The sequence below is a fragment of the Ursus arctos genome, unplaced genomic scaffold (genome assembly GCF_023065955.2).
Source record: "Ursus arctos isolate Adak ecotype North America unplaced genomic scaffold, UrsArc2.0 scaffold_24, whole genome shotgun sequence".
Lineage (NCBI taxonomy): Eukaryota > Metazoa > Chordata > Mammalia > Carnivora > Ursidae > Ursus > Ursus arctos.
The window spans coordinates 45,357,566-45,474,154 of NW_026622919.1; the positions used below are offsets into that span (position 1 = coordinate 45,357,566).

Here is a 116,589-nt window from a genome sequence, read left to right on the forward strand (position 1 = left end):
ATTCAAGAAATATAAAGAAGGAAGAGCTGTAGCATTGGACACAGAGAACGATATAATAAAGGGACTAAAAATATGAAGGAATTCCAGAAAGAAGTGAAGCAGATGGAATCAGATCAACAGGAAAGTTGATCATGCCAAAGAGCCTGGTGATGTAATGCAGGTAAAATAAGAGGCTCTATGAGAAGCGGATGGGTTTTCCAACCAAGCCCCAGAAATTACCCAAAGGCAGGATGGCAAGGAGTGGGACCATGGGCAGGCTGTGAGGCAGGCAGTGGAGGGCACACAGAGCAATCCCACTAACTTCTCAGAGCTCTACAAGTTCTAGTCAAAGAAATAAGGGTGAAAAGAGTATAAATATAAGACTCCAAATCACCATTATTTCCAGATAGGATTTTCTCCTTTGAAAATCCAAGAGATTCAACTAAGAAGCTATTAAAAAACAAAGTACAGGAGATGCCTGGGTGGCTCAGTCAGTTAAGCGTCTGCCTTTGGCTCAGGTCATGATCCCAGGGTCCTAGGATCAAGTCTTGATTTGGGCTCCCTGCTCAGTGAGGAGCCTGCTTGTCCCTCTCCCTCTGCCACTCCCCCTGCTTGTACTCTGTCTCTGACAAATAAATTAAAAAATCTTAAAAAACAAAACAAACCCCCCCAAAGTTCAGTAAGATGGCCAGATAAGATAAATATTCAAAAGAAATTGTTCTAGATACAAGCCCTATTATCAACCAGGGGAAAAAGTTCATAGTAGCAATAAAAAATATAATACCGCTGCAAGTTAAGTCTTCATAAATTAAGATCTCCAAAGAAAATTATAAAACCTTGCTGCAGGGTGTTTCTAAAAATCTCAGCAAGTGGAGGGACGCCTGGGTGACTCGCTTGGTTAAGTGTCTGTCTTCGGCTCAGGTCATGATCCCAGGGTCCTGTCCCTCATTGGGCCCCCTGCTCAGCAGGGAGTCTGTTTCTCCCTCTCCCTCTGCCCCTCTCCTCTGCTCATGCTCTCTCTCTGTCTCTCTTAAATGAATAAATAAAATCTTTAAAAAGGATTTATTTGTCAGAGAGAGCACAAGCAAGGGGACCGGCAGGCAGAGGGAGAGGGAGAAGCAGTCTCCCCGCTGAGCAGGGAGCCCGATGTGGGGCTCGATCCCAGGACCCTGGGATCATGACCTGAACTGAAGGCAGACGCTTAACCGACTGAGCCACCCAGGTGTCCTGACAAATAAATCTTTAAAAAAACAAAAAATCTCAGCAAGTGAAGAAATGTCATATTTCTGACTAGGAAAACAATACTTTAAAGAAAGCAAATCTTCCCAACCTAATCTGTACATTTACATTAAAATCCCAAAGGGTTTCTTTTGTGAATTTGAAACACGGATACTAAGAATTGTCTGAAAAAATATAATCAGTAATTTTTCTTAAGAATGAAAATGTCCTATCAGGTATCAAAATTTACCGCATGAAAACTGGTATCAAAAACAGGATACCATTTTTCACAATGATCAGGTTAGCAAACTAGTTAAAGTTTGATGGTGCCCAGTGACGGCAAGGTACACAGTGGCACTTCATACACTCTAAGTGTGGGTATAAACTGGCAAAGACGTTTTGGAGGTTGCCATCATCTATTAAAACAAATTTCATTGAAGCATAGTTGACAGATAATGTTACATTAGTGTTAGGTATACAACATAGTGATTCAACTTCTCTACGTTATGCTGTGCTCACCTCAAGTGTAGGTCGCCATACGAGACCATTACAATACCACTGACTGTAATCCCCATTCTGTGCCTTTCATTCCTGTGACTTATTTCATCTATCAAAATTTTAAATGCACACAATCTCTGAGCCAGTAATTGTGCTAGGAACTTACCCATTAATATACTTGAAAAGCATGCTATGTAGGATACCTGTTTAGAGATGTTCATCATACCTTTTCTTTGTAATAAAAAAAGGAAATAGAAAAAACTTAAATATCTGCTTTGTGAAGTAAATACAACTCAGTATATTACGGAACTGTTAAAAAGATTGGGGTAGATCTGTAGATGTTGCTATTGAAAGATACCTAGAATCTATTAGATGAAAAAGCAGGAGGTGGGACACTACATACAATGTAATTCCATTTATATATAGATTTATATAAATATACGTCTAGAGAGAGAGAAAGCTTATGCTGGTATATGCATAGGAATATTTTTAAAGAATATCTTAAAATTTATTAACAGTGGTTGTATTTGGAAAGAGATTGGAGGTGGAGAAGAGAGAGAGACTTTTCCTTTTTTAGATAACTTTGTGCCGCTGTTTTAAATTTATCATTTGCATAATGCTAGAAAGTGTTCCTTTAGTTGTGGTACTGGTACAGGAACAAACGTATCACTGAAACAAAATTAAATTTCCAGAATTTATATGTATATGTATGAATTTCACAAGGAGTTACAGAATTGCCAATTATTAATGAGCATTTCAATAAATGACATAGGGACAACTATTACTCATTTGAAATAATATAATTAGACTCAAGGTCAACAAGAAAACAGAAACCACTCTAGGTATTTCAAGCAGAAAGGGATTTAATAAAAAGAGTTATGTTTCAAATTTGTCAAGAGGGCTGGAAAATAAAAACAGGAGAGCTGGTATCACCCAGAGGTCAGGAGTTGCAAGAAGCTGCCACCACTGCTGGAGGCCACAGCCAAAAGGAAGACTTCTATCTTTAAACCTTTCAGTCTCATGCAAGTGCCTCTCACTGGCATAACCTAAACTAGAAACCCACCGCAAGGGAGTCTGGGCAATGTTTAAAGCCTTTCAGCCCCTGTGATACAGGAGAGTGTGGATAAGCAAAGGAGGTGATTATTTCAGTAAGTGGTGTGGTGAAGTTAGTTATGCTTCTGGGAGAAAAAAACCCAAAAAAACCAAACCAAAACAAAAAACAAAACTCAGTCCCTAATTCATACCTTATACACATATAAATTTCAGAAAAAAAGAAAAATTTAAAAGAAATAATGAAAGCATCTGAATTAGATAAAGACAAGGATTACTTTCTACATTATATACTGGTACACCACTTAACTTTTATGCAATAACTTTTATGATCCAGGAAAACAAAGATTGCTCCATTGCAGGGGTAAGCGTAGGGAGATGGGTCAAGTTTTAACATGGGGCATAAAGATAAAATAAGATACTAAGAACAAAGCCAGCCTGTAACTAGGCCCTAATCTCTGTGCCTCCAACCCCCCAGGCCAGGTTTCATCTCTTCCTGTGGAAGAGTGCTCTCTCCTAGCGACAGTACCGAGGAACAAAAGTCTCCCTGAGCAATTCACTAAGCAGGAGGCTGGGTAAGGAATTCGCACAGAGTATTAAGTAGATATATTCATACACACAACAGAAATGAAACTACAGAACAAAGTCTTGGTTTTCTCTTTGCCTCCCTAGTTACTATTTTGGTGACTTTTGTTTTTCTACTTTTTACATTTGGTACTGGTGGTGCTTTTTTGTGGCCTGACTTGAAATAACAGGCAACATCTTAGGATCTTGAAAATGCCAGACTAGGAAATGCTTCTGACCACTATCCCCCAAGATGTACTTTGTAGAAGACCGAGCTGGGAGACATTAATAGAAATGCCAAGAAAAAGCATTCTTAGGCAAATAAGGTTGGAACTGCTGTACCTCCTCTTGAGGAAAAAAAAAAAAAAAATCACAAAGTATATTTCCGTATTAAAGGCATTTCTGTAAAGAAAACAGTTTAATTTTATTCAATATCAGATGTTTCCCAAGTTTATTTTCTGCACAACACACACTTCTGAGACAAAGTATGGTTAAAAAACAATATCCCACAAACAATCTGTTTGATTCTACTCTAGATCATCTTAAAAAAAAAAAAAGAAAAGAAACGACACCAAGACTGGTTGATGTTGTCTCCGAAGAGATGAGGAAGCTGGTCCTAATTTTCTTCTGTGAGCAGATTCTCTGATTTCAGCTGGGCCTTCCTTGTGCTGTCCAAGTTCACATGTTGGTATTTTCTTTTAAAAAAGCCACACTGAAACAAAGGAGGGGAAGTCCCATTATAGGCCTAAGATACCAACGTGTTTTACAAAACCATTATGTAGTTGTTACCAAAATAGCTCCTATACTCCTCTGCTTCTCATGCCTCCTCTGAATCTCTCCCTGATGATCCGATCCTTCAAGATCTTTTTTTTAATCAGGAACTATTTTTTTTTTAATTTAAATTCAATTTAAATCCAACATACAGTACATCATTAGTTTTTGATGTAGTGTTCAAGGATTCATTAGTTGTGTATAACACCCAATGCTCATCACAACACGTACCCTCCTTAATGCCCATCACCAGTTACCCCATCCCCCACCCTCCTCCCTTCTGCAACGCTCAGTTTGTTTCCTGGAGTCAAGAGTCTCTTGTGATTTGTCTCCCTCTCTGATTTCTCCCATTCAGTTTTCCCTCCCTTCCCCTATGGTCCTCGGCACTATTCCTTATGTTCCACATGAGTGCAACCATATGATCATTGTGTTTCTCTGATTGACTTATTTCACTTAGTGTAACACCTTTCAGTGCCGTCCATGTTGTAGCAAATGTTGAGAACTCGTTCTTTCTGATAGCTGAGTAATATTCCATTGTATATATGGACCACATCTTCTTTATCCAGTCATCTGTTGAAGGGCATCTCGGCTCCTTCCACAGTTTGGCTATTGTGGACAATGCTGCTATGAACATTGGGGTGCATGTGCCCCTTCTTTTCACTACATCTGTACAAGATGTGTCTTAAATGCTGCCTTTCCACAAGCCTTTTCTGGTGCTCATTCTCCAGTCAGAAGTGAAAAATCACCCTCCTCTTAAGCCCCCAAACTCCCTATCCTTTTTAACTAATTCTGCGAAGTATTATAGTTTCAGCTGTAATGGATCTTATTTATGTAAAAATACTCAGCCTACTATGCATAGTATGTCCTCCTACATCAAGAAACTCACAATCTAGGAGCACCTGGCTGGCTCAGTAACTCGTGATCTCAGGGCTGTAAGTTTGAGCCCTATTTTGGGTGTAGAGATTGCTTAAAAATAAAAAAAAAAATTTTTTTTAAAACTCACAATGTAGTAGGAACAAAAATAATTAATATACAGTGATGACTGCCACTGGGAAGGGTTTCCAGAAAGCAGCTTGTTCACAGGAAAAGCATATAACTCAGTTCAGAGGACTGAGGAATCTCTGGGCTGAGATTTAAGGGAAGAGTGTGAACAAGGTGAAAAAGTGGGAAAAGGCATCGGCACAGGGTTGGTGGCAGTACAGACAGCAAGCACAGAGACATAACTTATTTAGTTACATGTGTTTAGAGGAAAAAGCAAGACTTAAGGGTGGAGAGGGGCAGAGGCCACAGAGTGAGAGTCTTGAAAGCAGTAAAAAAGTTTGAACATTAAAACAGGGGAAGGAAAGTAAAGGATTTAAATAGGGTAATGACCATCACATCTGTTTTAGGAAAATCTCTCTGTACTCTGATATTTCACAGGAGTGGAACTGACCTGGAATAGGATGATTATAATCACGGTCAAAGCCAGAAGGCCACTAACGCTGCTTAAAATAATGATAATGACGTCAGGCAAATACTCCTCCTCCTTCAAGAAGATGACAGTGACCTGCAACAAGACAAGGAGACCATGCAGTAAGTCTGCTGAAGCAGATGAGAAAAAAATTCTACATGTTATTTTAAGGAGCAAAATATGAGAACTTGGCAACCTTCTGTATATTGACCAAGGCTGACAGTAAAGCAAAAAGCTAAATGTTTCTTGATGCATCGGCTAAAATTATTTAATGAGAATCTTCCAGTTTTTGGTCCCACATGTAGAGTGTATGGTAGACACCACTCCGTACTAACAACTACAAAGCTGAATAGACTGAAAAATCAACAACTCTTGACTTCCTGAGAGAGGGGAGGACACTTGGAAAGTGCTGACCCCAAGACTGGTGAGAGAGATGGATGAATAAGGGAGTAGAGGCTTCCCAGTGCTGGGGTAGAAAACCTGGTCTGTAATTGATGAATTAGGAGAAGCTCAGTACTGACAACTCCCAGAGTTAAAAACCCAAGGGAACCCAGTCATAAAGGAGCCCCCACAACACTATAAGGTTTTCCTCCAGGAGCTTTACCAGGTTCCTGCAGAAAATACTGGAGAAAAATCCCTTTGTGCTTCTGGCAAGGGGAGAGGAAAAGGAACCATTCTGAAATAGGCCAAAGCACTCTGTTTGGCCTACCCTCAGAGAAAACTAGTTAATGGGAGCCTAACCTGCTAAGGTATTACCAGAGCCTAACTGACCCGGGGTAAGGGAAATACCCAACTCAAGCCCACTCTAGGTATCCTGTCCCACCTAAGGGGGCTGGAAAAAAAATGAGAAACACTTGTGAAGTTCACAGCCCAGAGGCTCAGGCTCAGTAAGAGACTGAAACCTAATCACAGGATGGTAGAGCACTTCCCCTCCCCACACCTCACCACATTAGTAAAGACCTATTTACAGCAGTTCCTTTTACCTGGTACATCATGTCCAGCTTTCAAGAAAAAATTATTAGGAAAAAAAGAAAAGAAAAAAATTATAAAACAGACCAAAAGGCAAAAAAACATAATTTGAAAACACAAAGCTAGCATCAGAACCAGACATGGAAAGGATGTTTGAATTATCAGACCTGGAATTTAAAACAACTATGATTAATATGGTAAGGGCTCTCACGGATAAAGTAGACAGCATGCAAGAACAAAGACGAAGAACAGATAGGTAATGTAAGCAGAGAGAAGGAAACCCCAGAAAAGAACCAAAAAGATGTGCTAGAGATAAAAAAACAACAACAAAACAAAACAACCCCACACACTGTAACAGAAATGAAGAATGCCCCTGATGAGCCCATTAGTAGACTAGCCATGGCTGAGAAAGAATCATACCATAAGTAGCCTTGAAAAGGAAAGAGAACAAAAACTGGATGGAAAAGAACAAACAACAGCACCACAAAATTATCTAAGGAACAAAATACTTTAAATTACTTTGGTCCGTCAGGAAATCAGTTAAGGATTCTTTGACAGTTTAACAGAAGTCTCAGAGAATTATGGTCTCTAGGTTTTAGAGAACACTGAAAGACTAAAAGACAGAAAATCAGTTCTACATCCAGCCATGCCACTCTGTGTCCTCGAGCCCCAAGCTCCTCTTCAAAATGATGACCTATTTTAAACGAGCTCCAAGTCCTTTTCAACTCTGTTCTGACAGCTCTTTTTGACCTTGCACAAATCCCACAAGAAATATATGACAAAGATACTGGTCTGCTCTTCACCAAACTAAAGTGTACGGCACCTCAAAGACGTGACAATACGTGCAGAAAGGCGTCCGTGTAGACTACAGGTGACCCTTCAACAACACGGGTTTCAACTGCATAGGTACTCTTGTATGCAGATTTTTTTGGATAAATACAGTAGTATAAATGTATCTTTTATGATTTTCTTAATATTTTCTTTTCTCTAGCTTACTTTATTATAAGAATACAGTATTTAATATAATCAGCCTTCTGGCCCACAATATGCTATTAGTAAAGTTTTTGGGGAGTCAAAAGTTATACATGGGTTTTCAACTATGTGGGGAGCTGGCACCCCTAACCCTCATGTTGTTCAAGAGTCAACTGTACTGAGGCGCCTGGGTGGCGCAGTTGTTTAAGCGTCTGCCTTCGGCTCAGGGTGTGATCCCAGAGTTCTGGGATCGAGCCCCACATCAGGCTCCTCTGCTGGGAGCCTGCTTCTTCCTCTCCCACTCCCCCTGCCTGTGTTCCCTCTCTCGCTGGCTGTCTCTCTCTGTCAAATAAATAAATAAAATCTTTAAAAAAAAAAAAAAAGAGTCAACTGTACTTACAGAGTTCTATTAGAAGCCATCCCCAGCACTGTTGTCTAAAGGCTGTCTCAATTTTAGGAGTCTTCTCACTAACAGGACTCAGCTGGAAAGCTCAGGGGACACTGCTTCCCAAGTGAGACCGAGTTATGGTCTTCCCATGGCCAGAGCTTCCCAGGACTTAAGTGGGGCCAGAGGGCCACCAAGACTTCTCCTCCTGCCCAAAACACTGAGTTCCTTTCATGCACGTGTTTAAGCATAAAGGTCAGGGGGGCTTTGGAAATAATTTCTGTATGGGTTGGAAAGCTGGACAAATTTACCTTTAAGATTTTTTTTTATTTTTGAGACACCAATCGCGTGCACACGCACACTGTACTTGTGCAAGCAGGGGAAGGCAGAGGAAGAGGGAGAGAATCTTTAGTGGTCTCTGCAGTGAGCACAGAGACTGATGTGGGACTCCATCCCTGGACCCTGAGATCATGACCTGACCTGAAACCAAGAGCTGAATGCTCAGTTAACTGAGCCACCCAGGCGCCCCTGAACAAATTTACCTTTAAGGACTCTTCCAATTAAGTTATAAATACTGGTTACTTCCTAGGGTTGACCCTCCAGGCAACTATTTAATTCATATGCAGCTGAGCTTAATAGGAGTAAGTTCTGGTCCTTGAGAATAGGGAGGGAGCAAAGCAACAGAGAGGGAGGAAGAACAAGAAGAGAGCTGGTTTTTCTTCCATGGAAGAGTGAAGTGGAGGGCAGGGGGGCAGGACTTGAGAATCTGGGTTTAGGAAAATAATGAAAGGAAGTCCCAAGGTCAGATTTCAGTAGAAGAAATGCTCCTCTTTCTCAAAGCCTCTTCCCCTTTTCCTCTTCCAAACCCACAGTTTCCAAATTTGACCTAAAGCTACCCTGGTAAAGGTGAAGCGAGAACCAGAACACAGGATACTAGTGCTTGTAGTCCAACACTGATGGTAGCCTACCCAACAACCATTCTCTCCTTTTAATTTTCGTTCAGAAATCATGACTGGTCTAAGCTAATCATGACAGAGCTATTCCCTTTGTCAGTGACCGACATGAGATCCAGTTCTCACTGAAAAGATGTAAGGAGATAGCTGCTGGGAGTTTTTAGGAAAATCTCCCTCCCTAAAAAGGGAAGACACACTTAGAAAAAATCCTTTTGCTATTGATCTCTTGCTCCCTATTTTGTGTCCTGCCACATGAAAACACAGCACTGGGAGAGGTGGCATCTTTGTGCTGGCCACAAGGGAAGGCATCACCAACACAGACTATAGGGCACAAGATCCAAAGGAGCCAGGCCGTTGACCAGACAAACAACAGATGCCTTTATGGTACATTAGTGGGAGTTTTCCCTGACTTGCAGATGAAATGCATGTGGACACATGGCTATTTATACTCATAGGTTCATTCTACCTTAGCTGCTTATTGTCAGGAACGACGTAATACTTTGCTTACAGTATTGAATTTAAAGAAAGAAAAATAATTATGGGGAATCTGTGTACAGAAATAAAAGCAACAGTAAGAGAGGGAAATAAATTATTTACAAATATGTGCATATATGAAACTGTTAACCGTAGCACTCTTTGGGAAGACAGAGTTGGGGACATGGGAAGGGGGGAATAAGGAACCATTATTTTTCATCTGATGTTTTCTGTAAGGCTTGGATTTTCTTGCTATTCATTTTTGTTTTTTGTTTTGTTTTGTTTTATAATCTGGGCAGTGGGATAATGGAGCACTTCTCTGGAGAACTGTTCCTTTCTCCGCCTCCAGGAAGGAAATCAGAGGACCTAGTATTTAGCAATCCAGTCTCACTCTCTTGACATTCCTCCCAGTAACGATCATGCCTGACTAAAGAGCCCACAGATGGATTATCTCTCCATCCGGGTGCTGCTACCAGCTGACACTTAACCACATCTAGGTTAAGTGTCAACAAGATCATTAAGCCCATAGATCACAGACATCACTTTGACTTGTTGTCACACTTCTGTAAAGAAATCTCAAGAGTCCTACTATTTAGTTTAAAATTTATAAAAGAATTACACATTCCTGAGTAACTGGTTAATACTCTAAACACTGATACTGCACACTAGGAAGTCAATGTATACAAAAAATAATTTCTCACTTGGAAAATTTTAAAAATACATTTTCAAATCAAAGTATACATAGCTGTTGATTTTAGCCTAGTTATTTCAGCTTAGGCCTCTTCTTCAATTGTCATTTCAAAGATGTAAAAACTGAGGCAGAAGCTGACTAATTCAAGGTCACAGAGGCAGCTGCGGTAGAGTCAAGATCAGAGGTGGCAAGACTGAAAACAGGAAGAGTTGCCTGTACAGGGCCTCTAAGCCTAGACACAGTTTTCCCCAGAACACTGCTCAGAAAATCAGAAAATAGCCAGGGATTACCTTAGTTCTGTGGTTCTCTGCATTCAGCCCCTCATATAGAGATTTGTTGAAAGATATTTCACCAAGGATGTGCAGTTCAGGTACTGGTAACTGTAAGATGGAGGTAGATAGAACATTATTTTAGACATAGACTTATTGGTTTTGGACAGCATCTTTTCCTTTAAACGTATTCCTTCTCCTGTATTCCTTTGTCTAGTTAGTGGTCTTGGCAACCACGAAGCTACCAAAGCAAGAAACCTGTAATCATCCCCCAATTCCCTTCCCTTTATACAGCCCCACTCACCAGCCCCAAATCGGTTCTTGACAATTCTTTTTCTTCTTTCCTTTCTCACATCTGTCCCTTTTCTCCATTCCTCATTGCTACTCCTTCAGTTCAGATCTCATCATTCTCACCTGCATCACTGGGAGGAGTTACACTTGATCCCAGTGCCCACTTTAGACTGAATGATCAGGGATGCCTCTCTAAGAAGGGAACATCTGAGCTAAATATAAGAAACCATGCACATGAAGATACGGTGGAAGAACAGTGTCGTGCAGAAGAGACAGCAAGTGCAAAGATCCTGTGGCCAGAATAATACTGGAGAAACAGAAAGGACAGAATAGCTGGAGTATAGGAAGTGAGAAAGAGGAGAGTACGAGGAGATAAAGTTGAAGAAGCAGAGACTAGATCATGCAGTGCCTTACAGGCCATTGAAAAAGTATGTGTTTTACTCTGCTCAAATGTCACTTTTTTCTTTTCAGAGCCGTGGCACAATGTTTCCTTTAAAATAGGTGTTATGTGAAGAAAGATTTGTAGAGGGCATGGCAAGAGTAGAGAGAGGAGGAAAAGACAGCTTACTGCAATAGCCTGGGCAAAAGATGGTGGCCTGAACTACAACAGTAGCATGGAGATGGAGAGAAGGAAATGAATTTAGAACATAGTTTGGAGGTGGAATGACAGAACTTGGGGCTGGAACAGATATGTGGATATAGGAAAGGAAGGAGTCACCAGTATTTCCTAAGGGAAGTAACTACAGTAAATTACCCTAGTAAATTACCCCAAGTAACTGTGTAAAGAACAGACTGGGGCAACAGGTGAATCAAGACACCCGTCCTGGACATGTTACACTTGAGACGCTGTTAACTCTTCTCGGAGAGAGAGACAATCGGATCCGGAGCGTTCACCATCTCAAGTACCTGAGACTGAGTCAAGGAGAGCTCTGCAGCCACCGTTACATTTTCTTTATTCGAAGCGATGGTGCAGTTCACTGAATACCATTCTTCCACATACTGAAAAGGAAACTCCGGTTATAGTTAGCACAACCCCTTCTTGAGTGAAAAAGCAGAGAATTTGAACCCTCAGCACGCAGAGCACGTTAAGGTCCCAGAACAGGGGGTGCAAACAGTTTCAGCGTTCACCTTGGCTCAAGCAAAGCCGCAACCGTGGCTAACCGTGGCTAATGCGACCCAGAGAAGCGACTAAGGACAGCCTCGAGACCACCCGGCGTAAGCTTTCATCAGGAAACGTCGGCACAGGCAGCCCCAGGCCGCTCACGTCACCCGCTTCAAGCCCTCCTCTCTCCCTCAACATGTCGGGACGACCGCGCTCACCTCAGCAGGATCGCTCCCACATTCTTGCTTCTGACTACAGCGGCACTCAGTGTGGGCCTGAAACGAGAGCCATGACAGCGCGGGTGACAGGACGCCATACGGCCCGTCACCCACCCTCTCCCACCACCGCGGGACCCGTTGTACTGCGCATGCTCGCGGCCGGTCCCTAGGACCCAGCAGCCGGGCCGGTTGGCGCGTCTGTCTTAAGGAAGTCTCGCGGTATTTGCATTTGAACCTCTGGGCGGGTGCCGACCATGGCGGCGTCGCTCCGGCGACCCGGGAATCGGCTCTTCCGAACGTACGGGGCTGTGGGCGGCGGGAGGCCGCGGCGGCGGCCGGACAGGGCAGCTGCGCCGTGGTTCCCGCCGCAAGACCGGAAGCGTTTTTTCAGCGGCAGCAGCAGTAGTAGCAGCGACGCCAGCAGCGGTGGCCCCTCGCCGTCTGTCGCTTCCGACGATCCCGACGACCCCGACTTCCTCGGCGTTCCGGTAGGTCAGAGGCGGAGGCGCCCCGGCGGTCGAGCCTCCAAGGACCGGCCGAGTCTGATCGTGACCCCACGACGCCTGAGGCCGCGAGCTCGGCCACCGCAAAAGTGCAGTACCCCCTGCGGCCCCCTCGGACCGCCGCCCTTCCCTAACGGCAACTCAGGCTGTCTCAGCCCGGACCTCAGTGCGTGCAGCCAGGCCCGGGACGGCGGCGAGCTGGGCACCAGCGCCTCCCTGTTCAGCAGCCTGGCCTCTCCCGGCGCCGGCCCCTCCGCCTCTCTGGATGCGGCCTCCGAAATTCGGAGCGGCTTCCACCTCCCAGCAGCATCCCCAGACCCAGCACCCCTCCACGGCTTCCAGGAGGCAGCAACAGGAGGAGGCAGGTTCACCAGGTTGGCTCACCAAGCCCGTGCCAGCCTCAGGTCAGCTCTCTTTAATCTTATGGACTCTGGAAACCCTGAAGATTCTGAGTTTGGGGCAGATGGGAGGAATATGAGGGAGTCTTGCTGTGAAAGGGAACCGGCTGGGAAGAGCCTGGAGAGGCCAGGTTTATCAAGCATGGGTAAGAAGAGGGCCACAGACCAGGACTCCTGTCAAGAGATTGGGTCTCAAGGGGCTGCCCAGATGGACTACGAGGAGGCAGATGGTTGCAAGAACTGTATTGTACCTGGGGAAATCAACAGACTTGAGAGAACTGGGCCTAGGCGAAAAAGGAAACTTCAGGAAACAGTAGAAACCTCCCTTCTCCATTACCACCAGTTTAAGAAGAGCCAAAAGATGGAAGAAGACTCATTCCTCACCCAGGACCTGACTCATTTACAGAATACCTGCTCTTGGACCAAAGCCAGGGCTTCCTTTAGTTTCCACAAGAAGAAGATGGTGACTGCTGTGTCAGAAGTATGCAGCAGCCACACCATTGCCAGTTCCCTCTCTGAGTCCCTCATATCTGAATATTCAAACCCTCCTGTTATGAACAGAACAAATAGTGCTCTGTCTCCTTGGCACTGCTCTTCCATGTATTTGCTAACCCCCTTAAAGACACTACATGTCACAGACAAAAAGGCATCTGACGCTGAAAAGGTTTACGGGGAATGCAATCAGGAAGGTCCTATCCCCTTTAGCTATTGCCTTTCCACAGAAAAATTGGAGTGCTGTCAGAAGATTGGGGAAGGGGTGTTTGGAGAAGTGTTTCAAACAGTTGCTAATCACACACCTGTTGCCCTAAAAATTATTGCTATTGAGGGACCAGATTTAGTCAATGGAGCCCATCAGAAAACTTTTGAGGAAATTCTGCCGGAGATAATCATCTCTAAAGAGTTGAGCCTCTTGTCTGATGAGGTATGCAACCGTACGGAAGGCTTTATTGGTTTGAACTCAGTGCACTGTGTTCAAGGATCTTACCCTCCTTTGCTCCTCAGAGCCTGGGACCATTATAACTCAACTAAAGGGTCTGCAAATGACCGGCCTGACTTTTTTGAGGAAGACCAGCTCTTCATTGTACTGGAATTTGAGTTAGGAGGGGTTGACTTAGAGCGAATGAGAACGAAGTTGTCCTCCATGGCTACTGCAAAGAGCATCCTACACCAGATCACAGCATCCCTCGCAGTGGCAGAGGCGTCACTGCACTTCGAGCACCGAGACTTACACTGGGGGAACGTGCTCTTAAAGAAAACCAGCCTCAAAGAGCTCCAGTACACCCTGAATGGGAAGACAAGCACTATCCCCACCCGTGGGATACAAGTCAATATCATTGACTACACACTGTCACGGTTGGAGCGGGATGGGATTGTGGTGTTCTGTGACATTTCCATGGATGAGGACCTATTTACAGGTGAAGGTGACTACCAGTTTGAGATCTACAGGCTAATGAGGAAGGAGAACAACAACTGCTGGGGCGAGTATCACCCTTATAACAATGTGCTCTGGCTCCATTACCTCACAGATAAGATTCTGAAACAGATGACCTTCAAGAGTAGATGTAACACCCCTGCCTTGAAACAAATGAAGAGAAAGATCCAGGATTTCTATAAGACAATGCTGAGCTTCAGCTCTGCCACTGACTTGCTTTGCCAGCACAGTCTATTTAAGTAAGCCAGAGGTGACTTATTGGCCCAAACTGAGAGGATACTGGTCTTAAAGCCCCTGATGCTATTTTCAATCTCCATCCCCAGAGCAGAGTGGAATCCCCTTCTAAATGTTTCTAGAAATTAACAAATGTTCTTTAAAAATAAACTATGCATGGGAACAAATGATTACAATTTATAAGCCCTCTTTCTGTCAGCAGAGTCCATTCTGTAAATGCCTTCCCATATATTCATTTTTGAACCTTGGCATTTCATGAATCTGAGCAAAAAAAAAAATTCAGGAAAGCCAAAGACCTCAACTTTCATATTGATCAGAGCCTGTGGTCGTAGGTATCATAAGGGAACCATACTGCAGATGAAGAGTCAACTGAGAGCAAAGGGGCTTTAGCAAAGCAGAGACAGAGACAGACTGGAGGGGGGAAAGGAAGATGGTAAATTTATAGGGAGAAGTGCAAGAAATAGCTCATGTGTATCAAGCTTATTTGACAGTCACAAAGAGAAGCAGAATTTATCACTTTTTCGAAGGAAAAATAAATGTCTCTATTGGTATTAAAAAGGTTTGAATTTTTGCTTATTTTTCATCAAGGGAAGGAAAACTGAAATGTTGCTTTAAGAGCTGAATGGTTGATATTTCTTGTGAACATGACTGGCAATTTACTCCTAATGTGTTCCCAAGTTAACTAAACTTGTTTTTACTCCTTTCCTAGAATTCTAGTTTTATACCTTTGAGAATCCACAGTCACTCTGGAAAGAGATGTGATCGCGATAAAAAAAAAAAAAAAAAAAAAAACCTCTAAGTACCTGAATCTTTGTCAGGTTTTTCACTCTTATAAATTGGAGATCTCGTAATTTGATTGGAACACAAATTTGCAGCTGGAATATAGCTCCAAAGAGATTTTCCCCATGTATCTACAAAATAAAATCAGAGAGTGGGAAATCAAAACTGGTGTTGTCTTGCCACCTATAACTTTGCAATAATAAGCATTAAGCACTTACATTGAAGAGGAATTCTTTGTAGACAGAAAGCCCCTGGCTTGGGTTCATGTACATCACTGAAGGTCTGCAAATGAAAGGATACTTGTTAGGCCTCAAGGCCCCCTTCTTTCAAATGAGCCTGAATGCTACCAATTGGATACACTAGGACAGAGGGCACCATTCAAGAAGAATCAAAGCTGAATATCAAAATGTAAAGTGGTGGTAGGGCAGTTCAGGTAGAAATATTTGAATTCTGTACATTTGGGCTGGTTCTGTGCCTGATTGTTATTCCCCGGTGGCCTTACTTTTCCCCTTCCTTACTTCCCAGTCGCACAGCTCCCTTCCCTCCTTAGCATTACGTCAGTAACTTCAGTTGGTATTAAGACCAGTTGGCACTGTTCCTCCTTTGATGGCTACCATGGGGTGTCTAGGACCCAACTGTTCATGCCCTAGCGATCAGCGGGAGCCTGGTTTTTAAGCAGCCTCCTGTCAGAGATGGGGAATGCCCACATCCACCCCGACCACCTGAAGCTGCAGGTTTTGGCCCCTTGGAAGTACTTACTTAGGAAGAACTGCCGTGAAGGCACGCTTGAATTGAAGGCTGTGGCTCTGTGTGATGGAAGACTTTCTGTCATTGAAACTAGGAAATAAGAGTGTCAGTTCACAGCACACCCACTTTGTATACAGCTGCTTACATACCTTGGCTTCTCAGGATCAGGGAGGGTCAGAGAAGAAAAGACGCTTGAAGATAAGTAATTAGAGTGAGGAACATTTGCTAGAAGATCATACTTGGAGAAACACTGATTTAAAAAGGGTTTGAAAACCTTGACAATAATGACTTTTGGGGCCAAATAATTTTTTTGTGAGAGGCCATCTTATATACTGTATGCTGTTTAGCAGCATCCCTGGCCTCTATCCACGAGATACCAGAAGCATTCCCTCACCCCACAAGTTGTGGCAACCAAAAATGTTTTCAGGCATCGCCCCTGAGGGGCAGAATCATCCCCGTTTGAGAACACCTCGCCAGCACTATACCCAGACCCTACCCCCAAAACAGAAGTTTTGCAGATGACAGAGCTTCTCCAAGTTGAATGAACCAGGAATAGAACTTATGTCCAAGGCTCATTTACTAGACTATACCATAGTTTTGCTTTGTGTGTCAATAAAAGGACATTTTAAATATAACAAGAAGGGAAAGGCAAGTCACTGCAGGAGCATAGATTCCTCCTGTGGGTTCCCTGAGGCTCTTCTTCCTGGGCAGTGACAGAGCCATAGCTCTTACACACGCACATGGGAGGGAGACTTCTTCCAGGGCCACAGCCTGGGCCTGCAGTGACCGGTACTACTTACTTGGTGACCGTCACAGTGATATTGGCTGTCCTGTTTGGAAAGGCATTCTCCTCTAGCTGCCAAACCACTGAAAAGTTTGCCTATTAAAAAAAGAAAAAAAGGTCACTTGATTCCTCTCTACCACTCACAATTCAAACTGCCTCCCCATTCAGAGAGTGGGAAATCAGACCTGGGAAATAATTCATATGCCTCACATTTGTTTTAGCACAGCGTGCTTCCACATCCATTATTCCACATAAGCCTCGCAATGTCAATATGGAGTAAGCAGGGCAGATGGCGTTATTCCCCTTTCACAGTTGAGGAAACCGTTCAGAGCTTTCCCACAGCACAAAGATCATCAGCGGCAGACAAGGGACTCAGAACTAATAACTTTGGGTCTGCTGCTCTTCCCATACTACTCCCAACTTCCCTCTGCTGTACTGGGGGGTGAGTCAACAGTTTGTGGCTATATCCCCCGCCCCACCACTCCCTACTTTGAGAGCAAACTTGGCAGCTCTAAGCTCTGCTGTGGATTGACTGCAGTAAAGGGAAATGTGGAGACCACAACCAAGATTCAAATGAGACTGGGATGTAGGAGACACCACCTCCAAGTAAGTGAGAAGAGTCAGCCAACCCAGACACTCACAGATGACCTCTTGAGTATAGGGTGACCAATCCTGCAGTTCATGACCAGCACAGAAGCGTTTGGCTTAGGGTCATCACACTGAATGTCTGGAGAAGGAGGCTGTTAACACAGAGAGAAGATTCTTAAAGAGCAAGAAAGGAAGCAGTTTCCTGATACCAATTTGACAAACATTCTCTGATTTTCTACATGCCAGACATCTGCCAGGAACCTTGGGACACAAATCAGACTTGGTTTCTGTCTTCCCCCCAAGCTGGGCAGAAGGTATCAATAGTAGGTGGTTGAGGAATTTAAATACAAGGCCTAAGGAGTGGTTCTGTGAAAGGTACAAGGAAAAACTGTATTGAAAGAGGTAAAACCCAACTAGGAGGAATCTGTAAAGTCTTCAGGGGGAAGGAGACATTTGAAGTGGGCGAACTTATCATACTGAGATGGGCTGAAAGGCTCGCATGAGCCCTAGCACTGCCACACAACCCTTCTCAGCCAGGGTTCTTTGCCTCGACCACTGAATATGGAAGGTGATTTCAGTGACAATTTTCTTAATTCTCCCAAGGATAGTGAAGCACTGGTTCCACTCTAGAAGCTTATGAGATAATTTCATTATTTTCATATAATGGATGCTGTCCTAGCCCAAATAGCCTAAGACCCTAGGGACAAACGTGTAGCCTGACAAAGCCAGGTTTATTGACTCCTTACAGTGAGGAAAACTGCATTGTGGTGTCTCAGCAAACAAAAGCAAAGGCAGTTATCACAGGGTGCTGGGGAAGGGTGGAGTTCAGGTGATACAGAAGTAAAATGGGCTCTAAGTAAAGCAGGGTTCTGTGTAAAAGGGTCCATCAGCATCAGGTCTGGACCCAGGGACCCATTCCCTTGGAAACTCTTAGGGATTGTAAAGTTGTGTCCGGAAATTCTTTATCTGAAGTTCTGCACCCCAGATGGAAAATGAAACTGCTTCTCTTCAAAGTGACTTACATCCTCTAGTTAAGTGAAATGGTTTCATAATTATAGATAGAACTTCAAGCACCAAAGTTTTCTGATTGCCTATGATTTTAGAGAACGTTTCTCAGTGTTAAAATACTTCACAGCTGCAGGATGTCCTTGGGAGAAACACTGTTTCCTGTTATCTTGCAGCGAGCTTCCAGTCTGTGACCCGAGGCCCGCGAGTGGCAGAGCAGACTCTCGCTTTCCCGGTGCAGGCTCACGTGCTAGAGATTTCCCTCTCAGAACCCTGGTTAAGAAAGGCTGCAGGCAAGAAAGAGTGACTGCAGAACAGCAGCACTGAAGGCTCTGTAGGCAGAGAACGGCGTGACTGGACTCCCAGTACAGCATGTAGTTGGACTGGAGGAGATTCATCTCATTCATAATCATTTATTGGACGGACCAGAATGAGCCTGGAGGCAGGGAGACCAGTCAGGAGGTTGCCATACAAAAGCAGGTATGCAAGGAGGCACAGCTATGAGTGGCATGTTTCTTTGTTACCTTTTGTATCCTCTTAAACTGGAGGTTTCTGGGGTAATTCAAATGCATGGTCGTCATGTAGGAATCTTCCCCAGAGTTAGTGAGGTTAATGTTCATAGTCAGCTCCTTGGTGAGACCCACCACCAATTCCTGCCTGCACAGTGTAGGCAAATAGATACATGTTACCAGTTTATTTAATCTGTGAAGACCTCAAAGCAGTACAATAGCACATTCTTAACTAACTCCTTAAATTACCTAAAGGCTACATTTAGCCTAGATTTTCTTCCCCCTCAGCATAAGCAAATGCCTGGACCACCACACCCACCTCAGTTGCTGTGTGAGATGATAATGGCTACCATGGTGCTAACCATACGGCAGAAACTGTGGTAAATGCTTCGCATACTGAATTAATCCTCATAATAACCCTGTAAAATAGTATGGTTACTCTCCATTTCCTAGAAAAGGAGACAAGCCAAAGAGAGTCTAACTAACTTGCCTCAGGTCTAGCATTCTCAAAAGAAGGTTGGGAAAATTATATTTAAATCCTCTTTCTACTACCAATTCACTGCAACCCTAGGCAAGATACTTCATTCTCTGAAGTTCATACATTTCACATATACTTAGAGAGTACTTTCTCTGTGCCAGATACCCTGCTCAATACTGGAGATCAGCGGTGTATGAGACAGATACTGCCCTGCTTCTTTCTTGGCCTCAGCTTTCCCATCCACAAAATCATTCAGGCCCTTCCAACTTGAAGACTGGTTTGAAACAGTCTATTCAGACTGGAGAAGAGAAGACTTGGGGATTTGCGAGAGCTTCCTTCAGTCTGCTGAGGTGCTGTGGGGCCCCAGAGTATAAAACCACTATCCACAATCGAGATGTACAGAAAAACATATTAACAATACAAAGAAAATCTCCTAACCATCTGAAATGTTCAAAAACAGGATATGAAGCTCTGGGAAGCAATGTGACATGTGTTTTGTTTTATACTGTTTTTGTTTTATCACAGCTGAGAAGAGAATAGGTAGCTAGAGCTTGCTGTGTGTGGAACTCCATTTGAGAGACGGCAAATGCCTGTGTAAGATAGTAGTAGTGGAGATAGAGACAAGGGATTGAAGCCAGATATGGTAAGGCCACGCTTGCAACCAGAGCAACAGAGAGAAGGATCAAGGATGAGTCCTGAATTTTCACCTTAGATGACCAAGTGGTGCTATTCATGAGGGAGCGAACACTGGAGGAAGACCAGAGGGTGGCTGTTGACCAGATGAGTTCAGACAGGGTATAATGAGGGGTGCCTATGGCATAACAAGCTAGAAATGTTGAAACATCAGTTGGATATACTATTCTAGAGCCCAGGAGAGAGATCTGGGAGCCGCTGGCATATTTCGCAGGGGTGCTTAACCTGAGGGCCAGGGGCAGCTTCAGAAGGCCCCAAACGCAAACACTGATGTATGCACATGTGATCGTCTAGGGAGGGTCTGTAGTCTTCCTTAGGTTCTTTAGGAGATCTATGTCCACAAAAAGGTGGGAAACACCGACATATTTGGATGCTAAGGATTAGACTCAACAATGCTTTTGAAAAAAAGAAGAGACTGATTACTATTTACACTAGGGGGCGATGTAGGGCCAGTTGTGCATGCTATATATACCACAAGGCGTTGGCTGGGGGGTAAGTCCTTGCTGTAATTCATTCCTGTTGGAAACAGCTGCATCTGTTTACTAGGCTGGACTCCAAAGCACTCAAAAGTCTTCAACTGGGTCCTCAGTAATTGAGATGGGCTAAGCCATGCACAAGTCCTACAAATGTCTATGAAAAGGCTTACCAGGACTCAGGCAACAGTGTTCTTCCCCACAGATGCCTCCTCTGGCCAACAGGCCATCAGTACCACGTTCCAAATACAGCACTAGCGGCCAGGGAGGGTATTTTAAGACCATCACATGTCCAAAGCCAAACTCCTTATCTCTTCCTCTCCACCCTGCCTTCCAAAATCATTCTTCTAAAGGCTTCCCCAATTCGGTTCTTGGCATTGCCGTGATTCTCGAGTTCATGTGACCCAACAGGACTTTTGCAGTAATGGAAATAGTCTACATCTGTGCTATTCAAGATCACCAGCCGTGGGTGGGTGTTGGGCTTGAAATATGCCTAGTTCAACTGAGGAACTAAAATTTTAATTAAATAGCCAAATGTGACTAGTAGCTACTGTACTGGACAGCAAAGTTCTAGATGCTCAGGGTGAAATGGTGCAAGCTGCCTTAGACCCTTCTCTTTCTCTCACTCCACACATCTAATCTGTCATCAAATCCTGTGGGCTTTAACTTCACAATATAACCACCTTCAACTGCTACCACTGTGGTCCAAGTCACCATCACTTCTCACCTGAATTATAACAGATCCTTACTATCTCCCCGCTTACATCTTTGCCTGCAGTCTACAACACAGCAGCAAGAATGAGCCCGATAAAATGCAAGATCCTGTCATTCCTCTGGCTTCCCAGTTCACAGTAAAAGCCCTTCTATATAGGGCCTCAGAAGCCCTGAATAACCTCTCTCTCTGCCCCGACATTACCTCTCCCTTCCTCATTCTACTGCAACCACACTGGTGTCCTGGCCATTCCTCCCACCTCCAGCCATGCTCTCATCTCAGGGCATTTGCAGTTGCTCTTCCTGCAGATGCCCACACAGTTCATTCCTCACCCTCCTCGTGTGTGCTCCAAAACATCACCTCAGTGAGCCCTTTCCCGACCACTCTAAAACTGTCACCCACCCTACCCAGCACTGTCTCCCACCTTCCGTGCCTTTTCTTCATATACATATCAATATAAAATTTACCTATTATCTTCTCCTCCTAAAACACCGGGAGGGCAAGAATTTTTGTCTATATTATTTGCTGATGTATCTTCGACATGTAGAGTGCTTGGCACAGGGGAGATGCTCCATAAATATTTAATAAATTAGTTAAGTAATTTGGTTAAGAGGTGAGCCAAGGAAGAGGCTACCTCTAACTGAGGTAGTCCTAGGAGCAAGAAACACTGGGTTATGAAAATAGCATTATCCAGGGTGTCAGAGACCTAGGTTCAAGTCCACCAAATGACCACTGTGACCCGACACAGTCCTTCAACTACTGAGTCTGTTCCCTAACCTATAAAACAATAATAGAAATCTCTTGCCTCCCTCCTGGTGTGGCTGAAGACCCAATGAGATAATAAATGCAAAGCCTTTGTGGGCCATGGGGATGGGTCAATTTTGATGAGGGCTTTGCCCAGGTAAGCCTTCAGAAGGAAGATAATTGCAGAAACTATGATGACTGGATCCAACTCACTGAGAGGTAGTGGTGACCATCTGTAACTCAGCAACACAAAACAACTTATTCTTGCAGTTCTTCTCATAGGGCAGCTGTAACCAAACAGAGAGAAGTGGGATCAGCCCAGGGACACCAACATCCCCAGTAGCTTTGCTTCATTATCTTCTCCTTAAGACACACTTCTCCTTCCTTAGACTCTGAGAAGTACAGGTACAAGGAAGCGAAGGCTGATAGGCTGGGATTGTGCCTATATGGCCGACAAAGCTGTGACTGTGACATTCCTCGACCTGTCAGGGGTGGGGAGTGTGCATGGTCTTACAACACAGGTACACCATGACTCAGGCCTCTGGTCCAGGTAAAAAGTGGGGTGACCTTCATGGAATGGTGGAGGTGCCTGTCACATTTATATCATGTGAATTAAGCAGCAGTGCTCACAACTCACTAATTTGAACATTTGAGGGAGGAAAACCTAAGTGAAGAGAAGCTTCCTTAGTCCTTTTAAAAGTAGAGACAGGAACAGCAGGAGCAGGAATGGGGTATACCTAATCACATATTATCAGGTCCAGTCCTGTGAGGTTCTTGTCTCCCATGCCCAGTCTTCTCTGTAGGTAAAATGTAATCCCCTTATAATCTTGCTTACACTAAAACAAACTAACTGGGAAGGTTACATAGGGTCCAAAAGGCCCAGTCAAGGTTGAACAGCCCTAGTTAAGTTGAAAGAGCAAATTTTCTTTTTTTTATTATTATGTTCAGTTAGCCAGCATATAGTACATCATTAGTTTTTGATGCAGTGTTCAGTGATTCATTAGTTGTGTATAATACCCAGTGCTCGTCACCACACGTGCCCTCCTTAATACCCATCACCGGTCACCCATCCCTCCACCCCCTCCCCTCTGTAACCCTCAGTTTGTTTCCCAGAGTCCAGAGTCTCTCATGGTTTGTCTCCCTCTCTGATTTCTTACCATTCAGGGTTCCCTCCCTTCCCCCTGTGGTCCCCTGCGCTATTTCTTATATTCCACATATGAGTGAAACCGTATGATAATTGTCTTTCTCTGCTTGACCTATTTCAGAAAGATCAAATTTTCTAAAGGAGCTGCATCTATTTTTTGTTATGAAGCAAACATAGCCAGCTCCTTAATAGGAGAATTTCTGTATTTATGTCCCCAGCAGCCAGTGACCACCTCAGCAGTTTTCTGCAAAGACTGTTACCATGGCCTGGAGCTGGAACGAGAGCTCAGAGCTAGAAAGGAAACCTACTTCCTGGAGAAGGGAGATGCAATTTGCAAAAGTCAGATCTTGGAACTCTATCTGGCTAGATCAACAGTTCGAGGCAGGTTTTTTAATTTTGTTTTTAATAGAGTGAAGTAGCTTGCTTTTTCACTCAACCCCAGTGGAAGAGAGCAGGAGTAAACCAAGCTCCCAGAAAAAACTCGTTCTTTGGAAACATCTATGTGACTAACCCAACACCAAATAATTTCTCCACACCCATTTTATTGATGGAATAAATTTTTAAAAAAAATCTCTTTGCTGGACCATCAAAGTAATAATTGATTAAGGTAAGAATCATGAATGGTTGTTATATAAGATATAAATACAGTCTCAAAGCATATCCCTATAAGACACTTATTGATTACAAAGGGACAAATCGACGTGACGTGCCTCCTGACGCTATGCACATAGAACACAACTTCACGAGAAGTTAAGATGGCGGAGGAGTAGGAGACACCGTTTTCAGCCCGTCCTCCGAGTCGAGCTGGATAGGTACCAGACCAGCCTAAACAACCACGGAACCAGCCTGAGACGCAGGAAGACGCATCTGGATCTCTACAAATGAACATCTCCAGCGCTGAGTATTGAGGTACGAAGCGGGGAGCCATGAAACTGTGCACAGATATCGGAAGATAAACGGAAGGGGGAGGGAGCCGCCGTGTTCGGGCGCCGGGAAGTGGTAGCCACTTGCACGGGAGAGTGGGCGGGGCTCACGGTCGGCACCCGCAAAACAGCAGACTGAGACCGTGAGCCGGGTGCGCGCGCCACCAGGCATCTCGCGGAACACCGGAATCCCGGTGCGCTCACTGGATCCAGACTGAGACCGGGAGATCCGGGAGCGCGCGCGGGGCGGCTGGCGGCTGGCGGCGTTAGAAACACAAAGGACAGAGACGCGCCGGCCCTGGAAGTGAGGGCTGGGACGCCGGGTGTGGGGCGCACATCCCGGACGCTGCAGGGTTGAGCAGCACCAACAGAAACAGAGTTAAAGTGGCCAGAACATTAGTAGAGAACAGGCCGCAATCCCTCTGTTCTGTGACAGAGGCTGAAATTTGGCCGCTGCTGCTCTGACTCTCAGAAGAGGCACAGCAAACCGCCAGGGAAAGCTGCCAGAGAACAAAAGCCTGGAAATACTGGCTCAGGGAGTGCCCATCCCCATCCCCCCACGCAGGGGACACGGAGACTCTACCCAAACAGGGTTGCCTGAGTATCGGCGCGGCAGGCCCCTCCCCCAGAAGGCAGGCTGAAAAATCAAGAAGCCCACAACCCGGGCGCCTGGGTGGCGCAGTCATGGAGCGCCTGTCTTCGGCTTAGGGCGTGATCCCGGCGTTCCGGAAAGGAGTCCCTCATCGGGCTCCTCCGCTGGGAGCCTGCTTCTTCCTCTCCCACTCCCCTGCTTCTGTTCCCTCTCTCGCTGGTTGGCTGCCACATAAATAAATAAATAAAATCTTTAAAGAAGAAGCCCACATCCCTAAGATCCCTATAAAACAAGGGGCACGGCCTGGGACCCAGTCAATAATTTGGGCTCTGGAAACCCCGCAACCTCTCTTCATCAGAATGACAAGAAGGAGAAGCCCCCCCCAGCAAAGAAAAGACAGTGATTCTGTGGCCTCTGCCACAGAAATAATGGATATGGATGTAACCAAATTATCAGAAATGGAATTCAGAGTAACGATGGTCAAAATGATGAGTAGAATTGAAAAAACTATTAACGAAAAGGTTACTGAGAATATAGAATCCCTAAGGACAGAAATGAGAGCGAATCTGACAGAAATTAAAAATTCTATGAGCCAAATGCAGGCAAAACTAGAGGCTCTGACGGCCAGGGTCGCAGAAGCAGAGGAACGGGTTAGTGAATTGGAGGATGGGTTAATAGAGGAAAAAATGAAAATAGAAGATGGTCTTAAAAAAATCCACACCCACGAATGTAGGTTACGGGAGATTACTGACTCAATGAAACGATCCAATGTTAGAATCATCGGCATCCCCGAGGGGGTGGAGAAAAACAGAGGTCTAGAAGAGATATTTGAACAAATTGTAGCTGAAAACTTCCCTAATCTAGCAAGGGAAACAAACATTCGTGTCCAAGAGGCAGAGAGGACCCCTCCCAAGCTCAACCATGACAAACCTACGCCACGTCACGTCATAGTGCATTTCACAAATATTAGATGCAAGGATACAGTATTGAAAGCGGCCAGGGCAAAGAAATTTCTCACGTACCAAGGCAAAAGCATCAGAATTACGTCAGACCTGTCTACACAGACCTGGAATGAGAGAAAGGGTTGGGGGAGCATTTTTAAAGCTCTTTCAGAGAAAAACATGCAGCCAAGGATCCTTTATCCAGCAAGGCTCTCATTCAGAATTGATGGAGAAATAAAGACATTTCAGAATCGCCAGCCACTAACCAATTTTGTAACCACGAAACCAGCCCTACAGGAGATATTACGGGGGGTTCTATAAAAGTAAAAAGGCCCCAAGAGTGATACAGAACAGAAAGTCACAGCCAATACAAACAAAGACTTTACTGGCAACATGGCAACATTAAAATCATATCTCTCAGTAATCAGTCTTAATGTAAATGGTTTGAACCATCCCATAAAGCGCCACAGGGTTGCAGATTGGATAAAAAGAAATGACCCATCCATTTGCTGTCTACAGAGACTCATTTCAAACCCAAAGATGCATTCAGACTGAGAGTAAGGGGATGGAGTACCATCTTTCACGCAAATGGACCTCAAAAGAAAGCTGGGGTAGCAATTCTCATATCAGATAAATTGGATTTTAAACTACAGACTATAGTTAGAGATGCAGAAGGGCACTATATTATTCTTAAGGGAAGTATTCAACAAGTGGATATGACAATTATAAATATATATGCCCCCAACAGGGGAGCAGCAAGATACACAAGCCAACTCTTAACCAGAATAAAGAGACATATAAATAAAAATACATTAATAGTAGGGGACCTCAACACTCCACTCTCAGAAATAGACAGAACACCCTGGCAAAAACTAAGCAAAGAATCAAAGGCTTTGAATGCCATACTCGACGAGTTGGACCTCTTAGATATATATAGAACACTACACCCCAGAACCAAAGAATACTCATTCTATTCTAATGCCCATGGAACATTCTCAAGAATAGACCACGTTCTGGGACACAAAACAGGTCTCAACCGATACCAAAAGATTGAAATTATCCCCTGCATATTCTCAGACCACAACGCTCTGAAATTGGAACTCAACCACAAGGAAAAATTTGGAAGAAACTCAAACACTTGGAGACTAAGAACCATCCTGCTCAGGAATGACTCGATAAACCAGGAAATCAAAAATCAAATAAAACAATTTATGGAGACCAATGAGAATGAAAATACAACAGTCCAAAACCTATGGGATACTGCAAAGGCAGTCCTAAGGGGGAAATACATAGCCATCCAAGCCTCACTCAAAAGAATAGAAAAATCTAAAATGCAGTTTTTATATTCTCACCTCAAGAAGCTGGAACAGCAACAGAGGGACAGGCCTAATCCACGCACGAGGAAGCAGTTGACCAAAATTAGAGCTGAAATCAATCAAGCAGAAACCAGAAGTACAGTAGAGCAGATCAACAGGACTAGAAGCTGGTTCTTGGAGAGAATCAATAAAGTTGACAGACCACTGGCAAGACTTATCCAAAAGAAAAGAGAAAGGACCCAGATTATTAAAATTATGAATGAAAAAGGAGAGGTCACGACGAACACCATTGAAATTGGAAGGATTATTAGAAATTTTTATCAACAGCTATATGCCAATAAACTAAGCAATCTGGAAGAGATGGAATCCTTCCTGGAAACCTATAAACTACCAAGATTGAAACCGGAAGAAATTGATTCCTTAAACAGGCCAATTAATTATGAAGAGATTGAGTCAGTGATAAACAACCTTCCAAATAACAAAACTCCAGGCCCAGACGGTTTTCCTGGGGAATTCTACCAAACATTCAAAGAAGAAATAATACCTATTCTCCTAAAGCTATTTCAAAAAATAGAAACAGAAGGAAAGCTACCAAACTCATTCTATGAGGCCAATATTACCTTGATCCCCAAACCAGGCAAAGACCCCCTCAAAAAGGAGAATTACAGACCGATTTCCCTAATGAATATGGACGCCAAAATCCTCAACAAGATACTTGCTAATAGAATCCAACAGTACATTAAAAGGATTATCCATCACGATCAAGTGGGATTCATACCTGGGATGCAAGCGTGGTTCAATATTCGCAAATCAATCAGCGTGATACATCATATCAACAAGAAAAGACTCAGGAACCATATGATCCTCTCAATCGATGCCGAAAAAGCATTTGACAAAATACAGCATCCTTTCCTGATTAAAACCCTTCAGAGTGTAGGAATAGAAGGTACATTTCTCAATCTCATAAAAGCCATCTATGAAAAGCCTACTGCAAATATTATTCTCAATGGGGAAAAGCTGGAAGCCTTTCCCTTAAGATCAGGAACTCGACAAGGATGCCCACTCTCGCCACTATTATTCAACATAGTACTAGAAGTCCTTGCAACAGCAATCAGACGACAAAAAGGGATCAAAGGTATTCAAATCGGCAAAGAAGAAGTCAAAATGTCTCTCTTTGCAGATGACATGATACTCTATATGGAAAACCCAAAAGAAGCCACTCCCAAACTATTAGAAGTTATAGAGCAATTCAGTAACGTGGCAGGATACAAAATAAATGCTCAGTAATCAGTTGCATTTCTGTACACGAATAACGAGAACGAAGAAAGAGAAATCAGGGAATCCATCCCATTTACAATAGCACCAAAAACCATACGTTACCTTGGAATTAACTTAACCAGAGACGTAAAGGATTTATATTCTAGAAACTATAAATCACTCTTAAAAGACATTGAGGAAGACATAAAAAGATGGAAAGATATTCCATGCTCATGGATCGGAAGAATTAACATAGTTAAAATGTCCATGCTACCCAGAGCAATCTACACGTTCAATGCTATCCCGATCAAAATACCAAGGACATTTTTCAAAGAACTGGAACAAACAGTCCTTAAATTTGTATGGAAACAGAAAAGGCCCCGAATCTCCAAGGAACTGTTGAAAAGGAAAAACAAAGCTGGGGGCATCACAATGCCGGATTTCGAGCTGTACTACAAAGCTGTGATCACAAAGACAGCATGGTACTGGCACAAAAACAGACACATAGACCAATGGAACAGAATAGAGAGCCCAGAAATGGACCCTCGGCTCTTTGGGCAACTAATATTTGATAAAGCAGGAAAAAACATCCGGTGGGAAAAAGACAGTCTCTTCAATAAATGGTGCTGGGAAAATTGGACAGCTACATGCAAGAGAATGAAACTTGACCACTATCTCACACCATACACAAAAATAAACTCCAAATGGATGAAAGACCTCGATGTGAGACAGGAATCCATCAAAATTCTAGAGGAGAACATAGGCAACAACCTCTACGACATCGGCCAAAGCAACCTTTTTCGTGACACATCCCCAAAGGCAAGAGAAACAAAAGATAAAATGAATTTATGGGACTTCATCAAGATTAAAAGTTTCTGCACAGCCAAGGAAACAGTCAGAAAAACTAAGAGGCAGCCCACGGAATGGGAGAAGATATTTGCAAATGACACTACAGATAAAGGACTGGTATCCAAGATCTACAAAGAACTTCTCAAACTCAATACACGAGAAACAAATAAACAAATCAAAAAATGGGCAGAAGATATGAACAGACACTTTTCCAATGAAGACATACAAATGGCTAACAGACACATGAAAAAATGTTCAAAATCATTAGCCATCAAGGAAATTCAAATCAAAACCACACTGAGATACCACCTTACGCCAGTTAGAATGGCAAAAATAGACAAGGCAAGAAACAACAATTATTGGAGAGGATGTGGAGAAAGGGGATCCCTCCTACATTGTTGGTGGGAATGCAAGTTGGTACAGCCACTCTGGAAAACAGTGTGGAGGTCCCTTAAAAAGTTAAAAATTGAGCTACCCTATGATCCAGCCATTGCACTACTGGGTATTTACCCCAAAGATACAGACGTAGTGAAGAGAAGGGCCATATGCACCCCAATGTTCATAGCAGCAATGTCCACAATAGCTAAATCGTGGAAGGAGCCGAGATGCCCTTCAACAGATGACTGGATTAAGAAGTTGTGGTCCATATATACAATGGAATATTACTCAGCTATCAGAAAGAACGAGTTCTCAACATTTGCTACAACATGGACAGCACTGGAGGAGATAATGCTAAGTGAAATAAGTCAAGCAGAGAAAGACAACTATCATATGATTTCTCTCATCTATGGAACATAAGAACTAGGATGATCGGTAGGGGAAGAAAGGGATAAAGAAAGGGGGGGTAATCAGAAGGGGGAATGAAACATGAGAGACTATGGACTATGAGAAACAAACTGAGGACTTCAGAGGGGAGGGGGGTGGGGGAATGGGATAGACCGGTGATGGGTAGTAAGGAGGGCACGTATTGCATGGTGCACTGGGTGTTATACACAACTAATGAATCATCGAGCCTTACATCGGAAACCGGGGATGTACTGTATGGTGACTAACATAATATAATAAAAAATCATTAAAAAAAAAAAAAAAAAAAAAAAGAACACAACTTCACTTCTGTGACGTTCCCGCCAAAAATGCATAACCTGTATCCAATCGTGAGGAAACATTTTCTACAAAATCAGTGGCCTATTACTTGATCCTTCATTAAAGACAAAGACAGACCGAGATACCATCGCAGATTAAAGGAGTCTAAAGATAAGTAATGAAAAAATGTAATGAATGATCCTGGGCTAGAAAAAAAAATGTTCTCTTTTGCTATACAGGACATTAATAGGACCACTGGTGATATCTGAGTAAAGTTTGTACATTAGATAATAGCATTTCATTGCTGTTAATTTCCTGACTTTGATCCTTATACTATGGTTTTGTAAGAGAATGTTCTTGTTTTTTAGGAAATATATACTGAAGTTTTAGGGGGTAAAGAGGCATCATATCTGTGGCTTAGTCTCAAATGGCTGCAAAATATACATGTGTGATATGCATATATACACATATATATGTGTGGAGATATAGAGAGATAGAGAGATAGATATAGATATAGATATAGATATAGATATAGATATAGATATAGATATATATCTATGTTGGGGAGAATGATAAAGCAAATATGATAAAACGTCAAAACGGCAACTTTTGGGGAATCTGAGTAAAAGATGCATGGGAATTCTTTGGACTATTCTTCAATTTTTTAGCAAGCCAAATATTTCAAAATAAAAAGGTTCTAAAAAACAGAATATTTATAATTAATGATCATCTACTTATTCATGAAATTTTGAGACATTAGTTCTCCTAATCTTTTCTGAATCATCTAACTTGCTGTCAATACCAAATTTTAAAAAATTCTTTACAAAATAAATACACTATCAAAAATTTAAAATAACATTTCTTGCCTAAAATAATCAAGATGACAATCTTCACTCAGAGGGAGGCTGATCCTCCCTCTTCCTGGGCGGATGAGTAACGTGAGCAGTTACCCTGAGTATGTTACTCTTTATTTCTATTCACTATTTCTCCCTCTTCCTGGGCGGATGAGTAACGTGAGCAGTTACCCTGAGTATGTTACTCTTTATTTCTATTCACTATTCCTCCCTCTTCCTGGGCGGATGAGTAACGTGAGCAGTTACCCTGAGTATGTTACTCTATTTCTATTCACTATTCCTCCGTCTTCCTGGGCGGATGAGTAACGTGAGCAGTTACCCTGAGTATGTTACTCTATTTCTATTCACTATTCCTCCCTCTTCCTGGGTGGATGAGTAACGTGAGCAGTTACCCTGAGTATGTTACTCTATTTCTATTCACTATTTGTGACTGAGTCACTGGATATTGGCCAAAATTTGAGCCAAAGAATTATATAATTTAATTTATAGAGAGCATTGTTGTAAATATATTAGACAGTCGTGAGTGTCCTATGATAACCTGGAAATATATTTATGCTACCTGAAGCTCTTCTGTGCCAGGATGAACTGCTTTTGACTGCTGCTTTTTCTTTTTGGAGACGCAGTCCATTCCAGCTGACTGTAATTATCACTTTACATGCTCATGCTGTCACTTGGATCTTGCCAAGGCTTCTATGTGCCATAAGGCGCTCTGAATGAAGGCTGACAGACTACCGTGGGGGCCAGGGCCTAGGCAGGAACCAAATCACCTTAGACATCAAAGAGTCAGGAAATCTGACTGTTTATTTCGCCCTCTGATTTCCCTTGTTACGAGAGAAGTTTCTTGTGACATTACCTGCCTGTTAGGGTACAGGTTTGGTGGGTCAGACATTCAGCCTGAAGGCCGTGGTCAGGACCTGGGTTAGTAGGTGCACTAAAGGGCACCCTGTTGACAGCACAGAGCAGGTTAGCTCTAGTCCAGGCCCTACACAGGACCCCCGTCACACCAGGAACCCCACCATACCTCATCAGAGACCCTTGCCAAGTTGGACAACCCATTCCTGTGCATCGTTAAATACGTAGCAAGCACGTGTTCTGTGAACGTGAAGGAACTAACCTTGCGTGTGGTTTGGAGACTTGGGTTACCCATCAGTAAGGGCCTGGGCAAGTTACCACCAGCCTAGGAACTCAATTTCCCCAAGGGGCCCAAATACTGTCTGTGTGCCCTCCTAACTTTAACATTCTTCGAAGTGGGAGAACAGGTGCTTGTTTGGGTATGGCCCCCAGGAGGTTCTCGCCTAGCTGAGTCACCTGGAAGATGGCGAAGGGCTTAGTGTAGAAGTCCAAGACAGGGTAGGGATGGTCTCTCTGGCCCTCCGAGGTCTGGAGTTGGTAGCTGATGCTGACACTGATGTTGGAGAAGCAGTCCTCCTCACAGAGCTACAGAGTTACCAAGTAATGCAGAGTCAGAGTGGCATGTGGGGACAAGATGACAAGGAAAATACTTTTAATTTTAATGTAGTCAGAATAAGAAATAAACAATGAAAGTGGTGAGTCAGAAGTTGTAAGCCTCTTCCAAATAAACCAAGCTGAAGGGAAACTTCCTTCAACCAAGCTGCCTAGAGCTGTGGAAGATCTCACTTGATCTGCTATGGCCTCAGGCCTCATAACTCCTGATGGTTCCCATCTCAAACACAGAGGCCATCAGGAGTTAAAAACCAATTTGAATTGTTTTGGAGGGCAAATGGAAGCACAGAAGGGAAGAATCAAGATCACATCTGTGTTTATAAAGATCTTTCTCGAAGCAACCTGGAGGACATATTTAAAAGGTAACAGCTGAAGATAAGGAGATTAGGTAGGGTGCCATTGGCCATTCTCCGTAAGTGAGTCTTTCAGCCACGGTAGGAGCTTTGAACACGCCAGAGCAGGCGAGCATAATTGCTGCTTGGAAAATGTAGCTTCTATTTAAGGAAGGCATAGACTAGTGCTAGAAACTCTTTTGTAATCCAGTTAACACTCTGAACAGACATAGGAACAGGTGTGTAGGCAGAGCATAATTTATGAGTTTACTGGAATAAATGATCCTTATAGGTCCTTCTAGGCCTTGGCAGGCTCTGAATGCTGACAAATACATTTCTTCTATGTCTCTAGGCACCTTTGCCAGGAGTAAACCTTTGTAACCTTTTGTTTTATTTCTACTTTGTTGTTCAATTTTTCTGATGTTTATTCATATAAAGGCACTCAGCCCCACTGGTACTACCAGATGAGGTGAGATGACATGAGGTGGGGAAACCCCTGTTATTCCAGATTTGTTACCAAGAAATATGTCAGCCATTAGAGCATTTCCCTTTGTGTCGAGCTTCTAGGAAGATCAGACGTATAGTTAATGTTCAATTTCAGCAGATTTCTTTACTCTGGAGTTCCAGTACAATTCACTCCATCTCTCATGCCATTATGTGGCTCTTCATCTATTAGGATTATTTCAATTGTCTAGTTTGTTTCATTGCATGCACCTCAAATCTTTTCTCAACAACACACACTCCCCTGGAATTTCTTCTAAACTCCTCCACTTACCTCTCCCTCTGTGGGAATGAGCGGGAGGGACTCACAAAGCTGGGACACACTGCCGTTCCACTCCTTACGGTGGCTCTGACAAACTCTCTTGTCTGAACACTGCAGCCTTTTCCTCTGCTTCACCACATCCACATCCACTGCGAAGTTCAGAAATGTCTCTCTGAAGCCTGGGAATGAAGACCAGGCCTTCATGATGAGGCCGGAGTGGGTAAGCCCTAGACAAAGGGCCCCTCGCCTGCCTGCGGTTCCCTCCTGAGCAGTGTCCCCACCCAGTCCCTTGTGCTGGATTCCTGAGTTTCTTCATTTCAAAAGTGCTTTTCTCATGGTCTTCCGACACCTGGCTAGGGTCCCTCAGTGCCCCAGCCCCAAACCCATTTGCAGGGCTGAATCAGTCTTCCCTTAGGGGAAGGAGGGCTCAGAGAAGAAGCTATGATTGAAGGAGAAAACAAGGAGGAAGAATAATTCAGAAAATGAAGAGATAAACCACAGAGTAAAGCCCGAGGATAGCCGAGCTGGAAGCACCTCGCAAATTACCTGGGCCGACTCCCTTACTGTACAGAATAGAAGAGATGGGAGATGGAGACATGGCTGCTGTTTTGTTTTGTTTTTTTAAGATTTTATTTATTTATTTGACAGAGACAGCCAGCGAGAGAGGGAACACAAGCAGTGGGAGTGGGAGAGGAAGAAGCAGGCTCCTAGCAGAAGAGCCTGATGTGGGGCTCGATCCCAGAACGCTGGGATCACGCCCTGAGCCGAAGGCAGACGCTTAATGACTGCGCCACCCAGGCGCCCCATGGCTGCTGTTTTCTGAGTGTTCTTTCAGAAACCCAATCCTTCAACCTTGAGGAAGGGATCCAAAGCTCCTCTTCCCAGCAGGGGTCAGATTAATCCCTTCATAGTATGGATTTAACAGCACATCACCCTTTTCTGGGGCACTTCCCATTAAACAGAACCTAACATCAAAGGAACTAAGCTCTAATAGAGGGATTTCAAGCACCAGGACTTCATAACACTCCCTGTACCCCTCCCCCGGCAGGCCTCTTTTCCTGCCCCCTACTAAAGCCAACAAGGGATAACCACAACACTTGGCGGGCGGCAGAGGGGAGGGAGGTCAGCTAGGCTGCCTGTTACCTGACGTAGGAGCTGTGGTCATAGGGTTGATTTCAAAACACAAACATGCATTCACACTGCTGTTGAAGCCAATGGGCAGTGCCTTGGGGGTGAAGGTCATGGACACCTTCAGGTAAACCACAGGTCTTGAGCTAAACGAGACAGCAAAGAGAACTATGAGAAGTGACTGTCAGACTTCAGCGCTTGGCTCATTCATTCATTCAATGAATACTTATTGAACATCTCCAATATACCAAGCAGTGATCTGCATCTTCGGGATAGGGTAGGGAAAGAGACAAGTCCCTTCTCTAGTGGGAAAACAGACAATAAGCAAATAAAAAGAAACTATGTACAGGTAATGCTATGATAATAAAATAGGATGAAGTAATAGAGATTGGGGGATACTTAGGTTGGGTGATCACGGATGGCCTTGCTGATGAGACATTTGAGATCTGTTAACAAGAGCTGAAGATAAGGGGAACCTCACTCCAAGCAGAAAGCACAGCTAGTGTAAAGGGCATGTGGCAGCAATGAGCTTGGTTTGTTTGAGGAACACAGAGGTCAGCATGACTGGAGCACAATTAGTGAGACAGAGGGTCGTAAGAGGAGATGGGGATGGAGGGATGGGCAGGGCCAGGCCACGGGAGGGTGGGCCGCTGTAAGGAATGTAAGGAGTTTGGATTTTACTCTCTAAGTGGGAGCTGTTGAGGGGTTTTAAGCAGCAGGAGAAAGGGATTACTCTGGCATCTGTGTGGAGAATGGAGCATAGGGAGTGGAGAGCAGGGAAGAATGCCATGGCAGTGGTGCAGGTGAAAGATGACAGCATCTTGTACTGGGAGGTATTCTGGAGGCAGAGCCAACAAAATCTTGTTAATGGGGTGGCAAGGGGAAAGAGGAACCGAGGATGACTCCTAGGTTTTTGTCCTGAACAAATGATGCCATTTACTGAGCTGGGAAGCATGGGGGAAGGGCAGGTTGGGAGAATGAGGCCCAATGAGAATAAGAGGCCCAATTTTTAGACATTTTAACTTTGAGATGCCTGACAGTAACAGCCAAGAGGCATGTTGAATAGACGGCCAAGTCTGGAGCTCAGGGGAGAGCAGAGGGCAGATAGGTGATTTGTCAGAGTATTTACAGCGATGGGATTTGATAATTCACTTAGGGATGGAGCACAGAAGCTCTGAAATTCATATCATCATCAAAATAATAGCCTTCACTGAGCACTGTACCAAATACTTTGCGAAGATTCTCTCAATCTTCATAACTCTGTGAGGTAGATGCTACTGTTATTCCCATTTACGGATGAGAAAATTGGGACTCAGAATACAATAACCTGCCCAAGGGCACATGGTTAATTGAGAACTGAGGTTCAAAGCCAGATGCGCAGATTCCAGAGCTGATGCCCCTAACAAACACATTTACTCCCTCCCATCAGTTCCTGGTGTCTTCATGGGGTCATTGAAGGCAGGGCAACCAGGTGAGGCTGGGACTTGGGACCAGAAGGCAGGGTGAACTCCTACCGGAGCACAGTTGCCCGGCCCAGAGTGCCCACGGTGATATCAGCAAGGCGGTCATCGGTCAGATCTAAGCCACCAGCCACTGACATGCCGAAGTAGTGGAGTCCTGAGGCCAGCGCTGCGGCTTTGATCCTCTGTGGAGGGAGAAACACAAGGCCTGGAGGAGGAGAAGGGGAGTCCTTTTGGGTTTTATTCAAATCAGCGAGGTCAGCTTTGGTCCCCACCCCAAGAAGCCCTCAGCTGAGGAACTGAAAAAAGAAGGGCAAGGTTTCCCTGGGGAAGTGGCATTTGAATGGAGCCCTGAAGGGCAGGTGGGACTTGACATGGGGAGAGTGAGGGAGGCAGAGGGTGGGGAAGTGCAGGGCCATCTGAGGACATAGCCAGGGACCACTGCAGTGGGAACAGAAGGGGATTTGGGCACAAGGAGGCTTGGTGAGGGGCTGGGCAGTGAGGTGGGCCTGTCTAATCAGACACAGGATAGAAGATGGAGAGAGACAGGAGCCAGGCCAGGAGATGGATATGGGAGACAGAATCATTAGGACATGTGTAGGGGATGAGTGGAAGGGGTTCAGAGGAGCAGCAGGTCTGGGGGAAGAGGATGATCTGGGTTAGGCGCCATGAGACTGAGATGCCTGGGGGGCCATCCAGTGAGGTGCTCAGGGGGCAGCTAGACATACAGGACTGAAGTTAGGAGAGAAACTGTGGGCTGAAGTAGGTAAAAGTACCCATAAAATATGTAACATGAGAGGCCGGTAATGGAGTCCTGGGAGATGAGAGTTAAGGCATGGGAGGAGTTGGGTGGGGGACAGGAGCCAGAGAAGGGACAGAAGGAGAGGAAGGAGAATCTGAGGCAGGTCCATGGTCAGGAATGCTAAAAAAGGGAGATACAGGTCAGGAAATAGACAGATGTTGCCATAATCTCTTACCCCACTGGAAGTGCCTGGGGCGAGGCCCTGGCCTGGAACTTCCGAGAGACTTCTGTACTTCATTGGGCACCCCTGACCCCTTGGGACCCGCCTGACACTTAGAACTGGAGCTGGGTTGGGGCTCAGGCCACCACATCTAGGGAGGTCAGAATCCCCGAGCAGAGGCTGAGGAGAGCCCTGCAGGTTACCTGAGAGGGGCTGGTAGAAAGGCCATCCTGGCGTCCATTGTAGATGTACACACTGCCGAAGCTGGTGCCATCAGCTGCCTCGAAACCCTCCAGGGGGGCCCCGACAGCCACATCTGTGAGGTTATCCTGACTGATATCCCCTATTGTTGCCATGGCAAAGCCAAATCGGACATTAGTGAATCCAGGGTGCCCGCTCAGAGTGCATGCCAAGGAGAAGGAACCATTCTGTAAAGCAAAGAGGCAGCTCAGCCCTCAAGAGAGGGATGTGGGGTGCACACCCATGCCACCCCAGGAGGCATGATCATTGGACTCGTTTCTGATTCTCTAGCAGGAGGCTGAGGCTCAGAAAAGGCGACGGACCTCCCGGAGGTCACACAGTGAGTGAGTGAGTGGTAAAGCTGGGATCCTCCTGCCTTGCAGTTCAGGACCCAGAGCCTGCCTCCTCTGTTCCCACAGTTATGGGTACTAGACTGGCAATTGGGAGGCCTGGGTTCTAATCTTGGTTCTACCACACAGTTGCTACATAAACTTGAGCAAGTCTCAGTATCATTGAGCCTCAGCTTCCTCACCTGTAAAATGGGAGTGACACAGTTACTGTGTGAAACAAGTGAGATCATGGACGAAACACGCTTTGTCAACTCTGCAGCTATGTGGATAGTATCATCATCAACATGAGATGATGCGGTGGTTAAAGTGAGAAAGCAGAGTATGGGAGGACAGGTGATGGTGCCCCACTTGGCCGCCATCCACCCTGAGCTCCTCCCCATCACCGTCCTTCCACGCAAGGCAGGGCCAGGGTGCTCCCAGCCTCCGTCACATCTGTACCAGGCCGAGCAGCCACCGCCTCAGCAAGCTCTCAGAGATGGAGACTCCTACCTGCTCATTCAGACGGTACACATAGACTCTGCCTTCCTCTCCATGAATGTGGTAAAATGGAGCAGCCACCAGCAAGAAGTCCGTGGTCCCATCCATGTCAATGTCCACAGGGCACAGCTCAGAGCCAAAATAGGATCCCATCTATAGCCCAGGAGGAATTCAGCTCACAAGGGTGCTGGGGAGACCTCCTCTGATACCCCTCAGCAAGGCTCGACTCCTGCTCCTGCTCTTCCTGGACTACCAGTTTGGGTCATTCCAGATCAATTTGTTCACCAGAGTAACAAAGAAGCCTGAGTGAGCAGCTCTATCCCCTACAATGGGGGGGACCCAGTTGACAATCAGACATGCAGAGCTGGGGCAATGGCACTGCAGTCTGCCTGAGTGCTGCCCAGGCTGAGTCAATAACCCTTTGCAGGCCTTGGAGCCTGTCCCACTCCCTGCGGGTCCTCGACACCCTCCATCTATAATAACAGGGGCACCCTTCTCCAGCAGGTACCTGCTCTCCCTCCAGCACCGGCACGAAGCTGGTCTCTCTGCCCTCCTTCTGGAGCTGAAACACGGCCCCCCGCTGCTTGTACCGTGGAGCCCCTGCCACGTAGGAGAGGCCACAGGCCTTGTGCAGTAGGGCCACTGTGTAACCTGGGAGGGCGGGGGTGGTTGTGGTTGGGAGCTCCCATTGGGCCACTCCTTTGACCCCCCAACTTTCCCAACCAGTCCTTCAAAGTAGCCTGGGCAGGGGAACAGATCTGAAGAGACTACCTTTCTCATCCTTTTAAAAACTGGCATCAGGGAGTACTCCCACGTACCCACCGTGGCTCGTCACACACATGTGCCCCACCACACAGAAGTGATATGCACCCATTATCGTACCTACAGCTTCATTCAAAATACACTCCTTCACACACATTCACCACCCACATTTATCACACACACACTATATGAGGACAAAGGAGAGGGGTGAAGGGTCACTCGCCACTACTAAAAATGGTGAGGCCCCGCCTCCTCAGGTAGCCGACCAGGGCCACCCTGAGCTTCAGTACTGAGGAGGCCCTGTCCTCATCCAGAAGGCCCTAATTCTCGGCCTCAGGGTCCCTAACCAAGGCCTATCGCTCGGTCCATGTGACTGACCAGAGCCTGCCCTAACTAGGAAGCCTAATGCAGCCTGATGCCCAGCCTCAGCGTCCCTCTCCAAGGCCCCACCCTCACTCAGGTAGTCCCCAGGCCCCACCTCACCTAGATAGCTGTACTGTGCATTCTTGGTGTCTGCTGTGGTCTGGTTCAGGAAGCGACCCCGGCGGCTGTGCATGTCATAGAGCAGTGCGCCCCCCGACCAGTTAAAGGCCCCGACGGCACCGAGCAGCACCTGCCCCTACAGGGGACGAGGGTTGGAGGCCATCTGAGAGGGAGGGACTAGGCCCAGCTAGGCGGGGTGGGGGAGAGGGGAGCCCAGCACGCAGAGGCAAGGGTGGAGGGCATGTTCATGTTCAGTGATCACTGACCACCTGGCTAGAAATGCAGGAGGAAAGTAAGATGGCGAATACTCAGTTCCTGCCTTGTACCCATGACCCTATCAGGACAACTGTCCCTCCAGTGCCAGTCACCCTCAGGACAGAAATCTGACCCAGGCCCCAGGTTGTGTGGCACACAAGGCCCACCTATGTTGAGCAATTGCTAACCATAATTCCACCTCTGTGCAAGGCTGGTGTACTCACCATGCCTGCGTCTTTTCCCCTTGTGAGGAACAGTGCCTCTGGTGAGGACAAGTATGAAACTCGGTAGGCAAGTGACCCAAGCCAAAGCCTGTGTTAGTAGTGCATGTTAAGGGAGAACTGCTCCATCCCTGAGCACACAGAATAAAATGACCTCCTGTAATAAACATGGCCATTCTTTCATCTACCTCAAAGGTCCAGATTAGGGCAAGCAATTACAAGTGTTTTCTGTTATCCTAAAAGGGTTTGTTCAGAGGCATCATTACAGGAGGGCAGAGCCCCGCACTGTGAGCCAGGGGTCCCCGAGTCTCTGGGTGTCACTGGGGCCCCTCCTCTATGGTAAGCCTGCCCGGTGCTGAGTTGGCCACATACCTTATCCAGGATCTGGGCACTGAACCCAATCTGTGCCAGCTGGTAGTGGAGGGCCTCTCCAACCGTGCCTAGAAGCCAAGAAGCCCAGTGAGACACTGCTGTGGGCTGAGGTGAAGGGAGAAACTAAGTCAGGTAAGAGCCCAGTTTGACCTCATTCCCAGAGGGAACGCTGTTCAGAATAATGGGACAAATAGCAGGCTGAGAGTGGAAACCTGGTCCTGCTTTAGTAGCTACTGGCAGAGTAAGCTTGGGCAGCTCACTCCCTCTTTCTGGGCCTCCATTTCCTCATCTGTGAGCTCCTGGGAGTGGGATCCATGCCCTAGTCATCCTTCTTTCTCCAGCATCAGAAGGAGCTTCTCATCAGAGCTTCAGGGAATTCTGGGGAAGTGAGGAGGGCTGGGGATATTGTTGCCTTTTTAGAGTCGGAACAGCTGAGGCTCAGAGAAGTGATGGGAGTTGCCCAGAGAGTCATATGGAGGTAAGACAAGAGTGGGGCTGGAGCACAGGGCTTAGCCTCCTGCCAGATGCTGAGGGGACTGCCCCGCGGAGCCCTCACCTTCCATCTGAATGATATTCTGCTGCAATTTGCTCAGCAGTCCATCCAGTGCTGTGTAGTTGGTCACCTTGAAGGCATATCTGTCATCAGGGTCTGAGGCGATCAGCTTCAGTTCATTGTAGGTCTTGTTATTCTCAAATGCCTTTCCCACCTGCACAGAGGCCCTCAGTCAGTGGATCAGGACCACAAGAGCAGAATGGATCCCAAGCCCCAAGAGCTCTCGAGGTCCAGGGAGAGGGCTGAACCCTTCTGCTGGCCTTCAGGGCCCTCTACCACCTGCCTCCGTTCCCTGCTCCCTGTTCTCCTGCACACACTCCTTCCTTCTCACACCAGGCTCATTCTCACATGCTTGCAGAGCCCTTCCCGCCTCCCCTGAACCCTAGGTCAGCTACTCCTATTTGTCCTCCAAGACTCAGCTCAGTGCCATCTCCTCCAGGAACCTTCCTTGATGTCCTTTCTTTGGGATCCCTGAGTGTTCACTGCTCTTCCCATCACTGCTGGGCAAGTGAGCTGTGACCACCACTGGGAAACAAGCCCTCTGTGGGAACACCCAGTATGTAATGGGGGAAGTTCAGGATGTAGGGAGTGGGAGTAGTTCGTGAGTGTGTGTGAATAGAGTAAAACTTGAGTAAGCTGTTTACAGAAGCCCCTATCAGGAACTCTGGCTCCTCTCCACCCCAGGCTGCACAGGGTCAGGAGGTACCCCCCACTCTTGGCTCTTACCCCAATGGCAAAGCGCTCAACACCTTGCATCTTTGGGGAGCTGATGACAGTAGTGAGGTTGAGTGGGTCCTCAAATATGTCCCCATCAGTGAGTACCACCATGACCTTGGATGCATTTTTTCTGGAGCCATGGCTTGGCGTGAAGATGTTGTCTCTAAGCAGGGGACAGTAAATGAAGAAGAGAACTTTGCCAGAGGGATACTGAGCTCTGGGGAAATTTTCTTCACTGACCTGTTTTAGAATTGGAGAGGATTAAGAAGCCCTCCAAAATGGGGAACAAAAACCCAAAAAGCCCCCCTTTGACATACAGCAGGGCCAGGTAGAGGGGAGGCTGTGACACACCTCGCCCCTCACTTCCACCCATAGAAAGGTTCATATCAACAGCACTTCAGTCTACTCTCATGAATAATAATGATATTAATAATAGTGGCTAATATTTACATAGTACTTATGCGCCAGGCACTGTTGGAAGCACTGTACATATTTTAACCCATTTAGCCCCACAAAATCCTATAAGACAAGTACTATTATTATTCTCAATTAATTTATTGTTTCTCTTAAGAGAGAGAGTGAGAAAAAGAGAGTGTGCACTCAAGGGTTGGGGCAGATGGAGAGAGAATCTGAAGCAGACTCTCTGCTGAGCACAGAGCCTGACACGGGGCTCGAACTCAGGACCACAAGTCGGTCACTCAATCAGCTGGGCCATCCAGGTGCCCCTACTTATTCTCATTTTAAAAGTGAGGCACCTGGGGCTCCTGAGTAGTTCAGTCCATGAAGCGTTTTGGCTCAGGTCATGATTTTAGGGTCATGAGATCGAGCCCCACATCGTGCTCTGCACGGGGCATGGAGCCTACATAAGATTCTTTCTTCCTCTCCCTCTGCCCCCCCCCCACCCACCCACCCCACTCGCACAGGTGAGCTCGTTCTCTCTCTCTCTCTCTCAAAAAAAGAAAAAGTGAGGCAACTGAAGCACAGACAGGTTAGGCAACTCACCCGAGGTCTCTGCAGTACAAACTGGAGCTGAGGTTGAACCCAGGCAGCCATGAAGCCCATACCTGTAAGCACTGTGCTCTACTGCTGCACACAATAGGAGTCTTTGGAGGAATTTTTGGAGGATGTCTTGGGATGTCATCCATCAGCCAGGGCTGGACTGAAAGACCTCACGTTCCCCTCAGCCAAGGAAGAGCTAGAACCTGACCCTCTCGTCTTCACAGCTCTATCCAGCCACCTCTCCAGGCATGATGCCTCAGAGCCTCTGGGCAGGGCCATGAGCTGGCACGAAGTAGGTGCTCAGGTAAGTCCCACTACCCTCGTACTTACAGGACATGCTGCATGGCAGAAGCAGTCTTGGTGACTTTCCCCACTTGAGTGATGTTCTGGACTCTGGCGAGGGAGGCCATCGCATCCTGGCTGTCCCGAAGACCAAACTCAGTCTGGATCACTCCTCCGTATTGCACCAGGGCAAAGCTGCACTAGAGACGAGGAGCCGAAGCGGGGACGAGGTTGGCAGAATCGCCATGCCCAAAGCACCCCCTGCCCCTTAGGTGTCTCGCCCTGGAAGTAGTAAAGGAATCCATTTATTTCTCCTTGCCTCCAGGCAGGAGGAGATGCTAAAGCAGAGGGAAATCTCTAAGCAAGTAGAGATGGAGGAAGCTATGATAGTAATGGCTCCCAGTGAATCATAGACTTCTCCATGACGCCATGTTTCTGTGTAGTCCCCCTCCCACACATCAACTATGGGGTTGGTCATGTGACTAGCTTTGGCCAATGGGACATTGGCAAATGTCATACAATCAGAACCTTGAAAAGTGTATGCATGCATTGGGTCTTGACCTCTTGGAACACTGTAGCCGTGAAAAAGTTGGGCTGGCCCGCTGGAGGTACATGGCCCAGACAAGTAAGGTCATCTTAGGCCATCCAGTCAAGCAACAGGATGTCTGCAGCTGCAGGACTAACTCCAGGCAAGAACAGCAGAAGAACCACCCAGCTGAGCCCAGCCCACAGAACTGGACCACAGAACTGTGAGCAAATAGGTGGTTTTGTTTTGAGGTAGTTTGTTCACAGCAACGGAGAACTGATAGACCATGTGAGTCTACCTCTTAGGGAAGCCCACCTGGAAGCACTTCTCATAGAAGTTCCTCATCATGTTGGAGATGAAGTCTTTGGCTCTCTGGAAGTCTGGGGGGTCAATGCTTCCCGAGCCATCCAGGATGATGGCAATCTCAGTGCCTGGTCAGGAGTGAGCATGGAATTTGAGGCAGCAGTGAGGACAGCATGTACTTCCCTGCAGGGTACCCACCCCATTCAAGCTCTGGGGGCTCAGTTCAGGGAGGAAGTTAGTAAAGTTCCCAAGATTGAAGATTTTGTCTCAGAGGCAGAGAGAGCCAGAGCCTGCTCACTCTGACTTGCTAAGTGAGTCACTCCCATTGCTCCTGTTCTTTAGGCCTCAGTTTCCCCATCTGTAATATGGAGGGGGGAAGAGCTGGGACTGGCCAGGTCTATAGAATCCAGCCACTGCTCCCCATCTTCCAGACCTAGGCACACCTCACCCCTGGGGGTCGCCAGCCTAGGGATCAGCTCTGACAGCCTCTGGGAGCAACCCAGATCTGCCTCTTCTCACCAGCTGCCTCCTCCTCCTCGTCTTCCTGGGTCTTCAGAGCCCGGCGCCACCTGGCTGGCTTCTCTGTGCTGCCTTTCTTGCTCCTGTAGCAGTCTCTGTCATCCATATGTACATTGGGATCCAGGTTTTCTTTAAAAAATGCACACGGAAGAACTCAGAGTCAGACAGCTTACCTGTTCACCTCCAGGTAGGCCCACACTTAACTCTGCCCTGAGTCCCTTCACAGGAGCCTAGGCTTGTCTTGCCCTCCCTGGGCCTTTGTGTCTCTCTACGTCTGCCCTGCTTCTTCTTAGAGACCCGAGGAGATCTCTTCAGAGCTGTCCAAGGTCAGTGAGTGTCCAACCCTTACCAAGGTTGGAGAAGTGGACCTGGGTGTGGTTTTGGAAGTTGTTGGATAATAGGCTGCAGGTCCCTGTGAGTTCTGAGCTGAGGCTGTGGGGCTGCTGGGCCAGCACTTGAATGCAGATCTAAGGGAGAGGGGAGAAAGGGAGGGAAAAGCCTAGGTCACCTCCAGCACAGTCCCCGTAATCACAGCTACACCATCACTCCCATGCCAGAATCAAATTCATCAACCAGGCAAAGGATGTAGGAATACTTTGTTCACCCCTCAGCAGGGGTAGGAATCATGCTGGGGTCAGAGCAAGGTTAAGCACCTGGGTCAGTGTGCTGCATCACATGGAGTACCCAGGTCAGAGCCTTTGGTCAGCCCTGGGGTTGGTACCAAGGAGATAGCTGGGCTCAGCCCTGAGAATATACCAGTCAGACTGGTGTCAACACCGGTCAACCACAGGGTTAGTGCCACCCTACCTGAAGCCCTCCATCGTCCCGCCTCACGCATACTCACCAAAACACTGTGGTGGTTCTGAACAACTGTCACTCCCTGGTACCTCCCCTTTGGGATGGGGACAGTCTCTGAAACAGTTAAGGTCAGGTAAGGAGGGAGGGATGCTGGGAAGCAACACTTCAGCCAAGGTCAGATGTCACAGGGCCCCATTAGGAACTGTTGGCCACTCAGAGCAGCCACTAGAAGCTGGTTGAGGGGCTTTCAAGCACAGGCCTGGACACGCTCAGGGCAAAGTGCCCATTCCCCAGACTTATTCACTGACTCATTCAACAAAAGCCCTGTGATGTCTGCTTTTTGCCTGGCCTCATGCCAGATGGTGATAGGGATCTAGAAATAACAGATCTGGTGCTTTTCTTACAGGGACTCCCAATCTGGAGGGGCGGGAGGGTAGAGAAGCACTAGCTGGTGGGTGTGTGCAGCACCAGGGAGGTGTGCAAGATATAAAGGACTGGCTCTATGGATCGATGAACTCTCCACTCCCAAAGTTCTGTCTCTGGGGACTCTTACTGTCCCCCAAGAAAGTGTAGCTCACTCCTTTCCCTCTACACTGAGAGCCTCAGGAGATGCATTTTTGAGCCATAGGGTCACCCAGTTACCCTGCCAGCCTGCCTCCCCTCTGATGCACAGAGTGAGGCTGTTCAGCATTGTGTCTCTCACAGAGACAAGGACTCTACCATACGCAGTTGAGGGGTCATCAGCAAATGTAGGCCTTGAGTTGGACTGGGTGGGATAGGTAGAGTTGGTTAATGAGTAAGTTAGGTCCATGCATTTGTTCATTCATTCATTCATTCATTCATTCAAACGGCATTTACTGAGTGCCTAACATATGCCAGTCCCCATGCTAGATGCTAGGATGGCCACAGTTTGGGAAGCGTAGGGTTGGATTCCATTGAGGTGTAATGAGTTGGGACAGGTTGGGTTTTGGAATCTGATAGAATCGGGTTTGCCAGCTGTGGTGCTGCCAATGCTAGATGTATGAACTTAGTCATACTGGGAATCAAAGGACTTCTCTGAACTATAGCTTCTCTTTTATACAATGGTGTAATTTTGAGGATTAAAGTGAACAAAGCATTTGGGGGCACCTGGGTGGCGCAGTCGTTAAGCGTCTGCCTTTGGCTCAGGGCGTGATCCCGGCGTTCCGGGATCGAGTCCCGCATCGGGCTCCTTGGCTGGGAGCCTGCTTCTTCCTCTCCCACTCCCCTGCTGTGTTCCCTCTCTCCCTGGCTATCTCTCTGTCACATAAATAAATAAAAATCTTAAAAAAAAAAAGTGAACAAAGCATTTAGCAGAGTGCCAGGCACATGGTGAGCACTCAATACATTTTAAGTATCATTTTTGTTAGAACTGGGTCTGGAAAGGTGGGCTAGCAATTAGGGTTGGGTTGGGATGGGATTGGGCATTGGGATAGAAAGCCTGCTATGGTGAGGAGGGGTGGAGTCTAGGGCCGAAGGACTGGACTAGGTTCAAATGGCTTGGGCCAGATAAGTGGGATTCCTCGGAAGGAGGTTCTGGGAGCATTCCCTGGAGCTGAGGTAGACTTACCTACTTGTTTGCAGGAGATCTCATCTTGGATGAGGGAACAACGATGCAGGAGGCCTGCTTCCCCCTTGGTTTGAGAGCCGGTGACCAGGAGCCTGAGTTGGAAAGGTAGATAGCAAAGTTGGGCTGGCCAATCATTCCCTTCTCCTTTCTGCCTGCCCAGACACAATCTTCCCAGTCCAGATCCACAGGCTCTCTATCTGGAAAACTAATGGTGGAGATCCAGGCAGACTCCCAGCCGAGACGACAGATTCTGCGTTATGTAGAAGGCATTTGCTCACCATTTACCTTATACGGCTCCAGGTGGGAAATGGTTAAATGCGTCTGCCTGACAGAAAGGGGGGGGGCGGTATTGATGGTAAATGGACTCTCTGCTCTTTGGGGCAAGGGTGGGTAGGTGCCAGGAGGCCATCGGCAGGACGGCTGGCTCTGTGGGGAGCAGTGCTGTCTTCCTAGTGGGAACTGCCCCACCTGGCCTCAGTGATAGTATTTCCTGAGAAGAGCATGTTGGTGCTCCTATCCTATGGGTCAGTCAGAAATGGAGGTTTGAGCAGGGAGGGCCTTAGCCACATAAGGCAGCCTCCAGAGATATGATTCCCAATGGCAAACTGCTCCTCAATCCAAGCCCAGGGAGATAGCAGAGTCCAGAGTCAGCCTAAGCATTCTCATTAACCACACTGCCCAGGGAGAACTGCCTCAAGACAGGGAATGAGCTCCACATCCTAGGGGTTGGGTTGTGAGTAGGGGGTATTAAGGAAGGGGCCCCGAAGCTGGGCTTGGTAAGAGTGAACCAGTTCCAAGGTCTTTGTGCTGAGGACAGTAGGAAGCCACGGAGGACTTTATAATAGGGGATATTCATCTGTACTTTCAAAAGGTCATGATGCAGCTATGGTGGGTTGGGTGGCAGGAATGAGGTACCATCTCCCCTTCCTCACTTCCTATCACTCTATTATAATTATGAAATAGATCATTTACTTATCTCCATGGATTAAGAATAATAATAAAGTCTACACCTGTATACATGCCCTACCCCCAGCTTAACCCACCCCAAGCTGATTGCACCTTCTGATATGGCTATTGTCAAGGTCAACGGCAGTCCCCCATGAGCCAAATCTAATGGACAGCTCTCTGTCCTCATCTTCTTCAACCTCTCAGCAGCCCTGGACATGTGGCCATCCCCTCCTTGAAATACTTTCTTCTTGATTTCCCCCTACCTCTCTCAATACTCCTCAGACTCCTCTGTTGGCTTCTTCACTAACTTCTAAATGTCGCTGGAGACTTGGGGCTTGGTTTTCCTTGCCAGCACATTCTCCCTAGTGATCCCCTCCAATCCCATGGCTTCAATACACCTGTAAATGCTGAAATTCTGTGGCCCTAGGATCCCTCCACCAGAACTCAGACCAGCATAGCTGTAGAAAATAGGAAATAGCTGTAGGAAATGCACCACCACCCCAGATGTCCATGTCCTAATTCCCAGAACCTGTGACTATGTGACTTTTTGTGGCCAAATGGATTTTGTAGATTTGATTAAGTTACGGATCTTGAAATAAGGGAAGTTATTCTGGATTAGTGAGGTGGACCCAATGTAATCACAAGGGTCCTTATAAGAGGAAGGCAAGAGGGTCAGAGTCAGAAAGATTTGAAGATGATACACTGCGATTTTAAAGATGGAAGAAGAAGCCAAAAGCCAAGGAATGTGGTTAGCCTCTAGAAACTGAAAAAGGTGAGGAAACAGGTTCTCCCCGTGAGCCACCAGAAGGAGCGCAGCCCTGCTAACACGCCTTGATTTTAGCCTATTTAGACCCATTTTAGACTTCTGACTTCCAGAACTGTGAGATAATAAATTTGTGTTGTTTTAAGCCACTAATTTTGTGGTTGTTACAGCAGCAATAGGAAACAAATACAATGATTATCTGCCCCCTGTCTAATAGGCATCTCAAACTTTAGATTGTCCAAACAGAACTTAGGGTCTTGTCCTCCCAAGCCTGTGCTTTTCTTTTTTCTTTTCTTTCTTTTTTTTTTTTTTTTAAGATTTTATTTATTTATTTGACAGAGAGAGAGAGAGAGAGAAGGAACACAAGCAGGGGGAGCAGGAGGGAGAGAAGCAGCCTTCCAGCCGAGCAGGGAGCCCAATGCGGGGCTTGATCCCAGGACCCTGGGAGATGCTTAATGACTGAGCCACCCAGGTGCCTCAAGCCTGTGCTTTTCCGTTTTCCCCGAGGCAGTAGATGGTAGCACCAACCACTCCATTATAAAGCCTGACGCCGGGTGCACCTTTGTTTGCTTCATCTTTTCACTCGTCCTTGCATCAAGTCCATCGGGAAGCCCTATGGATTCTTCCTCCAAATTATATCTATAGAGCATCTCTTCTCTGCATTTCCCCATCAACAACCTGGCCACCGGCATCTTGCCTGGGGTATGATAAGAGCCTCTTAACTGGTAGTGTTAGTTTTTGAAATTTACCCTTATAGTTTATACCACGTCACTCCCCTGCTTCAGTAGCCTCCCATGCACTTAGAAACTAGGAGTCCAGGGGCGCCTGGGTGGCGCAGTCGTTAAGCGTCTGCCTTCGGCTCAGGGCGTGATCCCAGCGTTATGGGATCGAGCCCCACATCAGGCTCCTCCGCTAGGACCCTGCTTCTTCCTCTCCCACTTCCCCTGCTTGTGTTCCCTCTCTCGCTGGCTGTCTCTCTCTGTCAAATAAATAAATAAAATCTTAAAAAAAAAAAAAAAAAAGAAACTAGGAGTCCATACTCCTTGATGCATCCCAGTGGGCCTTGCCGGTCTAGCCCCTTCCTGACTCTGAGACCTCATCTCCCCATTTCTTTTTTTTTTTTTAAGATTTTATTTATTTATTTGAGAGAGGGAGAGAGTGAGTGAGAGAGAGCATGAGAGGGGAGAGGGTCAGAGGGAGAAGCAGGGGAGCCCGATGCGGGACTTGATACCATGACTCCGGGATCATGACCTGAGCCAAAGGCAGTCACTTAACCAACTGAGCCACCCAGGAGCCCTCCTCTCCCCATTTCTTTACGCTCCACCCTGGCTGGCTTCTGTTCCAGCCCCTTCTTTTGATAGCCCCAATTCTTGCCTGCCTCACCCTCTGCCTTACTGTGCCCTTTGCCCGGAAGCCCTGCCTTTCCCTCCCCAAGGCTGGCTCATTTTCATCTCCTGGCCTTGCCTGTCACCTTCTCATAAATGCTTTCTCCAGCCAGCCCCACCTCACAACACAGATACTCTGCTTCATGTCTCCCTGTTTTATTTCCTTTTTGGAACTTGTTACATCTGATAGTATCCTCTTTACTTGCTTATGTGCTTGTTATCTGTCTCCCCCACTAGACCTAAGTTCCTCGAGGATCTTGTCTAATCTTGTTTACCATATTATTTCCAGAGCATGGAAGAATGACTGGCACAGAGCTGGGGCTCGGTAAGTATGGTTAAATATTGACTGAATGACAGCCCAGGCAGCGGGTAAGGGAGCTAATGTGGGGCAGGGCTGAAGAGCAGAGGGGCAGCTCTGTGGGCTCTGCAGCTGAGCTCTCAAAATAGGTCGCCTGCTCAGCACCCCTTCCTCTGCTCCAGACTCCTCCCCAGCCTGCGCCTCGGCCCTCAGTCTAGCACCTCATTCCCTCTCCCCCATAAAGGTGGGGTCAGAACCAGTCTCCACTCCAGATCACGTTTTGGTGGGGGAGGTCCAGGCCTGAGCAGTCTCGGCTCTCCTTCCCCCTTCAGGCCGTTGTCCGAGCGATTTCCTCCCCACCTCCGTTTCCTGCCAACAGTCATCCTAAACACCAGATCCTCAGGAAGTCTTCCCAAACGGAGGAACGTGACCCCCTCTACGCCCTCCAGGTAGCCCTGACTACTGGAACCCAGCCCTATACTCACCTAGACTGTGAGTTCTCAAGAGACTACCGTGTACGGCTGCAGAACCCACGGTTGCCACTCACATCGGTCGTGCAGTGCTGAGGCCTGGGGCCCCGTCTGAGCTGCCTCTGTTGCCCACCCATTTTACCCTCCATGATGGGTAGTCTCGTGATATCCAGGTTTGTTGACTGAATGACTGACTAACAATAACCAAGCCCACCATCAGCTGACAGCCCCAGGGACCCTATTTACCCTGGGCTAGAAGCAGTCCATCTCCTGCCTTCACCCACCTCTAACCTGGGTCCATTCTGAGTCTAATCCCAGACCTCCCAGGAGAAGGCCTTCTTCCTTTTCCCCCAAGTTTTTTTTTTTTTTTAAGATTTTATTTATTTATTTGACAGAGAAAGAGAGAGCACAGGCAAGGCGAGTGGCAGGCAGAGGGAGAGGGAGAAGCAGGCTTCCTGCTGAGCAGGGAGCCGGACTCCACTCAGGGCCCCATCCCAGGACCCTGGGATCATGACCTGAGCCGAAGGCAGACGCTTAACTGACTGAGCCACCTAGGCGCCCGTCCCCCAGGTTTTATCATCATTTTTTAAAATTTATTTTTTATGGCTTCATTTGCATTTTTATTGAAGTATAATTTACAGTGTTATATTAGTTTCAGGTGTGGAAGGCCTTTATTATGTTCCACTCATTTCACCCTGCAGCAACGAATCCCATGATGCTGCCAGCCCTGGCTGTTCTATAGTAGGGAGAAACAGCACAAGGGAGTGAGAGGGACACATCACCCTTTCACAGGGCGCCTAGCCTCCCCCGCTCGCTCTCTGTGGCCTTGGGGCGGCCAGCAGCGCATTTCCTGCTCAGCACGGCAGGCCCGTGGTCTTGGGCTTCACTATTTGTGGCAGGAACCCAGAAGTTCCTCCCACCACATCCTCCCATGAGCCCCCTCTGCTTCAGCAGGTGTTCAGGGAGGTTTTCAAGACCCCAGCTGGGCTCTTCTTGCACCCGGTGGTGGACTCAGAGCCTTCTGCTCCGGGGGCTTCAAAATCCTCTCATCCACCATGTCCTTTCACCTTGGCTTCTGAGGCAGGGGGCCTGGAGCTGGAGAGGGTCCTGCTGGGGTACTGGTGGGAGGGGACTGGGCAAGGGATTGTCACAAATAACTGGGATTAACACCTGGCTTTCACGAGCATGGGGAGCAACCAGAACACTCATGCACTTCAAGTTTGGAAAACAAAATGTTGGCCCAATGCATAAGTCATGATCCAGCAATTCCACTGCGGGGCACATGCCTGATCAAAGGAAGTACACCTGCCCAACGAAAGCAGTATAATTTGTCCAAGGAAACTGCCCAAATGCCCATCGTCAGCACTGTTCACACAATGGAAGACAGAGCAATGAGAGTAAGTACCATTGTCTCAGGCAATACCACATTCAAAATTCCCAGACTATATTGAGGAAGAGGAGCCTGACATAACAGACACATAACGGCATGCCTCATTTATAAGCTCGAGAACAGGCAGAACTGAATCAGGGAGCACTGGTTAACTCTGGGCAGGGGATGTGCCTAGAAGGGAACGCCAGGCTAGAGGGGGTTTAAGTGAGGCTGGTAATGTTGTTGTTGTTGTTGTTTTAAAGATTTTATTTGTTTATTTGTCAGAGAGATCACGCACAAGCAGGGGGAGCAGAGGGAGAAGCAGTTTCCCCGCTGAGCAGGGAGCCCGATGTGGGACTCAGTCCCAGGACCCTGGGATCAGACCTGAGCAGAAGGCAGACACTTAACTGACTGAGGCGCCCGGGTGTCCTGAGGCTGGTAATGTTCTGTGTCTTCATCTGGTGCTGCTTACATAGTGGTTCACTGCAAACATTCACTGAGCTACACACTTATGACGGGTGCATTTTTCTATGTGGCAAATTCCATAAAATTTTACCAAAACAACAACAAAAAACACAACAGACACTGACCTTTAATTCATCTTCCTGCAGACAAAAACTTGCTAACAACCTTCCCACCACCCGTTCCTGCTTCAAACATTCCTAGCTCCTCAAACCCTTGGTGCCTAGGTAACCAGGCACCATCCACCTCTCCCAACTTACTGCTCATTATACTCAGCTTCAACCTCCTGACAGTTTCTGTTCCTTGGTTTGCTCACCCTGGCTTCCAGGCTTCTCACCACACTGCTCTCAGCTGGGGCATACCCCTCTCCTGCCTTCTCACACTAACTCCTACTCATCTTCTCAGTCCCAGGGTTGATGCCTACCCTGCCCACACCTGCCTCTATGTCTCCAAAGTGCCCTAGACTTCCTAGCACAGCAGCCATCGCCCTTGTCACTGCCTGCCGCGTCGGTCTCCGTCATGAGCCGAGGGGTTCCGTGAGGGCAGGGACAGTGCCTCTTTCACTATTTTATCCCCACACTTTGCCTGTGATTGAGTCGATGCTTGCTGAATGTGTGAATGGATGAGCAAACTGACCCTGCCCTGCCCACCTACATAGTCACCTGCTTCTTCACTGTACATTGAGGAAACCATAGTGTAGCAAGTGGTCCAAGCATGCTTGGCTGCTGGGGTCATGGCCCAGGGCTATAAGGCTGCCTCAGGAGCTGCTACTGCCCACCTGTCTGCCACCAAACAGAGCTTCTGCGATACTCAACTTGGAAGATGGGGAGCTCCGCTCAGCCAGAAACCTTGAGCTCCTCATCTGGCCCTGCCCCAAAGCCTGTCTGCATGCTGGGCTCATGGCTCATGCGTGCTGGGTAAGAAAAAACCCCTGACTAGAAGCAGAGCAGTGGGATGGGGAGGGGATTGGCCTGGGGCACCGCGCGAGCAGGGCTGGATCACAGCAAGCGCGGAGAAAGCCATATGACAATTATGAACAAAAAGGAAAGGAAAAATTTCTCTAGATTAAAAGAGACTAACGAGACACAACAATATGGGACACATGAACTTTGACTGGATCCTGGCTTCAGAACAAAGCAGCTCTACAAGTCATTTTGGTGACAATAAGGGACAAAACTAAAGACATGTTTCTCCATTCGCATATCCCCACTATCACCATCCGATACAATACATATTTTGCTTGCTTGCTCGTTGTCGATCTCCCCTGAGCATAAGAACTTTGGTCTACTTTGTTTCCTGCTGTATCTTCAGGGTCTGGCACACAGTCAGCGCTCCATATAAATACTCGTTGGGTTAGTCACCATTGTATGTATCATCCTACGACCGCTGTGTTCACCTTACGTTTCAGGAGTGATTCAAGTTAACAACCACTGTGCTCATTTCATTCATTTGACCTGCTTCTAACATTGCATCGTCTATGATTCACAGCTTATTTCTTCCATTTTCCTAATGAGGGCCATTTCCAGTCTTTCACTATTCCAAGAAATGCTACAATAAATACCTTTACATGTACCTGGGAATGCCTCTAAGGTTGGCATCTGGGAGTGGAATGGCTGGGTCAAGGTCATCTTCCACATTACCAAATATGGTAAAACTATTCTCCGAGTTGGTTATATCAATTTATAGCCCCACAAGTTCCCACATCCTCACCGACAGAATTTTGCCACATTTAAAATTTATGGCTTATCTAATGGGTGGGTACAGATGAGATTTTTTTTTTTAGGATTTTATTTATTTGTTTGAGAGAGAGAGAATGAGCAGTAAGGAGGGGCAGAAGGAGAGAGAGAGAGAATCAGACTCCCCGCTGAGCAGGGAGCCCAAGGTGGGGCCCCATCCCAGGACCCGGGGATCATGACCTGAGCCAAAGGCAGATGCTTAACCAACTGAGCCACCCAGGTGTCCCAGATGAGATTTAAAAACACAAACACAATGTTTAGTGAGCTTGAATTTGGCCAGAAACGATAATAAATCCTTTATGTGCATTAACTCAAATAGTCTTATGCAACAGCCCCATGATGCAGGGAAATCTCTACCCCTACTATAGAGATAAGGAAAGGCTGTGGGTTGAGCACCTTGCTACAAGTATGGAGTAAAGCTGTCACTGACCCATGGCTGCCAGACCCACAACCTGCCTCTTAACCACATTCCCTGCTGCCTCATAGTTTCCATTTTTTCTCTGATATTTTTGTCATTGCTCAAAATTTCTATACTGAGCATGTGTTACTTTTATAAGAGACAAAACAGCCTTAATAAACTTTATTTTAAAATAGTTTTGAGGTCATATCCTGCGCCACGCTCCCCAGCAGTAAAGACAGCGAGGATTGGCCCGGAGCTCATAGCTTCTCTCCTGTACACCCTTCTGAAAGTGAAAGGAGACTGTCCCCAGATTGTGCGGGTGGGGTGCCAAGCCCTTCTCTGGGGCTTGTTCAGACCCCCCCGAGGCACCCTCAATTATGCCTCCCATCTGCTGGGCCCCACTCACCAGGTCTGGTTGGTGCTGGAGTCTTGGTGCAGAAGGGAGCTGAGCACATAGGGTGTGTCTCCTTCAGGAGTCACCCAGATCTGGGCCTCATCCACATTGAAGGCCACCAGAGGAGCAAGGCCTGTGGAGAACAGAGGAACATTTAACAAAATAGGTGCCTGTTGAGGCCATGGCTGGACCTTTGACTCCCATCATTCAGTCTCATTTTGTGGTGTCATCACTGCCATTTTACAGATGAGAAAAGTGAGACTCCCAGGATTTTTTCCTGTGGGAATAGGACAGGAATGTAGGCATGTCTGACCCAAACCCCTTCCCCCGCAATCCTCCTACTAAACCATGTCAGCACCAAGGCCTCCTCCTCCAGGAAGCCTTCCCTGGTTCTCCCCTAGAAGTACGTCCCACTTTCTCACACCTCCCACTATGCACTTTCTGTACCTGTCAGATAGCACATACTCATGACAGGGTCTTGTACCAAAGTTAAAACAGACCATGAGCCCCAGGGAGAAGATGTACATACATTCTATCTATGACCCTTCATCAAGTGACCCAAGAGACACCATGTCTTCAAACATGTACAAGAATGTTTACAGAGGCTTTATTTGTAGTAGTTCCAACGGGAAACAACCCAAATGTTCATCAACTGGGGAAGGGATAAACTGACTGGTATATTCATACAATGGAATACTACTCAGGAGTAAAAAGGAATGAGCAATTGACACACACAGCAAGATGGGTAAATCACCAAAATCATTATGCTCGTGAAAGAAGCTTTACATGAAGGAGTAGCTACTGTATAATTCCATTTACATGACGTTCTAGAACCGGCAAAACTGACCTATAGTAGAAAAATATTTCCTGGGAGTACGGGGATGGGTCTTCACTGGGAAGGAACAGGAAGAAACTTCGTAGGCTGAGGGAAATATCCTGGATCTTGATAGGAATTTGGAATGCAAAATGTGTGCATTTGTCAAAAACACACTGAATGGTCAACTTAAAATTTGTGCATTTCACAGAAGGTAAATTTTCCTGCAAAAAAGAACCGTATACAAACACTGAACTCTAGTTCATACGTGTGCTGAAATATGTAGGGATAAAGTGTACCAGTATCTGCAGTTTACTTTGAAACGCATCAGAATGCAAGATGGCGTGATGGATGGATGGACAGATAGATGAAGATGGAGATACAGATAAGTGTTTATATATAGGATATATATGTGGAAATGCAAACATAACAAAATGTTGACAGTTGTAAAATCTAAGTGTAGTATATACTTTTCTACTGCACAATTATTTAAACTTTTTTGTCTATTTGAAATTTTTCACTGAAAAGGTATGAGGAAAAATTGATATCGACAGATTGCCCCCCATAGAGGCCGTGCCAATTCATACTACAACAACAGAATAGGAAAAGGCCTGTTTCCCTACAGTGCTGCTTGAGCTGTGTGCAGACCTTTTCGTCCTTGTTTTGAAAGAGTATCTTATCATTTTATTCCAAAATATATTTTTAAATTATGAGTAAGGTCAAGCCTTTTATTTTAAGTCGTTTACTGTCTATTCATATACATTATCTATTCGTATGAAGTATTTACTGCTTTCTTATTAATTTGTAAGAGCTTTTTGAATCCAAAAGAAATTATCAATTTGTTAAAGATATTGTTTCTCACTGAGCTATTTATTTGACTTGCATCTTTCCCCACATCTCTAGTTTGTATGTAGTCATTTTTTATTTATGACTCTTGAGTTTTATGTCATGCATTCAGTGATTATTTTTTTTAAGTTCACTCCCATTTTCCTCTATATTTTTGGGGGTTTTTTTGTTTCACTTCTTATACTTAAATATTTGATCCTTCTATACTTTATTTTTGTGTATGGAGTAAAATAGCAATCCAGCTTTTACTTTTTCTTCCCACAAATGACATTGTCCCAATATTATTTCTTGAATAGCTCATCTTATCTCCATAGATTTGCAGTACCACCTTTATCATTCTCAGAATTCCCATATGCATCTGGGCCTCTACTGGGATGCTGTTCTGCCCTACGGACCTCATTGTCTCCTGCTTGGATACATTCACTCGTCTCCCGACCTTTCTCTTCCAAGTCTTGTCCCTCTGAATACATCCTCTCCATACCAAGCGGCAGAAAGAATTCTTAAAAGTACGGTCTGACCACGCCACTGCACTGTAAAAACTCTAATGTATATTTACATAGAAAAAGGGCAAGGTGAAGTTCAGTGTACAGAGCTCATCTGTTCAACTACTGTTCGATGAACAAATTCTTGCAGTAGCTCTTGAAAAGCTACTTTCCAAAGTGTTTTTGGAAAACACTCCTTTTTTTTATGATGGTACAATGACTTTTCCAGCCCTAAATACACCACATAAACATGCTATAAGGAATGACGCTCTGACATCACACTTTCAGGCAAAAACAGACTCACTAATTTTCTTAATAAAACAGTTCCTAGCTTAACAACATCATAGGAAACAAACGTGCGCTGCTTGCCTTGTTTGGACAAACCCAAAATGCTTTGTTTTTGCATATACGTGCCGATTGAAGGGGCTGAAGAGATAGTGGCTTCTGTGATTCTGCAGTCTGTTAAGTGCATAAGCTATTTCATGTATTCTGAAGTGCTTTCAGATTGGTATTTATTTTACCCTCAATGTATTTTTCTGTGCTATAACTTTAAAGGGAGTTTGAATACAAGATGATCATGAGTACCCAAAAGACTGAAGAAACAGTGAAGAAATGGCGCAGAAGGAAAAATGTACCTTTCTTAATAATGACTCCCTCACAACTATCTTCCACTACTCATCATGAAGTCTTCATTTCCTCTTTTAATAAGGAAAATAAACCTTTATTGCAATTAGTTGTATATATAAATTGTATTTTTATATTCAAATTATTTTTTTAGTATAAACTTGTTTTATTGGCCAATTAATAAATTTTTCCATCAGTAAAAACTGTGAGTATTTCGCTGGATGGAATGAACCAGTTTTTCCAATGAAATTAATGGAAATATTTTTTCTAATTAATGGCTTTCACTTAGCAGTAGAGATTTTAAAAACAAATTAAAATCATTAGGCAATGGATAGGTTTACAGACTTTTATATAAGGACGACAAAGAAATATATATGTACAAATTACTGCTCTTCATTTACCAATATAAAATCTGTATGTATCCAATAACATCACTTCAAAGCATATTAAAAATTTGACAGAATAAAAGGAAAAACACAAAAATCCACAACCAAAATGGGAGACTTTAATGCTTTAACAATCTTTCATATAAGCTATGAAAATATCAGTAAGGATATATAAGATATGAACAATACAATTAACAAAATTGACCTGATTAATAGAACACTGTACCCAATAATGGTAAAATAAGCATTTTTCAAATGCACATGAAACATTTGCCAAAATTGAACAAATGCTACGTCAAAAAGCAAGCCTCAATAAATTTCAATGAATTGAAATAATTCAGAATATGTTCTCTGATTATAGTGGAATTAAATTAGAAGCCAATAACAAAAAGAAAACTAAAAAAACTTGAGCTTCTCAGAAATTAAGCAATGCACTTCTAAATAACCTAGAGTCAAAAATGAAATCACAGTGGAAATTTTTAAATATTTTGAACTAAATGAGAATTAAGATATGACAAACCAAAACTTAGGGGAAACAGTTAAAGCAGTGCTTAGAGGAAATGGACAGCCTCAAGTGCTTACATTAAAAAGGAAGAAAGGGTAAAAATCAATTATCTAAGCTTCCATCTCAAAAAGGTAAAAGAAGAGCAAATCAAACCCAAAGAAAGTCCAGGAAGGAATAAAGATATGAGCATATATCAATGAAACAGAAAACTAACTTACAGTAGAGAAAATCAACAAAGCTAAAATTTGTTTTTAAAAAAGGTTAATAAAGTCTTTAAAAAAAATAAAAAACGTTAATAAAACTGAGAAACCCCTAGCAACACTGATCAAGAAAAAAAAAAGAGAGAGAGAGAACATACAAATTACCAATATGAATGAAAAAGAGGACATCAGAATAGATCCTAAGACATTGAAGAAATAATAAGAGGATAGTATATACAATTTTATGCCACTACGCTTCACAGTTTTGTTGAAATAGGCAAATTCCTTGAAATAAAGATTTACCAAAACTAATGAGAAAAGTGCAAGTTGAATAATCTTCATCAAAGAAATTAAATTGATTTTTAAAAACTTTAGGAAGAACTCCAAGCACAGATGGCTTCACTGAAAACTCTCCCAAACATTTAAAGAAGAAATACCAATCTTACACAAACTGTTCCAGAGAACAGAATTGAGAGAACACTTACCAATCATTTTATGGGGCCAGAATAACATTGATATTAAAACCTGACAAGAGCAAAGATTTAAAAAACAAACAAACAAACAAACAAACAAACAAACAAACAAAAATCAGAAAAAACCTGACAGGAGCAATACAAGGAAGGACAATTGATCTCTCTCTTGGACATAGATGCAGAAATCCTAAGCAAAATATTAGCAAATCAAATCTGGTGACATATAAAAAGCAGAATACATCACAACCAAGTTGAGTTTATTTCAGGAATGGAAGGGTGGTTTGACATTTGATAATGATTTATTTATCATATTAACAGGGGAAAAAAAAGAAAAAAATCATATGATCACTATGATAGATGCAGGAAAAAGGCATTTGATAAAGTCTCGTACTGGTTTGTGATAAAAAATCACAGTAAACCAGAGTAGAAAGTGTTTCCTTAATCTGATCAAGAATACCCACCAAAACCCTTCAGCATACATCATTCTTATTGGTGAGTTGCTGAAAGCTTTCCCTAAAATCAGGAATGAGACAAGGGTCACCACTCTCACCACTTTTACTCAACATTTTACCGGAGGACTTAGAGCAATAGGAAAAAATAAAATACAGAGCATAAAGATTAAAAAGGAAAAAATAAAACTGCCATTATTTGCAGATGAAATGATTAAGTAGATTGAGAAAGCCAACAGACCCACAGCCAAACACTGAAAATTAACAAGAGCCTTTAGCAAGGTTACTGGATACAGAGGCAGTATACAAAGAACCACTGTACTTCTATATACCATCAATGATCAAATACAGAGTGAACAGTTTTTAAAGATGCCATTAGCAAAAGACAGAGAAATCAAATGCTTAAAAAGAAGTCTAACTAAAAACATGAAAACCTCTATGCTGAAAACAAAAGATTAGGAGAGATTAAAGAGCTAAACAGATGGAGGAATACATCATGTTCATGAAGGGAAGACTCAGTATTGCCAGTTATCACTATACCGAGTTTATAGCTTCAGTAGAATCCTAATCAAAATCCCAGCAAATTATTTGGGGGGGAGGAGGTATGTTAACAAGCCAATTAAAAATTTTGTATGAAATTGCATAGGACAAGAATAGTCAGGCACTCTTAAGGGAGAATAACAAACTTGTAGGACTTGATAACACACTGTCATCTATCAAGATGTTACAAAGTTATAGTTAAGACGGAATTACACTATCACAGGGCAGACAGACCAATGGAACAGAGAGTGAGCACCTGTTTTATGACAAAGGCGACAGTGAAGAACAGTGAGGAAAGAAGGATTTTTTATTTTTATTTTTTATTTTTTTAAAAGATTTTATTTCAGAGATGGAGAGAGAGAGAGAGAGAGAGAACATGAAGGGGGGAGGGGCAGAGGGAGAGTGAGAAGCAGTCTCCCCTCCGAGCAGGGAGCCCGACGGGGTATTGATCCCAGGACCCCGGGACCATGACCTGAGCTGAAGGCAGACGCCTAACTGACTGAGCCACCCAGGTGCCCAAGAATGAGTTTTTAAATAAATGGTGCTGGGTCACTTGGATATCAATATTGAAAAAAATAATAATCTTGACTATTCTCACAATCACACACACACACACACACACACACACACACACACACACACACACAAATTCCAGATGGGTTGAAATGTGGATTTAGATGGACTGAATGTGAAAAATGAAACAATAATGTTTTCAAGAGAAAACAAAGGACCCTGGGGTAGACAAATATTTTTTAAACAGGACACAAAAAGCACTAATCATAAAGGAAAGAATTGATAAACTGAACTTCATTAAACTTAAGAACTTCTGTTTATCAAAAGACACCAATAAGAGAATAAAGAGCCAAGCCACAGAATGAGAAAAGATATTTGCAACACAAATATCTGACAAAAGACTTATATGAGAATATGTACAAAATTCCTACAGCTCGATAAGAAAAAGGCATGTCAGCTAACAGAAAAAGGACATTCTCAAGAAATTATCCAAAGGGCCAGTAATCAAATAAGAAGGCACGCAAAAGACTTCAGAGAAAGGCAAATTAGAACCACCAAATAATATCACTACACAAGGACCAGAATGGCTAAAATGAAAAAGACAATACCAAATGTTGACAATGATCTGGAGCAATTAGAACTCTCGAATACTCCTGGTGAGAATGTAAGTCAGTACAACCCCTTCAGAAAACCATTTGGGAGTATCACTAAAGCTGAGCGTACATATAACTTATGACCCAGCAATTCTATTTTTAGGCATATCACCAGCAGAAGTGTGTTTATATGTCCACAAAAAGACATGTGCAAGGATGGTCACAGCCTCACTATTCATAACTCCAAATTGGAACCACCCAAATATCCATCGGCAGTGGAAAGGACAAACTGTGAACAGTGACCAGTGGAACACTGTAGCAGGGAAAATAACCTACAGCAAGGTGGCTGGATTCATAAACACGATGCTGGGTGAAAGACTAGGAACGGAACAGACCATACCGTATAATTCCATTTATACAAAGTTTAAAACAGGCAAAATAATCTATGGTATTAGAAGTTAGGAGAGTGGTCGCCCTGGGGGATAGGTAGTGAATGACCAGAGGGAGTAAGAAAGGGTACTTCTGGACTGTTGGTCATATTCCATTTCTTGAAACGGGTGCTCGAAAAAAACTTATTGTTAAAAAAAGATAAATTAAGACAGGAAGATTTGAATATGGACACCCCAAAATTATTGTTAACTTTGTTAGGTGATACAAACATTGTGGTTAGTAAGAAAAATAACCATATACCTCAGAAACATGTACTGAAGTGTTTAGGGCCAGACGACACAATGTTTTGGGTTTGCCTTAAAATAATGCTTCTGAAACATTAAAGTGCTAACAAATCACCCAAGTTTCTTGTTAAGATACAGATTCCGATCCAGTAAACCAGGAAGTGGGACTGAGAGCCTCGTCTAACAACACCCTGAGTAATGCCCCACTGCTGGTCACCACACCAAATTCTGAGCAGCACAGCTTTAAAGGAAACCAAAAGGGATACAAATGACGCAGCAACTGTGACAAGTCTTGATAACGGTGTAATCTGGGTGATGGGTATACTGACTTTACTATTGTTATTTTCTTTGCTTTTGTACATGCTTAAAATTTTGTTTAAAACACACCTTTCAAAGCCTCAAGGAGGAGGTGCATTGTGAGAGAGCAATGTCTGATCTCTCATTTCTCAATTCCCAGGCCCTCTCCCTGAGTCCAGCACAAAGAAGACATCTGCACTTTATTTCTTCTGCTTTATACCTTGGCGTTGCCGAGAATGATTGGTGGCAATTCATAAAAATATACAAGACAGTAAGGTAAAACTTATTTTTAAATGATGGGGCAGGCAAAAAAAAAAAAAAAAAAAGAAGGAAGGAAAATGACAATTAGAAAAGAGGGGTGAGGGGCTCCTGGGTGGCTCTGTTGGTTGAGGCTCCAACTCTTGATTTCAGCTCAGGTCATCATCTCCAGGTTGTGAGATCGAGCCCCGCATTGGGCTCTGCACTCAGCAGGGAATCTGCTTGAGATTCTCTCTCACCCTCTCCCTTTGCCCCTCGCCCACTTATCCTCTTTCTCTCTCAATAAATAAATCTTAAAAAGAGAAAATAAAAGAGGGATGAACATGGAAGGGCACCATTAAACCAGGAAGGAGGCTAACAGCTGGCTGTGTGTCAGCAAGTGCTAGCACTTTCTATGGTGGGGCCCCCTTTGATCTCTGAACGCAGTATAGGTATGCAGTGGGTGCCAAATAAAAGTACTTGTTGAATAACTACATAAATGAATGAACTTTCCTGAAGTGACTATAAGGATGATCGGTGGTATTATTCACAGAGTCCACAAAATTGGGAAAAGAATTATTCTGGTGAAGCAGGAAAACAAACAGAAAACCAGAAAAAAAATTTCCCTGAGGATTCTCTTCCCAAGAACAATGAATGAATGGGGGCAGAGTGAGTTAAACAAAACAACAGCAGTGAGTGACAAACCCGCACCCCACGTTCCTGGAGCTGTTATTCGTGTCTTGCCTGCCATCGCCCAAAGTAGAATACGGAACACATAATCAGACCATGAGCAATTCCCTTTTGGGGGCCATGGTCGCTTTGAGAATTGGGTGTGAGCCTCCGAGCCCCCCACCCAAGTGTACAATTGCCAAGTCTTGCCCTTGCCCTAAGTGCCTGCTCTGAGCTGATCTCCTGCCTTCCTCCTGGTCCTCCCCGTTCTCCTCCTCCGAGAGGCCTTCCTGACCTCCGGACCTCTACGTAGGCACTCTGTACCCTCACAAGACTTTTCTGTTTAATTTTTTTTAAGACTTTATTTATTTATTTGACAGAGAGAGAGACGGCGAGAGAGGGAACACAAGCAGGGGGAATGGGGGAGGGAGAAGCAGGCTTCCCGCAGAGCAGGGAGCCCGATGCGGGGCTTGATCTCAGGATCCTGGGATCACGACCTGAGCCGGAGGCAGACGCTTAATGACTGAGCCACCCAGGCGCCCCTCCCCGCAAGCCTTTTATCACAAACTGAAATTACCTTGCTCGTTTCCTTGTTAACTTATTGCCTGTTACTTATTGTTTCCCCTGCTGCCAGTGAGCCCCTCTGAGGGCAAAGACTGTGCGTCAGCCTTGTTCACCATGTCATCCCAGGGCCAGGCATGGTGGCCTACACCTAGTAGGTGCTGGATGAGTGAAGGGGGCTCAGAGACATTCCTGTGGCCAACCCATGGACCCTCAAGTGTCCCAGAGGGTAGGGAATGGGGAGCACTGTTCTCCACGAATACAGGATTGGACTCAGGCTCCTTGGCTCATTTTATGACAAGCCCTGTGTTTCTTGGTCAGCCAGGTCAGGGTAAGCAACTGATTAGGAGAGAATTAAAAAGTATGAACTAAGGGTGACAAGGTGGCTTACTCGGTTAAGCGTCTGACTCTTGATATCCGCTCAGGTCCGGATCTCAGGGTTGTGAGATTTAGCCCCACGTGGGGTGAAGAGATTACTTAAAAATAAAATTTAAAAAATTTTTTTTTCCTAAGTGAGATGAGAGAATGAGAATTGGGTGGTAAGAAATTACCCTGGGGGCGCCTGGGTGGCTCAGCTGGTTAAGCGCCCGACTCTTGATTCCAGCTCAGGTTGTGGTCTCAGGGTCGTGCGATGGAGCCTCAGAGCCCTGTGTCGGGTGCAGTCTGGGCTCGGGAAGAGTCTGCCTAAGATTTTCTCTCCCTCTTCTTCTTCTGCCCCTCACCGCTCTGCCCTCTGTCTCTAAATAAATAAATAAATCTTTAAAAAAAAAAAAAAAAAAAGAGTAAGAACTAGCGATTTCTTGCCAGGGGTGACTGGGAGGGTTTCTCTCCGTGCTTTACTGTGCAACTGATAGACATGGTTGGAAGTCCTGAGATAAGTGCAGTGTCCTCACCTGGGCGTGTGTGGCATCTCCCTGCCAGCACGATGCCCCCTCTGCCGGGTCTGCTCTCCAGCTGCCTCAAGTTCCTCTGTACCCACTCTCTGGGCACCATCCACATAACTCCCACTTCTGGGCCTTTGCCCAAGTGGTTCCCCCCCGACCAGCGTACCTTCCTTGCTCTCACGTCTGCCTCATCTTTTGGGGCCCTGCTCAGGCACTCCCTGCTCCAGGAGCTACTTGACATAGCCAGAGCAACTCACTGGTCCCTGAACCCCCACCACATCCTGCAGTGTGTCTGGCTCTGACTAAATCCTGTCTAGGTCAGAGCGATCTGTGTGTGATTAAGTCTGTCTCCCCCCCAATGTGATCTAATCTGAGTCATCCATGACACCCCCCCCCCCAACCACAAAGCCCAGTTCAGCAGAGAGCCAGACCCAGAAGTGTCCTGGAAATGTCAGGGTAGGCCAGAGATTCTTGTTCACCACCCCACCCCTGTCCCCATTGTTGCCTTGTTCCACTGAGGGAACTTGATGCAAGACCCTTGAGAGGTGGGAAACGGGAGGAGATGAGCAGAGAGACAACGCGGCTACCCTCCCAGATCACCTGATTCTTCCAGGCACTGTACTGGGTGCTGAGGCTCAGAGAAGTGGAGTGATTTGCTGGTGGTCCATCAGCAAATTGAATACTCGTGTCCAGGCCCCAGGTCTGCCTAATTCAAGCCTTTAGTGAAAGCTGGAGGCACAAACGGCCGCAGACGCTGGCACAGTTCCTGCTGGGAGAGCTCCCAGTTGTGCCGGCAGCTCCCTGAGCCTGGGCGGGGCTCTGGGTTAGGTAACTGGTGATCAGGTTAGCGAGGACCTCCTGTGCGGGCACAGTGGCATGAGAACATGTGCAGAGGGGACTTACCATATTCACTAAGCTTTCCCAGTCACCAGCACCCACCCTGAGAGCTGGCTGGTGCAGGGGTCTGCCAGCCCTGGGCCACCTTGCTAGAGCAGATTCCCCCCAGACCCCTGACATTTTACCATTGCTTGGGCTGTCAGCAGATGGGGTGACCCTTTCCTTTCCCACTGAGACTCAGAAAATATAGCATGGGCCCCAGAGGGAGACAGTGTTCAAATCCCTGCTTTGCCATGGAGTCACTGAAGGACCTTGGGCTTGTCACCTCACCTCAGTTTCCCCACCTGAGATACACGGCTATGCAGAGCAAAGAGGACAGCGCCTGCCCAGGGTCTGATGCTGAAGGCTCAGTATGCGGGCGCTGCTGTTAGTGTTATAACCACAAGGGAGGGCCTGTCACGTGCTGACACCCTTACCCTCTACCTCAAACCCCCCTTATGTGCTGTCAGACACGTGAGCCCAGCCAAACCAGCGTCTGTCACCACACCACCCACAGGGCTGCCTCTCTGAAGCTGTCTCCAGCCACCTAGGCCTGCTGAGTAAGAATAAGACCCTCCCTTCATCCTGTCAGCCAGTACTGCCTCTCCCCTCAAACCTCTATCTTCCCCAATACACTGGGCATTTTATCTTTTTAAATTTTATTTTATTTAAATTCAATTAATTAGCAGATAGTGTATTATTAGTTTCAGAGGTAGAGTTCAGTGATTCATCTGTTGCTCATTATATCACATGCCCTCCTTAATACCCATCACCCAGTTACCCCATCCCCCCCACCCACCTCCCCTCCAGCAACCCTCAGTTTGTTTCCTACAGTTAAGAGTCTCTTACAGGCATTTTAAATATACATTCTCACAGCACTATCCTTGGTTTAGCAAACTTAGGCCCAGGGGGAATGGCTTGTCCAAATTTATATACGGAGCTAGCTGTAGAATTGGGACTATAGAGTCAGATGTCCTGACACCCAGCCCAGAACACCCAGAAAGGCCTTGGGGGAAGCTCATGCCTCATAGCCGTATGCAAGTTGCCTGTCCCATGGGGCAGCTCACCTTCAAGCCACCCACATCGGTCTTTCACACAGGAGCCTCCTTGTCTCCCCTTTCTCCAGTACTCCACCTTCCAACATGTAAGTCACACTGTTGCCACCTGGCTCAAGATCTGCTGTGGCTTCCCACTGCCCTCAGGGTGAGGTCCAAGCTCCCTTAGCCTGGTACTCTTGGCCCTCCACACTCCCCACCACCACCCTGGACCTCTCTAGCCTGACTGCCCACAAGTCCCCCATACACACCCTACAAGCCAACCTCCCAACAAAGGTTGGAAACATCTGGTTCCCACATGGACCACAGTCCACACTTGGTTTGCCCACAAACATTGCACTTCTCAGATATTTTGCGTCTGCCCTTTTCCCATCCCCCATGTGCGAGACCCGAATGCGTCCTCAGTGGACCCACTGGCTGGGGCTAGAGGGTTTGTTGTGTGAGTGCAGCCTGCTTTCTCTTCACACAGGGCCCAGGACAGGGACAGTGCACCCTCACCCCCAGGGTCCAGCATTTCCTGGGTAGGGGAGTAACAGCAGCCTTCTGCTCCCACTCAAGCTTTGCCCTGCATCTTCCTGCATCTTCACACTCCCCATCTTTGTCCATACTGGTTCTTAAACAGAAAGCCCCCCTCTATTGGTCTATACTTGCCAAAGACCTCCTCCATCTTCAGGGCCACTATCATCCCTCATCCCTACCAACCAAGGTTTCCATCGTATACCTGCACACAAATATTGGGGTGTGCCCTGGACAGAGCCAGGTCTGACATCTTCCCACTCCTGATGAGGACCCAACAGGGCCACAGGTCTCAGCCTGAAGTTGGTACAACAGCACAGCAGGCCTTAGACTTCTGGCTCCTTCTTCACCATTGTAAGGTGACCCAGGAAGAAGTGAGTGGCTGGGGTCATAGACTGGCTCAAGGGCAGAGACCAAGCTGGGGACAGCAGGCTGTATGGTAGCAGGGCAAGATAGGGCTAGGAGTAGGGGTAAGGGTAGCTCCAGGATTATAGTGTGTCTGTGTATCTGTTCCTGGCTAAAAAACTCTTACACGACCGATGTTATCTCATCTGCTCTCACAGATGAGAAGTGGACATCACCCCAGTGGGTGGCTTGGGAAGGGTAAAAATCACGGTCAGGTCAGAATAGTCTGGATTTCCTCCAGTCTAGGGAAGCCCAGCCAGGCACAGGGTTCAGCACCCTGGGCCTGAAGTCATAGTCTGAGGGGTTCCTCCCACCATTCCTGCATCTCCATGTCACTTTCTCAGACTCTCCCCAGCCCATAAGATTCAGCACCAGTCTCACCTCCTCCAGGAAACTCTTCAGGATTGGTCCACCCCACCTCACAGCTTGGAGCAAAACTGTCACAGCTCCATTTCTCCCACTCAGACTGGAGCTGCTGGGGCCTTGCTCTCACACCCTTTCCATGGCTTAGCCAAGCTGTGGGCTAAGTGATCTCATTGCAAGCCTGCTCCACCTTGCTTTCTGCTGTCCATCAGCTTGGGGACTGTCTAGGCCCCCGAAGGGATTTGATAAATGTCACTTGGATTGACATTGCTGAAAAAGGCACTGGGGCAATGGCTGGTCATGCCAGAGGCCATGGGAAAGACAGACTAGCAGGAGCTCAGAATGATACCAGGGTTAGCACCCCAGGCCATGGGATATTTTAGAGCTGGGAGTGAGGGCAGAGGCCTGGGCTTGAGCCCCATTTCTATGTGTACTTGCTCATAACTCTGAACAGTCACTGCACCTCTCTGGGCTCCAGTCACCTCCTCCGTTTTGGGAGGGGGTGGACCAGATAGACTCTGGTCTATCTACTTCAGACATACTTGGTGATGGCGGATCAAAGCCTTAAGCCATAAAACGTGTGAAACCCTCTCTACACCTTGTATGTGACTGAAAATAAAGAGAAGTCTAAAATAAGGAAAAGAAAGTTCAACAAAGTTTTGACCTTTTCACAATGATCGAGTATCAAATATTAAAATATGTCCAAAAATGTATGCTTTGCTGGTCCCCTACACGTTTGGCCCGCCTCCTGGTGACCTGGCCCCAGGGTGGATGCTAATTCTGAGTTCCCACTGACAATGGATTCAGCTTTCTCAGACACCATCTGGTGCTCACTTGCTGGCCCCTGCCCATCCTTCAGGGAGAACTCAGGCTCCCAAGAGCCGTGAAACATCCACCTGCTGTTCATCTCATTCTTCTATCAAGCTTCTGACCAATGCAGGAGATGCCCAGGGAAGCTTGTCCAGATCACTATGCTGGACCACTCTAGCCCCCGGCTTGGTCTGAGCTGCCTCCAGGGGCTCGCTGACCATGCTCAATCTTGTCCCTGAGGCCTTGTAGGTGGGTGCAGGCTCATGGCTTGGCTTGCCCCAAGTGGTTTCCATGGTAGGTTTAAAGGCCAGAATGGGACCCCCAGGCTGGGGGAAGAGGAAGTGCCCCCCTCCACCCACACACAGTTTCTCATACTGGCCCTAACATCAGAAACAGGAAGCAGGCTCCCCCAGTACATTCGCCTTCTACCACACAGACACATGCCCCCCAGTCTCTCCTCAACGCTCATGTTCTCACAGAGTTCCCACCCTCATCAGCTGAGCCCTAGTCAGGGATGGAAGGGTGTTCTGCTGGGCAGGGTGGGCATCGTCAGTCTCCATACTCCCCAAGAACAAACTTGCACAGACCCAGGGACCTGCCTGGAATGGGTGCCATGGGGAGAAGGCCCAGGGTGGAGAGGGGAGGCTGGCTGGGGGAGGAACAGGGTGGCAGAGCTCTGGAGTCTGAAGCCACAGGCTGTCAGCACCGTCGACAGCCTCAGAAGCCCTTCTGAGCAAGGCTGGGACTCTAACCCAGCAAGCAAGAGCACCTCCCTCAGGGCTTCCCTACGGTCTCTGACCTCTCACTCGGGGTGAGCCCCATTAGACCAACGGGCTGTGCTGAGGGCACAGCAACCTCTCAGGGCAGGGGTTGAGGCTGACTTACTGATCATGGAGAGCAGAGTGCGGAAGAGCCACATCCTAGCTGGAGCGGAGGCAGCGGCGCGGACCTCGGCCTGTTCAGCTTCCCCTCCTCTGCTCGGGTGGCCAGGAGGCGGGGACAGACACACACAGAAGCGGGGACCCACAGACAGACCGGCATCAGCTGGCTACGTGGCTTCCTCAGCAGTTGTGGGCTGGGTCCTGGAAGCTCAGAGACACTTGTCAGCCCTTGTCCATGACCCACACTTTGTGGAACAGGGAGCCGAGTTTTGGCCTAGGAACACATCTCTGGATGTCCTCATCAGATGCTTGAGTGCAGTAGTATTAATCCAGACGTTGTTTACCATTCACGTGAGGGAGTCCCAGTCCCCTGCCCTGCTCCAGGACCCACCACCAGATACCTCCGCCCAACACCCAGCCCAGGGTCCTTAGTGGTGGTTGCCTCAGCAGAAAGAATGAGGTTCCCTTCCCACCAGAAGTACCCCCACAGCTGTACCTGGCCCTTGCACTCAAGGCGCTGAGGCTCTGGAGGCCCTGATAAATGTTAAGACCCAATGCACTGACTGAAATCACCACCTCAGTGAATTCAGCTTGGCGGCATTCTCTTGAAAACCGGCTATAGCACCATAATATGAGAACTAACTTAACGGAGCTCTGTTACCAGACAGAAGACAAAACACTCCATAAATCTTTCCAGCATACCTCTGATCCAATCCATTACCCCAAAAGATATACTGCCAACAGTCTTCAGTCATATTTAAAAGCTAACTTCACAATTTGTCCAATCTTCCCTCTGTGACCAAGTCCGCCGTCTGTCACAGAAGGACGTGTCCCCGCTTCCCAGATTGCTGGAAGTGTAGAGCAGTGCTGTCCCACAGAACTCTGATGGTGTTCTAGGTCTGCCCTGTCCAGCACAGTACTCACTAACCGCATGTGGCTACTGAGCCCTTAAAACGGTACCAGTGCAACCGAGGCACTGGATTTTAAATTTTATTTAATTTCAATGAATTCACATTCAAAAAGGCAGGAGATTCTATGCCTCTCACACGAATGTCTGCTTCCCCAGGGAGAGCACGCTGAAGTGTTAAAGCAGACAAGGGTGTTGACTTAATGACAAGATGAAAATCAGTTTTATTTTGTTTCTCACACTGAAAGCTTGCCTAGCGAAAGTCTAGTGGAGATCAATGATACTTAAAACATATTTGCGTGTCTGCTTTGGTCTGACAAAATACCTACAACCAATGTGATAGTTCCCTGATGCTATATGGTTGCTTGAACAGAGACTGCAATTCACCATTTCTGACACTGTCCAACAGCTAAAAAACAAAGTTCCAGGTTCGCTGATCTGTCTTCCAGATCACAATGAAGACCTTCCAAATTGGCTCAACCTTGCCATAGTCCAAAGTCCTGGCCTGTTTTCCCACCACTCCAGGGCTCAGTGACTTTACCCCTACCCCACACTTGTTTGGAGTGCCAGGGGCACTTGGCAGAGCCAGGAGGGGCTCCTCTCCCCATCACCGGCCCAGAAGGGGAAGAGAGTACCCCCAGGCCACACAGCAGATCAGCAGGAGGGATACGTTAGAACCCAGGACTGCAGCTTGCTCAAGATTTCTGAGTCTGGAGTATGAACTTCAGGGCACCTCAGGAGGCTAAGTCAAGCTGATGACTGAAGGCTGGACAGGGAGCAGGGCCATTTCTGCATCCTTGGAGACTTCTAGAATGCACTCATCCTGCATCCCTATAAGATGTATTTATCCAAGCTTGCTGGTTGTCAGCATGGCAGAGCCCTAATTATGAGCACATATAGGTCTTCGAGCCCATCTGATAGTAACTGCTGTCCTCACAAATCCAAACTTAAGATCCCAAGGAAACAGCCAGACTGTGTTCTACAACGCTTCTGCTCAGAGCCTCATACAGGTTTTAGACAAATGGTAAGGGACCAACTTAAGGAACATTCTACAACGTAACTGGGCTGAACTCTTTAAGAACATCAGTATCATAAGTTAACATCATAACAAAAGTTAAGGAACCGTTCCAGGTTAAAGGAGACTAAGGAGAGGAAACAAAGTGCAGTGTGATCCTGGACTAGATCCTAGGCCAAGAAAAAAAAAAACTTTAAAAAACATTATTGGGATAGCTGGCAAAAATGAAACCTGTATCTAAAGATTAGATACTATTGTACTGCTCAGATGAAATTACACATTTCCTGATTTTGATAACTATGTCATGGTCATATGAGACTGTCCTTATTTCCTAAGAATTTAGGAAATGTATACTAAAATATTTAGGGGTTAAGGGGCAGGTATACACAAGTCACTCTCAAACAGTTTATGCTTCAGAGGTGGGGATGGGGGGACAGAAGGCAGGAGGGAAAGAATGAATGATAAAATAAGGCAAAATGTTCTTTGCCCCACCCTTGAAACTTAACTGTAATTTTGAAATTATTTCAAAATAAAGTCTTAAAAGTTACGGGATGGAGACCTGTTCAGCAAGAGGTAAAAGTACTAACTGCTCTGTCTTGAGAGTGAGTCAAAAGCTCTGGTATCTGCACTCACCCGTGGATAGGGGGCTGTTCCCATCGTCCTGCCTCATCGCCTCTAGGCACAGAAGATATTCTACCTACCCACTAGCCTTCTGAGGCTGGGGAAGCTGGGTACAGGGAATTTGGAAGAGTGAGGACTTACTGAGACAGGACTGCAGTGGAGGACACAGCTGGCAAAGGGCAGCTGGTGGGGGAGGGAGTCTGACGTGCAGTAGGAATCACCACCATTGACTAAGCACTAAGGAGGGAGTGCCAGACTCAGTGCCAAGCGCCTTCCATGCAAAGCCCTCATCTGATCCTAACAGCTACCTACTTGGTTATCCTGACTTCCCAGATGAGGATACTGGAGAGGTGAAGAAACTTGCCTAAGGCCATATGGCTAATAAGTGGCAGAGCTGGGACTTAAGACAGGTCCGTCTCCTCCAGTACCAGCACTCTGAACTACTACAGCCCTACTACCCTCACACCCATGGGTCTAAATCCCTCCCAGTTCGTGAGCTTTTAAGGAGCAGAGACCTCATTTCACAAACACATACTGGAATTTTCTCATTACTGGGTGTCATGAACTGAATTGTGAGCCCCCCTGCCAAATTCATATGTTGAAGCCATAAACCCCCAACATGAGTTTATTTGGAAACAGGGTCTAAAGGCCCTAAAGGAGATAATCAAGGTCGTAAATGTAGGGCCCTAATCAACAGGCTTAGTGGCCTCAGAAAAGGAAGCGAGATCTCTGTGTCCATGCGCATGTACCAAGGAAAGGCCATGTCGAGGGCACGAGAAGATGGCCGTCTGCAAGCCAGGAAGAGAGCCCTCCTGGGAACCTGACTAGACTAGCATCCTGATCTTGGCCCTTCAGCCTCCAGACTGCGAGGAAATAAATTTCTACTGTTTTAATCCACTCAGTCTACGGTATTTTGTTACGGCAGCCCGAGCTAATACAATGGACTACCTCCTAAAAAGCCTCCCAAATAAAACACTGAATGGTGTGTATGTGTGGTGTTGGGGAAGGTGGGCTTAGTGGGGAAGAAGCAAGGGAGAGGGTCCTCTTGTTCTTCTGTAACTGAGGGACCAAGAGTCCAAGGGCTTGGGCCTCTTGCTTGCCCTCACCTACTTCCTGTTCAATTTAGGCTCCTAATGGTCTTTGCAAAAGTAGAGCAAAGATGCTAGAACTCAAATTAACAACAGAAAGAAACCTGGAGACCATCCCAGTTGAGCCTTTCATTCGACAGACAAGAAAACCGAGGTCCAGAGAGGTGAAGGGATTTGTTCAGTCTTTTCCAGTTTGTGAGAAAAAATGCGTCCCCAGGGCTTCAGGCCCAGTCTCAGACACTATTCTATTTGACCCCCCTCCCCCGAAGACACTCTGCTCATAGGCTCCTGCTCATGGGCTTTCTGAGTAATCTTTCTGAGTAAATGACAAAGGGGATGCATCACATAATTAAACATATAAAAAGCCTGGAAGGGACAGGAAGGTCATGTCGCCTCTCCTGCCAATGGTGTGGGCCTCTTGCCTTCACTAACCTACACCAGTCAGGGGTGAGGGTGACAGACAATTTGAGATAACACGAAGTTTCACCTACTGAAGAACCTGGTCATGCAAAGAGAGCCTCTGAATTGCTCAAGCAAAAACAGGTAAGAACCCTAGGGCAGGGTATTGACTTTGGCAGGTTAATACCACTCACACTTTAGAGTTTTATTTATAGCACAGAAAAGTTTCACTTCAGTGCCTCACAATCTGAAACAGGCTTTTGAGCCAGTATTTCCCTAATTGCTCCCCAGAACATCAAAATCCTGTGAAATGTTCATAGAATTTCATTAAAAAAAAAAATACTACTGTATTTTTCTTCTAAGATTTATTTTATAAACATGTAAGAAAAGTTCTGGATTTTTGTTGGTCAGATTATGCAATAACAACCTGCCTTGAAACAAGTGTGATATTCTCAAAATTATCCAAAACATTCTGTCCTTTCAGTTCTTAAAGGAAAAAAAATGCTTTAACTTTTCATTTGTTATATAAAGTTTAAAAGCAAATACTTATACACCAAATTTATTTGCACAGCAATTAATCTGTGAAGCCATGATTTGTTGTTAATGTTAATCCAAACTGCCCGTTAGCATTTCAGCATAACTTTAAGAGGCTCCGAGTGAGAGGCGGAATACTACCCACCACAAAAGAGCTGCTGCTTGAACACGTGGTCTCTCTCCGCCTACTTGGGAGCTGTCACTCACCTCTCCAACAGGGCCCAAAGCTAAGAACTGACTCAGTAATCCCTCTTTGGGGCCTCTCATTCGCCTGCCAGCTTCCCTTCCTGCTCTGCTGGGGCAGATGAATGCTTTCCAAAAAAAACCTAGATGATTCTCTTGCAAATTCTTTAAACAGCAGGTAAACTTCAGCTCAGATATGGCCAGATCATCAAAATTTGAATTTTATGGAGATCTAATTAATGAGATTTTTTTCTTATACAAGTACAGTTTGTGCACTTCTGAATAATCTTCCTCTTTTCCAATCTGGTAGTGTCAGCTAGAATTCGACTAGCCTGTAGGCAAAGGAGTCAGAGCGGGGTTGTTACCGTAATTCACTCATTTACCAAACACTTTTTAAGTACTACTTACTCTGGACTTGCACGGTGGGAGGATACAGAGATAACAACATGAAGAAACCTGCTCCTTAGGAGCTCACAGGCTAAACGGGAAAATAAAGCATGAACATCAAGTATTGTGTGTACAAGGCAGAAAACAAGGACTAGCCTGTAAGAGGACCCCAAGGCCTTGAGAATGGAGCTGTTCCTGCAGCTGGGGGATTTATACATTCACCGCATGTTTACAGATAACCTGCCAGGTGCCAGGCATGGCTCTAAGACTGGAGAAACCCTCATGAACAAACCAGACATGGTCCCTGCTCTCACGGAGCTTACAATCTAGCAAAAAAGACAAAGGAGGAACAGGGAATTACAATTCAGTGTCTAGGCGTGCTGGCTTTGGGGGGCGGTTACAGAGATTTGGCATCATACACACATTTCACTTAGGCAAACACAATGGTATATTTTCCCGAAAAAGTTAAAAAAAAAAAAAAAAGACAAGGAAAAAGGAAAACAATTTTAAGTCATTTGGGCCATTTCACCTGCCCTTCCACTCACCTAAGGTGAGCTTGTGTCCTGCCACTCCTGTGGGTTGTTCCAGTTCTCAAGAGCCTCTTCAAAAGTGAGTTACTTGCCTGAGTGAGGTTAACACCTAAAAACACGTGGGTTTTTTTTCACAATAGGACCCTCATTGCAGGCCAACCACTTCACCTGTAGTTCAACCAAAGAAACTAAGATCTGTTCCCACACAGGCAGGAACCAATGCTGGATCTCACATTGCTGGTTTTCAACATGGTACCTTCCCTAAGATTTCCAAGAGGAATTTTGATCACACTCCATTTTTATCTTAGGTGTGACTGTATAACCCAACCTTGAAATGAGCAGTGCCATTCACGGCAGTACTGTGGGTTACATAGCAGGGGCCCATAACCTGGCTTGAAGCTGGAGGCAGCTGCCTGGAGGCGTCTCCAAGTCCTTGAGGATGAGGAAAAAGAGAAGGCAAGGCTCAGGCGGAAGGCATAAAGGCCCAAGAGAGTGTGCCACTGTTGGGAAAGAAAAGCACTGAGCAGGGTCTGAAAGGCTGGTGAGCTCAAGATGGGTCCGAGGAACTAGTGGGCACAGGGCAGGGGAGGTTGGGGGGAACAGGCCAGATATATCAGAAGTTAGATTTCGACAAGCTGTGAGCTAACACTGGTGTTTGGAATTTATTCCAAGGGCAATAGTGAAGCTTTGGAAAGGTTTTAAGCAGAAGAATAACAGAATAACTTTCTTAAGAAAGTTCATTCTGAAGCACATGAAAAGATGCCCAACATCATTAGACATCAGGGAAATGCAAATCAAAATCACAATGAGATACCAATTCACATTGCAAAATAACAAGTGTGGATGAGGATTATGGAAAAACTAGAGCCCTCATATACTAATGGGGAAAATGGAAAATGATGCAGCCATTTGGGAGAATAGTCTGGCAGTTCTTCAAAAGGTTAAGACAGAGTTACTGTATCACCCAGCAACTCCACCCCTAGATATGTAACCCGAGAGTAATGAAAACACGACCACACACACACTTGTACATAAATGTTCCATAGCAGCAGGATTCACATCAGCCAAAAATAGAAACGACCCAAATGTTCGTCAGCTGATGAACGGATAAATAAAATGTACAGCATTCGTACAATGGAATATTATTCATTAATAAAAAGAAGTACTAATACAGGCTACAACACGGACGATCCTCAAAAATATGTTTAGTGAAAGAAGCCAATCACAAATCCACAAAGTGTATGATTCCATTCACGTGAGCTTTCAGAACAGGCAAAGCCACAGAAACTAAAAGTAGTGGTTGCCACGAGGGAAGAGGGACTGGGGAATGATTGCTAATGGATACAGGGTTTGTTTTTGGTGATGAAAATGTCCTAAAATTGACTACGGTGATGGCTGCACAACTCTGTGAATATACTAAAAGCCACTGAAGTGTATATATTTTTTTTTCCTAAGATTTTTTATTTTTAAGTAATCCCTACACCCAACGTGGGCCTCGAACTCACAACCTCGAGATCAAGAGTCACATACTCCTCCAACTGAGACAGCCAGGTGCCCTTGAAGTGCATACTTTAAAGGAGTGAACCGTATGCTATGTAAATAATAGCTCAGTAAGGCTGCAAACAACAACAAAAGTTCATCCTAGCTGCACTGCACAGAACAGAGATGGAGGGATGGGGTATGGGGCAGAGATCAGGGAGGAGGCTGTCACAGGGATGAAGTGGGAGAAAACAGTGATTGAACTAAGGGAAGGGGTTCATGCGACCAGACAAAGGGGCCAGAGGAGGGCTTGTACAGGATCCACAAGTTCTCCTGGGTAGCTGGTTTCTCTCCCAAGAGGGAGAGTGGGAAACAGAAATGAGGTATCTGCAATTACCATCAAGCAGCAAAAATGTATTTGCAATCTCATATGCATAAAGACTAAAAAGAATATAGAAAAGTGTGTAGTCCTGCTGCCCACATGCCCAACGAGTGCCCAGACACACTGAGCTGCCACTAGGGGGCCATCCTGACTGTCCAGCCTCACTCCCAAGCTCCAAAGAAAGGGCCTGGGCATTCAGAGCATGTGTAAGATGTTGCAAGAACAGAGTGCCTGAGTGTGGGCCAGAGAGCGAGAGAGGAGGTGACCACCAATAACTTGGGGAAGTAAAATCTTCAAAGATACTTTTCTGGGGTCTGTGTATTTGTAAGTATTGCAAGGCTGCTAAAGTGGGCATTTTTTTGGTTAGATCAAACGCCCAGTTTTGACTACACACCACCACCTTTCCAGAAAGCCTTCTCTGATCTCTAGCAGGAGACCGGCAAGAGCTATAAGGCCATGGGAGAAATAGGCCCAAACTACTGGTGGAAAGGGTCATGACTGGGAAACACAGAAGAAGAGCTTTTTTTGAACTCTGCTGAGACCATATCAGTTAGGACCCTGACCACAAGGACATCTCTGTCCCACGAGAAGACCAAGAAGCTCTGATACCAGCCCATTCTTTTGCCAGATGGGAAAACTAGAGGCCAGGCCCATGGAACAGAAACCAGGGGTTGGCATCCAGGTCTCTGACTCTCAGGTCCTTGTCCTTTTCACTCTACTGACTCCCCAAACCTTGCCCGTTCTCAAGAACCTGGCTCTCAGCTGTATGCTCCACAGGACAAAAAAAAGTGAGAGGGGCGCCTGGGTGGCACAGTCGTTAAGCGTCTGCCTTCGGCTCAGGGCATGATCCCGGCGTTCTGGGATCGAGCCCCACATCAGGCTCCTCTGCTGGGAGCCTGCTTCTTCCTCTCCCACTTCCCCTGCTGTGTTCCCTCTCTCACTGGCTGTCTCTCTCTCTGTCAAATAAATAAATAAAATCTTAAAAAAAAAAAAAAAAAAAAGCGAGAAACCTCGGAAATGTTAGGTCTCAACTGGCAGAGAACCATCTCTCTCCAAGAATCCAATCAGGAAGCAGAAACATACCGGAGTTACAGCCGCTAATCTTTCTAAAGGAAGTGAAAAGCAAGTTAACTAACAAAACATGGTACAGTACGGCTGTTGCAGCTCTTCAGTCCCGCAGCCCTTTCCTTCCGTCATTAGCAGCAGCGTTCTGTATTCGATCCCACCACACTGTAATCAACTATCAGTGCACAAGATCGTTAGAGTCCAGGGCTGTACCAGGTACTGAAACACTCCAGACAGGTGAGGAGTTGTGACAACACAAAGGAACAAAGGCTTACTACCTCTAATTCTTAAGTTCTAGTGAACTGAAGTGAAACACTACTTTTAAGCCTGTGGAGGAATACAAACAAATACTTCAAAATAAAGATCAAATAGGAAGACAAAATAATCTACTGCCTTTAAAATAATCTGAAAAGAGTTTAGAAGTAAATGAGAAATAAACTAAAATTTCTGTAACTATTATCTTATTGGACAGTTTTAAAGATATCTTCACGTGCCAGAACTTGGAAATAGAAAGAATAAATACTAATGTATCACTTCTGAAGTGACAACAAACAACAGGACCCCATCTCAGATGGATGGATTTTTTTTCCTACAGTGGCCAAAAAGCAAGCTGAACACTATATACAACAGACAGACTATACAATTAGGATCATTTAAAAATAATGAGACTCCTCTCTTTGCCTTCTTCCAAAGTATATAATATATATTTAACAGCACACATAAGACACCACTTGAGCTTCCCTTGTAGCCAACAGGAAGTATTTTCACATATAAAAATTAAAAATTTAAACTTTAAAATCATTAATATTTTTAAACATAATACAGACTTAAAAATTGTTCAACATTAACCCATGACCCCACCCCTAGCACAAAAATCCACCCCAAATCCAGAAGTCACAGTTTTTTGTTCCTAAAAATCCCACAGCACTGAACTTGATCTTCACTTCGAGCTGATTGCTAAGAGGCCCCTAACAGAAATCCCCAGGGAGGAACGGAAGCACGATCGATGCTGCATCTCTTATCTACCTGGGCGGCACTGGTGCACCTCTGAGGTCAGGTCCATGAGATTCGGCCCCCACACTAGGGTCCTGGAAGGGTGAGCTGGCAGCTTCCCTCATCTTCCCCCTCGAAGGCTGTCCAATAAGCACCTGGGAATTGACTTTTCTTGGGAAAAGGGTGCTGGTAACAGCTGTCAGGGCCAAGGCAATAGTGAGAAGTTCAGTTCTCTGCTCTTTGGATGAACTGTGTAAAACATTTCTTTAAAAGACACAATGTTAAAAATATTAAGAAAAACGTCTACAAAATCTGGAGGGCTGCCTTTTCCTCACAGGGTAAAGCTTGTGGGGTAGTGGGGAAAGAACTGAGGGCCCAGAACTCTAACTCTGCAGGAGAAGATAGATAGATGCCCTTCAAAACACGTCACATTCTTAACATGTCTTGCTGAAGCAGCAAGAGCTGAGGGTGACTGTGTCAGAGCAGGAGGGGTGCCAACTCCTGAAGGGGGTAGAGGGGGAGGGAGGTTCCTACTGTGCACCCCACCCTGCAAAAGAATGTCAGATTTTAGGGCAGCTGCCATTAGCCCCAAGGGCATCAGGACTCTGCCTCTGAACCAGAGCTGCTTTCCCGACTAACTTCAATCTGGAGAGATGGTAAGTTATCTAACCGGCTCTTCTTTTGGCGAGACTGTTCTTTCTCCTTTATCAGAGCCCCCCATGCCCTTTGCAGCTCAGAGTCATCTTCCTCAGTGCCTGGCGCCCTGTGATCCACCTTCTTCGTGTTCTTTTCTTTGGTCTTGGGTGCAGATCCTAAGCGCGTCCATAAACTACCTGTTTGGATGAGAAAGCATTTCAGTTTTGGTGATCAATGTTGAGAAGCAGGGTAATACTGAGGAAGCAGGGGCACTGCCATCACCTGATGTGCAAGAAACACTGGGGAAGGGTCTGTGGCTCTTGTAACCTCTGTGCAGCATTAGGAAGGTAATCTCATTTCCCTGGCTATCATCCCTGCCTGCAAACTGAGGGATCTGGACCCAATGTGGGTCTCACAGCTAGGGGAGGTGTGCCTCCCGTGCATATCAGAATCACCTAGCAGGCTGCTTATGCTACAGTTGCCCCTTCCTGGGGAGACTCACCATTCTCTGTAAAGCTTCATTTTGCTGGGAATGGGCCATTCCCAGATCATTCCCAGCTATAAATTCTGCAAACTGATAGGCCTGCTACACTGTAAACTTTCAGGGATTTGGCCTACTATCCATTAATTTTTAAAATAGACTTTATTAATATCTAACAATAGAGAAATATGTTTAGAATTTCATAGCATACTACACTATAAAGGCAATTAAACATTTTATTTACAAAGAATTTAACAATGTGAAAAAATGATCACAATAAATAAAATCCTGTATGAACAAAGAAGGATATGTATATGGACAAAGACGTGAACAAGAGACTTAAGACTAAAAAGTATTTGTGCTAAACAGAAAGAACCAAGGCTGGTTTTGTTTTTTTCTATTTTCTAAATTTTCCACACCCTTATTATTACAATTATGACAACAACTATAATGGAAGAGAAAAAATAATTTATTTTTGACATATGCTATTTCCTGCCTTTGACCAACAAAGTATTTCTACACTATAGTCTGTTCTCACCCAATTCCTAGCCCCTCAGTTTTAAGTGTTACCAACCTGATTTCTTCTCCCGTGTATCAGAGTAGAGGCCTTTAATGTCTTGCCTGGGAACACCCAGCCTACTATGTACATCAGAAAAAGGCTCTCTCCGAAAGACTGGGTTACTGCTAAAAGCCTTTTCTGGAGAATATGGTCTTTTTCCTAACCGCTGGCGTATATCTAGAAAAAGAAAAAAAAAGTATTACTGTGACCAAGCGTGTGGGCTTTGCTATCAATACTGTCAACCTGAGATCCCTAGAGGACCTGGTGCCAAATCTCCCCAAACGAGGACAAACAGCCTAATAAAACCAAGCTTCTAAAATCCTTCTCTCTATATATAATCACTCTGGATTCCCCTAGGAAAGTTCAGACACGGGGGCTTTCAGTGGAAAAAAACTCTCAACTGACTGCTCCAGAAAGGAATTTCTGAAGCAAAATCAGCTGGTTTGTTTTTTGTGCATGTGTTTTTTTTAAGTAGAACCAAGCATACGAAGAATTTACAAACATTTCAGCTAACGAACAATACTGTAAGTTCCCTGAGGACAGAAACCACAATCTTTGAACATATAAGGAATTCTTAATAAACTTACTACATTTAACAGTAAATGTAATGAGACTGACAAAAACCAAAGGATCAAGGGAAGATATCCCAAATCAAATTTGTTTTTCCTCCCACCAGTCCCTCCAGAAATCTGTCCTCTTGAGTTCCCTCTAACAGTAACAGCAACAACACATTTACTAGCAAGTCACTGTACTGGGGCTTTCATCCATCTTGCTTATTGTCTCAGAGAGCAGCATCCCCAACTTTCTGGTTTCTCAGGCTTGAGCCATTTGGCTTCTTTCCCTTTGCTCCCTCACTTCCTAGTGCTGAGTCTTTTTCCTTCACAAGGTTTGATGTTCTCATCTATTCCATCTCCACTTTCCCTGATCTAATTCAGGCCCTTGTTAATTATTTAACTCTCTACCCTACCCCACCCTGCCACAAATTATCTTTCTAAAATAGATATAAGATCAGGTTACCACTTCCCACCTCAAAAACTAGGTTTGCCAACGGAGATCCATTGGCAAAAGAAAGCCACTTTTTTAAGAAGCCCTCCACAATTCCCCCAGTAGACCTACCTCCCCTCTGTGCTCCCACAGCCCACTGCTTACAGACCTATTAGAGCACTTACTCTATTCTGTTTTGGGGTGGAATTACCTGAATGTGTGCACTCGTGTTTCTCCATCTAAGTTCTGTGATGACTTTGCATCCCCTCCAAAGATTCTAACACTTCCAGCATCTAACCCAGGGCCCGGCACACAGCAGGCACAACCAAGTACCCACTTTGCACATGTATACTCTCTAGTTCAAATTCTTGGCCATTTATACAACGACCCAAATTAATTTCTATCCTCCTTATGTATAAAGTAGATCAATGACACAGAGTAAAATAACTGGGACAAAAATATCGAAACCTAGTATTGCAAAAGTATGATTAGTTTTCATGTCCTAAAGTTCTAATGCCTAACCCCAAAGTTTAGAAGTAATGAACTAGGACAACTCAATCAGTTCATTACTGGCAATGTTTTATCCAAGGACCTATCTCTGCCCTGATTTGCTTTCTGGAGCTCAGAAACACACAACTAAACAATACCTGATTTAGTATTGCTGCCTGGTTGCCGTGGACGTGTGTGCTGACGTTTTTCATCTAACAGATGTCGGACATCTACAAATTTCTCAGTTGGTAATTTGTTACCAATTCGGTTTTTGATATTGCTTGTGGATACAGTATCTGCCCTCATGGAGTTCCTTAAAAAAAAAAAAAAAAAAAAAAAAAAAGCACAATTAACCAACTTCAACTGGGGGATAATGACTATGCAATAATCTCATATACTTTGGAGAAAACAATTTAAGAAGACCAATCTAACATAACCAACATTCACTCACAAATACCATATACCAATAATTATTTGCTTACAAAAATCATGATCAGCGTGCTATAAAGGGCAAGTAGGTTCCTGAGTTTTCCAGGGTGGTTTCCACAAATGATATCTGTAAACCATCAAAGAATGTGTAATTGCGAATCCCAGTCACCTCCCTTCTGGGACAAACAGTAAAGTAAGGCCTGCAAAGGGCTCAGGGATCTCTGTTTACCCAGGCTGTGATTTCGCTGTAGTCAAGACACAATGGAGTCTACAATCTCTTTAAAGGGCAGGCCTCTCTGTCAAAAACATCTGCTACCATGCTAGGCACCAGCATTATTCTGACAGCATTCAATGTTGGGAAGTTCTCTGAAAACTAAAAATAAGGTTATGAACAAAGCCATACAAACAAACCAGACTGAATTGTTTTTCCTTTCTCCAAATACACTACCAAGAACACTGAGAGAGAGAACCCCTAGACCCCAACATTTGAGTTGTGCACATGCTATCTACCCTCAAGAACCTCCTCATTCCCACTAGTCATCAAAGAAATACACACTAACTTTTTTTTTTTTGGTCCACAAAATTAGCAAAAATTAGAAAGAGTGATAGGATTGGTGAATATGTAGGTAATAGGTTATAAAGTGAGTAAAACCTTTCTGGAAGGAAATTTAGCAACACCAATTTTTTTTTTTTTAGATTTATTTATTTTGGAGAGTAAGAGAGAGAGAGCGTGCACACACAGTTAAACAAGGATGGGCAGGGAAGGGCAGAGGGAGAGGAGAGAGTCAAGCAGACTCCATGCTGAGCCCAAAGCAGGGCTTGATTTCACAACCCTGAGATCATGACCTGAGCCAAAACCAAGAGTCGGATGCTCAACCAACTGTGCCACCTAGGCGCTCCTAGCAACACATTTTTTTTTAAATGATTTTTTATTATATTATCTTAGTCACCATACAGTACATCCCCAGTTTCCGATATAAAGTTCGATGATTCATTGGTTGCGTATAACACCCAGTGCACCATGCAATACGTGCCCTCCTTACTACCCATCACCGGTGTATCCCATTCCCCCACCCCCCTCCCCTGAGGCTCTCAGTTATGGACTATGAAAAACACCACATTTTTAAACATACATGTAGCGTTGTGCAATAACTGGAATTTAGAAATTTATCCAGTTAGTGCAACAGTAAGAAAATAGAAACCTAAATGTCTATCAATAAGGGATTGGTTAGGGGCGCCTGGGTGGCACAGTTGTTAAGCGTCTGCCTTTGGCTCAGGGCGTGATCCCAGTGTTCCGGGATCGAGCCCTACGTCAGGCTCCTCCGCTAGGAGCCTGCTTCTTCCTCTCCCACTCCCCCAGCTTGTGTTCCCTCTCGCTGGCTGTCTCTGTCAAATAAATAAATAAAATCTTTAAAAAAAAAAAAATAAGGGATTGGTTAAATAAATCATGATACTTTCAAACAACAGACTACATCTGGGTGAAAAAATAGAAGTCTACAATACATTAAACAGAAAAAGCACACTGCAGGGGCGCCTGGGTGGCTAAATCGTTAAGTGTCTGCTTTCGGTTCAGAGCGTGATCCCAGAGTCCTAGGATCGAGCCCCGCATCGGGCTCCCTGCTCCGCTGGGAGCCTGCTTCTTCCTCTCCCACTCCCCCTGCTTGTGTTCCCTCTCTCGCTGGCTGTCTCTCTCTGTCAAATAAATAAATAAAATCTTAAAAAAAAAAAAAAAAAGGCAAAAAGCACACTGCAAAACAATATAACTTCATTTTTGTAGAACTATATAATTTCTCCATGTGTTAGGTATATGCATAAAGTTAGCAGGAAAGTTATTCATTCAATTGCTAAGTCATTATTTTAGGAAAGATGACAGTATGGGTGATTTTCACTTTCTATACTATTCGTTTTATAACAAGGATTACTTCTTGTATATTTACAGGAAACACGATGCTTTTACTCAAATTCTTCAATGGACTGAAATTAGAACAGATAAAAGTTATTATAAAACTAACAGGAGTTATGAGGAAGTTATGAATTAGTATTTAAAATAAAATTAAAAGCTAGCATTGATAAAAAGAAAAAATATTTTTTTTTTTTAAAGATTTTATTTATTTACTGGACAGAGATAGACACAGCCAGCGAGAGAGGGAACACAAGCAGGGGGAGTGGGAGAGGAAGAAACAGGCTCATAGCGGAGGAGCCTGACGTGGGGCTTGATCCCATAACGCAGGGATCACGCCCTGAGCCGAAGGCAGACGCTTAACCGCTGTGCCACCCAGGCGCCCCGAGAAAAAATATTTTTACCTAATATTTTTCAACTGAGATTCCACTTCATCAGCATACATGGTCATTTTCATGCTTTTCTTTGGTGAAGGAGTGGAAATCATTCTCAGTTCTAGATCATAGTCCATTTCGTCGGAGTCTGAACTGCTGGCACTGGACTGCCTAGATGTGCTCCGCTCCCGGGCTGGTTGGAGAGCTGGCAGCTCCTCAGGGTACTCCACCACCACCCTGTCATCTGCATCCATGTCCTGGTCCTCCTCTTCCTCTTCCTCTTCTTCCTCCTCAATGGGTTCCTCTGGAACATTTACTAGTCCTAAGAAATTTAACCGAAAAACATTAGGAAAAGCACTAAAATTAACAAATCTGATTTTCTACTCTACATTGGTGACTTTTTTAAAAGGTGGGGTTCCCGTGCCCAAGACCTTACTGGAGCATTATCTATATAAGTGCCAATCTTGTTGCCATTCTGATACCTACAAAAGAATGGCTAGGTAAAGTATGACCTAGCAACCTGATGGAATATTATAAAGTTATCTAAAGTACAGCTGATTGTCATTATTCATGAATTCCATATTTGCAAATCTGCCAAATTAATTTGTAAGTCCATATCAACACTCGTAGTGTTTTCATGGTCATTTGTGGACATGGGCAGGGTGGCAAAAAAATGGAGTCATCAGATGTACATATTCCCAGCTGAGGTCAAATGAGGCAACACTCTGCTTTCTTGTTTCAGCTCTCATACTGTAAACAAGCGCCCTTTTTGCAGTTTATTAAGTGCCATGCTATTCATATTTTTGTGGCTTTTGTTGGTGATTTCATTTAAAAATTTTGAAAAATGGCCTCCAAGTGTACTGCCAAAGCTGTCTAGTGTTCCTAAGCCCAAGAAGGCTGTAATGTGCCTTACAGAATAAACGCGTGTTAAACAAGCTTTGTTCAAACATGAGTTATAGTGCTGTTGGCTATGAGTCCAATGTTAATGAATTAACAGTATGTATTAAATAAGATGTCTTTAAACAGAAACACACATCCAAGGCTATATATTGATCAGCTGATGAAAATGGTGTGACCAGAGTCTCTGAATGGTTTAGTATTCACTGTATCAATGATCACACTGACTTTATAAAACATTACCACTATGAATAATGAAAATCAATTGTAACTTTAAAGTTCATGGAAAAATGCTTATAAGTGGGAGAAGAGTATAAAATATATGTTAACAATTATATTTATTATGAAAAGAGACAAATAACAAAAACGTAAAATGAAATCAGTTGTTTATGTTAGAGTGCTAGAATTAGGGGCAATCTGCTTTTTAATTTCTTTAATATGAAGATTATATGATAAAAATATCTTAAGAGTAACTGAAATTGGAAACCTGTAACTGTGTGACAGAAAACTATGTGCATTTTTAAGATGCAGATTTCCAATACGCAATTTTGGATATATGCATTAAATAAAAATGACAGACTTCACCTGTCCCTGTGACAAAGATAAACATGTACACATGTTATTCCATGTTGTATGCTGACTTAGCAGCTCTACAAAGCATGTAGAAGATTCTACAGATTAGATTAAAAATAAAAACAAATCTTTATAAAACATAATGAAAACGGTTCTTTCACAAGCACCAAGAACAAAGAAAGAAAGGAAGGAAGGACAGAATGAACAAACGAAATGAAACCCAAGTCATGCTATCTCATTTAACTGAGGCATTTGTGTGCACAAGCCAATAAGCATAAAACACTCGTCATAGCAGCCTATTTTCATCATCAAAGAAATAATAAAATCAAGTCATCTGATAAAATAACTTAAAAGATTTTCATGCAGCTTTTGATATTAATAGAAAAATTAGATTCCAACAAAAAAATTCTTTTCAGTTTTTCATGGTCACATTTGGCCTTTTTTGTTAGAACAGCTTTTATTAAATCATTTGACCTCTTTTGTATGGGCAATTTAAAATTAATCGTGACTTGACTTACTTTCCTATATGTTGGCAGAGGGTGAGGGCAAGGAAGAGAGGATGATAAAGTTTGGAACCTTAAAAGACTGTATTAAGAATAAGAATATGATTTCGGGAGCCAAACATGTGTCTACCCAAGAGCTGAGCAGGCAACTACCGGAATGTCGGTGTTTATAGGACGTCAAGCCAACGTCATCCCCAATCAGGGCTCTCTTCTTGATCACATCCCGCTGGATGCGACGGGAATGATATCTTCGCTTCCTGCAACATTCCAAAATAAGCACATAGTCAAAAACCAACAGGAAGGACCTTGAAATCCACTAATTAAGTTCAACTATACACTAACAAATGTTAGGTGCTGAAACAGACATTTTACATGAAACTCAAACTCAGCCTTTCATACCATTTACCCCAGAGTTAAGAATCTTGAACTTTTTCTTCTTGTCTTCCTTTGAGTCCACACATAGTGTTGACATTCCACTGCAGAATACCAACTGAGGGATTAAGAAAAGCTTAAGTACTATTTAAACTATTGTATATTAAAGTTTTGGACTCACCAAGAATTACTAAGAATTCCTTTCATGCCTCCATAATTTGGATTCCCATATTTCATGTAATACTGACTTCTCCTGGCTGCTCCAAGTTCCTTTTTGTCATCTAAAAATTAATTACGACAGTTACCTAGGATTTCCCATTGTTATGAAGACAATGTTGAATGGTTTAAAAAAATGTTTTCCGTGGCTGGGATCAGATCAGCACAATCTGCCAACAAAAGGGAAAGATACGCTACAAATACTCACTCTCAGCGCCTACAAAAGCAGTGTAGTATAGAGGGGGGTGAAGCAAAATACAGAGACTAATGAGCTTAAGCTGCTGTTAAGGAGCTGACTGACCTCATAGAGAAAATACTATTAACAACAACAATAATACAACACACAAGGTTCTAAGAAGCTTAAGAGAGCTTCAGTCATTATAGCTGTTCAGGAATAAAAAAGGCTTTCTAGAAGAGGTAGCATTTCCCCCGCCTCCCCACCCCCAAAAGATGACATTTGTTTCTGAATGACAACACTCCAATAACAAAGAATCAGTATTAAAGAAACAGATTATACATAATTCCATATATCTGGTAAAACATTTTTTCCAATCTATCATGACACTCCTCAAATTGGCTTAAGGAAAGCAGCATAGCACCATTTATATAGAATGCACTCAAATGAGCCACTCAAATGAACATAGAAAAGATCGCTTTTGTCAAGTTAAAATGCCAGTTAATAGAAAGAAAAGGTGGTCACTGATCATACACATTTTCGTTGAGGCACCCAACTGACTACAAAAGATGAATACCAATGCACATGTATCCAGTGCTAGAAGTGAACAGTGGCACAAGCCAGTATGTGTACCCTTGAAAAAACATGCCCCCCAGCTCCTTGGAGAAATGGCTGATTCCGATCTGGGACAGGGAAAGTACAAGTTGAGTCTGGAAAAACAAGATGTTTTACTGTGCCATAAAGTAAGAAAGTGCTCAAAGAATCATGAAGGCATGTCAAAACAATACAACTTGAAGGGGCTCCACTGGCCAAAGCCAAGATTTGTAAATCAAAACAATGATATGAATGAATGATAACCCACTGAATAAAATAAGACTCATGAATCTAAACTGATACAGTCTATAAGTAAATAAGTAAATAAATAAACGGGTAGAAAGAGAAAGTTCTTCCTTACAGCAGAATGCCAATAAAGAAATGTAGTTAAAAAGTCACCAGTGGATGCTGACTGGAAGTATGATGAGCAAAAGCCTGTTTACATAACCTCCAAGTACCTCCCACACATGTTTATATCACAAATGGAAAAACAGGGGAAATCTGGCAATCATTACCTTAACCAAGTGAGAAAAGTTAACATCTCCAGACATGGGACAAGCAAATATCACATGTCTCCTGACATTATGCACTGCAAATGACACAGCAGCACTTCTGCGGTACCCTTGCCTAACATGCACAACCCGATCTCATCAGGAGGAGATTATCAGACCACCTGAAACTGAGGTGCGATCTATAAAATAATGAGCCTTGACCCTTTAAACATGTCTCAGTCAATAGAAATGAACCAGAGGAGTGTTCCATATTCAAAATTTATATATATTTTAATGCACACCAAAATCGTTGTGCACAGAGAGCCTTACAAATTTAAGAGGCTTTTAACTCCTTAGAGAATTAGAGCTGAAGGGCACTACCAGCAACGTCCAGGATGATACTGCTGTGATGAATAAAAAAGCATAATGTAAAAATGCTTTCATAGTTCAGATGATAAATTGGCTGAAAAGCACAGACAGCAAACTAGCTTTAACGGAAAATAACCTCCTTCAGCCAGAAATCACAAAAGCATACAAATAGCTAATATTCACCTTCAAAGTCTGAAATTCAACTCAGACAGCAAGCCATCATTTCACAAGCATGGAACATTATACTTTGTAGGGACTTTGAGATTACTTGACCTACCTTTCTATTCAAAAGAGAAGGATGTCACTCAAAAATAACTGATTTACATTAAAACTAAAAATTAATGCCAAGTATCACATTTACCTTTTGTAGCAAATCGCATGAATAACCTATTTCCTTTAGCAAGTTTGTTAGCTGGACGAAGATCATTTCTTAGCAGAGACTCTTCTTCTACTTGAGACAATGTGTCCAACTTAAGACAAAAAGAGCATTTTCAATATAAACATTAAAGCTTCTTTCATATTTATTCACTAGCAAAGTCACCACTGAGAAAGCATTTTTTTTTTTTGGTGGTTAAAAAAGCTTTGTGTATTTCTTATCACTGGAAATAGTCCTAGACTAGGTGCTTAAATGGATATCAAAGCAATTGTTTTTTCTTTTTTTTTATTTTAATGTTTTTTTATTATATTATGTTAGCCACCATACAGTATACCCCTGGTTTCTGATGTAAAGGTCGATGATTCATTAGTTGCGTATTAACACCCAGTGCACCATGCGATATGTGCCCTCCTTACTACCCATCACCAGTCTATCCCATTCCCCCACCCCCCTCCCCTCTGAGGCCCTCAGTTTCTTTCTCAGAGTCCATAGTCTCTCATGCTTCATTCTCCCTTCTGATTACCCCCCCTTTCTTTATCCCTTTCTTCTCCTACCAATCTTCCTAGTTCTTATGTTCCATAGATGAGAGAAATCATATGATAATTGTCTTTCTCTGCCTGACTTATTTCACTTAGCATTATCTCCTCCAGTGTCGTCCACGTAACAATTCTTGACGCATGACAGCACATGTTCTTCTGAAACATTTCCAAGTCAGAGGTCTTCCCTGAACACCTTGTCTAAAAGAATAGTCTCCAACATTCTCTATCTGCTTACCCCTCTTTACTTTTCTCCATAGCACTCCTCACTTTCTGACATTATATATCTGTGTATCTATGTATTGTCTGTCTTCTTCACTAGAGTGTATGTTCCAAGAGGGGAAGGACTTTGGTTTGATGCTATATCCATAGGACCTAGAATTTGGTATATAGTAGGTACTCAATAAATATTTTTAAAATGGATACACTTTAATATTTCCAACAATAGCACATCCCCATTAGGAAATATTCCGTCACTTGTTTTTTCTTAATTTTACTGATTAGATAACACTTCAAAGTATTTCTCAATAAAACCATTTTCTTTTATACAGAAGTATAAGTACTATTCTAAGATTTCACGAAAAACCACTCATTACAGCCATATGAACTTAAAGGCCAGGAGCCTGGTGTACCCTCAAAAGGTTTACCGGTGAAAGCCAGTGGAAGAACACAACTTACTAAGTCCTTAAGTCTTAAATAAAAGACAGTAAGCACTTTTTACACTAAAACTTTATATATATCTTTGCCCTGTTACCAACCTCTATATCACTTGAGTTCTCATCTTCAACTTCTCCTTCTTCAGCCTCATCATCATCTGAACTGTCTTCCTGCTTGTCTAAAATGCAATATAAGGGACAAGATGAACCTTAACATAACTCCATCTCATGTAATTTAAAAGTCCATTATTTTTTCCTATTAACTCATGATCCAAAGCATCACAGCTTATTTTAGAAATAACTGACAATGAGATGCTATATAATGCTCTGCAGAGAAACGTAAACCAACAGTGTAAAGAACAGGACTTGCAGGCCAAAAGTCCCTCCTTTGTGTTGTTACCTTTTTTACTTTTCTCAGATGACCTGTCCTCATTGGCATCCCTGCTTCTTATCTTATCCAGGGCTGGCAGAGAGCTCATATTGATAAGGGCTCGTGTGGCTGTCATTTCATCCAGCCAAACCACATTACCTAAAGCCAAATGTAAAAGAAAACATTACATCACATCCAAATGGTAAGTTTTTAAAAAACAGAGACTGCAACATATTCATGGCCATGGCCTCATCTAGCTATAGATCAGTATCAGTAAATGTACAAACCAATTAATGGAAGTAGTACAGAAAGTGCTAGTAAAACCTCTTTGATGAAATTAGCCTAGAGCTGCATTCCCAAGCTGGGTTCCACAAAATACCTGTCAAGTATTCCATGAAAAAGGGTTCTGTATATTAAAACTTAGTGTTAGCAATTCTTGTGATGATGACCATGATAAGAAGACACCTGTCAAATAAATTTGGATTACCCTTTATATTACTGCCCTCTATAGGGAAGCTGTCTGTGGTACCTCGTCATTCAGATATGCTACATGATTGTTTGTTTCCCACTGTAAAGTGTAAGTGATGATGGTATCCATGGAATATATACAATGGAGGCATGACAGCCACTTGGCTTTGTAGCAACTAATTTAATTTGCTTCTTTAAGCAGAGAATTTAGCAAGAAAAAGGTGTTGAAAAGTCTTATAGAAAAGAAATCTATTTAATTTTGTTTAAAAGAGCATTTCTCGAACTAAAGTCACCTTTACATTCTCAGCTTGGGAAATGAAGATCTACGGATTCACACTTTTGTTACGAACATGTGACCTAGCCTTGGGCAAACAACTTTCCTTCTCTCAGTTCTGATGTACAACATGGGTTAATAAAACTGGGTAAATCTAAAGGGTCCCTCCAACTCTATTATTCCTTAGCCACAGTTTTAGTGACTTAGATCAGGGATCAGCAAATTACAACCAACAGGCCAAATCCAGCCCACCACCTATTCATTCATTTATTTATATTTGTACTAGCTTTATGTGGGTATAATTCATTAAATAACAATGAACTACACATCCACCATTTTTTTTATATATATAAAAAAAAATTCCGTGGAAAGCAGCCAGGCTCATTGAGTAACATACTGTCTATGGCTGCTCTCATGCTACAATAGCAGAGCTGAATAGACATTAACAAAACAAGGACTGTATGGCCTATGAAGCCTAAAATATTTATTGTCTAGACCTCTATAAAAAAAGGTTTGCCAACCTTTGATTTAGATAGTGTAAGTTAAGCAAAAGGAAAAATGGAGAAAACTCTTCAACTCGGTCATGTTTCTTCTTTCAATGAAAACACTGAATCAACGTCTTCTAAAGAAAGCAGCTGGCAAAATCAGGCAGCTACTCAAGGTACAACCTAGCAGGTCAGCAAGCCGGCAGTAAGCAGTTAAGACAAGAAGCCAGCAGAGTGGTTACCACAGGTCCTGCCAGACTTGGAGTGGGGAGGCAAGTAAGAATTACAGCTAGTTCACGAGGTGGAGAGCTCACAGGTTAGGGCAAGCGGGTGAAGTTTCAAAGCAAGCAGAGGTGAGAGGTCTCATACAGTGTCAGAAGGCTCCAGTTTAGTCTAGATCAGATACTAAGGCAGAGCCAGCCCTAGGAAGAGCTATATGCGAAGGTGCGATGACAAAGTCTGAAGCCCTGAACACACAGCCCCAAGTCTACACAGTTGGATCCACCCCTTTGTTGGGAAACCGTGGGAGTTAAAGAGGCCTCAATCATGTACACAAGACTCAGATGCCAGCAACCAACCTCCTAGATTCCTGGTCATCACATCTGAGATGACTTGGAATACTCATGGAATATGATCTGGCAGATTGGCTAAGGCATTCTGGTTCTCATCAATGGACAACCTTTCTCCCCTAGCTCAAGGCAGAGGTTAGGGTACAGACGAGTAGTTTCAACCACAAATAGTCACCATCTGAGACGGCAAAAACTTTAAAAATCATAAACAAAAGCATATTCAACAAAAAACTTGCGTGTACTTACAGGAGGTATCATCTAACCATTCAATGTGAGCAGGAGGATATTCTTTAAAATAGGAAAAGATATCCTGGGTACTCATCTCATCTACTCCACAAATGTAGATTGTCTCCAGTCTCACTTTGGGGATTGCTAGAAAAACAAGACACAAAAAAGATGACAGAATTTTCCCCACCCGCTATTGCACATCCCACCAGTAGCCCTTTGTAACAGTTCAGATAATGTGTTCAGAAAAGAAATATGCTAGAAGAGATGATAATTATTTCAAAAGAAATGAGATATGATAGTAAGGTGAACTATTTTAATCTTTATCACAGAGCTACAGCATTAAACAAATGATCTAATTCAGAACAAGCATATCAGGGGGCGCCTGGGTGGCACAGCGGTTAAAGCGTCTGCCTTCGGCTCAGGGCGTGATCCCGGTGTTCCGGGTTCGAGCCCCACGTCAGGCTCCTCCTCTATGAGCCTGCTTCTTCCTCTCCCACTCCCCCTGCTTGTGTTCCCTCTCTCACTGGCTGTCTCTATCTCTGTCAAATAAATAAATAAATAATCTTTAAAAAAAAAAAAAAAAAAAGAACAAGCATATCAGGCTGAGAAAGATTAAACAAATGGTGTTAGTAAAATACATGATGCCTCTCCCAAAACTAACCTGTAGTAATTAAAGCATACCAAATTCAAGAGGACTACTCCTTGAACTTGACAAGCTGATTCTATAATGTTAGAATGTATGTCACACAGAGACGTGCAACAGTCAAAGACAATTCTGAAGAGATGCTGCCCCTGAATATAAAGCAGAGTAGACACTAGAGTGAAGAAATCCTACAACTCAATAATAAAATGATAGCCCAAAATAAAAATGAACATGGCCACACACTTCACACAAAAGGAAATACAGAAGGCCAATAAGCATACGAAACGATGGTTGATCTCACTAGTTATCAGGAAAATGCACATTGAAACAAAACACGAGCTTTCACTGCCTGTCTGTTGTTTAGTACAGCCACCTTCATTAACTAGCTAGGTCTTCTGGAGAATTCGCTGCTGCTTCTACATGCTTGCTGTTTCACGTTGTGCTTTTTATGTTATAGAGATGGATGGCTTCTTTCCTCAAACATCATAACCCAACCTCTGCTAGCTTCAAACTTCTCTTCTGTAGCTTCCTCACCTCCTCCAGAAGAGTCAGGGCCTTGCTCTGGATTAAGCTTTGGCTTAGGGGAATGGGCAGGTCTGATCTTCTATACAGACCACAAAGCTTTCTCCATATCAGCAAAAAGGCTGTTTCGCTTCTTATCATTCATGTGTTCACTGGAGTAGCACTTTTCATTTCTTTGAGAACTTTTCCTTTGCATTCACAACTTGGCTGTTTGGCCCAAGAAGCCCAGCCTTTGGTCTCTCTTGGCTTTTGATATATCTTCCTCACTAAGCTCAATCACCTCTAGCTTTTGATTTAAAGTGAGAGACATGGGCCCTCTTTTCACTTGAACACTTAAGAGGCTGCTGTAGGGTTATTAATTGGCCTAATTTCAATATTGCTGTGTCTCAGGGAACGCGGACCCACGGAGACAGAGAGAAACGGGCGACCGGCCAGTTGGTGGAGCAGTCAGAACACGCGTAACACTTACCGATTAAGTTCTCCATCTTACAGGGGAGTGGTTTGTGGCATCCGAAAACAATTACAATAGTAACATCAAAGATACTGATCACAGATCACCATAACAAATACAATAATAATGAAAAAGTTTGAAGTACTGCAATAATTACCAAAATGTGACAGAAATATGAAGTGAGCAAATGCTGTTGGAAAAATGGCACCAACAGACCTGCTTGACAGTGTTTCCACAAACCTTCAATTTGTTTAAAAAAAAAAAGTAGTATCTGCAAAGTGCAATAAAATGAGGCGTTCCTGTACATGTGATAACATTTAAAAAATAAAATATGAACACCACCATATATTTTCTAAGGATAAGTATTTGTGTACACAAATACCTATAAAAAGGCCTGGTATAATTCACACTGATACCATGTGTTACCTCTGGGTTCCAGGAAGAAAGGCTGAAGGTTATAGTCAAAAAGGAACCTAATGAAAGACCTGTATTCTGAAAACTATAAAACACTAATGAAAGAAATTCAAGACGATGCAAAGAAATGGAAAGACATTCCATGATCATGGACTGGGAGAACAAACATTGTTAAAATGTCTATATTACCCAAAGCAATCTACAGATTTAATGCAATCCCTATCAAAACACTAACAGCATTTTTCATGGAACTAGAACAAACAATCCTAAAATGTGTATGAAACCATAAAAGACCTCAAATATCCAAAGCAATCTTCAAAAAGAAAAACTAAACTTGAGGTATCACAATTCCAGAGTTCAACTTATATAACAAAGTGGTCGTAATTAAAACAGTATGGTACTGGCATAAAAACTGACACACAGATCAATGGAATAGAAGAGAAAAACCAGACATAAACTTACAATTATATGGTCAATTCATCTTCAACAGAGGAGGAATGAATATACAACAAAAAAGACAATCTCTTCAACAAATGGCATCCGGAAAACTGGACAGCCACATGCCAAAGAATGAAACTAGACCACTTTCTCTGACCATACACAAAAATAAAATCAAAATGGATTAATGATCTAAATGTGAGACCTGAATCCATAAAAATCCTTGAAGAGAGCACAGGCAGTAATCTCTCTGATATCGATTGTAGCAACATTTTTTTAGATACATCTCACGAGGCAAGGAAAATACAAGCAAAAATAAACTACTGGGAGTACATCAAAATAAAAGTTTCTGCAAAGCAAAGGAAACAATCAACAAAACTTAAAGGCAACCTACTGAATTGGAGAAGATATTTGCAAATAACATATCTGATAAAGGGTTAGTATCCAAAATATATAAAGAAATTAATATAACTCAACATCCGAAAACTGAATAATCCCCTTTAAGAATGGGCAGAAGTATTTGCTTTGGCTGCACATATAGTAAAATTGGAATGATACAGAGAAGATTAGAATGGCCCCTAAGCAAGGATGACATGTAAATTTGTGAAGTCTTCCATATTTTTTAATGCTAAGAGAAATAACTCAGTCAGAGAAAGACAAATATGATTTCACTCATATGTGGAACTTAAGAAACAAAACAAGGAAGTAAAGGGAAAAAATGACAGAGAGAAAAATCAAGAAACAGACTCTTAATTACAGAAAACAAACCTATGGTTACAGAGGGGAGGGAGATAGGGTGGATGGGTTAAAGAGGTGATAGGGATTAAGGAATGGACTTGTGATGAGCACAGGGTGATGTATAGAATTGTTGAATCACTATATTGTATACCTCAAACTAATATAACACTATATGTTAACTGGAATTAAAATAAAAACTTAAAAAAAAAAAGGGCAGAAGACATGAACAGAATTTCTCCAAAGAACATGAATTTCTCCAAAGAAGACATCCAGATGGCCAACAGACACATGAAAAGATGCTCAACATCACTGATCATCAGGGAAATACAAATCAAAACTACAATGAAATATCACCTCACACCTGTCAGAATGGCTAAAACCAACAACACAACAATAAGAGCTGGCGAGGTTGTGGGAAAAAGGAACCCTCATGCACTGTTGGAGGGAATGCAAACCGGTGCAGCCACTCTGGAAAACAGTATGGAGGTTCTTCAAAAAGATAAAAATAGAAGTGCCCTACCATCCTGTAATCACACTATTGGTATTTACCCCCAAAAAACAAAAACACAAATCCAAAGGGATACATGCAACATTATTAATAATAGCCAAATTAAGGAAGCAGCTCAAGTGTCCACTGATAGATGAATGGATAAAGAAAGACGTGGTGTATACAGAGGTACCTGGATGGCACAGTTGAGCAACTGAGTCTTGGTTTCAGCTCTGAACATGGTCTCTGGGTAGTGGGATCGAGCTCTGTAGTTGGGCTCTGAGCGGAGTCTGCTTGGGATTCCCTCTCCCTATCCCTCTGCCCCTCCTGCTCATGCTCTCTCTCTCTCAAATAAATAAATAAATCTTAAAAAAAAATGTGGTGTACCCACACACAGAGGAATTATTCAGTCATAAAAAAGAATGAAATCTTGCCATTTGCAACGACATGGATAGAGCTAGAGAGTATAATGCAGAGCGAAATAATTCAGTCAGAGAAAGATAAACCACCCTACGATCTCACTCATGTGGAATTTAAGAAACAAAAGAAACAAGCAAAGAAAAAAAAAAGAGAGAGAAAGAGAGAGACAAACCAAGAAACAGACTCTTAATGGTTACCAGAGCGGATGGGGGTGGAGTGATGGGTGAAACAGGTGATAAGGATTAAAGAATACATGTATCATGATGAAAAAAAATAAAGTAAATAAAAGTCAGTCCCTCCAAAAAAAGAACCTCAGCCTTACCAGGATTGTGTTATTTTTTTACTAAATACTTCAGTACATAGCTCACTTAATCTGTGTAGTTGTGCAATATGCAAATATATCAATAATTTTTTAAAAATACCTGTGTATCAACAACCTAACTTTATGCTTAATTTCTTAAAAAGATTTGAGGCAAATAAAACATTACATACAAAACAGGCCTGTGTAACTCCTCCACATCCCTTCTCTGAAGTAATTCTGTTAGGAATTCAATGTCCATTACCCTCAAGCATGTTTTCATATGTCTATTTAAAACAAATGAACCTAGGGGCACCTGGGTAGCTGGGTCGGTTAAGTGTCCCCAACTACTGATTTCAGCTCAGGTCATGGGATCCAGCCCCTACGTCGGGCTCCATACTCAGAAGGGAGTCTGCTTGGGATTCTCTCTCTCCTCTCCCTTTGCCCCTTCCCTGCTTGCACACAGTCTTTCTTTCACTCAATAAGTAAATAAATCTTTTTTAAAAACCCAAAAAACAAAAGCAAAACAAATGAACTTAAAAGTATGCGAATACATTCGGATACAAAAATGTTTAAATACTTGCCGTTTTGTCATTTTGAAGAGTAAAAGATAGGTTTAATTAGAAACCAAATAGATATGGTCAGACTAAATCAGGTGAGTGCTTTCCTGCCAGCCAGATTCATCAAGACTTACGAACTCTGGCAAGTCCTTATTAGTGACCAGTACTTCAACAGTGAACAGAGCCCAAATACACCTGAGACGGATGTCCGCACTGGACAGGAGCCTTCTTAGTTCTTTAAGCTAAATCATGACTTCGGAAGAAAAAAATCCTATGGGAAGTAAAGACATAGTTCTGAAGAAGGTAACAAGTAACAGGGAGAACTCCTGGTGATGGCAGAGGGCACAGACTGATGATCAGGGAGAAAATACCTTATAGGAGACTTGCTGATCTGATAACAAGGATTTAGTCATAAATGAGACAAGCAGAGAAAATAAAGATCAGAAAAATGACAAAAATAAATATCAAGAATATCATGGCACTATTCTATCAAAACATTAAATAAAAACCCTACAGGTGAGGAAACAGATTAAAAATAAAAGGAAAATAGTATAAGGAACAAAGCTTCTAACCTCAGATGTCTCTATTTTGAAGAAGAGAGAATGACATAAAAATCTAGGAATGGGCAATGGACAATCTTAGGTCAGAAGAAGCAGGTAAAGATGTAAAAAAGGGATGCAAAAGCCCTCTCAGTCAGCTGGAGGATAAAAAGGTTCATCCTTAAAAGAGAATCAAACTGACAGTGACAGTGGCCAGATCCACCGGAGGTGGAAACTCTGTTAAGCTCAAGATCTGATGGAAGACTACCAAAAAAGAGTGCTCAATACTTCCTCACCTTGCTGACAACGTCACTGCCTAAAATAAACAACAAAAAAGGCATCTGGATTTATATTCAGCCAATGAGAAAGGGCTAATGAGGTGGCAGTGAACATATGCACTGGGGAATGAGGATTGGACATTTACTGAGTACTGACTTATAAGCAAGGTGGTGAGGGCATTATCTTGGATTTTGCAGCAGGAAAGAAGACAATGAATGACAAATCGTAGGACACAAAACTCAAGTTTTTAGGAAAGCAGATTTCTGAAAATCCAGAGAAAAAGCAGTCAATTCCAAGGCCTCAGATTAAAATGATCAAAAACTTGGGGCACCTGGGTGGCTCAGTCAGTTAAGCATCTGCCTTCAGCTCAGGTCATGATTCAAGGGTTCTGGGATCGAGCCCGACGCTGGGCTCCCCAGGGAGCCTGACTCTCCCTTTGTGGTCTCTCCCTCTCTCTGAAATAAATAAAATCTTAAAAATAAATAAATAAAAATAAAATTATCAAAAACTTTGGAATACACTAAATATTGTAACTCAAGTATGAGAGGTGATCCCCAAAAAAGAAAAGGCAGCAGAGCTTAGGGGAGCACAATTTGCCAAAGAACAAACACGGATGCTAAAGAGTAAACTACTGACTAACATAAAACAGTAAGTGTAAGAAATATAAAAATCAAAGTGACTAACATCAGGCTATATAATGACATGGAAAATCCTGATGATCAGCTAAACCAATAGGACTACAGAAGGAAAAGCAAAAATAAAGTCCACACCCAGAAAGGATTAGAAAGAAATACACAAAATACTGACAATGACTGGGTTTGAGTGGTGGACTGTGGGTAATCTTTCCTCTTACTCTACTTTCCAAATTTCTTTGGTGAACATGAATTGTTTGTATAATATCTAATGAGGAAAAGGTTATAGTCCAGAATAAACAGGCTCATCAAAAATGCCAACAGCTTTGTTTTTAAGTGTTTGGAACAACATTGCTTTGGGAAGATGATGCAAGAAAAAGGGCAGAACTGTTGCTCTATTGTGCTATTCTAATAATTGACAGAACAGCTATTATTACATAAGAACTAAAACCCAAGATAGATGACAACAGCTAAGAATTAGTTTTAATAGGTTTAAATCTTCTAGTCAAAAATTACATCCCATTGCACCAACTCAAACACTCAGCTGTGATTTCAGAATTAAGCAGTAACTCTAAATGAGGTAGATAATCTCTAGAAAGTTGCAGAGAAGGAGTAAAGTACCATAAAGCCTTAAGAAAGACTAATCATGTACTGATTCTCATAAAAGGAAAAGAGAAATTATTTCCCAAATCACAGACTGAAAAGATGTAATTCTCTGAAATTAAAAAAAAAAGAGACAAAAAAAGAACCAAAAAACGTTTCCGGAGGTGACGACCTCCCCATAAGCCCATGCCCCTCGACAAGGACCTCCTGTACCCGTGGCCGCAAGAGGGGAAGAGGAAACACAAGAAGCAGCTGGTGCAGAGCCCCAACTCCTACTTCATGGACGTCAAGTGCCCGGGATGCTAAAAAGCACCACCGTCTTTGGCCACACACAAACGGTAGTTATATGTGTTGGCCGTTCCACTGTCCTCTGCTGGCCCACAGGAGGAAAAGCAAGGTTTACAGAAGGATGCTCCTTCAGGCGGAAGCAGCACTAAAAGCATCCTGAATCAAGATGAGTGGGACACTATCCCAATAAACAGATTCTGGATTTGCCAAAAAAAAAAAAAAAAAAGCTTATCAGACAATCTATGATCCCTTAAGAAACCAAGTCTTTCCCATAAGAAAGGACAAGAGTTTACACTAATCTCTTTCTTTTTTGATAGGATTATCCAGACCTAGAAATTCAAAGAATACTATAGATGGTGTTCTTACCTCAGGTTTATTAAAATATGTAATCTAGTGCCTCATGACAATAAAATGAAATGTGGGCCTGATAACAGAGTAAGACTAATAATTCATGGACTTGTTTCATGGCATGATATAGGATTATCTTGTTTAAGATTTACCAACAAGATGTGGATGCAGAAGCCTTGCATACCAAAGTGAGGAGGTAAGTATAGCTAAAATGTTGAAAGGTAGTTATAAAATCAACTCAACAGGCTGAAATAGTCTTGAAATCAACAAGATGTAAATTGATAAGGATAAATAAAAAGGTAATTTTTAAAAAGTGTCTCGAGTACAAGATGAGAAGACTGTTTTGATGGGTGCAATTCCTAGGGAAAAACCCTGGGTGCTTAGGTTGACTAGAAGATTAATACAACACTATGAAACAGCTAGGACAGAGACTACAGTAACAGTCCTGCCACACTCCCCATGAATCCAACCATATCTGGAATCAACACCTCAAGTTATGTAGGGCATTTTGAGACTGGAAAGAGTCTAGAGGAAGGAGACCAGAAAGTCATGTCACATAAAGAAAGTTTAGGGCACAGCCTGCCTATTCCCTCACCAGAGGTTTACCGTGAATAAAGAAAGGACTTAATGTTGTTCTAAGAGTCACACTGTAACTAATAGAAATTATTAGAAAGCAATTTCTGCTCAACATCAAAACTGACCACTTATACATAGTTCTCGTGCCACCACTAGGAAATGTTCAGGTAAAGGCCAAAAGACCATTGAGAACCTTGCCAAAAGGCCTGCAGCACTGGGTAGGAGGTTGGTCTAGATAACCTCTAAGTCCCTTCCAACCATGAGAGCTTTGATCTTGGGGATAAGGAGACTAAAGCTGCTTGACACTGAGTCACTCAAGAGTAGCAAGAACTCTTGATGCAGAATGGTCTAGTGCAACATATCACAAACTACGTCCCTGAATGCTGGCAGAGAGGTTAGCAACACAGGCCTTGGTCAGACCAGCCTCCAAATCCCAGCCTTGCTACTTACCTAGCTGTAGGACCTGAGGGAGCTTCTCAAACTCAGCACCTTAGTTTTCTCATCAGTAAAACAAATGATGACTATTCTCCCTTCACAGCATTGCTCAAAGGGTAAGTTAACCACATAGCAGAGTGACCAGTACATAATACACATTTATCAAGCGGTATCTTTATTATTAGAATTAATAATAATAAGAAGAAATAACTTGAAACCTGGTGTGGCTACAGGAGTCAAGATACTTATTCCAATGTCCCCATTCTCCCAAGAGGCTAGGCCACTTAGATGACTGCCTGAAGATGGAGAACATCAGATAATGATAACATTTATTGGGCATTTATTATATGCCACTCTAAGAACTGTAACATTTTAATAAAGCCTCTCAATAACCCTATAAAAACTATCGTTAATCTGCCTTTCCAGATGAGGAACCTGAGGTTTAGAGGCTAAATAACTTGCCCAAGGTCACAGAGCTAGAAAGTGACAGGTCAGGCTTCAGAATCCATGCTCTTAACTGCAACATAAAAGGCTCTCAATCCTGACTATACATTAGAATTACCTGGGGAGACACAAAAGAACTATCTCTGGGACCTTTACAACCCCACTCCCATTCTAATTTAAATTGATCTGGGAGAGGCAGCAGGGTTCTCCAGAGTTCAGCAACCAATCCTAGGCCATGCTGCCTCCTAGATGAGAAACAAGTTGTAATGAGCAACTTGCTCTAGCTGACATCCCAGGCAGATCTATTGCTTTTTAGAAATATCTTTAGAACCATGAAATCAGAACTGTTTTTCCAAAAAAACAGAAACAAAAACAAAACAAAAACTTCTTTTTTTAGATTAAAACTTAACTCTGAGAGTAATCCTTTTCAGGTAGGTATCATTTTTCCACTTTACAAACAAGGAGACTGAGACCTAAAAAGGTTCAATAACTTGCCCACATTCACAAAGAAACTGAGACTGAATTCCAGGAGGGCTTAGCATGCTAAAGAGTTCCAACAGTGATGAGAGAGAAATTTGAGTGGGTGATTAAGGATGCTTTACGGAGGAGGAAGTGACATCTGAACCAGATAAAGCATGGGGTAAGGAAGGGCTAATCTGCAGCAAACTGAAAGGCATGAATAAGATCAGAGCAAGATGTCCCAAGATGGGAGGCCTGGGTGGCTCAGTTAGTTAAGCGTCTGCCTTCTGCTCAGGTCATGAGCCCAGGGTCCTTGGATGAGCCCCGCATCAGGCTCCTTGCTCAGCGGGGGAAGCCTGCTTTGCCCTCTGCCTGCCACTCCCCGCCAATGCTTGTGTGCAGGCGCGTGCTCTCTTTCTCTCTCTGACAAATAAATAAAACCTTAAAAAAAAAAAAAAAAGATGTCACAAGAAACGTTTACAGGACTAGAAGTAAACAGGTGTGGTAAAACGATGGTGCTTAAAGGTGGAGCTGTGAGAGGCCTCAGAGCTCTACTTGAGCCTAGACCGTATAGGCAGGCACATGAATGCCAAGCTGCACAGCTGTTCTGTTTTCCTAAAACAGAAATCCACTCAAGCAGATGCCTGGAAACCCAGCCTGCACGGGAAGCAAGGTCATATTTCCAACTTGAACTCGTGATGCAGAAAAAGAATAAAGCAGCATCCAGAGTTGAGCTCTGTATCCAAGTTACTCTGTCCACTGGGATGGACTGAGGAGGTTTGGGTTTATGGTATCATATACATACTATAAAGCAACCAGAGCGAAGTAATTAAGAGCAAGGCTTTAGAGTCAGAAAACCTGAGTTCAAATCCTGACTACTTTTATTAGTTGTGTAAACCTGGGCATTTATTAAATTTCTTTGAGCCTGTTTCTTTCTTTGTAAAATAGGAATAAAAATATATTCCTCATAGGGTTCTCGTGAGAAATGAATAAGAAACGAATGTGTAATGTGCTAGTTAACATAGTGCCTCATAAGACAGCAAGTTCCCAAGAAGAGAAACTCACACAGCAAAGCAGAGACCTTTAATGTGCATTCAGAGGGATGCCTCTTAATCCCTTCACAAATACCCAAATTTGCAAATACTACAAAAGGAGACCTTTTGCACTGATGGATTTATATCAGAGTGGAATAATATGGGCTGTGAATTAAAAAAAATAATAACTTTTCCTTTTATTTATAAATTGCTTTGGAAGACAAGGGCAGATTATAATTCAGGGTGAGTTCTAGGAAGCAAAATACTTACCCTAATAAAACACAAAAATAAAATTACAAACCTGTATCACACAAGTATTAACGGCTTTCCCCTACCAATCCCAGTATCCCTCTGACTCCCCTAAAAAAAACTATCAGTGTGATACACTTCCATTACATGTTTTAAAAGGTTTTATTTATGTATTTGAGAGACTGCGCACATGTGAACTACCATGCAGGGGGAAAGGGCAGAAGGACAGGGACAGAGAGACTTAAGCAGACTGCACTGAGCACACAGCCCAACGTGAGGCTTCATCTCATGACCCCATGAGGTCATGACCTAAGCCGAAACCAAGAGTCGGATATTTAACTGACTGTGTCACCCAGACGTCCCACACGTCCATTACATTTAAAGGCAAAGAAAAGTTAGCACTTCCATGATAAAAGCAGAAAATGATTAAGATTCTATAGAAGTATAGGTTCTAATCTCAGCTCTGCCACTAACCGGGTGACCTTCTCTGCGCTTTCTCAGACAAGATGGTCTCTCTTTTCCAGCTACAGCATCTAAAATATAGCTAATAGCAGCTCAACTTTATTTTCTTTCTAAAGATTTTATTTATTTATTTGAGAAAGAGAGTGAGAGAGCAGGAGAGCCGGGTGAAGGGCAGAGGGAGAAGCAGACACTGAACAGGGAGCCCAATATGGGGCTTGATTCCAGACTCCAGGATCATGACCCGAGCCGAAGGCAGAAGCTTAACTGACTGAGCCATCCAGGTGCCCCAGCAGCTCAACTTTAAACACATCACCTCAGAAATAGACGCTTCGAAAGTCCCTTCCCTTGGGAGTGTTTGGATGAGGACTGGACATGCAAGGCAAGGACAGAAGCACAAGGCCATGGCAGGGAAAACCCATTCTCTGGGGAAATGCAGAAAAATACCCCCCCAACACACTGTACCTTTCTTCATCATGTCTCGGTCCAAGGCGACATTTCTTTGGGCAAGATTTACTTCTGATCGAAAATGGAAGCGCTTGGCTCGCTGTTCTTTCTTTTCGATTGCTTCCTAGAAAAAGCCAAAGAAGTGACACATGGAGAAGGAAAGTTAAATCACAAATGCAACATAATGCTTCAGTGACAACCCTAAAGTAAATCAGAAGAAATAAGCAACATTGTGCTTTAATAATTTTTGCAGAGAACTGGATATTCACAGTCAATGACTGGGAGAGCATATACTAATACTGCTATAATTTGTAATTATCTCTGTGATTCAATGCCTATCACTTTGTCTGGGGCATGGCAGGAACTCGATGAATATTTATTGATTCAACGAGTAATGAATGCTTTAGTTCTCTGACATTTTACTTATTATTAGGAATCATGCAAACAAATTACAACTGAACAATCTCACTCCAATCTTCCAGGTGCAGAAACTGAGGTACAAAAAAGCCAAAAGGTTTGCTGGAGATACTTTGGCTAGTAGGGGGGCAGATCTTCTGATCTCAGTGCTATTTCTAGAAGCCCCACCACCACCCCCATTTCACATCATCTGTGTGCATGGTAATCACACCTATCACATTATGTCTGCCTGAGCAGTCCATTCCCTAAAGTGTTTCCCTGTTTAAAAATAACACTGAAGCAAAGAAACTCTCCTCTATTCTAAGCTTGTGTCCATGGAATTGCCAGTTTTCATCTTTAAGTGACAAGAAGCCCTGATACTTCACTGAAAAACAAAGTAATCAGCTTCATAAGTTTTTCTCCAAGAGCTAAAATAAGTCCAGGTCCAACTGTGGGTTTCTGATAGCTCTTAGGAACTCTTCACTAATTGTACATTGACTTTGCCACACTAATTGAAGGTCTGACTACAAGAAAGCTTGTGGGGATTGGTAAAGCAGCAACACTTTGTTATTCCCCAACAGTTATGCCAATTTTCTTCCCAGTGCAAACAACAAATCTACCTTTCCTTAGTAACAACTTAAGCCCCAATTCTGAGGAAATTTCCCACCCTTTCCCGCATACATGTTTCATATAAGGGCTAACTGTACAAGAGTAAGAAGAGAACAATCTACTTCTTTTTCAATTATAGTAAGAAAACATCTTCACTTTACTGTATTTTCTTGCCTGTCTAAAAGATGACTAGTTCTTTCTTTTGGCCTTTAAGCAATCTGAGACAGATTGAGACCCAGATAAGATACAAAAAAGGTAAGCATGACATATTTCTTTTTATTTTTGTTTTTATCTGCCCAATATAGTTAAACAGTACTATTACTCAGAATTATAATTCAAAATTCTGTTCTAAACTTAATTGCACACATTAAAATCAGAATCAATGTCCCAGATGGATACCACCAATTAAAGCAACAAATGTATACTGACTGTTTATAATAAGGAAAATAATAGGTTAGGCTCTGTAAAGAGTTACTGGAAAGCTGGTAACCTAGTAATAGCAGTCACTAGATAAAAGGCAATACTCTCAGGTACTGAGAATAATTCAGCTGACTTGGCTTTCAAAGTTTAGACAGCCACACAATCAGGAAATCCTATTTTTCTAAGCCTGTGACCAGTGAAGTATAAAGACATTTACTAACAGCCTACTATATGCCAGGCACTTTTCATGTTTTGTTTCATTTAAAGTGGAAACAGTATTGAAAACAGTATTTAAAAACACATTTTTAAAGAGTAGACATAACATAAAAAAAGCATTCCCAGTGCAGAACTTTTTCTTAGATATGGTTAAGCACAGGCAACTGGGTCATGGATTTTATCTTTTCATAAATGTAAGAACACAAATGCTGCCTGTATGTTTTCAGGATGCATGAAGGCATCATTGTGTAATACAAAATTTAAGTTAAAAAAATGTTTTAATCAAGCAATAAAAGAAAAAAAGGAGGTAAAGAGTAACTGCTATTCCACAAATCCTAAGGACCAAGTTCATTCAGTTCACTGACTTATCAAAATGAATAAATTATGGTCTGCCTTACCTTGGAGGTGACATCAATTCCGGTGATGAAGCTGCCAGCCTTGTTTTCATATCTTCTGCTTGTGTCCTAACACGAGGGGGAAGAGTAAGAAATGCTAACAACAACTGAGGAAAAACTATGGTAAAAGACAGCCCCACAACGGATTCCTTTTGGATAGTCATTCCTTTCAGCAATCCTTCCTCACCCTGACAACCCTTTATTTATTATGAGGAAGCCTGTCTCAGTAACTCCAGGTAGTACACAATCAACCACTCTAACAAGAAGTCTTTTCTAGATCAGACCCTGTCCCAAACCTTCTAAGTCAATCTGCTGAAGGTATTTATGGAAATGAAAATCTACAGGCTTTCATGAAAAATGCCCAAGTTAAGTAAGGCACACTCACTCATCTCCCCAGCCCACATTGGACAAATTCATCATGTCAGACGGAGCACAAGTCTTCACCAAAATGCAGAAAGTCCAGACTCACCTAGACCTCCTGGGAAAACACAGCACAGTGCAATGAAAAGAGGATGGGATTTGGAAGCCGAAGACTGAAGTCACAGCTCTGAGAATCACTAATTACTTGACACTGTACAATTCCTTTGGCCTCTCTGGGCCTGGGTTTCCTCCATGGTATCTGCCTACATTCCTGACCTCTTTAACTGCTCTCCCATTTGCTCTACAGAACTCTCTATTTCTCCGACAAAACAATTTTGTTCCCATCTCAGAGCCTACTGTTGCCCCTGCTGCGAATACTTTCTTCCAAATCAGCTCAGGCTTCAGCTTAAATGTCACTATCAGAGGACCTCCCTGACCATCCTACCCCATTTGGTTTCCCCGCTCTGCACACCTTCTGCACTCTCTGTCCCAATAACATATTTGACCTTCTTCTTAGCATTTACCACTATTAGAAATTTTTTCTTTGTATCCTCCAACTAAAACTCTCCAGGAGAGAGTTTAATCTTGATCTTGATCAAATGCCTAGGATTGTGCCTGGCATATAGTGGGGGATGCAGTAACTGCATGTTGCACTGAACAAATAAAGGGATAATATCCACTTCACAACTGCAGCGATATTTAAACAATATAATGTAGTAAATGGTAAAATGCCACTATGTTAATTGTTATTACCAGAGTCATTATCATTTGCTATCTTTAGTGATCCTATCTTCCTCGCCTTTTCTCACAATTTCAGTTTAAAAGCCAGACTTGCTGATATGTGGTAAAAAGTAGTTCATGTTACATTAGAAATCAAGTACGTAAGAGTCACGCAGGCCTGAGACCAGCCCTAAGAACGGAACACAGGACCACCAGACCAAAAGCAAAACATCTCTCCCCACCCGTGTGATAAAAGATGGACCACCGACCACTGCCGGTTCGCTTATGTTTTGATCTCACCAAGGGTCACACGCTGGGGCCACGGTGTAGGTGCTACAGAGCAAGTGGAATGGACAAGATGACTCTCAAGTCCCAAAACAAACACTAAGTTTCTGCTGCTGACAAGTCCAATCCTCGAAGAGAAACTGCGAGCGCTATATTTTAACAAACATCAGCTCCAACGGAGACCCTGATGCAGGCGTCACCCGACAGCTCTTCTCGTTCCCGCCCGGGGCCCCGCCTTTATCTCAAACCCCCAGACACTCCAGCACCTCCTCGCTCACCCCCCTGCACAGCCTGGCTCAGAGAGGCCGCAAAGGGGGTGTCCTCAACTACCCCTAAGTCTCCCCCATCTTCTCCAGCCCCCTCAACACCCATTTCCGGGCGCCCTGGCGTCCTTCTCCCGCTCCCCGTCTCTCCTCAAGCCTGGCGCCTCCGCCCCCTTAGCGCTCACCCCCCTCTTTCCCCTTCCCCTGACTCCCCCCGGCCCAGGCGCCGGCCGCCTCCCCTTCCGGCCGGCTCAGCCGCGGGGCACTAGCTCAGCGACCTCCTCCTCGCCCCCGCCCCCAGCCCATACCGGGATCAGTTCTTTCAGCGAGCGCCGCACCGGCACAATCTCCAGCTCGCCCTCCTCCACCTCCATGGGCTCCGGCTCGCCACGCTCTAAACCAGCGTCCGCCTCAGGCGACGGGAGCCCTAGAGCCGGCCCCGCCGGGGCCTCTGCCTTCACCGACACTCGCAGGCCCCGTACGGCCGCCATAGCCGCCTGCCGGCCGCACCACTGAGAGCCCGCCTCCTACACTTGCCGGCTAGAGCGCCGCCGCCACTGGCCACAGAGCAGCCGCCGCTGCTCCCTAGAGTGTCACCTACTTCGGCTAGAAGCACCACACCCCTCCCCCTCGACGCCGCCTCCCCCTGGTGGCAGGAGGAACTCAGGACAGCTGGATCGGGACCTGGAGGAGAGAAGGCGGGCCCGAGTGGGAACGGGGCGGGGCCTCCTGGAGGGGAGGGGCCCGAGGGAGATCGGTGTAGCCTGTGCTTAGAGAAGAGGTGCGCCTTGGGCAGTTAACCTGTTATAAAAGGCACCTTTTACTAAGTGATCATTACATGTCAGTGACTGTTTCGACTGCTCGATATCTTACAACTGTATTGAATAGGTGCTACTACTAGCACCATTTCACATATGTGGAAACTGAGGCATAGAAATTTACCCAAGGTGGCAGGCTATTTATTATTTATTTGTTTGTTTGTTTTTTAAGATTTTATTTATTTATTTTGACAGAGAGACAGCCAGCTTGAGAGGGAACACAGCAGGGGAGAGGGAGAGGAAGAAGCAGGCTCCCAGCTGAGGAGCCCGACGTGGGACTTGATTCCGGAACGCCGGGATCACGCCCTGAGCCGAAGGCAGACGCTTAACGACTGCGACTGTGCTACCCAGGCGCCCCTGTTTGTTTGTTTTTAAAGATTTTCTTTGTATTTCTTTGTCAGAGAGAGAGCGCGCGCACAAGCCGGGGGAGCAGCAGGCAGAGGCAGAGGGAGAAGCAGGCTTCCCGCTGAGGAAGGAGTCTGACAGGGGACAGATCCCAGAACCCTGGGATCATGACCTGAACCAAAGGCAGAGGCTTAGCCAACTGAGCCACCCAGGCGCCCCTATTTTTTATTTTTTTAAGTAGGCTCCGGCATGGAGCCCAATGTAGGGCTTGAGCTCACAACCCTGAGATCAAAACCTGAGCTGAAATCAAGAGTGGGATGCTCAACTGAGCGAGCCACCTAGGCACCCAGGTGACAGGCTATTTAAGGAATAAAACCTGAATCTGAGCTTCAGGCTCCAGAGCCTTGGTCTGTCACTTCTAGGCAGTTGGAAGGTTTACAGCCTACTTGCCTTGCCAACCTTTGTCTCTTTCAAGTCTCCCAGTATTTGGCCCATTTTACATACAGAACTATTGAGACTCCAGACAGTAGTGAGCTGCCCAAAGCCCAGAGCTTGAACCCCAATTTCCTGACTCCCCAGGGCTCAGTCCACTGTAAACTCCTGAGCATGGTTTCTTGCAACATTTCTGATAGCCTGGTTAGGAGACAGGGGGAGTCCTCGAGGCTTCCAGAGGGCACCACTGGTCAGTTTTTGCTTTGAGTCCTGATTTTGCACCTTCCTTCCTGTGTTACCTTAGGCTAGATCTGGCCCCTACCTGGGCCTGTCTTCCCTTCTGAAGACAGGGTGTAAGTGGGACCCTAGGGTCTCTGAGGCCCTACTAGCTCTAACAATGGAGGAACAAATAATTATAAACTAAGGGAAGGCATAATCAGCATCAGACATGTCTGGGGTTCAAACTGACTGGCTCTGCCCCTTACACCATGTGTGACCTCGGCAAGCTACTTAACCCTTCAAAATCTCAGTTTCTTCATCAATAAAATGGGACAATATTACCCCCCACACACACACAAGGAGCTTGTGAGGATTGAATGATATGTAGATGTAGGAGCCAACAGAAAGAGTATATCACATCAAAGTTTTTCTTAAATGTGAGCTGAATCACAGCACAAACACAAGATGGGGCTCTTTAGAGGGCCAGTTTTATTTGGTGACAGGGACACAGGAGTTACAAAATTGGACTGAATGCATGGAATGCTTTTGCATGAATTTTTAAGTTTGTGCTTGGGGTGGCCAGCTTTGGGTGACCGTCATAGACCCCAGCATTACACTTCTTTTCTAGGCCCGAAGGGGTAGGGGGATGGGGAGAGGAGGAAGCAGTCTTTCCACAGCTGTAGCCTCTGGAGGCCGGCAGAAAAGTCTGGGCAGACTCTCTCCCACAGGATAGGAGCCTTGTTGCTCGAGGGTTCAGGTATTGCGGTTCAACACAGTTCAGAGGAAAACCAGTTCCCTGGGGGAGTTCTAGCTGGCTGGAGAATTAGGAATCCAGAGCAAACCAGGCCAACGGGCAAACACGAGGGTTCCTAGACTCCTGCCAGGAATGCCCTCTGTGCCTATTCCTTTTTGGTCACCTAACTTAACCCTACCTCACCCCCTTCACCTTTGTCCTCAGTGCAGCCTGCTGAGGTGGAGCCACAGAATTAGGAGGGGTAAAGAATAATTTTCCAAAAAGTCAAAAAACATGACTTAAATATAAAACACATATGTCAAAGCTTTTATTCACTGATTAATGAATGAGGACATCAGCAAGATATTAACACTAGTTCAAAAGAGAATTTGAGAGTGAGTACAGAGTTGGTCAAAGGAATGCTGAAATGAACTTAACAAAGTTTAATGCCCTACAACACAAGAAAGTGCAACATTTGGGGTTCCCCATTATCAGACAGAAAATATTTGCATTGCTATTGGACAAGAATCATTTACTCATAAGTTTCCTATGAATTAGCCTCTACTCTTAAAGAGTTGTAAAATACTCAATAATAAATCGGAAGTCGAGCAAAGGTACACGTCCCTTGAAACTCAGATGATCCCCAGGTGGAACCGACACGTTGAACAGCACCTCACAGTACCCAGGGAAGACATCATTATAGTTCTTTTTTCTGTTCCTTTGTCCTATTTCCAAAGTCTGGATGATTTCTTATTAACAGAAGAAACGAGGAGAGTGGGACATTAAGGGAAACAGGAGAGGGAGTTTCATGAAGGAAGTTATCAAGTGTCAAAAGCAGTGGAACTTGGCTTGGGTCTAGAGGTTTGTTGGCTGTTGGTGACCTTGAGGAGATCAATGCCCATGAAGGAGAAGGTAGATTAATGGTGGCATGTGAAAAAGTATGGACAAGTCTTTTAAACAGTTTGTGAAGATGGAGGCTAAGGGACAAGGGGTGATATTCACAGCGTCCTCTACAGGGTTCACTTTTTTTTTCTTTGACTGACATTGGACACACTCTCTCCTTTCTCTCTCTCCCATTCATGGAGGAGGGGAATGAAAATGTTAGAAGCCTACGGTAACGAAAGGAAAAGCAATTAAAAGGTAATATAAGCTTCTAAGGCGAAATCAAATGCTGCCTGAGGACTGGTAACATGGCCCACTGACCCGAGGTGATGCTTATTCAGAGATGTTCTTTAATGCAGTTTGAAGTTGGGCACACACAACCCCTTGCCTCACACCCCCTAGTTTATGTCTGTTCTTGGAACATGTTCAGGTTGTTAGCTAAGGAAAAATTTCCACAGTTAAAGGAAAGCTCATGAGGCAGCTGACCCTGGTGAGGGAGTTGTATCTATGTCCCCCAACCTCCTACACAGTTAAATTCTTGAAAGAACTATCTTCCCTCATTTTCTCCATCTGACTTGACCGCTCTGTATCATGGACACTGATGCTCACTCCCTAGTTCTTGAAACCACACACACTCTTCCCTTATAAAGCCACACTTGCTTTTCCTTTTTCATCTTTCCTGCTGCTCCTGCTCCAGTGCCTTTTTGGGTTCTTCCTCTTCACCCAATATTAACAGTTGTCCAGGACTCAATCCTAGACCCTCTTTCTTCTCACCCCATGCTCAATGTCTAGGCCATCTTATCACATCCATGGCTTCCAATTCCCCCACCATACATACCTCTAGGTCCCCCACATCTCCATCTCCATTTCTCCCTTATCTGAGCTCCAGACCCATATATCTAACTGCCTACTGCGCATCTTCCCTTGAGTGTCTCAAGGCACCTCTCTTCTCCTATATATCCCTCACGTCCATCTGCTTCTTTCCATCATCTTGGCTACCATTCCTCAGCTTCTTTCCATCCCAGCTATCATTATATCCTATCTTGTCTGGACACTGCAGTGGCCTTCCCACTGATTTCCCCTTTTTTCTGGTTTCTCCACCCTCATCCCTCCTCTACACTATAGCCAGACTGATCTTTTCAGTACACATTATCCAGGCCTGCCTTCTTCTCCAGCTTCATTTTGTACTGTGTTCCTCCTCACTCCCAACATCACCACCTCAGTTCTTGGTAAGCACCAGGCTCCCTCCTACCACAGGGGTCTTGCACAGCTTGGTCTCTTTCCTGAGCTTTCTTTCCATCTCTTTGGCCTAACTAGTTCTTCCTCAACTTCAGATCCCAGCTGGAGCCTCCTTTCCTCTGGGAAACCTCCCAACTACTCTTAGACAGCCACCACCACAAGCCTTTCCTATACAGCACTCATATCAGTTCAAAATCATCCGCATACATGCATGGCAACTTGATTAATGTCTGTCTCCTGTAATGGACTGTGAGAGCCATGAAAGCATGAACAGTGTTGATTTAGCTGATTGCCTAACTCAGTGCCCAGGTATAGAAGACCCTGGACATATACTGAAACGATGGATGGATGGATGGATGGGCATATCAAAAGAAAATGAGACTTTTGCTCACATAAAATTTAAAAACATGGAGTACCAGATCTACCACCCACCTTTACCAAATTCTAGACCAGGGCTATTCAATGTCCACCATCGCTGCTCATTAAAATCACCTAGGTAAAGATTCACACTGTAACTAGTAGATAAATAAGTCCTGGAGATGTAATACAAAGTACAATGATTATAGACAACGAAATTATTATAAATATAAAACTTGCTAAGAGACTAGATCTTAATTGTTTTCACCACTAGAAGAAATGATAATTATGTGAAGAGTCAGAGGTGTTAGCTAATGCTACAATGGCAATTATACTACAATACAAATGTATCAAATCAATATGTTGTACACTTAAACTTATAGAATATTATATGTCAATTACATCTCAATTAAAAATAATGAAAAACCTTAAAAATCAACTAAGAAGCTGAAAAGATTACATACTGTGTGATTCCAACTCTATGACATTCTGGAAGAAGCAAAACTATGGAGACAGTAAAAAGATCAGTGGTTGCCAGGGGTTGGGGGTAGGTGAAGGGTGGGGTTTGGGGGGAGGGAGGGATGGACAGGTGGGACATGGGGGATTCTTAGGGCAGTGAAACTACTCTGCATGAAACTGTAAGGGTGATACATGATATTACACATTTGTCAAAACTTATACAACTTACAGCACAAAGAGTGTACTCTGAAGTAAACTGTGGTCTTTAGTTAATTTTGATGTGTCAATACTATCTCATTGGTTGTAACAAACGTACTGTAGTAAGGCAAGATGTTACTAATGGGAAATGGGGCAGGAGAGGAGGCTGAGAGGGTATGTGGGAACTCTTTGTACTTTCCTCTCAACTTTTCTGTAAACCTAAAACTGTTCCAAAATATAGTCTATTAATTAAAAAAAAATCCTGACACTCAGACTACATCCCAGACCAATTAAATCAGAATCTCTGATGGTGGAGCCCAGGCATCAGGGTTGTTTCAAACCTCCTTAGGAGATCTAGTGTGTAGGCATGTTAATAACTACTGTTTAGACTGAATTGGGAATGGGAGGGGCAGACCACAGCTGGGAGCCTTCCCTCAGCTTTGAGGTGGGCTCCCTAGGAAGGTGGGTAGATATTGGCACAGCTTGCCTTGAAGATGGGAGCATCTGAGTGCCTTAGGGATGGTCCCCTGGACTCGGGGAGGCCAAGTATCCAGGCTTAACCAGCTCCTTCCTCTGTTGCAGTTCCCCATTATTCCAGTTCCATTCCTTTGGCATAGACCCGTCTGGCCATAGGACATAGGCTCTTGAGGAGACCAAAAGTCTATGGGGTGGGGGTGTCACAAGGCTCTTAATGCAGACAGTATCAGCCAATTGCATGGACCATGGCTAGGAAAGTGACCAGTCTTGCTGGGAAGGGCACAGTGAGCCAGGCATAATAGGAAAGAAGGAGCCAGAGCGGAGGGCATCTGAGAGAGAAGGCAGGAGGGGATTCTTCTACATGCCCAGGAGTGTGAGGCAGTAGCCTTTGGAAAGCCAAGGGTGTGGAAATCTGGGTTATAGCTACAGGGGAGGCTTGAGCTAGTTTGCAGGCTAAGGAGCGGGAACAGGGGACCAGAAAAAGCCAGTGATATACAGGCCAGAAAAGGGCCTTACTAGGGATCAAGTGGAGAGAATGGGGCCTCCTGAGAGAAGACCCCCAACTGTGATTCAGCTGAGAGATGCTGTTTGAATGGTCTTCATCATGGTAGAACAGTCAGTGGGCAGATATAGGTTGAGAAAGTGACTCAGTCAGTGGGTGAGGTTGCAATTTCCAGGCCCTGATTCCAGTCTTGTAGGAGATGGACTAGACACAGATCACATGCCAAGGGTGTCTCTGGAGTTGTGACCAGGGAAGACTTCCTGAAGGAGGTGATACATGTATCCATGTATCTCCATCATTGGAGATGGTGGGGGCCTAGGCAGTGGGGAGGGCAGGGAGGCTGACCACAAAGCTGGGATGGGCTAATGACATACTGGTCAGCTTGACCTGGGAGGGGACTGGCAGCTGCCCCGGAGAATGAAAGGATTGAGACTTTGCTCTCTGAGACATCCTAGCTGGAGAAATAAATGAGTCTGAGATGCCAGAGAGAAAAGCCAGGTCTGTGTGTGTATGACAGAGGGACCTGGACAGGAGATGGTCATTTAAGCCATGGCCACGCAATCTAGCAGGAGGCTGGAGTGGTGCAGGGCCAGGACTCTGTTCTGCAGGTGAGATGGAGGGCATGCCCTTCCCCAGACCCTCCTGGTCTCCTCCTGAGCCTCAGTTGACCCCCAGGGTCCAATACCACCCATTGCATGGCTTCCCCTGGCCTCCCTTGGCAGAGTCCCAATGGTCCAGGAGGAAGGCCTGCTTGTTTGCCTAAAGGGAGGCTATGTGGGTGTGTAGACCTGTGTGTGTGTGTGTGTGTGTGTGTGTGTGTGTGTGTGAGAGAGAGAGAGAGAGAGAGAGAGAGAGAGAGAGAGAAAGACACTAAGTAATCTGTGGGGTGTTTATATGGGTCCCAGTATATGTCTGGGTGTTCCCTTGGAAAACTGGAAACCTTAGTGGCCTTGAACCCCCCACTGTCTTCTACTTCAGGCTGAGACCATATAGGATGATAGAGATTGGGAAGGGTAGAGACCAGACAAAGTGCCTGTAGGTTCCAGAGCTCAAAAAGATTCTCTGCAAGTAATCAGGGCCTCCAGGGACAAATCCAACTGCCCCCTAGCCTCCAGCTGGACACTGCTGGCTTGGGCTCAGCTCTCCTGTGTGATTTGGCTTGGAAATGAAGCCTCTGTCTCTGGTTTTCCTAGATGTCCTTCCCCTGCATAGGGTTCTCCATTTTCCTGGCAGCTTATGTGGAAAGACCTGGGTGGGGTGGGTGGACAGGGGATCTGGGCTCTAATCTGGCTCTTCCCTGACTTGCTATGTGAGAGAGACTGTTTCCTGGGCCTCAGTTTCCCTACCATAGTGTGCCTCCTGGAGTGGTCGTCCTCGTGGGGAAATGACATCATGCCCCTATGGTCCTATTCAAAGTTCTTATGCATGACGATCTGGCCTGTCAAACCCAGGCCCAGGGCTTGGAGACCAACGCTTGGGATAAACCAGCCGCTTGGAGGTGGGGCTGACTTTGACAAGCAGAGGCAGGGATGGGGGAAGGCAGTGTTCTAGAGGAGTGGGTGGACCTGAGGAGCCGTGGGGAGTAAGGA

The 116,589-nt window shown here is 44.4% G+C and overlaps 3 protein-coding genes, 1 non-coding gene and 1 pseudogene across 5 annotated transcripts; 3 read left to right on the plus strand and 2 right to left on the minus strand.

Annotated features, from left to right (window-relative positions):
• Positions 1-2,540: 2,540 nt before the first annotated feature.
• ITGAE (integrin subunit alpha E) lies at positions 2,541-71,700 on the minus strand. Its single transcript, XM_048223097.2, is given in 33 exon segments — positions 2,541-4,021; positions 5,513-5,626; positions 10,265-10,354; positions 11,441-11,533; positions 11,855-11,911; positions 15,225-15,332; positions 15,420-15,483; positions 15,961-16,038; positions 16,749-16,828; positions 17,374-17,472; positions 18,850-18,982; positions 22,148-22,221; positions 32,202-32,330; positions 33,465-33,631; positions 34,596-34,726; positions 36,095-36,225; positions 37,206-37,430; positions 38,082-38,179; positions 38,182-38,222; positions 38,578-38,663; positions 38,665-38,720; positions 39,315-39,450; positions 40,163-40,230; positions 40,719-40,869; positions 41,442-41,595; positions 42,762-42,913; positions 43,555-43,670; positions 44,062-44,190; positions 44,411-44,528; positions 44,906-44,973; positions 46,448-46,539; positions 54,685-54,805; positions 69,330-71,700. Coding segments are annotated over 33 exon segments (3,489 nt in total). The 5' UTR covers positions 69,364-71,700; the 3' UTR covers positions 2,541-3,925.
• HASPIN (histone H3 associated protein kinase) lies at positions 12,072-14,979 on the plus strand. Its single transcript, XM_026517903.4, has one exon. The coding sequence runs from the start codon at positions 12,109-12,111 to the stop codon at positions 14,428-14,430; it is 2,322 nt and encodes a 773-aa protein (XP_026373688.1). The 5' UTR covers positions 12,072-12,108; the 3' UTR covers positions 14,431-14,979.
• Positions 71,701-73,705: 2,005 nt separating the features above from the next.
• Positions 73,706-108,898, minus strand: NCBP3 (nuclear cap binding subunit 3). 2 transcript variants are annotated; one of them, XM_026517905.4, is made up of 14 exons: positions 108,648-108,898; positions 106,715-106,780; positions 104,694-104,799; positions 92,931-93,056; positions 90,919-91,047; positions 90,621-90,697; positions 89,312-89,420; positions 87,287-87,386; positions 86,887-86,990; positions 84,791-85,082; positions 82,216-82,370; positions 80,600-80,761; positions 79,579-79,741; positions 73,706-79,104 (listed from the first exon to the last, which is right to left on the minus strand). In XM_026517905.4, exons 1-14 carry the CDS (start codon positions 108,828-108,830, stop codon positions 78,996-78,998), a joined length of 1,881 nt encoding a protein of 626 aa, XP_026373690.1. In that variant the 5' UTR covers positions 108,831-108,898; the 3' UTR covers positions 73,706-78,995. The 2 variants fall into 2 exon arrangements, with proteins under 2 accessions (XP_026373690.1, XP_057174239.1); XM_057318256.1 differs by having other exon boundaries at positions 79,579-79,737; positions 80,596-80,761; positions 108,648-108,866.
• On the plus strand, positions 95,901-96,003 carry LOC113269205 (U6 spliceosomal RNA). The gene has a single exon (XR_003321368.2). It is a non-coding gene; the product is annotated as a U6 spliceosomal RNA (small nuclear RNA).
• LOC123002033 (40S ribosomal protein S27-like) lies at positions 100,123-100,427 on the plus strand (annotated as a pseudogene).
• Positions 108,899-116,589: the final 7,691 nt, after the last annotated feature.

Excerpts from the sequence above, each read along its gene's own strand:
- HASPIN (XM_026517903.4), top strand. The coding sequence starts at position 12,109 with ATGGCGGCGTCGCTCCGGCGACCCGGGAATCGGCTCTTCCGAACGTAC.
- NCBP3 (XM_026517905.4), bottom strand. The coding sequence starts at position 108,830 with ATGGCGGCCGTACGGGGCCTGCGAGTGTCGGTGAAGGCAGAGGCCCCG. Across the intron at positions 90,698-90,918 it reads ATCTGAGAAAAGTAAAAAAG|ACAAGCAGGAAGACAGTTCA; the intron begins GTAACAACACAA and ends ATTGCATTTTAG. Across the intron at positions 89,421-90,620 it reads AGAACTCAAGTGATATAGAG|TTGGACACATTGTCTCAAGT; the intron begins GTTGGTAACAGG and ends TTTTGTCTTAAG.